The 117,049-nt window shown below is 39.0% G+C and overlaps 2 protein-coding genes across 6 annotated transcripts; one reads left to right on the forward strand and one right to left on the reverse strand.

Moving 5' to 3' along the window:
• Positions 1-316: 316 nt before the first annotated feature.
• On the reverse strand, positions 317-44,696 carry MED23 (mediator complex subunit 23). 5 transcript variants are annotated; one of them, XM_075145838.1, is made up of 30 exons: positions 44,533-44,695; positions 41,299-41,330; positions 41,102-41,189; positions 40,207-40,331; positions 39,950-40,061; positions 39,055-39,153; positions 38,398-38,499; positions 37,354-37,423; positions 35,631-35,743; positions 34,289-34,384; positions 33,687-33,704; positions 26,180-26,380; positions 24,566-24,709; positions 22,881-23,026; positions 22,056-22,301; positions 21,792-21,934; positions 21,062-21,236; positions 19,265-19,428; positions 18,003-18,127; positions 17,304-17,509; positions 16,184-16,364; positions 15,048-15,218; positions 13,580-13,796; positions 10,980-11,216; positions 9,354-9,519; positions 8,300-8,372; positions 7,005-7,219; positions 6,017-6,137; positions 3,753-3,884; positions 317-3,040 (listed from the first exon to the last, which is right to left on the reverse strand). In XM_075145838.1, the coding sequence occupies exons 1-30, from the start codon at positions 44,590-44,592 to the stop codon at positions 2,867-2,869; spliced, it is 4,152 nt and encodes a 1,383-aa protein (XP_075001939.1). In that variant the 5' UTR covers positions 44,593-44,695; the 3' UTR covers positions 317-2,866. The 5 variants fall into 5 exon arrangements, with proteins under 5 accessions (XP_075001939.1, XP_075001940.1, XP_075001941.1 ...); XM_075145839.1 differs by lacking the exon at positions 33,687-33,704; XM_075145840.1 differs by lacking the exons at positions 41,299-41,330; positions 44,533-44,695 and having other exon boundaries at positions 40,207-40,240.
• Positions 44,697-54,481: 9,785 nt separating this feature from the next.
• ENPP3 (ectonucleotide pyrophosphatase/phosphodiesterase 3) lies at positions 54,482-98,283 on the forward strand. The gene is made up of 25 exons (XM_075145846.1): positions 54,482-54,616; positions 59,234-59,312; positions 62,473-62,595; positions 63,609-63,734; positions 65,169-65,229; positions 67,533-67,630; positions 70,356-70,435; positions 70,906-71,025; positions 72,526-72,635; positions 73,940-74,005; positions 74,882-74,954; positions 76,349-76,457; positions 76,618-76,746; positions 78,140-78,171; positions 80,543-80,670; positions 83,837-83,903; positions 85,559-85,646; positions 86,434-86,603; positions 86,710-86,761; positions 87,513-87,667; positions 92,574-92,709; positions 93,222-93,299; positions 94,751-94,883; positions 96,389-96,545; positions 98,110-98,283. The coding sequence occupies exons 1-25, from the start codon at positions 54,500-54,502 to the stop codon at positions 98,281-98,283; spliced, it is 2,661 nt and encodes an 886-aa protein (XP_075001947.1). The 5' UTR covers positions 54,482-54,499.
• The last annotated feature ends 18,766 nt before the right edge of the window (positions 98,284-117,049 follow it).

Consider the following 117,049-nt stretch of genomic DNA (forward strand, 5'->3'; position numbering starts at 1 on the left):
AATCTTGGATTTGCGAGATCCAAGGAAGATCTGAGTGCTCAGGATGTTGCATTGTACACACGATCAACTGAAGATCAGATTAAATTTTTTGAAGAAATCTCCCTCTCGTGGTTAAAGAGGGAATTCAAATTTTTTCTAACCATCTGTTGACTCAGCCAGCCATATTGTAATACACTGTTCAAGTCTTACTAAATAAATATTCTCTATAAAAGTCAGACGAGGTGGGGGAAGCCTAGTACTACTGTGTCCATTCCATAGTGGCTACCTGTAATTTGGAATACAAAAAAACCCAGAAGCCAAAAACAAAACCTCAGACTTAAGTTTCCCCTCACTGCTCACAACTGCTGTGAGTTCCAGCAGAGGGCCAAAAGCAGAATTTTTTATTTTAAAAACCAGCCATATGACAGCCATAATCAACTACAAACATACGTCTGAAATTACACTGGAAATTTGTCTTGCCGTGCTAGTACTTTAGAAAGTTAATTTGGTTAACTGCGTTTTAAAGGGTAAGTTATTTAACTCAAAGAAAGCATTGTTAAGAATACATTTTTAGACCAGTACTGCTGAAGATGCAAGTGTAGATTTTAGCAGAAGAGATACCTGATTGCAACTAGTGGGGGTTCAGCATCTTCAGAAACCTGGTGAGTTTTGCAGAGAACGAGTGTGCATGCTCAGAGGAAGAGTCTTCCCTTCGCATTTTGTAATACATGAACCATGTAAATCACTAATTCTGCTAGGTAAGCAAGGACTCAGGGTCCTGATTCATAGCACTGTTAGTGGGATATACAGCCTTTAAGCTCCAAGTCAAAAGTTCAAATGTAGTCCAGTATTGATGAAACCCAAGTTTTTCAATAATTCGAGCCCAGCTGTGGCAAATCCCCTCCACACAGTGCAAGGCCAGTGTATTGAAGTCAGCTTCTTAATGTAATTGCACATGTGGTAAAGACACAAAGCTGAATGAGGAAGCTCGTTTTGTACACCACTGTTGCCTGCCGTAGCACTAAAAAATTTAATGTTCCAGTCCTACACGAGAAAGGAAAAAAACAAATAAAAACTAAAAACACCCAAAGCTTTAAAGAATTCCAACAGCTCTCATGGTTTACCTCTGAAGACAGTTATCCAACTTCCTCAATGCTATCTCCAAAATCCCCATGACTGAAAACAGGTGCTAGTTTAAATATTAAAAAGGACACTCTGGGTCCCACATCAAGAACCAAAACTATTTCAATATGAAATAAGACAATTCAGAAAGATGCCTGTGGTGTTAGCATTAGCTCAGTTAGAACATGCACGCAGAATAGCCATGAAACATGCTGTTTCTACAGTCTTTTCTATTCATGTGTCCAAAAACTATTTAGGAAGGGAAGAAGTCTTAACACAGTTTCACTGCTGACAGAAGTTTGCAAACCCACAACCAGAATTTTGCTTCTCAGGTCTGCCCCAGAAAGCCTATGGGAAGGTCTGTACAGAATGGTCCATTGGATTTCTGGAGACCAATTATGTTCATCTTATTATCAAAATTGAGCCCAATGGTATTAGAGTCTCTAGAATGGAATACAAGACCTTTTAAACCAAACATACAGCATATGATAGGCAAACGTTTTTCTATCAGACTACAAATTCATTGAAGAGCACTCGCAGTTCTCTGTTACTGAAATTACACTTGGCATAATTTAGGATCCACGTACAATACAAACGACAGCAGTTTCCAGCAATTCAGGTTTGCTGTCCTTCTAAAACAGACAAAAAAACCTTCCATCCATTGAATCAACAACTCCTTTTCACAACTGTTAAATTTTTACAGAAGAGATATAAATCAGACCTGACCTTACTAACTTGGACTCTATTTGTAACAGGTTAAAATTGGCATTATTGTAAAGCTGATAGAGAACTTGGGACATGGAAGTATAATAAGGAAGTCAATCCTTATTATTAAGGTAATGGGTATGGAAAATAAATAAGCTTAACAATACTAATATAGTATTTTAAAGTGTTTTAATTAAAAAAGTTTGTCAAACGATGAGTATTTACAAAACATTGAGCCTTTCAATTCTGTTATCAAAACCTGCTGAACACAGTACACAAAACTTAAAGTAGAATATTATACAAATCTAAAATATAGTAAGATATCAATAAAATTCATGTGATTGACTTAATAAAAACTACAGCATTTCCCAAATAGGAAAGATAAAATATGAACCAGCACAGCTTGAACGGAATACGCAGACTTCCAATAGATTCATTAGACACAGCCTCTGGGTAGTCTTGTAATTGATGCTAGATCAAATCCAAGGCTTACCTGTTGAATGTAAACTGTACATACAAAATTTACAGATATTTTCAAAGGCTCGTTCTTAGTCTTTGCAAAGATGTTATAATTAACTCAATACAACTGATGCAATCTCTCTGTCTGGGAGCGTTTCTGTATAAGGGCTTAACTTGTCTGCCCAGAAGACAGAAAGAATTTCAATTCTTCTGAGTAAGGCGGAACCCAAATTTAAAAAGGCCATTTCTACTAGGCTACATACATTGAGTGTCCTTTCATATCACAGACAGAAAGAAAAGAAAAACCCAGACGACTCAAACCAGGATAAGGAGCAGCATATTGTAAACTCTTCAGAAATCCATGCATTTGCTTGCAGAGAATCTTTACTCAGTGCTTTCAGAGAAAGGCAACATATACCTCATCTAGTGTCTGATATAAACAGGTAAGAAGACTGGCATGCATAGAGTTAGACAGCTTCATTATGCAAAAGAAAATGAAGCAGAAATCTGTTTGTGGTTCTCTTTCCTTTTATACAGCATACAAGACTGGAGATCAGTTGATGTTTCACCTTGATCAGTAACAGAAGGCCAGCTGAACATTTCACTGTGTCACTGGCAAAGCAACATTAACAGGCACTTGGCTGGGCTGTTGGGCTGGTGACCCATTATTGAGAGGTTGTTGTGGAACAGCAGCTGGTTCCATTTTGCTGATGTGTGTTATGAAGCGTAACCGAAGTTTCAAAGCTGGTCTTAAATTACAAATTATTTTCTCAACCTGTTAAAAAAAAAAAAAAGACAGAAATGCATTTGGTAAAACAGGAGTATTTTGACATATGTCACTACTGTACACAAACATCACATTAGCACACCGAAAAGAGGAAAAAGATATAGTAAATAGTGGTATTTATGTAAATATTCTATTTCCCATGTTAACTTTTGGACCTTGTCTGATAACTAACCTTAAAAAACCCTACCTGGTGTAACAGTTCTACACCAAAGCTTTGCAAAAGAATTCACACAATTGACACTTTTAAGAGTGCATACTGTTATAAACGAAACTTTAAATTGGGTGAATGATTTTTCACTGAACATGGATGCGTTCTTGCTTTTGTCATGTGTCAAGTTATATTAATGAATCATAAATTAGGTAAAAACTTAAAAGATACAGATTGAAATGAGGAAAAGTTATGAAACATCCAAGAGCTTTATTTCTAGTGATTGCTTTAATAATAGTACTTAAAGCACCCTCAAACTATATCTTAAATTTCAGACTACAGAAATTAATCTTGAAATCTGAGATACCTAGTCTACTGCATCTGAAGCTTTTAAATGCATAGAAGTGCACCCACTTCCTAACTTGCATATAGAGACTAGTCAACTGTTAAGCATTTTGTTGTACTGCTACCTATGAAAATAATTCATAAAAAGATTAAATTTCTATATGAGAAGAAAGATAACTAAAGTATCAATATCTACTGTTTACTTACTTGGTCTTTCACACTGTCACCTGTAAACATATACTTCATATGATATAAGAAGTCACATATAGGATCCATGTAGTTCAGGTGCGAGCTGTACCGATCTGCATTCAGGAGCATTTCATAAAATGCCACTCCAATCTGTTTCCACAGACACAAAAAGCACCCCAAATTAAAACAGCTTTTAAAATGCTTTAGAGTAGAAATACAGTTAAACAGTGTAACAAATATACATTCCACTTTTATCTGTGATTCCTAACTATTTACTTCCTTGCAAGGACAAACAGGCAAGTCTAACTCATCCCATTATGCTTAACTAAATGATCCCATTTTCCCAAGTTAACTTCCAGTGAGTGCAATGATGGTATTTTGGTACATGCTACATAATTAGTGCTTAAACATCACCGATGGCATGGTTTAAGCAAGTGCCTACTAAATTTGCAAATGTAGACCTTGGTAAGTAACTAGGAAAAGCTTAGCACAAGATTTGAGTCTTCTAGAGAGAAGACATTACAGTTTACTGCACTCAGTTTGACCATTCAGCCCTGAATGGGCGGTTGGATTAGATGATCGTTGTAGGTCCCTTCCAACTAAAATAGTCAATCCTATCTAGACTCCAGCAAGGTCTTCAGCAAATGCATACAGTGCATTTTAATGGTTCCAGTATTCTCTACAAAGAGCTTACAACTACAGTGTTTGAATATACTTACTAAGGAAGCGTTGTGTGCCAACATATGTAAGCCTATGACCATTTAAAGACGGCAACGTGAAACTTGAACTTTGCGCTTGGTCATTTAAGTCACATGATAATTGCTGCCTACTCTGAGGGTACCAACCTCTCACGATTTCCTCACACTGAGAGCAACTCCTCGCAAAGAAAAAGGAGTGGTATGGGAATGTTAAGAAGCACAGAAAGAAGACAGCTTTTTAACTTTTCTCGTATTTTGGTTCAAAACAGAGAATGCAGGCACAAAAAAACTTCCTTCCTGATGGAGGAAGGAAGAAATCAGTCAAAGCAATACTTACAAGCTATTTATAGTGTTATACAGGAATCTATAAAATGATACTGATCCATGCCTAAACAGTACTTTCTTTTGCTCTCCAGTACTTTTACTTAAGCACTGCTTTATGAAAAAAACTTTCTAGAGTGACTCTTATTGTACCTTTAAGACCAAAAAAAAAAAAAAAAGAAAAAAAGGGGGGGGGGGGGGAAGCATTCCTAGAGAATTATATATGTATTTTTTGCTTCATACTTCCAAAGTATACTTAAAAAGAACCAGAAAAGGCAGTAACTCAGGGGCAAAACTGAAGGAAATATGTAAACAAATATACAGAAACACTGCCATATGACTATTTAACTATCCGATACAGTTTCTTGCCATTTCCTGTGTTCATGATATATCCAAAAACATGGGAACAAAAGTTACAAAACTCTTCTCCCGCTGTGTATGCGCCCCTATACTTCTTGACTTCTTCACAAAACAATGTATGCAAACTAAATATTTTAGAAAGAACTGAGGTGGGGATGGGGGGAGTTGCAGCACAAGAACCAATGGGGACCTAAGAAGGTTAAGAGTGAAGTTCCCAGCACAGACATTGGTAACTGGGGATGAAAAAGCGATCAGTAGCGGTGGTAGACCTATATGTTATGTTGGTCAGACTCTAGAGGGAGACAAGATGCATACTTGACATATAGGCTTTGTGTGTATTTACCGACAGCACAGATATTTAAAGACTTAGGATTCCCAAGTTAAGCTCTCCTTTCTCGAAGGGTCTCTGCTACCTGCCATTTTTCAGCTCATCTGCCTACTGGCCAGCTCCATCTCTTTTCTCCTCCCCTATTATCCACATTGATATGAACGTAAGAAACAGCTTGTGCTCCTCCATCCTCACAATTCAGCTCTTGCATGCTTCCTTCCCCTGCACAGAATCTTTTAAAACAGAGAGTAAGTCTGATGCATATTTTGCATGCAGTTTGAGAGCCAAAGAAAGCATGTACTGCTTGCGATTTTTGGGGTTGTATTTCTTTTTTTTTTGTTTGGAAAAAAAAACATGTGCTAGGTGTTTTATCCTGAACCAAGCTGGCAAGATTTCAGTTAACTGGGTAGTTGAATACCAACCAAGCACTTCAGATCCTTGAAAATATTGTTTAATTTGTATAAAATTTAATTCTGAATGTTTATCAGAGATCTCTACCAGATTCTGCCTTGTAATATAATTGCAAAGTTAAAGTAATATATACTGTATAAAGTAGACCAAGAGCTATACCTTACCTCTATCATGCATCGTGTCCTCTCCTGCTGGAACCGTTGCAGAAAAGGACCAACAAGGTGGTAAACGTATAGTAACTGGAACTCTGTTTTCACTATGGGTATCAATACTTCTGTGAGGAACCTGTAGTATTTCAAGACACTTACTACTTTAACTGGATTTCCCCCCGCTTCTTTCCCCTATCCCAAATTCTAGCCAAAACATCACATTCTCTCTCACAAATCTGGGCCTTCATTTTAGAAAATACAGTGTAGTTCTGCAAAATTAGTTATTTCAAATATCAGTTATTTTGGTGAAGCTCTAGAACATTTCCAGGCATTATTACTGGACCAGAACAGCCAAAAATTCTATGCTCAGCAGAACGCTACATACAGTCAAAAAGCTGTCCTCTGATGTTTTAACACTAGCCTTAAATCAAGGTTCAGGATTAATTCAGAGGAATACATCATACCATCTTCATTTTTGTCCAATATTTTAAGACTTAGTAGGTGAAGTCTGTTAGTTCTCTCATCACCACGGCACTGGGGAAAGTCTAATCAACTTTTTAATGCAGTAGCATTTTTTACTTGCTTTAATGATTAAGTGGACCACTACCACATCCTTCAGTCACCGAAGCATCTCAACTTGCAGCTAGAGGGTACTCGCTAGAATTAAGGATACATTTACACTGATTACAGTTGATGCTTTAGGAATATGCTACAGTCAATGGTTTAAGAAAACCAGAAATTAATAAAAGCATAAAAGCTAATCAAGATAAAAAAGGCTCATTAAAGGCAGTGACACTCTAGCCGAAAGCCCCAAAGCTTACAGATAACAAGAGTTATGTCAGTGGAAGAGGGAGCTGCAAAAAAAACTTGTGATCTATCTGTTGAGTTTTGGAGCTTCCCTGTACATATTTGCTGGTATAAGTGCTATAGGTACAGCTTTGTTATCTACAATATGCATGGAATTTAAAAGACAAATTAAATCATCAAATACCATTACACCTACTTAGGAATGAGAGAAAGCTGTCCAATGCTAGAATGATGCCAGACAGCATGTGCCAAAGCCAAAGTGTAGCTACAACTCATCTCAGAATAAGACTGGTGACATGCTGTGAAGTCAAACAGCTGGAATGGGTAACCAACCCACTCTGTCTCTGACGTCAAGCTGGGACTGTTGATAACGCTCACAATACGATCATGAAGAACAATCCAGTACGGCTCCTGGAAAAAAACAAAAAGTCGGAATTGCTTCTGAAAAGAACACTATCCAAGACAATGCTTCCTCATCTCTTTCTAGTATCACTGCATTTCTAAAATGTTTTTAACTCCATGGTAGTTTATAAACCTGTCTGACAAACATAAAAATTAAGAAGCACAATACAGAAAGCATCCATGTTAGTGGATGTGACACACTCGAGGGTGTGCCATTATCCAGACATATTTCATTAATTTAATTATTTAGCTAGCTAAATATAAAGGTCTCCAAAAGAAGCAGAGCAAAGGCAAAAAGCCTTAATGGAAGGAGACTGAGAATTTTCTGAGTTTTCTGAGTACAAGCCCAAACAGACCAAAAATCCAAGATGGAAACAGGGAACAAAAAAGGTACAAAAGTCAAAGAATATAGATGAAGATGCAAGAAGACAGAACAGGAAAAATAATAAGAAGCATTATAAAAATAATAAGCATTAAATCCATGTTGGCTTTCTTCCAAGAAAAGGAACCATTTTGTTAAGGAAGAGAAGTCATAAGGAAAGGATAACTGTTGCACACATAAGCAACAGGTAAGCAAGATCAAAATTATTCAGGTCAGGTACCAAGAATTATTATATTTAGAACATCAAAGTTTCTACTTATACACGAACTCTAAGACTGCATACATTTGCTTTTCCAATTCTGGGCACATCTTGTTTACATGGTTTAAGAGATACAGGATGTGCAAGTGCAAGCATTAATAGAAAATTAGCTTTGCATCAGAACCCTTATATCAGACCTTCTTACTTCATAGTTCCAGTTCTCAATTAATACTACACTTGTGTAGTTTTTAAATAGGAGTGATTTACTTCCTTTCACCCTAGCCTTAAAACGTGCTAGAACAGAAAACCTGGTCAATTTTTCCATGCTGGAGGAGGAGATGTTTCTCAAACGTGCAAGTAGCCTTCTGAACAGCTCTCTGTGGAATCTACAGATGTTGGCTATCACATTGTAAACTGCAGAAGTTTTTACAACATACAATAGAAAGATGATAAACCTTACACGGAAGAAGAGATTTTTTTAATTTTAAAATACAACATATTGACTCACTGGTAATGCTGTGATAATTAGTCCAATAGCATTCATCCAAGCTGTGATATTCTCTCTTGGCACCAGGGGCTGACTAGAGACAGAGAAAAAAAAAAATGAAGCTCTGAAATTCACAACTGCAATTTGTGCTTCTAGCGCACCTAAAGACAAGCTGTATTTATGCAAAGAATATTTCTCGAGAGAACTATACACATACAGGTATTTAGGAGAGCCAACAGATGGTATAAATGCCATTGAGATGTTGTTCAGGCAGGATTTTGCATTAGTAGATTCAAAGGCTGTTATCACACTGTTCTTCCTACTGAATAGGCTTCAGTGCTTAAGGGTTACTTGTCCCTTTATTGACTCCTTCCCTCCATGTGCCCCAAACACAGCTAACAATAATACATTACGAAGCTGAATGAGACTGAAAATGAATCCTTTCAGTTTGTCATTGCTCAAAGATGACATGTGAATCACTGCAAGAATACTAGGTCCTTTCTTTTACTTCAGTTCTTGTACCAGTGGCTGAGCAAGAAACAGAGCTATGGGTCAAACTTAATGCATCATGACAAAAGGCTAGCCTTGGCCCACCACTCTGTTTCGAAGTACTTCTGATTTTACATTAGCATCAGGAGGATTCAGAGTCCTGCCGAATGCTTCTTGCCCCTTTCTTTGCGTTCAAATACACTGTGATATTAACTGATGAAATGTCCTCCTCCCAGCACACCTGAAAGGAGAACAGGCTTTTTCCAGCCTCTGTGCTACTGAACCCACTGGACAAGTTCTTTGCCTGTGCGAGGTCCTCCTTCCGTCTTTTAAGGGGATCATGATGAATCAACTGTTCCTGAAACACACACAATCCACTACGGCACAGAAATCAAACACGTGATTTTTCTGATTGATCCCTATAGCCTTGTTTGTCCTCCAAAAATACTTTCTATATAAAACTTAAACGATTTATACTTAATTAAAAATTTATAAAAAACTAAGAAAATGAGTATCACAGACTACCTTAGCAATTTCTAATTGTGTATTATATATTGCAGAAAACAGTTTCAGAGAGCCAACATACCTCTTCAGCACAACATTGAGCAGTGCATTGCCCACATCCTTCCCTGGAACAGCCAGAGCCATGAGCTCAACACAAGTAACATGGAGAGCATGGGCAGCTGGGTTAGGAAACTCATTGAATCTCCAGTCACAATTCGGAAATGGACCGGGTGATTTGCCTGCCATAGGTGGCAATGATTAAGGAAAAAAAGCTGCCTCAACATGGACTAGTGTAAGCAGCACACTGCTTAAAAATATATGTATATACCACACATACTAAGTTGAATTGAAATGAAAGATAAGTTACTGAAAACAAGAAAATAACCACATTTCATAAAAATAAGACATATGGACAAAAATATGAATATAAGGCAATGATACTCAATGACTAAGGACTGCATGAATACATAGCTATTTTAGGACTGCTAAAATACATACCTACAGCTATATACATAGCTATAAAAATATACCACACACACAAGGTCATGCAGAGGATAAATTTCTCCAATTAAGACATGGAACAAAACAAGACCAACCATCTCATTCACCATCTGCTTCCAAGACAAGAAGATGAAAATAACAAGAATTTGCTATCCTGCATAATCTGAAACCATTAATTTGCTTCAGTATAGGATCTTCTAGCAGACTTCTAGGGTGACAGTTTATGCAAAATGAGCATTTGCTTAGTCTCTGAAAATATTCTACTTTCCCAACCAAGACTAACTCATCTGAGCTACATATTCAAAAGATCTCCAAACGCACTGTTAACATTTGCATAAAAGCAGGGGTTTATATAATTTTAGATTTCTTTTGAGAGATCTAATAAACTTCTTTCAAGTTACACATAAAAGAAAGACAAGTTACACATAAAAGGAAGAGGAGTGAAGGAATACACAAAATATCCAGAAAATTGGTCAACTCCCGTAAAGCTGACCCAGAAAGAAGACGACGTCCAGGTAGATTCCACTAGCGCTATTCTCTAGAACATAGCTGCAGGGGTTCACTAACTACTTCCACAGAAATTTAAATCAGATGTAGTCATAATTGTAAAAATTTATAAAAGGCAGCAATTAAGAAAATGTAGGTTTGCATTAAAAATATAACTTCTAGTTTTTCACTCCTATAAACCAGCTTCTCAGCAGCTGCTAACAGCACATATACTGATCTTCAACTAGACACAGCTAGTTATGTACTGTCTTAGATGTGGCACTGCTTACAATATTTTATTCTCAGTAATACTAATAATGTCATCAGAAAAAAGTAATCTTATTTTCTACACTTTAAAATACTCATGCTTTTTATCAAGGTGATTTTATGTAGCAATTAGAATTTAATTCAGAATGCATCAACATCAGCATTTATATTTATAAGTGATGCATTAAACAGTGAAATATTTATACAGTTGTATTTTACTTTGTTTTCAGCATATCTTTCAAGATGTTTTTACTAGGGCAACACAGTCTCTGTGGAGAATAATAAAAAAATGTACATTGAAGTAAACTAATGTGAATTTAGACTGACATATGCAGCTAAATAAAGACTCCAAGCTTTATTTCATATCTGAATAGATGGAAATTGAACTTTACATTTTGATGAAACAGAGCTATAAGGCATTGGCACAGCCTAATTCAAACTTTAGGAAGGATATTGTCTACTAGTCTTCCAATGAGTTTGCAATAGTAAGTGTCATCAGGAATCCACGGATTTTCTTCTCGGGCATTCATAGCGCATTTGAGATAAGTATCACTTAGACACCAGCCTAGTGGGCGATTATCTTTGAGAGAGCCAATTATGGCATGAACAAGTTTCCTCTTGAGGTTTGTGCGCTCTCTGAGATGCCTCTCATAATAATGAAGGGTGTTGTACAGGTAAGTCACTGGACGGTCTGCCAAGAAGAAAAGGAAAGCAAAAAAACCCAGAAATAACTTCTAGCATCGCTATTATGTTTATGGTGGCAAACATAAAACTAAAATCAAGAGCTCTACAAGACTAAGTTGTATGTATTTAAAAACAGTGCATATGGAATTGATTCACGTTCTTTATTCCACTATACTCTACAGCATGTCTTGTACATATACTTTAATGTGTGTGCAGAAGGGTAGAAGTCAAGCAAGAAAATAAGTACTACTAACAGTTCATATCTTAATGATAATACTAATATATTTTTAAGTAAACCATCTAAATCATCTCTTCATATAAAAGGTATTAAATAGGAAGAATCCAGGTATGAAGTCACAGTGAAGAAATAATATTGTAAATTGTCTAGGCATAACATAGCAATGACACCTAAACAAAAACTTATTATAAAAGTGCAGTTATAAAAGTTTAAACAAATCAGGTTAAATTATTTGAATCTTAATCAAGCATTGATGGAGGAACTGCTTTTTCATAGAATCATAGAATAGTTTGGATTGGAAGGGACCTTTAAATGTCATCTAGTCCAACCCCCCTGCAGTGAGCAGAGACATCTTCAACTAGATCAGGTTGCTCAGAGCCCTGTCCAACCTGACCTTGAATGTTTCCAGGGATGGGGCATCTACCACCGCTCTGGGCAACCTGTGCCAGTGTTTCACCACCCTCACTGTAAAACATTTCTTCCTTATATCTAGTCTAAAACTACCCTCTTTTAGTTTAAAACCATTACCCCTGGTCCTGTCACAACAGGCCCTACTAAAAAGTTTGTCCGTATCTTTCTTCTAAGCCCCCTTCAAGTACTGAAAAGCCACAATAAGGTCTCCCTGAAGTCTTCTCTTCTCCAGGCTGAATAACCCCAACTCTCTCAGCCTTTCTTCATAGGAGAGGCGTTCCATCCCCCTGATATTTTTGTGGCCCTCCTCTGGACCTGCTCCAACAGGTCCATGTCTTTCCTGTGCTGAGGGCTCCAGAGCTGGAGGCAGTACTGCAGGTAGGGTCTCACCAGAGCAGAGTAGAGGGGCAGAATCACCTCTCTGGACCTGCTGGCCATGCTTCTTTTGATGCAGCCCAGGATACGGTTGGCCTTCTGGGCTGCCAGTGCACATTGTTGGCTCGTGTCCAGTTTTTCATCCACCAGTACCCCCAAGTCCTTCTCGCAGGGCTGCTCTCAATCCCTTCATCCCCCAGCCTGTATTGATACTGGGGGTTGCCCCAACCCAGGTGCAGGACCTTGTACGTGGCCTTGTTGAACCTCATGAGGTTCACATCAGCCCACTTCTCAAGCTTGTCCAGCTCCCTCTGGATGGCATCGCATCCCTCAGGCATGTCAACCACACCCCTCGGCTTGGTGTCATCTGCAAACTTGCTGAGGGTGCACTCGATCCCACTGTCTATGTCATTGATGAAGATACTAAACAGTACTGGTCTCAATACGGACCCCTGAGGGACACCACTTGTACTGATCTCCATCTGGACATTGAGCCAGTTGACCACTATCCTCTGGATGCGACCATCCAACCAATTCCTCATCCACCGGACAGTCCACCCATCAAATCCATATCTCTCCAGTTTAGAGAGGAGGATGTTGTGGGGGACTGTGTCAAAGGCCTTACAGAGGTCCAGATAGACGACATCTGTAGCTCTTCCCATGTCCACTGATGTAGTCACTCCATCATAGAAAGCCACCAGGTTGGTCAGGCAGGACTTGGGAAGCCATGCTGGCTGTCTCGAATCACCTCCCTGTCCTTAATGTGCCTTAGCATAGCTCCCAGGAGGATCTGTTCCATGATCTTCGCAGGGACAGAGGTAAGACTGGCTGGCCTGTAGTTCCCCGGGTCTTCCTTTTTTCCCTTTTTAAAAATGGGGTTATGTTTCCCCTTTTCCAGCCAGTGGGAACTTCACTGGACTGCCACGACTTTTCAAATGTCCTGGAAAATGGCTTAGCAACTTCATCTGCCAGTTCCCTCAGTACCCACAGATGGATCTCATCAGGTCCCATGGCCTTGTGCATCTTTTTAGCTGTTTCAGTCTTGGTAAGAGAAAGTTTGTTAGGACACAGATCCAAGTACTTACTACTACAAGGGAGTGAAAGGGAAAGGTGTGAAGGAAGCATGAATTAGCAAGAGCTACCTGAATAAAAGCAAGTTCACTGTTAGTAGGCTGAAATTCACTAAATAGGGATTGTAATTCTCTGTGGAAATGTACACAGGGCTTACAGAATAGGAAAGGATTAAAACACTGTTCTGCTAGTAGATGAAAATTATGAATGAAGGAAATGGAGGAGAATAGAATGATCACAACAGGAATAAAAGTCTGTATTCACAGATAACTTACCATGGAATTTGTATAAACCTCCCAGATGATCCAATAAAGTTTCTAGTGATTTGGACACTGGAAGCAATTCCAGAAATCTATGGATTACAATGTCAAACACTGGCAGAAAGCGCAGGCATACATTTCCAAAATAAATTGGCAGGTACTGGGGCTGGATCTGAACTGGGGGATTGACTTGCTCTGCCAAGCCTTCAAAATACAGCTTTTCAGGATATTTCTGGAGGGAAAGAAAGAAATCCAACAAAATCAAAACTCTTTCCTTAAAAGCAGTGCATTAAACATTCAGCATCTATATTGCTTTAAAAAGTCACTTCATAACTCTCATTATTCACATATGAATGCAGTGAGATGATTTCACTGTAAAGCTTACTGAAGAAAATTCAACTGAGTGAAATTATTTAGTTATTAGACTAGTAGATAACAACTTATTCAGAAAAAACAAAACAAAAAAAGTTTCACCACCACTCAAAGTGGTCATAAGAGAACATTAAGCATCCCAAGGGAAAGCTGAAAGCAGCCACTGCTTATGTGTCCGTTGTCAAGTATTTTAAGAGAAAACCTAGGGGAAATCAGCACTACTGAAAGCTTCTGCATCATATACCCAATCAGAACACTAGAAATAATAGGCATGTAGTTACTCCCTGGGAAAGAACTGGAATGTACTCAAATACCAAATGAGTACTGCTGAAGGCTGAGCTTATAGAGGCTTATAGTGTGACTGAAATTTCTATATGCCAGATTGGGTCTAGTAACTGCAGCAACTGTCAGAGCACTTCCCAGGCTAATACAATTTGCTTCGCTGCTACCTGTACACTTTTAGGCACTGTTAAGACACTGTACAGCTAAAGCAGAGGGCTAATACACACCACATAAAATCTAGTTCTGATCCAGAAGCTATGTGTGTAGCTACATGAGAGGTTGCTTGTATCTATTTAATCTCAGTGTTGATTTATCTTTTGACAGAACAATCCATTGGTACATTCTTTTCTAGCCAGCAGAAGCCACTATGTTTACAGCAGCATTAAAATCTCAGCAATTCCCTCCTAACATATCAGGATATGTTCTTGCCACACAGGAGATGGCAGAAGCTTTAATAATTAGGAGAAAATGTAGGTTAAACTATTGCTATAGTCATAAAACACCAGAAGGAAATACATTCTCCCTGATGCACAAAAACTCTGTTCTAAAAAAATTTCACTAAAATCAAGATTTTAAAATGATTGGATTTAGATAAGCAAGAATGAATTTCCAACCAACTCTTCAGCTGCTTTTATCTTTGAATATCATTGCCTTATAATTTTAACGTTATTACATAAACATAGTGATTATTTTTAATACTAGCCCAAACACATTATGACTTACTAAGTAATTCCAAAAATTGACAGAGCTGTCCTGTCATTTACAAGACAAAAGACTCTCTGGCTGATCTCAATTCCACAGAAAGTATTACAATAAAATAATTTTATACCTTGTGATAACTCATATGCTTAGTATGCCAGTCATTCTGCAGCCAGTGCTCTGGAGAATTCTCCTTCACAAAATCACTCACTCTGTTTCTGAAATCGTTAGGCTTCAGTAAGAGTAACTGAATTATGAAGTAACAGACTTGAGCTTCATTTCCTTCATGACTACGCATAGCCTTAAACAAAAAGGATTAGAAAACATGGAATTACAGTTGACGTTGCTGTCTGCTTTATAACCCCTAAACATTGGCTAGCAAATTTGGCTGCACATTAGGTACATCTGCACAGAAATTCACACTGAACATATGGTCTTTCAACTCTATTTTTCAAGTGAAGACACAGAACAGAGGCAGGTTCAATCACCTACTGTCAGAAGTACCCATCACATTTTTTATTCCACAGGCAGAAAGTCTTACAACCTCCCCAGTGATAGCACATTCTCTAACAATTCTAGCTCTGTTTTAGCTGTCATTTCTATTACTGAAAATAATCAATTAATAATAATGAAATTAAGATTGCTTCAAACTTCTGGCCAGTCTGACATGTTTGGATTTCAGTTTGAAAACCAAACTAAAATTCAAACAATCAGCTTTACATTAAGATAAGATTTTGAAGAATAAGTAAAGGATAATTATGGAAGGAAAATTTAAATCTCTCTGGGTGAGTTCTGCTTTATTTAGTAGGATAACCTGGAAAGACAGAGAATGCCATTTTTCTCCTATTTTTCTGATGAAACAGGTTGAATTCTAAGCAAAGAAAGCATACTTGAATGGGTACAAGATTTTCCATTTGCTTCTGAATCATGGCATGCCATACCCCTTCTACCTTTTCAGGCTGCAGAAATAATTGCATAGCTCTGAGGTCAGAGACCCAAAGCACTAATAACAACATTTAATAACACCAGTTCAATGGCTGCCATTAAATAACCAAGAGAAGCTTTCCCTGAAGATTCAGAGAACTGTAAGATTTTGAGTTTTATGTTGCTTACAGAAATAATCTATTATTTTACTTGATTACTGGGTTAGCAAATAGTCACTATTTAAAACCAATGCATTTTTAAAAAGATTGCTCCTACAAAAGTGACTCAGAAAGCAGAGTCTGCGCGAAGAACTGGCCCCTTATCTTCTAAGGCAATACTTACCAAACACAGTATCAACCTATCCAGTGTTACAATGTTGTACTTCCACACCATGTCATTGAGAATCTCAATACATTTATTGAGCTGCTGGCCTCCTGCAGAGGTAGAGAATTCATACACCAAGAAATCTGCAAACGTCCTGACATGTGCCACCAGAGCTCTGGCCCCAATTCTTTCTAATACTCTAGCAGGGAAGAAAGGGGGGGGGGCGGAAAGCAAGAAGCAATTGTTACTGTTCTTAATACATTTTTAACTGTCTATTTTATAAGAGTTAGTGGGTTTTAGTACAATTGTCTTAATTAAAAAAAAAAAAGATAAAACCCCTCCCTTTATTAAACGAACTGAAGAAAAAAGCAAAGCAAAGCAAAAAAAAACCTTAGAGCAACGGAATTCCAAAGTCTGGATACTAATCAGAAGAAATGCTTCAAGTTCACCAATTCTTACGTGTAGTATTCTGCCCAGAACCCACGCTTTAGTAGTGCATTTTTAGTTATATACCTCTTAGGAAAATTTTCTGCAACTCAACTTTATTTTCCTGCATTTTAATATAATCATAGCAGTAAACTACTGGTATTTCCTCATTGCACAGAAGAATAACACATGCTATCATAAATAGTAATTGTTTCAACAGACCTAACAAGGACTGAAAAGAAAGAATCTATTGTTCACGGCAGGAGCTGATGCTTTTACTACTGAGAACAAGTAAAAAGATTGTAGGACTAGTACTTCTATAATAAAATTTCATCTTATTCCAACATTTGTTTTTTTAAAAAAATATTTGGCCTTTATTCATGTATAAAGGCTAAGTAAATAAATGCTTTATATTTTCTGTTTACTATTTCAGATTGCCTGAAACACTGCCATTACAAGTAAACTGCTTAATTCAAACACCTCACATCCTTGTCTCTTACCAGGAAGAATATGCATTGCAGACCACTGTGCAGTGTAACCAGTCTTAAACACTGCACAATTATTATGATACGCTTGCTAATACCTAGCTCCACTCCTTTTTTCCATACTCTGAATTAATAAAAAAAGTACAAATCAAGCTGTTAGTGCACTAGGCCGATGAACTGAGAATGCTGCTGTAATAACTTTGAAATAGCACATCTTTTAACCTCACCTGTAGCCAATTTGGTTAATGTGATCGGTCTCTAACAACATCTTCCATAGGAGACAAAGGAAAAGTGGGGGTGAACCTTGCATAGAAAAATGTGTGATTATATCATTCTCATTGGTCATAGACTTCCACTTTCGGTATTCTTCTTCCACATTCTTCTTCAAGTTAAAACGGCTTTCCTGAGGAACGTTATTCTGCTTGAAGAATACCTGAAATAAAGTAGGCTTTGCTGTGACTGAGAGCCTAGAATAAAACATTTGAACAGGCAAACTTTTGCCTGACTTAGCACATTATGAGTTCTTACTTCCTTGTACAATACAAACCTACTAGGTAGGGTTGTTGCTTCACTGTGACACCACAGTGACTGTTTTGTCACTAACAAAGCTTCACGACAAATTGCCACAAGAAAAAAGGCTTCTCCAACTTCCTTTTTTATTTTGTTTTTTAACTTTTAGAAGATCTGATTTACCTTCCACCTGAAGTATCAGTTGGCCAAACTTGGCCTTAGAATACTCCAGGAGAATCTAAAGCATTTCTGAAGAAATAGCAATGTTACAATCACACTGCATTCTTTAGTGACTTGAGATTAATGTAGTCTGGACAGAGGAAGAATCTCACCAACTAGCAAAAGGCACAGGATCTTGTTAAGAGAGTAAATTCTCTGTATTTCCAATTATAAAATCATCAGTTTGAAACTATTACCTGCAGAGGAGCTGGAAAACAGCTTAGTGTATGTGATGCCCAGTTATGTGGAGTAAAACTCATGATAGTCTGCAATATATCCTTGCACCAAGTTCCCTGGATTGAATCAGAGCCTGTGAAAAAGTCTAGAAAATGGATTAATGATATTAGAATTTCACACACACACAAAAAATTCTTATTGGTATTCCTTTTGTAGTCACATGCATCAAGGCTTTGCTAGTTCAACAGGCCAACTTCTCCCATCCCCTTTCTTTGAATCTCACTTACTCTGTAGAACAAGCTGGATATTATTTTTTTTTTATGCTGTTAACAATAACAAAATTATTTTTAGGTTTTGAGCTAGAAATAAGGCAATCATGATTTTAAGATTTTATATTTAATTTCCTGTAATGACAGTAAGACAAGCTTTTGCTGATTAACTGATTAGATTTAAAAAAAAATCCTGAGGAAGATAATGATGATGAAATTGCCAGATGCCATTTTATATTGCTTTAAAAAGGCTGCTCAGCACTACCTTTCCCAATAAAGCTGTAGAAATAAAACACAAGCCTCATCCCCCCAACCCCAGTGTTGATTTATCGTTAAAGGTTGAGCAAAGGTTTAAAAAATAAAGAAACTGACACAAAGAAGCCCTTTCCCTTTAAAATCACCTCCATCAGTTTTCGTGAAATGGCGTTATTCTAACTTTCCAGTGAATCTCCAGACTAGAACCATAAAAAAGGAGATAGAGAAAACATCCCCCTCAAAGCCAAGAAAAACCTGACCCATGTCATTGCACATTGTTAAAACATTAAAACACACAATAAAAGCTTCCCCCTCTCCCTTCCCCAAGAAAGCAAACCCAAAACACACACTAGTTTTTCTTAAAGGTAAGCTGTAGAGGGGGCGGCTTCCACATGAGCAACATACTTGCTGTGAACATTCGATTTTTTTTTTTTTTCTTTAAACGGCATGTATCAATAATCAATCCAAACATTTAAATTTAAAATAGTGAAACTGAAAATAAGACAGTAAAAAAACTAGTCACACTGTATCTCTGTATAAAAAACTTTTAAACAATGTCTGATATCACTATGGCTTTAGTAATAGATTTTTGCCTAAAAACAAGTAGTTGGAAATTAAAATCATACTTTTTTCAAAACCAGAAGTGTATGGGATATGTTTTATGACTGGGTCATTTCCACGATATTCTATTAAACAGTACTTTAGAGAAATGGCTTGACTACAGCTTTCACTTAGATGTTATCTCACAGTACTATTACCTGTCACATGTGTTGCCCTTGCTAGAGTTAAGATTAAAGCCCTGTTGAGTTCTTCTGATTCTGCTGAAAGAACTGTTTTGGGATCACTGAGGAATCGTGTAAACTGTGGTTGGACTTCCGAGCTGCCCAAAGCTGTGATTAGCCTCAGAGCAGTACTCTCAACACTGAAAGAAGGAAACAGTCCAGTTAGCAAATAATGCTTACACTGCTGCTTCTAAGATTCCAAAAAGACCTATTTTCTCTTCATTTTCTGCTTCAAATAATACAAAAACATTTGTTTTGAAAGTGATGTTCTTAACCTTTTGGAAAAGTTTGCTTTTTCCACCATTTAATAAACTTATCAACTATTTGAGTACTCTATTTTCAAATAAAGCTCTCAAATGTTGATTTAGTGAAAATTCCAGGTGCAGAGCCCCTGAAAAAGAGCCTCAAGTCTCTCCAATATAGAGTTCCCCCTTTTGTTATCTTTTGAACGTCTTTGTCTAAACAAGGATACACAGATAAATAAATATATGCAAAAACAGAATAAAAAGGCATGAATAATTCATGCAAAGTTTCAAAGCTAACTATCACCTTGAAGCAGACAGTACTAAATTGTCCTTATTGAACAAATGAGGAAGTACTGCTTTTGATTAAAAGCACTTTATCTTCCAGTGCTCTAGTTGGAAGCACTTCTCACACCAGGTAGTTTGAAGTAATTTAAGAGACTTTTATGACATTGTGTGTTTGAAATGCCAAAGCCATAGGTTAGTTTACTCCAATCTAGTTGCATGCAGTGCTTATCAAAAGTGACTGATTAACATTCATATTTCACAGACTAAGACCACAAAAAAAGATTTTGAATTTAAGGAGAAACTTGTCTTCACTTGTTCTCTTTATTCTTGATAAAGGATACGCAAGTGAGCAATTTGCATTTGGACTAACAAACTACTGTGTAATTAGACTTCCTTGATATGAACTGACAATAACGAAGTTGCTCTGTCTCCCTCACGTACACCCACAAGAAGTATTCTACTCTAAGACTGAATGAACACTCTTTTCCCCAACTTTTCTACAACAAACCCAGGTTCTACATACAAACTGAATCTCATACTCTTCAACTTTTTCAACAGTAAGTTAAACTCTTTTCCCTAAAATTAGCTGCATATCAACTCTAGAGCTTCTTTAAGCAGCTTTTCCTCCTTTCTTGTATCCAAATTAGCCATTGTTTTATGCGTGGTTTACGCTGACACACACCATACAATGGAAGTGTATGTTTTTCTCCACTCAGGCTCACCTACAGCCACCATAGCTTTGCCTCAACTCCTTTACAGCTGCAGGAGGAATCCGATTATTTCTCTAGTCTGACTGAAAATTAACTTCGCTAAAGAATTAGGTGGAACCAGCTTAACTCTTGCAATGGAATTAAACATCCTCTACAGGAGTAAGCAGGCGCAGTCCCGCTGGCAGACAAGCCCATCACTGTGACTACATGTAGCAGGCATTGCCCTTTATCTCCTGTGCAAGCTCAACAGCTGCCCGACACTTCCTGACATGACAGTTCTGGTGCGCATTCCTGTGTTTTGACCTGTGACACGTCTGCGCAAGAGGCTGCCTCATGCAACTGCAGAGTACTACTGCTAACATCTGACTGTATTTCTGAAACATGACCTGCTGAGATACCACAAAACAATTTAGCCACAGAACTAATACGAGGAAGTACTCATGTCCCATTTAAAACAAAGTTCTCACACAGCCTTCAACATATGATGAAGGAGGAATCTGAGACTATGGTTAAACACGGTAACCATCACTCACCACAGATGAAGCTGGTTCTGGTTAGTCTGAGGCACAGCAGCCAAGGAATGAAGATGGCTCAGCAGCTGGACTCTGTAATGAGGCTGGATGTGATGCATCCGATAGCTAAACATTTCTAGCAGAGTGTGCAAAATTCCCCACGCGTGAGATTTGAACACTGTTGGCAGGAGTTGACCTTATGAAATAAGAGTTTGTAAAGTAAGTTTTCCAAGAGATTATACTTTAAAATACAACTACAAAGTACACTGTGGATAGATGGTTGTATTTAGCTGCAAGTCAGATATTTGATTTGAAAATTTTATTACCTCCAAAGAGTGCGTGTGCAAGAGCTGTCTGAAGATGCTGTAAATGTGTAAAGCTCCATAATCTTTTGAATGAACTTATACAGCAGACATCCAAATTATTTTAATAAGTGCAATTAAATATAATTTGCATCTAATTAAGTAACTTTTTTATGACTTTCCATTTAGCATATTTTTGCACAACGCAGCCTAACAGGTTGCTCACCATACAAGTGATCGCATAAAAGGACAGCAGCACACTCATCTAAAATTTACTGCAGCACTAGGATAACCATTACAATTTCTTTTATATTAAAACGGTTTAGGCATATATTCAACATGCTGCATCATTAGATTTTCATTTTTACTATGGTTTCTAGTTGCTGTTTAAAGAAAATGCTACCGAACAAAAGGAAGAGGGGAAAAAAAAAAAAGGTTTTCTTTCTTACTGATGAAGCCTTTGATGCCCAAGGACTCTATTTCCATATAAACCAACAGGCGACTATAGGTTTCCACAAGAGCAGGAGCCAAGGCCACACTAGATTTTGCATGAGCCAACTTAATTACCCTTGTAGCTATGCTATGAATCAGACTGAGGAAAGAGAAAAAGTATTTTCAATCAAAAACAAGGACTTAAAAGTTAAGAAATTTACTAAGTAAATCAGCAGATCTATACATGACATGTCCAGACAGAGGAAAGCTGTATACTGTACCTCATTTTGGCATGAACTGTGAGTGAGTCCAAGAGGTTCATTGGCAACGGGGTAATAGAACCTGATGCCATGCAATTAGTCCCTGGAAGAGCTATCCTCATGTTGCCATTTCCATAAATAGTCTCTACTAGTACACCCATTGGCAAAGTGAAACATTCTGAATTGGTTGAATAAGCATTGCACAACAAGGCAATCTTGTAGTCATTCATCTGTAAGCTCTTATTTCTTAAACTCTGTTGCAAAAACCTGCATACCAAAGAGATTAAACATTAAGTAGAAAGAAACAAGCAGAAGAATACACATGCATTCCAGGATTACAGCCACAATAACCCCAGTCAAAAATCCATTGTAAAATAGTACAAAACCCAAAATATTTATTAATTGCACCACATCAAAATGACTACATCTTATGCACAGTTCCACTATGTTACGATTTTCCTAAATCGGAGAACACCTCAGGAGAAAAATACACTTTAAAAATCACCTTTCCAGACAAACCTTAACCTAATGTACTGCTCATGCACACTTTCTAAACCACAGCATACTAAAACAAAATAGTCGAATCGAAGTTTTCAGATTCTCCATCAGTAAAAATGATTTATTGATCTGAGATGTAATATATTATTTCCATTAGCTGTATGAAAACAGCATTTCACTTTTTATGGAATATTTTGACTTTGAGCTCTTTCTTAGTCTTGCTTCATTGCTTTGATAAACCTTATACAGCATCCCCATTACACAATACATTCTGAATACACACTTGGAGCTTCCTATTCCATTATGTATAGAGACAAATCAAAACATAACAAAACCCTCAAAACTCACTCATGGTGAAGTTTAAGAGAATGAGGAATGGGAATCTGTAACTTGGAGTTGTCACTATGGGCCTTCCGATTCAGATGAATCCAAATACAGGTCATTGCAAAAGCATGAGTTGACTGGGGTTTGTTAATATCAGGTACAGGAATACACTAAAGAAAAAACACATGAATGTGACATATTGCATGTATTGATGTACAGAAAACCAACTTAGATAGCCAGCATTCACAAGGTCAAGTTTTTCTTTTTCTGACTTGCAACACCCTAAGCAACATTTTTAAAGAACAGCTTCTACCCTCATCTGGGTATGCAATTTTAAATCAAGATCTCTGAAAGAGACCTGGACCTCAGTAATTATTCTGAAAAAAAACCTAAAACAAATAACCTAAGACCTTAGCAAATGGAAGTTCAAGCTTAGAATATACAAATTCAAGACATATATAGTTACAAAGTGTATACTTTTACTATCAGCCTCCCACTTACATGTTATTCAGAAATCAGTTATGGTATGTGCTTCCACAGTAGGTACTCGGTGGTTCACCAATATTTTCTGAAAAATCTGATTTGTCTAGCATCACTGTTATACTTAAAGATTAATACACTTCCTATGAAAAGGAACAGATACACACCAAAATTCAAAAGGTTTTGGCTACAGACTCAGGTATATTACTGTATTAGGAAAAGGCACTCTCGCTCTCTCCTTTTGCCAACATCCACATTTCTTTCCCCTTTGTACAGTTACTACTGCTCAAGCACCACTGATAGCACAAGTGAGACAGCAGCAACACATAATCAAGGGAAGAGTAAGACAGATCCTCTTAAGAGCAACAGCCGCAGATAACATTTAAACTGCTTGTGAAATTGAATCCTCAGAAATGCCCTAGTCCCACAAACACCTTAGACAAGTATAACTCAGAGCCCATCACCACAGTTGAAGTAAATAGTCCCATCACTTCTCCCATATTTTGTGCTGACAAAAGCAATTACAAGCTCATGAAATAAATTGTACTGAAGAATTTCTGCGGGTCAAAACTAACTTAAGAGGGGGAAAAAATGCTACCTATCAGTTTGGTACACCACACATTGGTGTTACCATATCTACTGACCCAAAATAGAAGGCACCATGATAAGAGCAAGCAATCAGTACTTCACGCTGACAACGCTGTCATGGTGGAAGTTTAAGAACTTCCCCTATATCCCCCTTCCTCAGGAACCTTCATTCTAGAGGAATGTACAAAGCATGACTAGGATCTGATTTACTACTGCAGAATGAATTTTAAGTAACCATTAATACAAAACAAATTTGAAGTGTCTTGTTCCGTTCTTTGGACCTGAAAGTGTCTCTCTGTGTATTATTCTGTTACAGCCCAGACGTAACAATGAAATTCCACAACGTTATTCCTTAATAGTATCCTCAATGCTTTAACAAACTCCTCAAAACCTTAGTCAAACCGAAGTCAAGAAAGAGATGATTAACAGAAGTCTTTTTTGCCCCTAAAAACTGCACAAATGCAGTTACTGGAAAAATATAGTTAGGAAATCCTGAAAATTTTCATTTAATTATGAAACATCTCTCTCCAACTATGCAGCACACTGCTGTAACAGTGACTCAAGAATTATAGTAATATTGACATATGAAGGTCTCAGGTTGAATTAAAAATAAAACTTCTAATTTCAGAGAGAAGACTTACTTCTTTCTCAGGATACAGGAGGTCAAAAAGCTTCATAACTGGGAGGAAGTCAGCCAGTGCGTTCTTTTGGATGCTGCCAGAGATGAACTGGAGTAGCACCCACATCAGATGGTCTCTTCCTTTAATGAGACCACGGCCTGCCAACTGTCAAAAACACTCATAACAGACAAATACTGCATGCAGAGGAAAAATCACTGCAAAGATTCCTATAAAAGTAGAAGGGCAGACTAAAACAGTTCCAGCAGAGATTACTGGGAATTTTATAGCAGGACTTAAGCAGAAATGTACGTCATGTTTTCAGAAAGATTGCAAACAGGTACCTTAGTTGTAACACAGAAACAGACTCTGGGAGGGCCACAACAATTAATGGTAGGACTTAAAATGTATTTAGCTCTTGAGGATCACTGTTTTGAAAAGTCAGCAGCTCTTAAATATTGGACTTAAATTGTCAGCCCTGTAGCCAAGTACAGTATTGCCATTCCTAGCAGCAGGCCACAGGTTTTATATTAACTCTATCTATAAAGAAAGTCTCTGAACCAGAACAACTTGGGCTCGCTTCATCTGGACTCGTCTGGATGTTTTTTTTTTTTTTTGTTATTTAACTTCATCTGCAACAGCAATTCTCTAACAACCAGTACTGTACTCTTAACTTCCACTCTTACCTAGTTTGCTTTAGTTTTAGATTAGATTTGTGCAATTGTGTTGTATAGTGCCTATTGTTTCAATGGTTCATTAACAGTAATTAAACCTGGTAAAACTAATTTCAGGGATATCAAAGAGAGCAGAGAACTAGAATCCATCACAAGTAAAACATAACATAGTAAATTTTGGTGTAACATGGAACTGTGGACAAATGAAGATGGACCAATGCGTAGTGCATGTTAGAAACAGTTTCTAAATAGCTACAAGCTAATCCTACAGTGGCGAGAAAGAACATCCCTTTCCTACCATTGACACCGTACTTTCTCTCAGCAAAGAGCTCAGGATGTTGCTGACTTACTGTAACTCCTCCTCTCCTTTCTTATGGAGGACTGGCACCATCACCCTTAGAATTCAGAGAGGCACTGAGCACCAGAGAAAAGGGTAAATACTAGAAAGTGTTTCAGTTTTAACGGAATTATTATTAGGAAGTAACAATAACTTTGGACTGTGATTGCCAATATCACTGTAATTGGACAAATGATCTTTGGTTAGATTGCTCTGATTAGATTGATCAGACAAACTATAAGTTCTTGCATCCGTTTACATGGCATGTTTCTTTAGCTCAAACTTAACAGGGCATTCGCTCTGTTTGAAGCTTGGCTGTAAACCGGATGTAACAGCACAGTACTTGGGTCTTCTGAATTATGCCATTTATCTCGTTATTCTAGTTACTCGCACATGTTGAATCCAAATATATAGCAACATTCTGTAACTGAATACACTGGAAACAGACCTACCTCACAGCAACATAACTTGAGAATTTGACTGACTTCTACAGAGCACAACAATCAAAAATTTAATTCTTACACATAAGGTACTTCTTACACAGTGAGTGACCTTTTTTTTTTTAAACTTGTTTTGTTTTGTTTTTAAAATCTCTCTTACCAAGCGGGAGTGACACAAACAATTTACCTTTTGATGGAGTGACAGGACCATATGAGGAAAACTTGCAAACTGAAAGAGCACAAAGAAAATGAGCTGGCTGGAGAGATGCTGCCACAGAAGCTGGCTGGTTCCACCATCATCAAACTTCTCTTCAGTCTCAGACCGTTCCATGGCATACACCACAAGATCCACCAGCTGGTCCTCCAGCACAGGGCAGCGTTGCTTGTGCTGTAAGGCAGAGATCAGATACAGTATTCCAAAAGCCTTGCCATTAACTTCAGAACTTGTACAGTTGCAGTTACAGTAGGGTATTTTGACAGAAGGCTGGGAAGCATGAAATGAAGTCTGAACTTAAGTTAAGGATAAGCCAGTGTATTAAAGCTGCACTATGTTACAGGTCACGATGATTTTTACATTTACATTTTTATCACACATACATAATTCTCTACTCAGTTCCAAAACACAGATCATCAATGCACAAATAACATCTGGGGGTTTTGTTTGTGTTTTTTAATAAATTCACGCAGAATGTTATTTCCCTGATCTTCCATTCATGGAAAGCAAAATCCATTATTTTAACACACTGGTGGGGGTTCTTTTGTTTGTTTGGGGTTTTTTTTGTTGTCGTCTTTTTTTTTTCCCCCTTCCCTCTTTTCTCCTTTAAAGTCCATTTCAAAAGTAGGGATCACCGTAAAGAAAAGTATATATCAATTATACCACCAGACCCAGAGGAAACATCCCAATGCACAATATAGGTGTTTAATGACTATTTTTTGCACCCTCATTTTGGACTCACCTACAACTAGCAGCAGAATTAACACTTGGTTAATACCCCTATAATTAGGTGCTGTCCTATTGTCACAGCACCACCTGGTATAAGACAAGATCAAAAAGATTTGAAAATTAATCTGATAAAAGTGGTTATGTTCTACATATTGTGAATAGAACAGAATTTACATATCATAGTGATGAGCTCTTTAGATGTTATGTTTAGACTGCCACAACCTCCAGTGAGCTATGCAAACACAGAAATCATTTAAAATACACACCCTCCCTGATGACTTTTAATAATGATCAAGTAAGGAATGCGTTATATATTCAGATACATATGTTAGTACAAATATATGTAAAGCAGGCTACCACTGCTAGTGGTTTGGAACTCCGATTATAAATCTTCAATTTAAGACCATCAAGTATAATGTCACATATCCCAAGTTCTTTAGTGCAACAACCTTTTATTACCCTGCATTCGTATAGTTATACTGGTGCAAAGTGCTATTACTAAGGACAAAAAGCTGTGTGGAATTTAACCTATTTCACACAGCGCTAGCACTTTGGAATTAATCCAACCTCTGTTTGTTTCATTATAATCTCTATTCAGGAATAGTTTTGTTTGTTTGTTTGTTCTGTTGCTTGGGGGTTTGGGGGTTTTTTTGTTTATTTGTTTGGTTTGGGGGTTTTTTGTTTTTTTTGTTTTTTTGTTTTTTTGTTTTTTAAACACCTGATGCCTGTAACATAATGCAGCCTTAAAGAAAACATTATTACTTTAATGATACAAAAGAAAAAGAACTGAGCTGCTCAAACACTAATCATGAAAATGCAGTATCCCTTTCTAGAGGCAAAAAGGTGTATGTAAAAAAGTTTAAAAAGATCGCCCAAATACTCATAAAACATTTTAGGGATGCCTTAGACGAGTTCTTTGACTTACTAGTCAGGCAGCCTAAAAAACCCCTTTTAATTAATAAAGAAAGAAATAGTAAAAGGAAAGAGAGATGCTGAAAGGAAATGCTTGTTCTACCTTCATCGATGGTAGCCTTTTGCCATGAAAAAAAAGAGAGCCTCTCCAATTAAAAATAAAATGCAATGGGAAAAGTTAACAAAATATAGTGAACAGCATCCCCTGTTGCATGCTCTTCGCCAGTTCAAAACTGCAGAAAGCTACAATTCTAGCTATGCTTTCTTGAAGCATGCTTAACACAAACCTCTAACTAAAACAGAAAGCATCGATTACTGTTTCACCTTCTCTTCCAGTACGCGATGCCATTATCACGGATCAACCACGTTACAGGTTTACAGAGAGCAGTATTAACACCACCAGTTGAGAATACTCCGAGGTTTTTGCGGTTTGTTTTTTTCCCCCTCCCAAAGCAACTAATTATGAAGCAGAGCAGGGTGCAACAGACAACACTACAGACTAGTTTATAATCCAGCATGCAAAACTACTATGTACAGGGCTTGAAATTTAATAGTTTGCTAAGCACTGTGTTAATGTCCAAAAGCCTAATCATGTTAGGCTATATTAATTTAGAATAAAGTTATTCAGAGAATACAACAGGAAAATATTACTGTTAAAAGAAAGCCAGAATTTCCAGTAGGAATTTTCACTATTCTGAATAATTCTAAGATTGCGAAAAGTTTAGAAGCCAGGAAATTAAAAAAAAAAAATTCACTCTTCTATTCTGAAAATCACACTTTTATTGCTTTAAAAACAATTTTCAGTAAGAAATATAGCAGTACTTCACCTTCTATCTTTATTAATTTAATTTTCTGGCATTTTTTTTTTCTGTATTTTCAGTCAATATACATTTTTGCACAAATTTTGTATCTATAGTTTTGGAGCACTCAGAAATAAAATATCGTGCTGCATAAGAATTTGCAGGATTGGGGCCTTGTTTTATTAATTACTCATAACTGAAAGAACATCTCAGTATTTACTGAGACAAATAAAAATACAGGTGAGAGCTGATTTTCCTCACAAATAAGTAGGAATTCATGTTTTGGTATGGCTTAAACAAAACAAAAACAAAAAACCAAACCAAACACTGTTTTGGATTATATATGGAAAAATATAGCATTCAAAACCACTATGCTTTTTTCCTAAAGAGAACATCATTCAAATTTTTGTAATTTGGTTATATAAATACATATTCTCCATTTTGCCCTGAAAATAATATTTAAAGATCTGACAAATACATATACTCATTGAAAGCATTATTAAATCATAAAGAAATACAGGGGGGGGGAAAAGTGCTACCGTGACAACTTGATACTAAAATTTCTCTCGAGATCAGCCCTCTGATGGACTCATGGTACTTTTTTCAGTGGATCAAAGCTTCAATGGGGTTTGTTTGGGTTTTTTTTTCAGTTGGTTGGGTTTTTTTGGTGGGTTGGGGGTGGGAGGGAGCAGGTAGAGTTAAAAGTGTTCCCTAAGAGAAAAGTATTTTAAGAAGTCAGTAAGACTAGCTGCAAGCTATTATAGTTTTCAAATATTTTAAGCAAACAACATTTAGCTCAAAAATATTTAATAAGTATCTACACTTAAGAAATGGATTCAGAAGACCAAACCTCAGAGCCCAAGATCCCTGCAAGAGTAAATGGTGTTTCCAGAAGTCCGATTCAAAATGTAAGTTAAATGCCTGAAGTAATTAATACAAGACAGAACTATAGCCCCCCCTCTCACCTCCATTTTCCAAAACTCTATGCTACCAAGACACGAAACCTTAAAGTATATTGTTTATATTATGCCTGATTCTATTTCTGCCAAGTTCGATGGGCATTCTCAAGTTTTCCTCATTAAAAAAATGGAGTAAGTTTCAGCAAGGAAGTTGCACTCAAGTGTTCTCAACACACACTCTTACAATCAGAAATACATAAAAAATAATCACGCCCCTTAAATTAAGTACTTTGCCATGTTAACACTAATAATATCAGATAGCAATCTGATATTATTAGTCCCCAGCATCAACCTACAATATTTTAAAAATAAAAGGGAAAGGAAAGTAAATTTTTGCATATTGCATTATGTCATTCCTTTCACTTAATGATTCTGCTTATATAACGCACGGACAGACATGAAATAAACAACACCTTCCCCAAGCAAACGATCCTGGTTTGTAGTTAGGAGAGAATACAACTACACATTCACCTGAACAGAGTATGGCAGAGATAATTTCCTACTCAAAGCTGCAGATCACCACTGCTGGTTTAAAAGGTGACCAGCCAAATATACTATTTAAAGAGCAAAATCATTAATACAATAGCTGCTAATTAAAATTTTGTATAACATTATAGAAACAGACACCTGAAAATTACCTCCTCTTTCAAATACTCCCCAACACAGAGAAATCAAAGTTTAACAGTTTTTCATTGTTTAAAGGACTGCAATATAATCCTGACTGCAATTACGCAAGCAAAAATGGCATTTTATTCTTCATGCAAGTCTATACATACAGAGAAGGTAAAGATATAAACCAAAATGTTCAAAGTGACTTCACGTCCCTAAGACATTACTAAAGCTTAATTTTAAGAACGAACTGTAGGATCCCTAAACCAAATCTTAATTTGGCATCAGTGTATTAAGACACTTCGAACTGTTAATAATTTTCCAAAAACCACATTGTTACATACCTCAACAAATTACTTAAAAAAAAAAATTAAGTATTGGGAGTATCACCCCAGCTAACAGCAGAATATAAATTGACACAGAATCATAGAATCATTCATGTTGGAAAAGACCCTTAAGACCATCGAGTCCAGCCGTAAACCACGATAACATACTGTCCTGGTTTCGGCTGGGATGGAATTGATTTTCTTCCTATTAACTGATATAGTGCTGTGTTTTGGATTTAGTATGAGAATAATGTTGATAACAGACTGATGTTTTAGTTGTTGCTAAGTAACGTTTACATAGTCAAGGACTTTTCAGCTTCCAGTGCTCTGCCAGGTATGGGGGGGGCTGGGAGGGAGCGTGGCCGGGGCAGCTGGCCCAGCTGGCCAATGGGCTATTCCATACCATATGACGTCATACTCAGCATATAAAGCTGGGCGAAGAAGAAGGAAGGGGGGGACGTTTGAAGTGATGGCGTTTGTCTTCCCAAGTAACTGTTACGTGTGATGGAGCCCTGCTGTCCTGGAGATGGCTGAACACCTGCCTGCCGATGGGAAGTAGTGAATGAATTCCTTGTTTTGCTTTGCTTGCATGCGCGGCTTTTGCTTTACCTATTAAACCGTCTTTATCTCAGCCCACGAGTTTTCTCACTTTCGGTCTTCCGATTCTCTCCCCCATCCCATTGGTGGGGAGTGAGCTAGCAGCCGTGTGGTGCTTAGTTGCCAGCTGGGGTTAAATCATGACACATACATGATAAAATACAATTTAAATCTCTACTTCCTATAGACCAGTTCAAACAGGTATACAAGAGAAGATACCGTCCACACAGAAGTACACAGTAGCAAAGAACAGGAATCCCCAGACTCCGACAGAAGGAACATTTTGAAGTCTGTATTATTACATCTGGACTTAAAGCCATATATTTCATAAATGTATTGGAGAACCTCATCCCACAACAAAACTTAGAATCGTGAAAGGAACACAGGAATCTACAAACATATGAAGTTTTACCTTCATTTTTCTCTCTGCAAGGCTAAAAGGACAGCTGGATTTGTACTTTTTTTACACAACTCAGAGATGGTTCGAGTGAACAGTTTTCTACCATAGATCTGCTTAGTTAAGATTGAACCAGAAAACTTCATTGTTCATCTTCAAGAATATTTGAGAACTAGGACAAATTTGGCTGAACCATACCTAGTTTGTGATGCCAAAAGATTCAAATGAAGGCTCCAATCCTGCAACTAGATCTGTGTAAATAGTTGATAGGGCATACAAGCAGCTTCACATAAATAATTAATGATCATAAATAAATAATGATCATTGCTTTGAGGTGTTTCTGTATTTATTTTGAAACAAACTCAGCACTATTTGCATTTCTAAGTGTCTTCTATTATACTGACAATTCGTTTATGCAGGTTAGTTCAGTTCTAATAATAAAATACAAAATTATCAGCCATTTTACTGAAAGCATCGATACAGTTACACAACTTCTGAAAAACATGCTACTATTTTTTGTCAAGTGGCTACATTAACAAATTCAACAATAACATGAAGTTAATTTGTACCTAAAAGCGAGTAAAATTCTAATGTTTTTCACAGTTTTAAACGGAGTATATTAATGCTTAAATGGAACATTATTTCCTCTTCTATACCACTATACCACCCTACTCTGTATTTATATTTTTAACTCACAAATTTTCAACAGCCCAAACATTCTTATGCTGATGTAATTGTAGTAGCACAGCTATAGTTCATGTTCTGTCAGCATTTCCTTTATAAGCTACGTTCTTCAGGTTTGTTCCTTGGCCATAAAAATTCACGCCAGGTTGAAACTTTGTGTAGGAATTCCTATACTAGTAAACAAATTTTAAGAAGTATAGTTCAATATATTTCATTGCTTCATTTAAGTTTTCTTCAATTACTTTTAGAGGACAGCAAAGTAGGAGTTAAAAACCAGCATTTTTAACATCAACGTTTTTTGACCTGAAGGCACAGACCACCCATACTTAGAAGAATAAAATGGGTTCAATATATTTTTTGTCTGGATCTTGTATTATTTACCAGCTACAAGATGCATAGAGGAATAGTTAGACTTATTAACTGAATGTAGACACAGAAATAGACACAGAATACAAATACTACTCATTTCAACAATAAACCTAGCAGCTCGTTTCCAAGGTTTAACATTTCAGCTGCCTTAAGTCTCAAATACAAAAGATTGTCGTATACAACACAGAGTGCTGTTTGTCAAGGTGTAGGAATCTGCGCATTCAAAACCATTGTCCTAATCCAGAAAGAGCACTGGTTATTTCACTTACAATGGGAAATATACACAAGGTTTCAGGATCATGTAAATTTTATAGTCAAGTTACAAATCTGAAAAAAGTTTCTTAAATGGAAACACTGACACAACCTTCACTATAGTATTGCAAACAGCAACGCTATTTTATAAATCTTAAACAATGTTTTTTAAAGTAGGTGTGGAATTGATTATTGTAACAAGGGATCAACTGTAAATATAATACCCATGATTTCAAATTTCAAGCAGAAGTCCACTTGGTTGATTTGCTCAGGCATTTATTTATTTATTTAAACAAGTAGTCAAATTTTAAGGAACTACTTTTCACATGGTATCCTGCACTACCTTTCTTTCACCTAGCTTGGAGAATATTATAATTGTCTGTTGGGAAGTTTGTTTCAGAGGCTTCCTAATGATAAGAAAATTCCACTAGTAAAGCTTTTTTTTTGGCTTTTTTTTTTTTTTTTTTTTAAGTGATGTATTTACAGCTTTATAATTTACAATCAAGTGCAGTGGTTGTTTTCCCACCTGCATAAGGAAAGAAATTTTGTACTAAGAATCTCTCCTCATCTGAAAATTCCAGCAGACAAAGTAAAAGTTCTTATGACTGGTATGGGAAATGGTAGCACTCCATTCCAACCAAAATTTTAGGACCAAAGGACCACTGACTGTCAGCTTTATGCTACGTCTCTCGTATCTCTAGAGATTTATAGTGAGAATTTGCCCTTGACTAATGGTCCTGCCAATTTCAAGCCCTGACTGTACATGTATTCTCTAACTGGAATCAGTGGCTACAAAGCGGCCAGCGTATCGTTAGTCACAATACAACAGTAAGGTTGTGAACATACCTGAGCAATGTTCAAGGTCTAGAGCATTGGAGGATGGGCAGGACAAGACAGGACAGAACAAAAATAAAGGAAGAAAAAAAGAAAAGACAAAACAGTGACTATGAGGCCAGCCTCAAGGATCCCCAAGTCAGACTAAGCCCTCCCATTCTAAGGTATAAAAAGAAAAAAATGTAAAAAAACAAAACCCAGCTTTTCACTATTCTAGTACTAAAACATGCCAATATAACAGAGTACAACAATGCTTTAAAAACTAATGAACAATAACCATTTTTATTGTTTGAGCTAGCAGTCTCCTTCTGTCTGTCAAAGGTGTACTTGAGGCTGGCCTTATAGGAAAAAAAAGCAATGCAAAAAAAAAATCATATTTAAAATCTCTACTTTTCAATTTAACATTCGTAAAGCAATATACAAATGATAGGAATAACAGTGTCCAATTAACCTAATATGATCTCATAAAAAAATAAAAATACAAAAATAAAAATAAAAAATTCACTCTCTGGACCTAAACTGTTTTGCTTAGTTAGCTATAGCAAAGAAAAGAGAAAAAGAATAGTGCAGATTCTATGCAGAATTAAATCACATGTTACAGCATAGTACAGTACCTGCTTATTCAGACCTAGCATATTGCAGACCATATCCCTTGAATACGGTTGTTCCAGCACATATCTCAACAAAGCAGTCTGTGGCTCAAAGAGATCCTTAAAAAAAAAAAAGCAATCACATACAAACATATATTGCCTCAAGATTATGTTTAATACTGAGTTTATGTTTAACTGAGTTAAACAATGTAAGAATGAATGTTTAATTTATGCAGATATGTATTATCTGGCAAATCTTTTTGCTCTCTGATACCCAAAAGAAAGCAGGAAATAGTCACAGCTCTTAAGAAGTGACAGATGTTATGGGGACCAAGTAGAAGAACATTCTTCATCCAATAGAAGGATGGCACACTTTTTGAAACAGCCTTGAAATACTGGAAGACTGTCAAGATCTCAAAGGAAGCCAGGTAAAACAACTGAGGAAGCACATGACTAAGATCCATAAAAATCATGAGTAGCATGAAGAAAGGTGATATGGAACAACTGCTCACTGTATCTTCCAATAGCTGAATCACTTTAAAGAAAAACATTATCTGAAGCTAGGTTCAAAACAAACAAAAGGAGCTAATTCCTCATGCAACGTGAAGTTGAAATGTGGAACTCCTTGTCAAAGGGATGTTGAGGATGCTAAAAGTTTACACGGGCTCAAGAGGAGACTGAACAACTATTTGAAAGAGAAAGGTTTACCAAGTATATAGAAATAAAATCTGTCTCAGGAAACACCCAAAATTATAATGGTTGTAGAGTGTGAACGCTATATATGTCATTAGATACACTATCTTTATATCCTTCCTTGGACACCTAGGATATGGGGAATGGGATGCTGGACAACGTGGATTTTTGTCCTGATCCTTTACAGTTTTTAAATTCTTTCAGTATACTGCTATTTCACACTCAGAGTTTTAAGTTTAAATAAGATAACTTATATTTAAGTTTGAATTGTAAAATTATCTCTCCTATGGAATAACAAAGAGCACAGAAAAGAAGAAACTACCTTCCCACTCTCCTTCATCTCCCCACTGTTAAACTAATTTTCCAATAAATTCTCTGCTCTCACTTGCTCTCTCTCTCACACACACACACACGCACACACACAAAGCACATTAAACATCTCATGTTCTTCAGCATCCTGGCCAGCAGTTATACCACACACTACTTTACAGGTCCTCTGCATATAGGCTTGAAATCACTGAAATATACAACACAGTGAAAACATCTAGGTTTTCAATGTTAGCCTAGCTGGAACAATTGGATATTCACAGTTGAAATTATTTCCCCCCCGCAATGATATAAAAGCTTCATATTTATTGAATATAACATGTTTAAGAACCTTAATAAGGCATACCTTATCATATGGTAAGAGACCTTTCAAAGGAAAACGAAGGGTTGTAGGATCCAGCTTCCATGAGTTACACATGGCACCTGAGTTATTTACCACAGGAAGAAGACTACAGCGACCTACATGCAATGAAACATTATAAATTCTAAAGCAGTGAAACTGGCCTATTGTTTAATCATTCTGATGCAAAAACTGGCCTCAGCCACTTTTATGCTCTCCTTAAATTTCCACTGTTTAAAGCTTTTTACCATAGGATTGCTTCACACTAATTTTTCTAACTAGTTTTCAAGTAATAAAATATCTAAGGAGTAAAATCCCCATTTGTTCAGATTGGATACCCCGAAAATAGAAGTATTTGCAAATATTAATCTAAAAGTGCCATTTAGGTTACCATAAGACTGTTCCATTGCCATTGCTTGACCTAGGGATTTAATTTTGGTACACTGACCCTTTCCACAAAGAAAATGGTATTACTAACCTAAGTATATAATCTAGTCTTTTGATTTCCCTCCATTCAGCTTGTAAGACAAACTGTGGGCAGGATTCTGTTCATTAAACTAGTCAAATACAAGTGTCTGTACTCCAGTTACAGTCAATGGAGATCTAGTTAATTCAGTCAGTGCAGGCCAATGTGATTCAGCTGATCACATATGAAGAGGTTTTGGTAGGGTAAATTTAGACTTGTTAATCAATGTAGATTAGACACCTCGGATTGACTTCATTTGCTTCAACATAGGCATCTGAACTGAGCCCCTAGCGCATCTGTATGTCAGCATCTAAATTTAGGTGCCTCAACTTTGACCTAAATCTCACTGTCAGGTCAAATTCCATGACTTCTATTGTCCAGACTGGCCATATTACTAACAGATAAAACAAGAAGTAAATAAGTATTTCTTTCTCCCCTTCAATCGTATCTATACAGGTCATTTACACATACAAGACTTGTAAAAATTTGTGTGTGATCCCTGCAAGTCATATGCATAAAAGCTATGCCACACTTTCAATAGAAGAATAACTACACGCTTCTGAAACACAAAGTGCTTTCAAGCATTACAGATGAATTTACATTCTTAATCTCTGCACTGAAGCAGCTCAGTTGCAATAAACCTTGCTCAGATCTAAGATATAATGCAGCTGTTATTAAGCTACTTAATTCTCAAAGCAAACAGAAGACATTTTTATCTTTTTGAAGAAAATGCAATAGGCATCACAATTAAAACAGCCAAATTTTAATCTTCAGATTTCTAGCAATAAACGAAGGTGAGTTTTTCTTTCACAGAAGAGGACAGCCAGTACTCATCTGAGCTAGGAAATGTTCACACAGAAGCCTGCAACAATAGGGATAAGGCTGAAACTGAAGTCAGAAAACACTCCGTCACTAGCATACCAGTGGATCTGCATTAACTCAAAATCCTTCAGCATAGAAAACCCATGGTTTTCCTAACGTCCAGTGTAGTTAGAAACTATATGGCCACGTAACACGTAGTACATTTGCACTACCGGCTCGTAGCAAAAAATTATTTGACCTCATCAATATGAATTTTCCCCTTCAAAGCAAAAACTGAAGAGAAGCAAGTCTGAGAACAACCTGATGAGTAAAGATACTAATGACACATAAGCTCTCAATCATTTTGCTTAGATGCATATATGCCCCAAAAGGTTATAAGAAACAAAATAGTTCAAAATAAATTAATTTACTTTGAAGTCATTCATGAAGTCATTCTCTTACCACAAATGGAATTTATTCTTGCTGTAGGTCTGAAGGTATCCACAAAATCCGATACTAAATTACCTAGTAACTGGGTGAGAAGAAGAGAAAAAAGTCAGTTAAGGGTTTAAGCTGCAGGTACTGATGAGGAATATTTAAGACTTAAAAACAGTTTATACATTTTAATAAAATATACAGGAATCTATTAAAATAACTAGCTTCCCACATATTTCAACAAGTCAGAAAAATCATCCAGAACCTAAAATTACAAAAGGAAAAATGGGACTTTTTAAAGAAGGGAAGCACTCTTCTCAGTTTTCACTCGAATGAGAGTTTATATAACTGTTTCTCCTATGCGTACTATACTATTTCAGTGCACACTATTTAATAAGAGATGATTTAAGACACGCTTTAGAATTTCTGTCCATACCAAATCTCTGTTTGCCTCTGGATAACAATTCCATAACGACAATGGACCTAGATTAGTACACTCTGGATGAAATCTTGGCTCAAAAGAAGTCAGTTAACAGTTTTCCCATTAATTCAAGGGCATTGGGATTTTATCCTTTTCCCAACACCTAGTTATTTTAACAGAATACAAAATTAAAAACTGGACCAACATTACATTCTTTTTGGAAACAGTAAACATTTTCATTGCACCAGAGCCCCAAATATTTTTGCATAACTGAATTTAAACAGAAAGAAAACACTGGTCAGCTATTTAAAGTGATTCGTCTTATCTTGAAGCCATAGAGAAAGCACAATCTGGAAGGTAAGCATGACCTGCATTTCCAAATGTATTCAACAAAACCATCTCAGTGCTTCAAGAGTTTTGAATATCAGGCCATAGGTCAAAACTATGTCATCAATTTCATGCAAGAACACAGGGAGCAGCTGCTGCAACCACATCAAGCCTGTATCTTAATTTACATGCCTAAACACAGACCTTACTGTTGAATAGATGATTTTAAATCTTCATTTAAACCTTATTTTAAAAAAATAAAAATAATTTTGTTTTGTGTGGAACAAAACTCCAGACTACATGATTTGATATCATATCATTACCCAATGGGGAAGTTTTCCTTCAGGATATAGTTTTCTGATTTCTGTAACCGCAAAGTAGGCAGGTAACAAACATGCATTTCTTTCCAAAATGTAGGCTACCACCTATAAATAAAAAAAATACATCAGTGTAAAAGACTTTGCATAAGGTAAACAAGGGTGTACTCTGTCTCCTAGTCTGAGGCAGCCCATGAAAATAGATATAAGAATTAAAATACTTTTTCTTAAGTTGTATTCTGATAGTACTACATTAGTTTAAAACCTGTTTTTAATTGTACGCGTGTAAGTTAGACTGTTTAAGCCTAAGTAAAACTATGCCTCTATGTCTGCCTACAAACTATTGAAAACAATTACTATTTTTATCCACTAAGAAAAAAATAAAGAAATTAATCTCAATATTATGTATCATACCTCTTACCTTAGGCAAGTCAAACATTGGGCCTGACTCTCCTGTTAGGGATTTTAGTGCTTATTTACAATATCCCCCAAAAGCTCTTTGTTTACTACATAAAATGCAATTAGAGAAAAGAATTAGAGCGCTAAGAGTAAGTCTTTGCTGTTGAACTGTACCAACTCTCAAACAGCTATTAGAAACTCATTAATGACAAAAGAATGAAGTCTATCTTCCTTATAGCGATAACATAAAATTCAGATAGTTACCTCTCTTGCTGCTAAAAGCTGCTGTACAACAGCTGAGCTCACAGTGTTTGGAATTGTTAAGATTTTCTCTAGGATCACTTTCAACAGATCACGCACACCCTAAAAGGACGGACATAAAATTAACATTCCCAGATATTCTTTATTTCTGGCAGAAAGATTACACAATCAATACAGTCAGACAATATTTTGACTGACAAATTAGCTGTTTGTTGCTAAGTGTCAGAAAACAGACTGCTACCAAGAATGTGAACGCTAATGACATTAAACTCCTTATGGAACCTCTCAATCTTAGGATACCCCAGACGAGAAAGTAACTGTTGAAATTTTGATGTGCATCCAGAGACATCCAACCTACAATGGCTTGTGCAGACTGACCAAAGTACAATGTTGTGGTTTATGTTTTTTGCTCTAATACGCTCACCAATACTGGTGAGGTAGTTCTCTGCAAGAGATGCATGGTTTCCTACTCCTTCTGTTAGGCTTGTACCCTGCCAAAGACCCAGCTTTCAGGACCTTTTTCCTATGTAGCAACAGGGGTCAGAGCAGATGTGAGAACTTCAGCCTTAATGCTTGATAGTATTAATTAATTAATGCTTTTCCATGCGTACCACTTCTCTAACTGCATTAGCGTTATTTAGCTTGTAACTGAAAAGAGGGATGGAAGATGACTGTGTAACAGAGAAAAGAGTAAGAGGAGTTACATTGTCCATACAGAATTATCTACTGAGGTAAAGCCTAACTATGAAAAAACAGTAAAAGTGGACTCACTGAATTATTTTTTTCTTTCATAATCAAAGCAGACTTTGAAACACTGGATGTCTCTGACATAAAATCATAAAGACAAAGCGAGAAAGTAACATGTCTTATCATGAAGAAAGGAATGGGGGGAAGATACCTTGTAGTCTACACCTCCAATAATCTTCCGGACCAATTTAAATGTTAATGCCCACAACTGTGTCCTTTCCCATTCAAGCGTATCGGAGTTTATCAGAGATTCACAAACCATCCTAGCAGAAGGAGACAATGCAAGAATGAACGACAGATAATAAGCATGTGCTCTCCAGCAATAATTTTACAATGTCATCGTAAAATACCCTCCAATATTACAACTTCCATGTACCTTATTCATCAATTCATTCCAACATAGCTTACCTGGGTGGCAAAAGTCCAGTTTCTACTGCCATTGCTAAACAGTCATAAAGAAAAGAAATTCTTTTAGGACTATGTTGGCTATGAATGAATCTTACAATCCACTGGACGCACTGTTCATGGGATTCCTGAAAAATCAGTAGAAAGGAGAAAGAATGTACTTACAGGTAGTGAAACAAACTGTAAAATTCATATAGTATCCTACCACGAAGAAATGAAACTAACAGAAGAACAAGATTATAAATGGTAGAAGTTGTCCAGTTGTCCAACATACAGTTTTCCCTACAAGTCTTTTGATCTTATTTTGAAGAAATTCAGTTGTCCAACAGAAGTTGTCCAGTTGTCCAGTATTGGAAACACCTCCTAGCTGAAACACTGATTTCTATAGTGAACTTTGTTTTTCATATATAAGTTAGCACAGAATAGAATAAAATAGAACTGTTCTATATTATTCTTTCCTTTTCATGGTTATAATCAAATTCAATGAAAACAAAGATGACCACGTCTCCAATTACAGAAGAGTGCCTAGAAGAACTTTTGGAAGGTAATTTTTGAACTTAAACATCTATTCACGTTTTTTTTCCCCTACTTATTCACTTCTACTAGAAATCCTGTAACAAACTACCTTTTTTTGTTTATTTCTTTACTGTTATACTTCCATTTGTTTATCTTTATTTGCACTGCACACCAACCTCTGTTGAACAACTATATAACCTTATAAATGTCAAAAATAATCTTTTTTTCTTGCAAAGTCTTCCTATATTCTTTACTGCGCCATATCTGAAACCAGATTCTGAATGACTGGACACAGACCAGCTTAAGTGTTTGTCTACTAGGCAAGATTTCACTGTGTTAAAAAGTATATAAAGTACACGTAAGCAACAAATTAAATATTAACCTGGGAAAGACTGCTCCAGAACTGTCTAAAAGCGCCCAGGCAGCTGATCAGTTTGGTTCTCTCATCTTCAGGAGTGTCCATAAACATACTAATGCAAATAAGAACATTAGTTATTAGCAGTACCCAATGAAAGAGCACAAGTAGAAAAATACATGTATACAGAAAGTCTTGCACAAATAAACTAACATTACACTCACCCAGGAAAAGCTTCTTCAATTACTTCTGTTTTCTGTAAGAGAAAAAATCCGAGTGAGCTATTGTGAAAAGGTTTTCTATGAGTATCACACCACCAGGGTGAAGCACAAAAGAATAACAGTCACACTGCTAAATGGGACTGTATCAGAGATAGATGTATTTCTTCTACTACACTAGACTCTTTCAAAGTTGAGATTGCTTTGTTTTCATATAAACAACATACCTTGTGGATCCAGATTATGGTTTTTTGTTTTGGGATTTTTTTTGGAGGGGTTTGTTTTTTTCCTTCTAAACACCTAGAGATTAATTTACTTCCCAAAGTTGGAGAAATTGTTCGATTCTTGAATCCCATTAAGCTTCTGTCCCACTTATGTTCCATGACACTCGGTTACACAAATCAATTATATACAGTTACTTTCTCATCCGAGTTTAGATCCATTGCTTTTTAAAGGATTCCATTGAATAATTATATGGTCTTGTACTAGGTGAAAAACTCTATATGAATATCCAATTTATCTCCCCTAAAAGATTCCTCGCTTTTTTTTTCCCCCCTTTTTTTTTAACTCCATTTTGCTCAAAGGCTTCTATACCATTATTCTAATACATCAGCAAAGTAGTTCTGGAAAATACTATCCTACAACTTTTTTTACCTTCTATAAGAATTTCATATTATACTCAGATGTGATCTATAACTGACCACTACGTATTTTCATTTTTATGTTGTAAAAATAAGAGTGTGTAATAAAATAATCCTTCCGGTGACCCTTTTCAATCATACAGCCTACAACTGCCTTTCACTGCTACTCATAGTTTTCTCAAGAAGCAAAAGAGAAACAGATACTCATCTGCTCTGCATAGAAACTTAGGTAAATTTCGCTGCTGTCCACTAAGTCGGTAATAGTAACAGTGAAAGTAACAACTTGCTATTTTCTATTATGGCATCAAAAATGCAATGAAATTTTGTAAGTGGCTTTTTTTTTTTGTTACATAAAAATTTTAGGCAAATAACATTGCTCACAAACAGGCAATGTGACAACACAGTCAAATCACAATGTTAAACATGCGAAAACATAATCTGAATGACAGCGCCAAAATGACAAATCAACCAGGTATGGGCAATGAATATGCTACGAGCAACTTAACACCATTCAAAGAAAAGTACATCGTGCATTTTATAATGCAAACTTAAAACAGAAAGAAAAACCCAACCTTCCCTCTACTGAAATTCACCATATGGACATAATTTCCAATTACACTACTCTACAAAACCTACATATTCTTTCCAGTTCATACAGTTCCACCAGCCTCTTCTGTCCGAAACATCAGTCAGGCTCCTGTTCAGGACCTCATCAATTATCATCACCCCAGTGTTTCAGACCATGAACTGCCCATATCTACCAAGCAGCTCATTCATTTGTGCTCTACAAAACAATGACTTAATGGCCCAATGAGTTGGGTTCATAAAGGGAAAGTCCTGTTTAACTAACTTGATATCCTTCTATAAGGTCACCAGCCTAGTGGATGAAGGGAAGGTGGCGGATGTAGTTTTTCTGGATTTTAATTAAGGGTTTTGAGACTGTCCCTCACAGCACCTTTCTGGACAAGTTGTCCAACTGTGGGATGAGCGGGTTCACAGTGTGCTGGGTGAAGAATTCGCTAAAGGGCAGAGCTCAAAGATTGGGACTACATCTGGCTGGCGACCGGTCACCAGCGGTGTTCCTCAGGGTTCAATTCTAGGGCCAGTTCTGTTCAATATATTTATCAACAATCTGGATGCAGGAGTTGAATGCACCATTAGCAAGTTTGCTAATGATACCAAACTGGGAGGTGCTGTTGACTCAAGGGACAAGAGGCCTTGCAGAGGGATCTCGATAGATTGGAGCATTGGGCTATGATTAATTGGATGAAATTTAACAAGTCCAAATACCAGATTCTGCACCTAGGATGGAGTAACGCCAGGCAGAAATATCAATTGGGAGGGGAGTGGCTGGAGAACAGCCCTGCAGAAAGGGATCTGGGGGTGCTGGTTGGCAGCAGGCTCAGTGTCAGTCAGCAGTGTGCCCTGGCAGCCCAGAGGGCAAACCGCATCTGGGGTGCATCACACACAGCATGACCAGCTGGTCAAAAGAGGTGATTATCCTGCCCTATTCAGCGTTGGTGCAGCCTCAGCTTGAACACCATGTGCAGTTCTGGGCCCCATGATTTAAAAAGGATGTGAAGGTCCTTGAATGCGTCCAGAGGAGGGCAACAAAGCTGGTGGAAGGGCTGGAAGGCATGTCCTAGGAGGAGCAGCTAAGGACTTGGGGCTTGTCTAGTTCAGAGAGGAGCTGAGGGGATCTCATTGCTCTCTGCAGCTTCCTGAGGAGGGGAAGTGGAGAGGGAGGTGCTGATCTCTTCTCCCTGGTATCCAGTGATAGGACACATGGGAATGGTTCAAAGCTACACAAGGAGAGGTTCAGACTGGACATTAGGAAGCACTTCTTTACCGAGAGGGTGGTCAAACACTGAAACAGGCTTCCTAGAGAAGTGGTCGATGCCCCATGCCTGTCACTGTTTAAGAGGCATTTGGACAATGCCCTAATAACAGGCTTTAACTTTTGGTCAACCCTGAAGTGGTCAGGCAGTTGGACTAGATGATCGTTGTAGGTCCCTTCCAACTGAAATATTTTATTCCATTCTAAAGATCTACCAAACTATGCTTCATTTTGCAGGTACCATTGTGCGGGTTATTTCCACAATTCGCTCACGCTATTCTGTTGGTTGAAGAAAAATTTCTCATCTAGACACTCATCTTCTCATAGTCTCCTTCAAAACATCTCCTTAAACTGCTTATTCTACAGTAAACTCAGCACACTATAAACTGGTTTTGGGTAAGCAATCTGCCTCCCCCAATTTTATGCCCAGTCCTACTCTGCGTCAGTTTCCTTATAAAAACTCAGCAAAGGGAGGATTTCAGCTCTGAGGAACCACCTCCCCTCCACCGATCTTCCGGGCGCACCTCGCCACGGGCCGCCGGTGGTAACAGCACGAACTACCGCTGAGGGGTTTCAACGCACAAAGTGCGCCAGGAAAATAAAAAACCTCTTTCTCCCCTGCTTTTTCTTCTTCAGGATGCCCCCCACACCTCCGCGCGGGGGAGCGCGGCGGCCCGCAGGGCCCCGTACAAGCCCCGGGCCCGGCCCGGCCTGCCCACAATACTCCCCCCGCCCCCGGCGGCGCTCCGGGGACGGACTCACCACCACCTCCTCGAAGATGCTCTGTAACTGCGTCTCCATAGGCACCATGGGGATCGCCATGGTGCCGGGCCAGGCCCCGCAGCCGAGCCGCGTCCTCCGCCGGGCCCTTTGTCAGGGGGACACGGCGGCGCGGCGGCCCCTCCCCCGCCGGAAGTTCCGTCCCTGATCTCCTCCCCCCCCCGCCGGGAAGCGAGTGCTCGGCCCGGCCGTTCCGGCGGCTGCAGCGTTCCGGGCGGCGCCGCCCGCCTCTCCTTACCCGGTTCGGGGCTCGGCGGCCGGGGGCCCTGGCCCGGACGCGGGCCCTGGCTCTGCCCCTCTCCCCCTCTCCCCTCCCCGCGACTGAGGGCCCGGGAGCGCTGCCTGCGGGGAAAGAAAGTGGGAAGCGAGGGCGAAGGGGGGAAAGCAGCTGCCATTTAAAATTTGGGAGTTGTTTTTTGTACGAAAATATTTGCTTTGGCTTCTTTGTTTTTTGAATAATCTGTTCTTAGAATAATTTGACAAAGTACATGCTCTGGTTCTTATAGTAAGGTTCTTATGGTAAGGGACTTAGTAATTTAAGTTAACTTAATAATTAAGTTCCTAAATAATTTTAAATTATTAAATATTTTAATTTCCTTAAATTGTTATGGGACTACGCTGTAAACACCATGAAGTTAGAGTTATTATTTCCCATAAAAAGTCCTAAAGTTCAAATAAACTGAAAATGCATTTCTCTGAAAACATCTGAGGATACATTATACATGTGCAGTGGTTTTTAGGTTAAAAACATATGTAAAATGCCAGATCAAGACCATTTAAAAGCTTTGTGGCTCCCTGACCTTGACGCTGCATTTTCTGAGCTGCCTGTGGCTGTTTGGCCACGTAGTTTCCTGGAATAGCGCTGGACCTAAATTGAGGTGGTGCTGGTAACTAGATACAAGCTCCTGTCTACAGCAGAAAAATAAAGCTGGTCATCCCAAATGCTAGCAGATAGATGAAGGCCTCAGAGCAGTGAGAAATTAATATTTCCAGGCTTGGAGTTGAGTGCAAAATAACAGGGTGTACCCACAGAGGAAAAGCTTACATGGAATCGGGGAGAGGATTATTTGTTGTAAATGTAAACAACTTTTTTGTAAACAGGCCTAAAAGAATAGATAACTTAAGCAATGAGAAATGTTATAAATAAACTTAAAAAGTAAAGGAACAACTCCAGGAAGTCGTGATAAGAGGGGCACCAGGACTTGCACAGCTAGCGGAGATACGTGCTGTAGCCAACAGGCTAGTACACGGGACTGAACTCAGCGCATTCTTGTCAGTAATGGGAAATGGGAAGCAAATAATGCGTACCTTTGTATTATTTACCTACATATACATCGAATCATAGAATCATTAAGGTTGGAAAAGACCTCTAAGATCATTGAGTCCAACCATCATCCCAACACCACCATGCCCGCTGAACCATGTCCCTAAGCGCCTCATCTACACGTCTTTTAAATACTTCCAGGGATGGTGACTCCACCACTTCCCTGGGCAGCCTGTTCCAAGGCCTGACCACTCTTTCAGTAAAGAAATTTTTCCTAATGTCCAATCTAAACCTCCCTTGGTGCAACTTGAGGCCATTTGATGGTTGGACTCGATGATCTTAGAGGTCTTTTCCAACCTTAATGATTCTATGATTCTATTTCCTCTCGTCCTATCGCTAGTTACTTGGGAGAAGAGACTGACACCCACCTTGTTCCAACCTCCTTTCACGTAGTTGTAGAGTGCGATAAGGTCTCCCCTCAGCCTCCTCTTGGAGAAGACTTGTTCTCTAGACCCTTCACCAGCTTTGTTGCCCTTCTCTGGTCACGCTCCAGCACCCTAATGCTCTTCTTGTAGTGAGGGGCCCAAAACTGAACACAGGATTCAAGGTGTGGCCATGTAATGAATCATCCTTGGAAACAGAGAGGATATAATTGAAGGTTCGTTTGTACTTGCTTGTGTTGCTCTTACAGTTGGTTTGCCCTCAGTCTTAACACAAAGCTATTTATTCTATAAGAAATTTTCATTATACTCCTCACTGTGTGCTTATTTAAAGTGCGTTGCAGTATGATCTGACATGCCCTTGGATGTCCCGTCAACATCTAGTGTCAGCACTTGCCCACCCTCGGCAGACCGGCTCATAGTTTATCAAAATGGCAATGCCCAGGATAGGTGTCTACTCCAATTCTATACCAAGCTCCTAATCCATTCCCATAGTGACCCATAGGACTGGAAATGGAGCCCCAAAAAAGTTATTTTACTCATCATTATGTCTTATCCTTATTTTGAGGACCAGTCTACTATTCTTACTTTTATCTGCTTTAGTGCTCTGTCACGCTCACAGGCTAACAGCCATTCCTAACTGTGCCTTGGGCTCCAGATCTCGATCCAACTTTAATATGTACCAAGCCACAATCTGTCCACAACTTTGTGCCTAATACGGCTTTATCTTGATTTTAGGTCATTAACCAACATTCATTCTAAACTGTACTTACCAAGCCAGCCGAAATCTAACTGGTTACTTTTATTAGACAGACTTGGTCTAACCTTAACTAGAGCCCTGGTCCACAACTTGGCCCAAATACTATACCCAATTTTGAGTTTTAAAACTGGACTGTGTGATAGCCTTGAACCCCCTGAGAGGTCCCAATGGTGATTTATCTCCTAAATTAACCCCTCATCTAACCAGATCTCATTTTAACAAAACTGAACTACCTATGATCCTACCTTTGGCAGAGAATCTGGTCACTGGGGTGGAGCTGAGGGCCAGGGGTGCCACAGCAGGTCAGGCCTAAGCGATGGTCATCTGCTTTGCCTAAGGGAACTGAATATCCAAGAGGAGGAACAGTACAGAATTTATGCACTGGGATTGCACCTAGCTGTCTCTGCCAAGGCACGACGCCCTGCCAGACTCTGTGTATTAGGTAACACGGAGCCACAAGCCTCACCAAATGTCCTGGTTTCGGCTGGGATAGAGTTAAATTTCTTCCTAGTGCTGTATTTTGGATTTAGTATGAGAAGAATGTTGATAACACACTGATGTTTTCAGTTGTTGCTAAGTACCTTGTCAAGGACAACTATCCTCTGCTACCAAGCTAGACTGGGAGGAGGGAGCACAGCCAGGACAGCTAGCCCAGCTGGCCAATGGGATATTCCATATCATGTGATGTCATGCTCAGTATATGAATGGTAGGCGTGATCCAGGAAGTAGCGATCGCTACTTGGTTATCGGTCAGCGCGGGTGGTGAGCAATTACATTGTGCATCACTCATTTTGTATATTCTATCATTATTATTATTATTTTCCCTTTCTGTTCTATTAAACTGTCTTTATCTCAACCCATGAGTTTTTCTCACTCTTACCCTTCCGATTCTCTCCCGTCCCACTGGGGAGGACGGGGGGAGTGAGTGAGCGGCTGTGTGGTATTTGGCTGCCTGCCAGGTTAAACCACAACAGTCCTTTTTGGCGCCCAACGTGGGGCTTGAAGGGTTGAGATAATGATAGATCTGACCAAAGTGTGTTAAGGCAAAATTGTTATAAGCATTCATTATATTGATTGGTCACAAAGTTGATTTATTTGCTCTCAAAGTTGTGGGGCTGGCTCTCAATGTTGGGTTATGGAATACCTTGTTTGCAGTATATGTTCCCTTTTGTGCTGTTATCATTATTCGGAACTGGGCCAAGATTATAATTTTGCTGCTGTTTTATGAGGTGATAAAATCATTGGTCGTAACTCTAATCTGGTATCTGTACTCAGCACTGCCGTCATCTCTGTACCTCGGGAACCACCTCTTAGAAACTATTAGTAATTACACTTTTTTCTCCTCAGAGAATGAATTTAGTGGGGAGACAGGATGGGACTTTCTCCCACTTGTTCATCTTCCCTTCCATATCTTCAGAAACTCCTTTTTCTTCTATCCTCTTCATGAAGACGTCCACAATATTCCCTGAGAATTATGAATATCCTTGGGATGTTCAAACAAGCGTGTTCATCTTGCTATGTCTCCTGAATGTGGTTCAGGCCTTGTTTAGGGTTAAGCAACTCTTCAGGAATACTGTCCAGAGATCAACCCTCAGCAACAAGAAAAGAGGGAGGGCGAACGGCAGTGCCTCGTCGGGGCGGGCGGAGCGGCAAGTCCCGGGGGCAGTGGGCGGCGGGAGATCAACCCCGGCAACAGACACGGTGGCTGCTCAAACCCCCACGACAAGCACTGCGGCTACTTCAACCCCCACGACAACCCCTGTGGCTACTCAAACCCCGGCAACAGTCACTGTAGCTTCTCCAACCCCTGCGACAGGCACTGTGGCTACTCAAATCCCAGCAACAGACACCGCGGGTACTCCAACCCCCGCAACAGATACTGCAGCCACTCAAACCCCGGCAACAGTCACTGCAGTTACTCCAACCCCCGCGACGGGCACTACGGCTGAACCAGAGGACCAACCCTTGCTGGTATCCATTGCCCCTGTATAGAAGAAGAAATATTTGAAGCAGAAGTCAGGTCGTTTAGAAAGGGATGATGGAAAAGCAGGGGCATCACGAGGAGGGGAGGAGGAAGAGGAAGAACTCATAAATGAGATGGAAACCACCCGATCCTTATCCCTGAGTGAGCTGCGAGATAAGCGGAAAGATTTCAGCTGTCGTCCAGGAGAGCATATTGCTACCTGGCTGCTCCGATGCTGGGATAATGGGGCCAGTAGCCTGGAATTAGAGGGGAAGGAAGCCAGATAGCTGGGATCCCTTGCTAGGGAAGGGGCCATTGACAAAGCAATCGGAAAAGGGACACAGGCCCTCAGCCCTTGGGGGCGACTGCTGTCAGGCGTGAAGGAAAGGTATCCCTTCAAGGAAGATGTTATATATCGCCTAGGTAAATGGACCACTATGGAGAGAGGTATCCCGTACCTGAGAGAACTAGACATGCTGGAGGTGGTTTATAGTGACCTGGACAACAACCAAACGCCCAAAGACCCGGATGAAGTCCAGTGCACCCGACCCATGTGGCGGAAGTTGGTACGGAGCGCACCAGCGTCGTATGCCAGTTCGTTGGTAGTACTGTGCTGGAAAGAGGAAGAAGCACCAAATGGTGGATGAGGTGGTTAGCAGACTCCGGGAATATGAAGAAACTGTCTTCTCCTCCCTTGTCTCGGCTGTGGAGAAACTGTCCCGGGAGGTCCAGCAACTCGAAGACGATAGGTCCTATTCTCCACCTGTACGGACCAGTATCTCAGCCATTAGGAGTCAGCGTTCTTCTGCTCAAGAGAGAGGATATAGAAGGTACACACCCCGGGGCACCCTGTGGTTTTACCTGTGTGACCACGGAGAGGACATGAGGCAGTGGGATGGAAAACTACCTTCATCCTAGAGGCACGGTACGTGAGTTGCAAGGAAAGACAATCACACAAGGGGGTTCTCCCAGGAAAAATGCTGCTTCAGTTTTCAGGAAAAACCTGTCTCACGACGGTCCAGTTTCCAGTGAACAGTTCCCCAGACAGAGTAGAAGGGCTGATCTTACTTTGGATTGTAATGGAGAAATTCTTGACTCACGTTTGCAAGAAGTGAGTAAAGGATACGATGACCAGAACTAGAGGGGCCCTGCCTCCGGCCAGGTGGAGGAAAGGGACAATCGGGTTTACTGGACTGTGTGGATTCGATGGCCTGGCACATCAGACCCTCAGGAGTATAATGCTCTAGTAGACACCGGTGCACAGTGTACCCTGATGCCATCAGGCTATAAAGGGGCAGAACCCATTTGTGTTTCTGGAGTGACAGGGGGATCCCAAGAGCTAACTGTATTGGAGGCTGAAGTGAGCCTGACCGGGAATGAGTGGCAGAAGCACCCCATTGTGACTGGCCCAGAGGCTCCGTGCATCCTTGGCATAGACTATCTCAGGAGAGGGTATTTTAAGGACCCAAAAGGGTATCGGTGGACTTTTGGTGTAGCTGCCTTGGAGACAGAGGAAATTAAACAGCTGTCCACCTTGCCCGGTCTCTCGGAGGACCCTTCTGTTGTGGGGTTGTTGAGGGTCGAGGAACAGCAGGTACCAATCGCTACCACAACCGTGCACCGGCGGCAATACCGCACCAACCGAGACTCCCCGATCCCCATCCATGAGCTGATTCGTCGACTGGAGAGCCAAGGAGTGATCAGCAAGACTCACTCACCCTTCAACAGTCCCATATGGCCAGTGCGAAAGGCCAATGGAGAGTGGAGACTAACAGTAGACTATCGTGGCCTGAACGAAATCATGCCGCCACTGAGTGCTGCCGTGCCGGACAGGCTAGAACTCCAATACGAACTGGAGTCGAAGGCAGCCAAGTGGTACGCCACAATTGACATTGCTAATGCCTTCTTCTCCATCCCTTTGGCGGCAGAGTGCAGGCCACAGTTTGCTTTCACTTGGAGGGGCATCCAGTACACCTGGAACCGACTGCCCCAGGGGTGGAAACACAGCCCTAACATTTGCCATGGACTGATCCACACCACACTGGAACAGGGTGAGGCTCCGGAACGCCTGCGTGGTATTTGGCTGACTGCCAGGTTAAACCACGACACCAAACAAGGAAGAAAAGCAGCATTTACATGAGGAAGAAATGACCTTCTTCATCCAGAGACAGAAAAGGAAATAGACTTTTCAAAACGACTGTAAATGCCACGTTACTCTGGCAAAAAACCTTCATCAAAATGACCATTTGTTTAAGGATGATAAACATTTATGAGAAAAATGGTTAAGCTTTGGGTTTTTTTCCTATGTGAGTGCCATTCCTTTTGGAAGATGGATGACAAATGAGTATAAAAGTGTCTTTTAATTGATGATATATAAGGCCTGTCTAGTTCTTGATGGCCTTAGAGGACTTTCAGCTGCTTTATATTAGTAGCTTAAAAAAAAAGGAATTGTAGTGAAAATTGAAAGCGGCTACAACACAATGCTATTCAGAAATGTCCCTCCCTATTTCTCCAAGGTGCTTGATAACATGTATATGGCAGAGATGTCCTGCCTGTGGTCTTCAAAACCGTCTTCCCATTTCTGGATGTGCCTGATGAACTGAGGACTGCAGTTTGACTACAGGGGAATGGGTTTATCTGTACCCTAGCTCTGCATTTGTATAGTGTGTCAGACTGTATGCAGAGCGGTCACTTAAATTTACAACTCAGTAACTGGGAACAGAAAGGATAATTGATAATTATTTCCTTCTTCCCTGTTGTTCTCTTTACTCTTAAGTACTGATCATATGGATTGCTTTTTTAATGTGAATTGTCTTTTAGTAGGTATGAAAAAAAGCATTTTTAAATGTGTGAGGCCCTTGATCTTTAAACAGAAAAGTCTAGGTTCTTGGTCAATGTTCATGAAGGTCTATATTCTTATTTTATCATGAGAAATTTAATAGAAATTCATCATGTGGGCAGTAATGTTTGTGAGATTAGAGCAACGATTAGGTAAAAGTAGCAAAATCAAATATGTAAGATCACATCCTGTTGTATTTGCTAAATTATTTTCTTTGAATTCAGTAGGGGCAAAAATTCACCTTGGGTGCCTTGGATGATTCACACTCTCACAGGTCAAATTTGCTACTTCTGTAAATTTATATACTGGTTTTGGCTGGGATGGAGTTAATTTTCTCCATAGTAGCTTGTATGGTGCTGGTTTTTGGATTTGTGATGAAAACAGTGTTGATAACACCCCCTGGTTTGGCTGTTGCTGAGCAGTGCTTGCACAGCCTCAAGACCTTCTCTGTGAGTAGGCTGAGGGTGCACAAGAGGTTGGGAAGGGGCACAGCCGGGACAGCTGACCCCAGCTGACCAAAGGGATACCCCACACCATATGACGTTGTGCTCAGCAATAAAACCTTGGGCAAAAAAAGGAGGAAGGGGGGGACGTTCAGAGTTTTGGCATTTTGTCTTCCCAAGTAACCATTACGCGTGATGGAGCCCTGCTTTCCTGGAGATGGCTGAACACCTGCCTGCCGATGGGAAGTAGTGAATGAATTCCTTGTTTTGCTTTGCTTATTAAACTGTCTTTATCTCAACCCACGAGTTTTCTCACTTTTACCCTTCCGATTCTCTCCCCCATCCCACCGGGGGGGAGCGAGCGAGCGGGCGGCCATGTGGTGCTTAGCTGCTGGCTGGGGTTAACCTATAGCAGTGCTTCTTGGCTCCCAGTGCGGGGCCAGAGGGGTTCAAGACAACGACAGATTTGACTGGAATGTGCTAGACCAGATTTATAGCTGTTACAGCTGTTTAGCTATTAATTGGCAGGCTCCCGCGCTTGCCACAGGACTTCCTTGCTTTGCTGTGTATTAGAGTTTAGTGATTGTTAGTGGCTGGTATTTGCTGTACTGCTTATCATTTTACTTTGCTGTGCCTGGGAACATTTTGATAACAGCACTGGCCACGTGCCTGGGCTGGCATGTGTCCAGGGCATTGCTGCTGTTCCTGTACTGCTGTAGTAGGCATGATGTAACTACAGTCTGAACTCCAGTTGAAGGGACTGTGACCTGTGAGTAACTCCATGCTGGAGCAGATACACCCCAAAGCGTCTGTGGCTGTGGATAGGTGCACAGTGGAGCAGGTGCACCCCTGAATCACAGAATCATTTAGGTTGGAAAAGACCTTTACGATCATCAGGTCCAACCATAAACCTAACACTACCAAGTCCACCACTAAACCATGTCCCTAAGTGCCACGTCTACTTTAAATTGTTGTAACCCGTTGTTTGAGTTGCGTGTTATAGGAAGTACTATAGCAGAAAGCACCTGAACAGAGGACAAGCCTCACAAGCCCTGCAAGTGTGACCCTACCTGAATAGGTTTTGGCAGCCAGTAACTCCACACAACACACTGCCTTTCCGGTCCAGAGCAACCACCGTAACAGATGGAACCCAGGTCATGGAAGAAGAGAACTCAGTGGACATTTTGTGGACATTTTACAGCGGTGGCCCATAGACTAAGAGAGTGATATCTGTCTATATATCAAAGGATGGGCAGCGGGGAAGGGAGGTGATGTATTGGATAATGTGGGACCTCAGCATGACGCAAATGGTATAGAATAAGGGGTAGAGATTGTATTGGTTTGGGCTGGGATGGAGTTAAGTTTCTTCATACTAGCTCGTATAGTACTATGTTTAGGATTTGTTTTATAATTATAAATATGATAAATTTATTTATTATAAATTACAGCTCCTGCGGTGCTCAACTTTAGAATCAGATCAACATTTGAATAGTTACACTTGCATAGCCCTAGTAAGCTGTGAAGGTACATTTTCGTAACAACCAACCCTTCCATTAACCACCAAGTTGAAAAGCAAGCAGATTTCAAATTGTACTTAAACAAAATCTTTTTATTTTTTATTGAATTTGATTTGGCTGTATACCGTTTGTTTTTAATGAGTACATCTATCACTATGGAAAAACATGTAACAAGCTGAAAGAAGTATGTGACAAAGATGGATTGAAACTAAACAAGAGGAATCCTCAGGACTGAATAAGGGAAGGGACCTGAAAGCATAGGCGTGACACAGAGCAGCAGTTAAGAAACTGGTTATTTTCATATTTTGTTTAATATATTTAACACTTTCTTTGAAGATAACAAAAATACTCTGGACGACAAGCTTTTAACCAAATAGTTGAGTACTTGAATTTGTGTTATTTTTGCATTTTATTGCTTAGCAATATATTACTCCTAATCTCCAGTTAAGAGTTTACCTAATGCTGTCCTTATCTTGAACTGTGACAGACAGATTCTCTGTACACAGATAATGCTTTTCAGCCTTTGACCTTTCTGAGTCGTTTTCCTGCTTACTTTGGCTTCCTGCAAACCTATCACTGATCCAAAAGCTAGGATCTCATAAAAAACCTATGAACAAAGTACGTACACACTTGAAGCAGGCGTAGTGTCTTAGTCACAGCTAACCCAGCTGGGGAGGCTGAGGAGTGCAGCATACGTGCAGCCGAGAGGCAGATCTCAGCAAAATGGAGCTTCAGGATGATAACATCAAGCATCAAAGCAGACATTTGGATGAGGTGCCTTTAAAACCAACAGAGTATGTGAAGAAAAAAAACCTCCTGAAATACAAAGTCATCTGTGCTGTAAGTAGGTGCTGTTCTTCAGGGCTGCTAGTTTAACAATTCTCAAATTTGCAGAACTTTTAGAAGTTTCATTGCATTAATATAATCATTCAGGGTAGCTTGGTAATTGGTGCTTAAAGTTTTACAGCACGAATGCACTAACTTCACTGGCAGATTTGTAAAATCCTTCTGGTACTTATGAAGCGAACTTGTTTTTTTCTGGCAGTTAACTGTTTTACTACGATAACCTGACAGTTCTTTTGCACAGCAAAGACGTTGCTTCAATACTTTATTTTATATGTTTGTTTAAAACAGATGTGTTTGTGGCTAAAGCAGCTGCAGTTCCTTTTTGCTTATTTTTTTTATCTTTGGATTTGTCATTAACAAAACAGAACATGTAGGCAAGGTGTTGGTGAAAAATACTCAGGAAGCAAGGCATGGGAAAAGACTAATGAATCGTTTCGTACAGTCCCACATGTCAAATATCGTGTCAACTCCTTCCCTCTTCCCCAGGGCTTTAAGAGTCACACAGCTGCCCTGTAAATAATAATGTGTAGGGTTTTGTTATGTTTTTTAAATCTTTTGTTGCAGCCAATACACAGTTTTAAGCTTCTGTTTGTGACCTCAAAAGAAACAAGCATTAAATATATATATATATGTACATGTATATGTTTGCACAAGCTCTTGCATCTGTAAATGGGACTTGAGAGAAAATGACAGGTACTGATTTTGGAAAGACTCAAAACTTAATTTTGAAAACAGCCCTATGAAAAAGAGAGTCAAGTTATGATACTCTTCAGCTCTGTGTCATTGGAACAATTCCACATAGTACAACTTCCTATTTAATGCTGTATTGTGCAAGGATTGCATAAATATGAGGGAAATATTGAAAATTGAGAAAAAAAGAGAAGATAAAGTGACAGACATTTTTTCCTTAAATCTTCAGTAAAAATAAATGAATCATGAGAAACAATGTGGGAAAAATGCCTAACTATGAAGGAAAGTAAATTATACTTTCAGGAGGTACTTGGAAGAGTAAAGTGAGAAATTTAAGTATCCTAAAACATATTCATTCTTCCAAACGCACTTGGAAGTTTGGAAGACATTTGAAAATGCCTGCCTATATGAAAAAAACAAAATTTAAATATTGGAGGTGTAAACTGTTAACATTCCACACCATTTATCTAGGTTTTTGATAAACTATATGCATGAACTAGTTCCTTGGCAACTTGTTCCTGAAAGCTTAGGCAGAGAATTGTGTACTCACAAATAGTAGTCACACTGTCTAATAAGTCCTCCAGAGAACAAAGCATATGCATGAAGAACAACTTTTTTATGAATAAGTAGCCGTAGCCCTGAATTTAGACATAGAAGTTAGCTGTGGAAAATCTGAGGATTTGAATAGGTTCTACCAATGTTATTTCATCTTTCATTTCCCACAGCATTCTCCTAGAGAAGCTGGCGGCTCACGGCTTAGACAGGTGCACTCTTCGCTGGGTAAAAAACTGGCTGGACGGCCGAGCCCAGAGAGTTGTGGTGAACGGAGTTAAATCCAGTTGGCGGCCGGTCACGAGCGGTGTTCCCCAGGGCTCAGTGCTGGGGCCGGTCCTGTTCAATATCTTTATCAATGATCTGGACGAGGGGATCGAGTGCTCCCTCAGTAAGTTTGCAGACGACACCAAGCTGGGCGGGAGTGTTGATCTGCTCGAGGGTAGGAAGGCTCTGCAGAGGGACCTGGACAGGCTGGATCCATGGGCCGAGGCCAACTGCATGAGGTTCAACAAGGCCAAGTGCCGGGTCCTGCACTTCGGCCACAACAACCCCAGGCAACGCTACAGGCCTGGGGAAGAGTGGCTGGAAAGCTGCCCGGAGGAAAAGGACCTGGGGGTGCTGATTGACAGCCGGCTGAACATGAGCCGGCAGTGTGCCCAGGTGGCCAAGAAGGCCAACGGCATCCTGGCCTGTATCAGAAATAGTGTGGCCAGCAGGAGCAGGGAGGTGATCGTGCCCCTGTACTCGGCACTGGTGAGGCCGCACCTCGAATCCTGTGTTCAGTTTTGGGCCCCTCACTACAAGAAGGACATGGAGGTGCTGGAGCGTGTCCAGAGAAAGGCAACGAAGCTGGTGAAGGGCCTGGAGCACAAGCCTTATGAGGAGCGGCTGAGGGAACTGGGGTTGTTTAGCCTGGAGAAGAGGAGGCTGAGGGGAGACCTCATCGCGCTCTACAACTACCTGAAAGGAGGTTGTAGCGAGGTGGGTGTTGGTCTCTTCTGCCAAGTAACTAGCGATAGGACGAGAGGAAATGGCCTCAAGTTGCACCAAGGGAGGTTTAGATTGGACATTAGGAGAAATTTCTTTACTGAAAGAGTGGTCAGGCCTTGGAACAGGCTGCCCAGGGAAGTGGTGGAGTCACCATCCCTGGAAGTATTTAAAAGACGTGTAGATGAGGCGCTTAGGGACATGGTATAGTGGGCATGGTGTGTTGAGTTGACGGTTGGACACGATGATCTTAGAGGTCTTTTCCAACCTTAATGATTCTATGATTCTATGATTCTATCTTAAGGATGAATGTGCCCAAATCAAGGGTCTTTGTGTAAATGCTATAATAAATGCAGCATTTGTATACCTGCTGTGAGTTTTTGGTTTTTACTTCAGCTCTCTCATTGCTTGCAGCAGTGGGAATGTTTGCTGCTGTAATAGCTGTACTTTCAATTTAGTACCATCTATTTATTTCAATTACAAATGTGAGTTTTAATGAAAATGGAGGGTAAAACCACAGTGAACTTTAAGGTGAAGAGTGCATGCCCTGATGATTGGGCTGACCTGTACTCAGGGAAACAAGACCCCTTAGGTTACCCTGGCAGTGTCATCCTCCCTGCCCTGAAAGAGTGGCCGCTGTTCTAGCCCAAATGCACCACCTGATTCTCAGTCCTTGCTGACTGGATGTAGGATTTAACTGCTGCCTTCACTCTCTTTTCAAGAGACTTCAGCATTTCTGCCACTTTGGGCAATCTTTCCAAACACGCTTATCCCATCTGTCTCTCCTACCCAGTTCTCTTACCAATTCCATTTCCCTTCCTACTTTTGGGGTATTTGTCCTGTACAAAAAACAGGGAGCGAGCAGCAGGAAGAAAGTAAAGGTGGGAGAGAGAAAGTGTGGGGGAAGTGACTTTGGCATTGCTGGTGTTTGGTGTTGCTTGTGAAAAAAAAATCAGTGATACGAGGCTGGAGAGGGTGGGCAGCAAGGGAGAAACAGGAAATTCTTGAGCATGGTCGCAGGGAGCATAGCAGCAGGAGGAGAAAGGGTGGGGTCTGGAAGGAGCCCTTCTGACTGTATCTGCCCAAAGGAAGAGATATGTGCCACGCCAAACCCACAGTTAGGTGTCCTGGTTGTCCCTGTTAGAGGGCTAGTTGGAGTGTGCCACGCTCCTGACTGTCTGGCTTGCGTGCCTGGATCTTCCTGGTCCATGGGAAGGAATAATGTGCGCTTAGACTGTCCTGTCATGGAGCTGTTCCATGGCCAAATTGTACACCCACGCCTGGGAACTGGGCAGCCCTCCCTGCTGCCACACTTCTGCCCAGCACCTTCAAGGCAGGACAGGCAGTAACAAAAAGTGTAGGGTGTTTTTGTGAGCAGGGATGGGCGAAAAGTAACAGGACGGCGTATGTGCACTTGGTTATATCCTACCCACACATACAGTTTTTCTCAGCTCCTTATAATTGCTGTAGCCTCAGTTAAGAGGCTCCATTACAGTAATACTGAGCATGAGAGTAAGCATCTCTTATTTCTACTTCATTTTGAATCTTAGTATTTGCTAGTGCCTGGTGGTTCCTGGAAATGGCAGGAGACAAAAGAAGGCTCTGAGGCAAAAATGGGAAGTAAACTGGGCTGGTTTATGGTGATTTTCTGTGATATGCATTCTCTTTCCCATCGTTGCCTTAGTGAGGAGGAAAGTGCATACACTATGAAACACTCTGAGAGGGCTGTCACTTGTCACTCTGCCTTTCAGCCAGCATACATCGCCATTCATCTTGAATGTCTGTTAAGCTGGTAGAGGCTTGCTCAGCTCTTCACCCAATCTCCCAAATATTATGCTGCTTTCTGTTATGGGGTTTCCTTGGGCTGTTCGTCTCTTTCCAAGTTTCTCTAACCTCATTAATGGGGTGAGTTATTACCAGAAACTGGCATGGGGATGAAGATTTGACACTTGGAGCCCCAATCCAGCTGAGTGTCGTCAGAAATCCCTGTGAGGAATTCAGGAAAATACAGAAGCTAAATAAAAGCACATCTTAATCTTTACACAGATTAAGAATTTGCAAAACAGGTAAATACATTGATTACTTTCTACTATCTTTTCCCCAGCAAAGACTTCCCTGATTATGACGTGTGACTGGCCATAGGTTAAAAGTGCGGTATTAAGGCGTTGGCTTGTAAGCAGTTTGCAAGATTATCATTCTTGTGCTTCTCCTATCTTCAGGCTCAGAATGTCTCCAATTCTTTGATGAACAAGTTCAGAGAAATGATTAGTTCATAAGAAATCATACGTTCATAGAAATAATAATCACACAATTATTTTCTAATAAACATAACAGTTTATCATAATTGTGAACTTTAGTTTTCCTGTGTCTGTGTGACAGGTTCTGCTGTGTGCTTTGGTGGTCGTATCCCTGGGACTAGGTTTAGGACTAGGACTGAACCGTGGACATCAGGAGCAAGGTATGTTTATGATACTTTCGGCATAATTACCGCTGAAGCTAGATCTGGTAAAGGCCTTCAGCAGAGGCTCTTTTATAGCGTAATGTAAATGCTGCGTGAAAACTTACCACCTTGCATTTTTCAAGTTGGATTGTATGAAAACTATGCACCCACAATCTATACTTGAAAAACCTATCCTAAACCACTGAGTGGCTTGCTTCTCTTTCCAGAAGTGTTAAACCTAGTTCACAACAGGTTTGGAAATTTTATTATAATAATACTGTTAGGAAATTTGAGATAGGAGTTATTTTATTACATATAATACCTTGCAATTATTTAAGCAATATGTTTTGTAGAAGAGATATCATTGGACCATCTTCGGGACTCACACTTTGGGCACATTTGGCATAGTTCAGGTGGCTAATGTTAAAACTGATTATGAATTTTCTCTGAAAACTTCAATTTTTGTAAAGTTGTGGTAAAAAGGGGATAATGCTTTGATTTGGTGGAATGTTATTTTTTAGTTAGAAAAACCAAGTAGCATTTTGATGTCAGGAGGTCAAGCCAGATGACAACAAACACACCACATAGTGAATTAAATAAAACACTTCCTTTAGAATCAAAACATCAGTAATCTTATACTGGAGGAGTTCAAGGAAGCACAGTCTCTTTCTCATTCCTAATCAACACATATTGAACTTGTTTACCTACTTATTCATCAAGTCTCAGCTCCTTTTGAGATTTTTCAATACTAGCAAATGGGCCTAGCAAATACGATGAGATGGAACTGTAATTGCTTTTTGATAATGCGTATGTTGTATTACAACTTTCTGTGTAACATATGTAGATACCCACAGCTTTAGTCTTCACTGACATTTACCTGAGGAACTTGGTCATAATTGTAGTAAGTGAAAGATGGCACCAAATCAGCCTGTTAGCATTTTGGTGCCTCTGACTGCAGGTGTTACAGAGCAACCCTAAATAGGGACTAACTAACTTTATTTGCTACTTTCACAACCAGATCTACCTGGGAAAGATGAATTAGCAACATACGGTATTACACTGCAGAGTGGGAGGGGAAGCCTCAGCCCTGAGCGGCACGCACCTTTGTGCAGTTGCATTTGCTATGAGGGCAGTGGGAAAGAGTTTTGCTGTTCAGGAGCAAAGGGAGTCGCGGTCGAGACGGGTGCTGGGGGCTTGTGGTCTCGGGAGAAGGGGCCTGGAAGGGAGTCAGGAGGACCTGTTATTCTGTATGTTTAAAGATCAGCACAGAGTTTGCATTTGGTGGTAGTACAATTGATTCTGTTTATATACTCAAGGCAAATTTCCTTATAGCTCCTGTAATTGTAGTGACTATTCCAAATAAAAGTTAATGAAATACTAAATTCCTGACCTAGCCTGGTTATGTGAATATTGTAAAGAAATTAGAAGCATGGGTTGTAAATAATGGCGGGTATGAACAGTTCCATTACAGAGAGAGGAAAAGGTTTATATTTTTTCTGACTTAGACTCACCATGCTATATTCTATATAATTTTAAATCAGGTAGACCATCTGAACAACTGAGTTCAGAAGCCAATGGATAGAGGAAAAATTAAATTAAATACTCTAAACTTCACCCAAAAAAGCACAGACAAATTGTTTGCATATGTTTATGTACATTTGTGAAAAATCATAGCTTTTTCTTGACAGAATAGACTCCAGTCATAAAACACTTAACCCTCAATTACTTCTTTCCATCTCTACTTTCGACAGTTCCATTTACGCTCATTACATATATTGTTTGTTATTCTAATTATTTGCAAAGCTTTCTTGCATTGAACAATAGTTGTTGATGTAAGCACTTAAAGCTCAAGGTACAACAAGAGAACTTTCTACCTGTGAAACAAGCTGACTAGCGTGAACAAAATCATTTAGCTCTACTTCTACACAGTGGATATTAAAGCCCAAATTTAATAGCATGAACCTTTTGGCATGCAGGAACCTTTTGGCAACTATAATCGAATTGCATCAGCATATCTGAGTAGTTATACCTATTCCTGTCTAACGGTGTGGGTGGACAAGAAAGCTGGAAATGTAGGTGCTCAGAGTGGTTCAAACAGTATTTCTGCAGTACAGAGAATGTGAACACAAGGCTCGTCCTGGCCAGTGTGGAGCTGCAGGTGATGTTTGGAGATTTGGGGTTGTCCTCAGGTGTCCTTGCCAGAGCTCTCCCTTCTCCCTGCACGAAGGTGTCAGAGCTGTGGTGAGGAACTGCACGTCTCCGATTCCAACACAAGGCCCCTCATTTGGACCCTTTTCTTTCATTTGCTCAGAACAACCAAACCTGCAGATTTTTAAGGGACATTGTAATGATTAAGTGGGAGAGGTATAGTCAGAGTCCCTTATGGGCTCTGCCCAGCCCCCTGGGGCTGCCCCCACCCTGCCCACAGCCCAGGACCCCATTTCAGCTCCTGGGGGCCATCAGCCCCTGCCCCAGCAGTGCTGCAGCAGGGCTGGTCTGCAGCCCTGCCCTGCGCAGCCATGGGTCCCACCAAACCAGGCCCACCCACAAGCCAACAGCCTGGCCTGTCCCTGTCCCCAGGGAGGTGCCCAGTGCCTCAGGTGGGACTGCCCTGGTGCCCACCTGGCTGCCCCGCTCCTGACTGGGGTGATGGGATGGGCCCTAGCTGCCAGGCCCTGCCCAGCCACCCTCGGGGAGCCCCCATGGCTCTGGGTGCCCGGCCCTGAGGGGGGCCCCGTCCCATGCAGCTCCCTGGCAGGTACATTAGGGAACATCCAAAGTGGGAGTTGCTCTTTCTCTTGCATCCCGGATCCAGAAATGAGCAGGGAGACGCCAGTTTCCCCCTCCTTGTGCTGGGAGGGTGGGACGCCCAGGCATTGCCTCCTGTGCCAGAGGTCCTGGGGAGACCTGCTGCAGAAACAGCCCTGCCACAGGCTCTGGGCAAGCACGGCCCAAACAACCACCAGGACCTTCAATGTCCAGAGGACTTCCTACGGCTTTCGTTTCGCCTTGCTTACCCTTGTGCTAGTGACCGCCTTGGAAAATGACTTGGGAAGTGGATTTAGGAAATTATTCAGCACATCTCTGCTCGCAGCCTGTGTCTGTGATCCATCTAACGGAGCTGTCTGGGACAGGGTTACCTGACTGAGCACTCAGACTCGCTGCCTTCTCCTGACAGTCAGCTGCAGACACAAGTGCAATGAGCCGCACGGGAAAGAGGTGCCTGGCTGCCGGTGCGACAGCGGCTGCAAGGAGCGTCGGGACTGCTGCTGGGACTATGAGGACACCTGCGTGGAGCCAAGTATGTTCCCTCACAGGCAGTGCTCACTGGTTTCCATTTTATTTTGGGTTTGTTTTTTCACGTGATGGTAATAGGAAAAGGATGAATTCTCGTATTTACGCAGATATACGGAAGTTATGCCACATTCCCTCAGGGAGGGAAGGACAGTGTCGAGTTGCTGCTGCACTCAGGTGGCTAGAGGGCCGTAACTTGGTGACCGGGCAGGACACGAAATCTTCCTGTGTCTTTCTCGTGCAGATCCCTGTATTTTTGTCCCCCGTGGATAACCACAGCATTTGCAGTGCATATTTCCTGGCCCAGATAAAGCTGTGGATGAGTGCGAGCAGAAATCGTAGGCTATCTTTGGCCGGGACCCTGAAACGATGCCAGCCCCTCTTGCGCTTTCGGAAATGAACGTGTGTTTCCCAGCCAGGTGCACTCTCAGCCTCAGGCAGCGCTGGGCGGGGGCCTGGGTCGGAGGAGTGCACTTGTCTTCCAGGGACCGGCCTGGCTCTGCATCGAGGCCAGGCTCCTCTCCAGTTCCTCTCTCTGCTCTGCCGGCAGCCGCTGGGGTGTTTCTTCATCCTTATCGCTTTTTCTGCCTGCTTCAGCCCTTACATCTCTTTTTTTGCTGTCTGCTGGGAATCACATACAAAAGCAGGAAAAAGATTGGTTTCCTTCTCTTTCTCTTCTCTAGGAGAAATATGGGTTTGATTTTTTTTCTTTTTTTTAAAATCTTCCTGGAAGGGTGGAAGGCATTGAACAGGGTGGCTTTGGGGACACCTTTGTAAAATAAATTATTCTATGACTGTGTTACCATTCAATGGCAGCAGAAATAGGCTTTATGTGTTAAACGAAATCTTGAGTTTTCCTTTCGGATAAAACTTCTAAAGCCACTCAAGCAGGACATGTAAATTATAGTTTAACAAAAACTCTTTTTTTTTTCCCCTTTACCTGTTTGAGGGATTTCCACGCGAAGGAGTTTACATAAGGTTCTGTGAACCAAATCATAATGTTTTTCTTCCAATTTTCAGCCCGATCTTGGAGGTGCACTAATTTCCGTTGTGGTGAGACACGGATACCTGGAAGTTACTGTTCTTGTTCTGATGACTGCTTGCAGAAAAAAGACTGCTGTGTAAACTACAACAGTGTTTGCAAAGGTAAATCAAAAGTCAAAAAGATCTATATATAAATTGTCCTGTGAAATAAATAGATGGGCAAACATGGCAGATATAAAGGTAGATGCATTTGTTTCTCAAGATTAGAGTCTTACAGTGACATTTTGGAAAATGAAAATGTTTTGAGGTGAAGCTTTTTGTGTTTTTGACTGGGAAAAATACAGTTTGTGGAGAACAATGTGAATGTGTGTCACTCGTAAGAAAGACAGAATGTTTTGAATATTGCAGCAGTATACCCAATGTGGATTTTTTAGGTTGTTTCTTTTCTTTTTTTTTTTTTCAAAAATAGATGGAGACATGGTTCCTGCTTCAAACTTCATGCAGTCCAATCCAGTAATCATCCCTAATTTAAAATTTCCCATCTTTTTTATTAGAAATTAATTTTTAGATTGGGTTTCTTATGTTTTACTTATTTCTGAATATTTTTGTTCATGGCTGATTGTTTCATACAGACTCTGGCTAAACACATGAAGAATAGCACTGGTAAAATCGGATTACAGGAATGATACCTGAGGAATATACCGGTGACGTAAAACATGGTATCTCATATCAGAATTCCTTTATAATGTGAGGTGGCAGAGATTTAAGGCAGCTCCTGCAAAGTTATATTTGTCACCTAACTGCAAATTAAAGCTAAAACCTCGAGTTTGACTAGGTGCTAAATTGATTGAGCTGACCTAGTTAAGGTCACTGTACACCCCTGCCTTTGGCTGCTTACTGGAAGAGAACCTTTCTGTGGTGAGCTGAGAACTTCAACAGCCACTGCTTCTTCTCTTTTCTTTATATTTTTTCCTTTCTTGGATGTTTTCCTTCTTTCTTCTTTTATTGACCTCCCTTATTTCTTCCAAAGAGATGGGCAAACATTGTAATAAATGAGTATAGCTGTGAAGCAGGTGGAGAATATTCAAAGGAGAACAGAAAGAATTACTTGATATTTGGAAGCCATAGACTACATGGAAAGATTGAAGGAATTGGGGCTCTTTACAGAAAAAAAAAAGAAAAGGCTAAAGGGAGCCCTGGAAATCATCTCTAAATGTGTAAGTGGTATCTGCAAAAAAAGAAGGCAATAATGCAGTGTGGACATGATACAGTTTAAATGTTTTCCATTTAAAACCATATAAAACTTAGGCTAAGCTTTCATAGTGATTTCTTCTCCATTTTGTTTGTTTGCTTGTCTGTGTAGTATATCTGTTTTGTTTTCAACTTACAACTGTAAGCATTAGCCCTTTCAGGGTTTGAGGTCCTAATAGTTGCACTAAATGATTTCTAAAGGTAACTTTAGCCCTACATTTCTATAATTCTGTATTGAAGCAGAAAAAATACCAGGAAGAGCTCTAAAAAGATCAACTGGGAAACTTCTTTGTTGTTTGTGTGGGGTTTTTAATGCTGACTCAATATGTTCTTTTGTCCTTTTAGGTGAAATACCTTGGGTGGAAGAACCATGTGTATCACTTGAAACTCCTCAGTGTCCAGCTGGGTAGGATAAAATAATTTTGTCTTCTTAGCAAATAAAATCATTGTGATGGTCAGAAATACTTCAGTGGCCTGAAGCAAGTCTTCATGAGGTTTTCATATTTACTGAGAACAAGGTTCCTGCCCTGAGGAATATTCTTATAGAAGCAGTTTGTGGCTAGCAATGTTTTTTCTTTCTAAAACCTTTGTCATTTTGTTGCACATTCATTTATCATTTAGAGTTTAGAGCAGAGTACAGGAGTTCAAATCCAGATTGCAACGACGTGGAAAAATTGTTAGTTATCTCAAGGTTCATATACCACAAATTGTTCATAGTCCATTTTATGTTACCATATTGTATATGTGATAATTTGGATAAATCACCTTATGCAAATTGTAATAATTGTTAGAATCTGTGATTGCAATTCTTTATCTAAGTAACAGGATTTTTTTTACTTGAATTATCTGCGGGAAGAAAGGTGTGTTAAAAAGGAAACTGTGAAAGTAGCTGTACATCTACAAACGGTGGAACATGGTAATTCTGATGTCCACGTGTAGATATTTTGCTATTTGCGCAGTATTGCAGAATCATAGGTAGAGGATACGCAGAAACACAGTTTAAAAAGTTGTCATCAAAGAAAAATGAATTATTTTCTAGTTCAGTTATGGTACTTGTGATGTTATCCATTATTCTATCATCTATTTTATCGCCAATTTAGTTTAATTGTAACAATAATACTGTTAGTATTGTGGCCTCTTCATGGATTCCTGCATCCACCTCCCAACATAGATATAAAAATATACTTTTTAGGTTAACAAATAACTTGCGGAGTTAATACAGTTTCATAGTCTAAAGCTTGGAAACTAGTGGAAAAGGGCTTCTTTAAGCGCTGTAAAGAGCATTGCTATATAAAGCTCCATTTAATTTCAGATTCAAATCAGGAAGCTGTTTTATGCAAACTGGTAGTGTACTTCTGTCTTTTGGAAAGACCACTGTGAATGAAAAACAAACTGGGATAGTGATTACTGCCTGATGTGAATGTATAACCTTATTTTAATAGTTATCACTCTAAGTATTACTCCAAAAAATAGTTTGGAGTCAGTTATCAGTAACTGCATTTTATCAATCATTTTCTCCCCCAATATTTTCCAGGCTTATGTGGTGAACCATTCCTATAAATTACAAATAGTCGGGTTTTTTTTAGATACTATGTGTAGTGAATCCTGCTTCAAACTACATTTTTAATTTAATTGTATGTTTACAATTTTTATGTTTCTTTATGTTTCTAAGGAGACTGTGGAATATATAATGATGGTTAACAAAAAGACTGAATTTTCAGAACTAGATAACTTGATCCTACTGATTTTGTCACTTGGTGTTATGAAAAAAGGTGCTGTAGCACCAGCACTTTATAATTGCTAATGCATCTTTGTTTAGGAGTCCTTTTAGGTTGGTTAAGAGAAAGCATGTTTAATAACTTTGAAGTTTATTTTCACAGCTAGCACCTCCTAGTTAGAATTTTTATAACAAGAATTTGAACACTGTTCTAGAGATCAGCTGCAATTTGTACCTATTTTATCATACCTACTGTATGAACTAGATCTGAAGCTTTTATCCTTGTTTCTTTACATAAAGTCTTGCTCTAAGCACATTAGCAGATGCTGCATTCCTTTCGTAGCTTTAAGTTCAGTTTGTCAGGGGCCTTGAGGCAAAAAAGTGTTCTCCAGCTCCATGAGAGCTGGGAAGCTTGAAAGATATAATCCACAAAGAACATGGACTGCTTAGTGATGTCTTCCCAAAGGAAATGTGGTAAGGTGGCATTGCAAAGAAATTACATTTCCCAGCACTGAAGCCAATCGACCCTAACTGCTTGCTGGGTGATTACTGTACTTTTACAGTTCTTGTGCAGCTGCCCTGAAAGATTTTTTAAGATGCATTAAGAGACAAAAGACAGAATTCAACCCATTACTATGTACAGAGGTACTTTGGCTGTTCTATACTCTGGGCTTGTATTTGGATGCCAGTCTGCAGCACTTGTATTTATTTGTATTTGTAATTAAAGGATTAACAAAACCCGTTTTCTTTTCCTAGGTTCTATATATACTGAGTAGCTTGTGCTTTATTCCTCCAGTGTTTTTTTTTTCTGGAGGATTGTGTATTTGCTCTCAAAATTGACCTATTATTTGCTTAACTCACACAGTGATATTAATTCTGGGAAGTACATGGAAATTCTGGATCCTGCTATTAAAAGTAGAATTTATATTGTTGTTAAAGATCTTAACAAGTCACCAACTCCTTTACGATTACAAACTCATGTTTTCTTTTAGATTTGATCTGCCACCACTTATCCTTTTTTCAATGGATGGGTTTAGAGCAGAATACTTGCAAACTTGGAGTTCTTTGCTGCCAAATATTGAAAAACTCAGTAAGTTACCAAGAGTGCTTTGGCTATTTTCTTTAAAAGTCTACATGCAACGTCCAGCCCCTTTTGCTGCTCTTATGCATATGTGTTGCTCAGCAATAGGAAAATCACAAATCAGGTCTCCCTTATCAGTTGTATATTTTCATTATTATATGTTCTACATTAATTCTTGTATTTAAGTGCACAGCAAACATGACTTTTTTTAACAAGGCCTCTAATACTTGTCAGCAGCTTTTTATTAAATAAATAGTTTGAAATATACACTCAAATATAGTTTAAGACTGAAAAAAGTTCCAGAGAAGGATTTGCTGCATTCTCTGTACTCCATTGAAAAATTCTAGCTGATAAGGAGATCATCATTAAAGCATAATACAAAGAGAAAATGCATTGGGTTATTGGGAAATTTTCTTTAAAGATGCACTTTTTCAAGTCAGATATTTTAAGTTATTAAAGAGAAGCTGCATATTTAAAAGTACATCAGTGAATATTACTATATTAGACTTAAATGCAATGTAATTTACATATTGGTATAATTTAATATATTGATATGATTGCAGTAAGGTTCAAGTAACTGTTTCCCAGTATTTCTGAATATTGGGAGAAAGAGTAAGTTGAAGATCTTGTACAGCAGCTTGTGCTGTAAAGGGCTCTAAAAAGTGAGACCCATTAGTGCAGACTTCATTAAAATTTCCTGAATATTTCAGAGGTCAGCTTTCAAGATACTTTGTACCTGGACAAAATGTCTGCATATTTACTCATTTCTTCTCAGGAGTAATAATCTAAATCGACAGTGTTCGTTTCTGTTCTGAGTATATCATATTCTGTTTCTGTTGCGCTCATTTGAAAACTTTACATGGATGTTACAAAGTACTACGTTTTACTGAGTGGTTAACAATCTTATTTGTGGATAATGAGGGTATCCAGAAGCCTGAGCTTGAAGCAGTGTGCAAATCTGACTTCTTGTGCAAATATTTTAGTCTTTGATGCCATTCTGACATTGAAAGGAACTTGAATCAGTAAAGAAATCATGCATGCAGAAGTCAGTGTTCAGTTCCAGTCTTTTGAAACAGGTGAAAAGGAAATGCCAAATTGACAAAAGGCACGAAAACCATGCTACATGTATGTTTCCAAGAAATCCTTTCAAACAAGAACAGATCTAATTCAGCATTACTCATATTTGTGGTCTTTGCCAAGACTACATTGTATAAGCAATTGCTTATACACATTCATGCTTGTACTTCTCAGAAATCTACAGTGGAAAGGAAAGGGAAATTCCTTTCTTTGCAAAAGAAAAAACGTAACACTGATTTGTAGCATAAAATATTTCCTCTCTATTAAATCCACTAGCCTAGGATTTTCAGTAGAGCTAATCAAGCTAGTTATAGAATATGTACACTATGAATGTAGTTCCTTTACTGTTTAAGAGAAATCCATAAAGAATTATGCTGAGTTTCTCATGTATTTGACAATTATTCAACCCTTCTTTAGACACTCTTTAGACACTCTTTAAGCCTTTTTTTCTGTACCGCACCGGAAGAGTTTTGTAGAATAATTTCAGGCTTTCATTGTTTAGTTGAGGTTGTTTAGTTAAAATCAATTTCTGTTCTTTGACTGAAACGCTGTACATCAAAGAATAATGTGTGTTTGAGTGTGAATCAAATAACCATCTGACTACATCTACTAGCTTAATACAGAACTGTTTCTCCATGTGAGTTAGATTAAAAAATGGCATTAAGGCATCTTCCAGTCTTCACACCTTTGTTTTGTGTGTAAACAAGTTGGATACTACACTAGATTTAGATATTACAGATTGTCCTGGTTTCGGCTGGGATAGGGTTAAACAGATACTCAGGCGTGGTAAGTGCCTTAGATTGCTGAAAAGTGATGCAATGTTTGGAGGTAAGATAGGACACCTGGGGTGGGATTCACTCCAGAGCAGGACACCTACATTTAGATATGTTCTTGGAGGTGCCTGTATGTGAGATGTCTACATGCTCATGTAGTCAGTGTATTTATGGTTAGTACAGTCTGTACAGCACAGTGCAAGAGCAAGTCAGCTCAACTGACAGACAGAGGGTGCCACAGGACAAATTGTTGCTTTAACCTATGTTTCCAGTATACTTGAGTGCTGTGGCGTATCCTAGGTGGCCTTCAGCATCTGTGTCAGGAGGACACAGGTCTCTCGGTGATCTTGCATCAAAACTGCCAACTTTCATGCAGATGTGTTGGATATCTGAGGGTATCTCAAATGGCACCGGACTCCAGTGCTTAAGCAACTGAGTCCTTCCCATGCATCTGGTCACCAGACAGCTCTGCAGAATATCTTCCCGGGGCTGACCTGAGACTTCAGTTTCATTGCGTAAACATGTATGTCTAGTGCCATTTTGAGTCTTAGAAGTATCTGAGACACTCATTTGAGTTGGCAGACAGGATGTAGGAGCAGCATCTGAAGGCCAGGCAGGATCATTAAAGATGTCTCAAGTGGCCCTAGGCGTCTAGGCTTTAGGCAACTGAATTGAGTGTCCAGGGTCCATTGATTGCAACGAGACAGTAGGCCTAGCTCACAAGGAGACAGCAGAATGCATGTGTCTTCATTTGGAGTCACATTTCCCCTCTAATGCCACAGCAACTGACTGTGGTGATTTTTTTTGTTTGTTTTTAAGACTGTTAGTTTTCAATTTAAAAAAAATTATAAGCAAATTTATATTAATTCCATGATCTGTTGCAGAAACATGTGGCACACATTCAAAATACATGAGAGCTGTTTACCCCACAAAAACCTTTCCAAACCACTATACTATTGTCACAGTAAGTGAGAATTTGCTATTTTTCCTTTTCATTATCTGGACAACATAGAAGGGATTTTGTGGTGCCAATCTTTTTGTGGGACATGGGAACTCAAGCTATAGGAGTAAGAAAGAGAGAGAGATGCTGAGATAGTACATGCAGGCATGATCTATGTGGCTATATATGTATGCTATCTGATTCTGGCCCGTGAACCGGTTATTCCTGATCTTTGGCAGTCTACTTGGATACGGGTGAGTATGGGTGAGGACACAGCCATTTGATAAGAGTGTGTGTTAGGATGGGTTTGGCAGCTCATATACAGCCACATGACATATATATGGTGCTTAATCTATAGCACACCAGGTTTTAATTGGGCTGGGGAGAAAATGGGGAAACTCAAGGGAACTGCAACAGTGTACATTGCAACATAGTTTAGGCTCCATTTGATTTCAAGATTCAGCAGCATTTTTTTGTTTATTTTCATTTTGCAGGGATTGTATCCAGAATCTCATGGTATTATTGATAACAGCATGTATGATGTAAACTTGAACAAGAATTTCTCGCTTTCGGGGACGGAAAAATTCAAACCTTCATGGTGGAAGGGGCAGCCAGTAGGTTTATTTCTCATCATGGTATTCCTATCTAGAGTGGCTCATGTGCCATATCATAAAACAAAACAAAAAGAGAATAAAATGCAAAACTGTGTGATATATTTGTAGTATGTGCTAAATATCCTGTAGGCTTCATCACATTATAGGCTGCCTACAAAACAGTTTGCTTTTTATGAAAGTAAAAGAACACTTAAAATGTGAATTCTGAGACTTAGAAATTTCACTTAATGTGGCAGTTAGTAAAAAAGACTTAAGTGTTTTGGCTAGTATTGGAATGGATCTTTTGCCACAGGAAGCCACAGTAAATTTTTGATATGGTTTTATTGTGGGGTATTTTTTTGCTTGTCTTTTGACAACTAGCTACAAAATGAAATCTGAAAATCTACTTCCATTTACAAATACACTTAAAAAGTCCAGGCCTATAAAAGCAAGGAAGGGAATAGCAAAGAGCTTAATTTCTAGCAAAATGAACACTTTACCGTATGGCACATTTCATTAAAAAAACCCAACCTGATTGTACCTATGGTTATGGTTGATATTATTCATTTACTAGAAATATCAAGCTGTAATAACAGTACAAAAATATAAAAATTACACATGTAGTATATAGTATATCTACTTAATATACATTTATATATTTATTTACATATGTGTGTGTGTGTATATATATGTCTGTGTAGTTGTGTTTATAGTATACTCAAGTACCCAGGTTTTGGTGCTATTGTTTCATGAAGGATTCCGTCAGGTTTGTAACAGAACTACAGGTGCAGTATTTAAGATGAATAGAAATATGCCCTCTTATAATAAAGTAATATAAGTAGAATCCATATCTTAGAATAGAATAGAATGGAATAGAACGGAATAGAATAGAATAGAATAGAATAGAATAGAATAGAATAGAATAGAATAGAATAGAATAGAATAGAATATTTCAGTTGGAAGGGACCTGCAACAATCATCTAGTCCAACTGCCTAACCAATTCAGGGCTGACCAAAAGTTAAAGCATATTATTAAGGGCATTGTCCAAATGCCTCTTAAACACTGACAGGCTTGAGGCATCGACCACCTCTCTAGGAAGCCTGTTCCAGTGTTTGACCACCCTCTCAGTAAAGAAATGTTTCCTAATGTCAAGTCTGAACATCCCTGATGCACCTTTGAACCATTCTTCCGTCTTCATGATCCATTCCACTGGCATTTGTACAGGAAAAAAGATCGCTGCCTGTTGCCAATTATGGAAATACCGATATGATTTTTTTCTGTGCTGAGAATACTCAAGAAATGGCAACATCCTGGCTTCCGTGCTACTAATTTTTCTTCAGAATGTGTATGTATAAAACAATCTTCAAATCAGATATGGTCATTAGGCAACTGTGTGATGTGTGAAAGAAGAAAGAGGAATACATCTTGCAGTCCATATTTCTGATCCAATTTTTACTTTGGTGATCTGAGGTCCTCCAGTGGTGTAAATAGCATAAAATAATTTGTATCTTTACCCATAGATCTGGCTGACAGCAATGTACCAAAATTTGAAAGCAGGCACCTACTTTTGGCCAGGCTCTGATGTTCCAATTAATGGAACATACCCCACCTTGTACCATGTATTCAACAGGTAAGTTTTTATAGGGCTTGTAGTAAATTCCTGTAAATTACTCCAAAAATCCAAGTTGCCATATGACAGTTGAAGGAAATGAAATATAAGATTTTTAAAGTACAAGGTTTTTAAACAACAGTCCGAGAGTGCCATGTCACGTTGTCCTGGTTTTGCCATGGAATTGCCAGTAATAGTTGAAATTTTCAAAACCATTTAGGGGATTCACAATGAGAAAGTCAAAGGGTGCTGTATATTCTGCTCCCCTAGACAGATTTGAAAGTTTCAGCCAACTGCAAACCACTGATCTCCCGCTAGGAGATATACACATACTATATAGCCCTTTAAAAATACTTGTACTTGAGAATAAGCTTTCAGATAACCTATACCGTAAGATAATGAACACAAACTTGGACTCCATGGTATGAGGCTATAGAAGGCAGAAACTAATTGAAGAGAGGATGCTGGTTAGGGAAGCTACTGATGGAAGATGGGCTCTAGATAATTCCCTCTGGTCTTGCTTGCATGTGTGATAATGTGCACACTGCTGCTGAATCATAGTTCTGTATGTTTTGTCTAGTTAATTCACAGGTTACGCATGTGAAAATATAGCAATTACATTCATAGTATTTTTTTCTTATGGAAGGTATTGATATTAGTAAATTATTTTTAAATTTTCATGATGATTTCAGTAAATCTCTCATGATTCTTCACATTTAAAAAGATAATCTAAAGCAAGTATACAATTGTAAGCTTTGATAACAAAGGTTTTACAGTGATGTGTAGGATTGGTACTCAGGAAACACCCGAGTACTGTAGGTAACTATCATAAAGCTTGTGCATAATTTTGGGGGGAAGCAAAGCTATTAATGGCTGAATTCCTTCATAGGAAACAAAGCATGACCTCACAAAGATTTTGCTGGTGACATTACTTGCTTTTAAAATATGAAAGTCCAAGGTTTATAGATGCTGGGAAGAATAAAAATTATTCTGACTTGTATTTCAGATTTATGTCCTGAACTTGAAATATCTTTTTTGCATGTATTTAATTTTAAGTGTATGAGTACTCACATCAACATCACATGTTTGTGTTTGCAAAATCAGAATCTGCCTAATTTACTATTAAAAGTGAGTTACATTCAATCAAAAATGAGAATAATAAAACTGATTGCTGGTACCTTGTTAAGATGCATCATTCTTGAAATCCAAATCTGTGACTTTATTATACGATTAGAGGTTGGACACTTTCTCTGTATCTTGGAATTAGAAGGTCTTATCAGAAAAGCCCTGTTAACATCATATCTTTTTTTTTTTTTTTTTTTCAGTTCGGTTACATATGAACAGAGAATTTCAGGAATATTGAAATGGCTTGATTATACCAAATCTGAGAGGTAACAGTAATATCTAGCTGGTTTGTGAAACTACAGCTTAGAAGGGTTTTAATTTTTTGAAATTTCTATTGGTGTGCGTGAAACATGGAGTCTTCCTCACCATCTCAAATGATAATTTGCTGAACATAAGGATGTTCTATAAGTATAGCTAATCATTTTCAGGATAAGATTGTAAATGCAAAAGATGAAAAAGTGCACATATATCTGAATGGGATGTACTGCTGTATAAGTTTGCTTTTATTTTTGTGTCTTTTTTCTTCGTGCATGGCCTAGAGGAAACATGGAACATTCAGTTTCTAGTCTAAATGTATGGATGAAAGATTTTATATGAAAGATACTGCACAAGAAAGATAAAATATCTGAAAGTAATTGCAGGCAGTAATTCAGGATGAAAAGTAGATGTCAGTACTGATTGTGGTGCTCAACTTTGTGACATGTAAACAAGTGAAATCTTTTATATGATGATTTGTTAACAAATTCCTAATATATTTGCAGTTAGGAGATGCTCTCTAAAGCCTCACTGCTTAATCAGGAAGAAATCCTTTAGGTGGTAGTTCCACTTACATCTCAGAAAGGAACAGCTTGCTCTGCTGTCTGAGATCTTGAAGTTTTTCAGAGTGATTTCTGGATACCAATTAAAGACACTGGATACTGTTTCTGAAATTGTAACTTCAAATAGTCCATGTTGATTAATTACAAAACTCAGAGGAAGTTGAATGATTACATTTGCTGTATGGACTTTTATTAAGATTTAAAGAAGTTATTTACAATTTCATTTTAAGTTTCATTTAATATTTTTTTTAAATGAAAGTGTTCTTTTGAAATGCTGTCTCCAAATTCTCGTAATATTCCATTCTTATTTATTTCTAACTCGAGGCCTGATTTCTACACTTTATATATTGAAGAACCAGATTCTTCTGGACATTCATTTGGACCAGTTAGTGGTGGTGTAAGTAGATTTTGTGTTTTTCTTAGACTAAATCACACTGAAAATGGTGTTGTACTATGAACTTAACCAACTTATAAACTTGGAAAGGATAGTAGATCCAAAATTACTGTGACTGTTCTATGAGTTTCTCTTAAGAACTCTTGATTGTGGTTGAGCCTGTTGTTATAATTCCAGCACTGTGTATGAATCAAAAGAGCTGTAAACCAAACAGACTGGCAGAAAATAATTTCAGATCATACTATTAGAAATAAAATTAATGGTTGTATTTAGACCGAACTTTAATTTTATTGCCAAGTGATATTTGGAGGTATGTGGCCTGGGAAGTCCTCAGAACTGTCTTTTATTTATTCCTAACACTTCAATGTTTGTTAATTTGTAACCCCAAAATATTACATTTTTACTTGCATGCAGGCAACAAGTTCATTCTTTAAGGAGTTTAGGACTTACCATATTAGCTCCTTCCTGGAATGGTCTTGTTTGATATATTTGAAAATGATCTTCAGCAAAAGGCCTTGTTGTAGTGGACAAGGGCAGAAAAACTGATCTTTGTAGGATGGTCTTAGGCTCCCTAATTGGAAAGGGAACTCCGTTTCTCTTTGTACATAAAGGGCTTAAATCTCATTACTGTATGTGTAATTGTATACGTGTACGTTGTCTGTGCACGCAAGACATTCAAGAGAGTGCAGCAGAGTTAGGGGAACAAGGAGGATGCAAGCGCTCAGACGTGGAGTCCTCAGACTCCGTTGGGTGTCGTCCTTACTGTGGGACTTACAGGAAGGCTGTAAGTCAGAGGCACCAACTGGGGAAGAGCCATCCGCTGTGAATGGCTGCAGGGTGGGTTGTGCTGGATTTCTCCCATATTACTTCAGTGGTGGTCAGTGGTTTTCTGTAGGACATTTAAAGGGACTGTATATATGAGAGAAGGGCACCATGCCTTCTTGGATGCTACGCTGGTCTTATAGATAGGACGTGTGTGTGTAAATATTTTGAAACGCTGCTTAGAGTTAATACAATGACATGTTCATACTACAACAAAAATTGTATTTAATGTTATAAGTCTGATATTTTGTATAAATTTGGGAGTGAGGAACAAATCTGATCTGAATGTGTTAACTTTCTTCTTTCAATAAACATATTTTAAAGCTCAATTTTTCTAAGGCAATAGAAAAAAATTAATTGTGAGTCTTTTTTTAAGTAAGTCACGTATTCTGTGGTAGAGTGGTGGAATTCTGCACATCGGTAGTCTACTGGTGATGGAAAAAGAGAAGAAGCAGCAATATTAAGAACCTGAAAACTGACAGAAAAGCTCACTTTTTTCAGAGTTTGATGATTACATTTAAGTGAGAACTTGAAATCAGAAAGAAAAATTCTAATGAAGCTGGTTTATCTCACAGGTAATCAAAGCCTTACAGCTAGCAGATCAAGCACTGGGGATGCTAATGGATGGACTTAAACAAAGAAACCTGCACAAATGTGTAAACCTCATTGTTTTAGCTGATCATGGTAATGTATATAGTTCTTTTCTCAATCTAAATTTTACTGAGTCATTGTTTTCTTCCTCTGTGTAATATGTGTGCTTAGTTTTAATCTATTTTGTAATTCACTTTATCTTCCTTGCCATATATTGTATATAAAAAATAACTGTTTCTATATTGTCCTTTAGGGATGGAGATGACCTACTGCAAACAGTTAGAATATATGACTAATTACTTCAAACAGATTGATTTCTACATATATGCTGGGCCTGCAGCTCGCATTCGAGCAAGTAATGTTCCAAAGGACTATTTTACCTGTAAGTGTGGACCAATCCTGGGATTGCACAATCAATATTGTGCAAGGAAATAAATAAATAAATAGGGAAAATGGATAATCAGTAGTAATTGGCAGAGTGACCAGCTTTCTGTTTCACTTAACCTGGCTTAAACATCCATGGACGTTGTTCTTTTTTATTTTGCAAGAACGACCCCTTTAGATGAAATTGAAAGTTAGAAAAGCTTGTTGCAGACTCTGATGTGCATTTTCTTGGCATGTGGAAAGATGAAGTAAAGACAGCTTTATTGTTTTGAACTGGAACTTCAGGTTTTTTGTAAGTGCATTGCTCTTCACAGATTTCTTGTGCAACATTGGCAGAGTCAGTCTTTCTGAAGCAGTGACTATTTCTAACTGTGTGTACAAACTTATGGAATCTGAATCTTAGCACAGTGGGATCTAAGCCTTGGTTGAGCCCTTTAGCTAGTATCACAAAAGAACACAAAATTGAAACCATGTGAGCTGACTCTGACTCGGAATAGATACCGTGCTACCAGACTGAAAAAAAAAAAACATCCCAAAACTTTTTGTGTCAGGGAAAAGAACAGAGAAAGGTAAAACCATGGAAGTGGTCTGTTTAGTGAGTTTATAGAATTCATAAAGTTTTCTAAAAGGCATAATTCTTGCAGATCTCAAATAAGAGCTGGGATCCCAGTACTTTTTATTTATCTTTTCTAATTGTATTTATATTTGTAGGCACAATATTTATACAACATAAAGCAGACTTTCCTTGGTTTAAGCAGAAGACAATCTAAGTCAGACAGGAGCAGATTAATACGCAGAGGAGAGAATAATGATGTTTTGTATGTGTCTTAATCTCAATATAATTGTCAACTCATTTCCTCTAGTGGTCTTACTTTTTCTGAAGGAATTTTCTTTCTGTAAAGTGCTCGGATTTGTTTTTTAGAAAGCTAATGTCAAAAGGTTAAAGTCAGTCTTTGAAAATGTGGAAGGTGAAAGTACTAAGACAGACTGGATTTTTCTCTGTGACTGCTGCTGGAAGTGGAATACAAGACAAGTGCTCCAGGTTCAGTTCACTGTAAAAAAAGTTATGCTTCAAACAGAGGTTAGGTGGGAGAAGAAAATTTGGTTCTGATGATGTGTCAGCTTTAGGTGTAGGCAGTTATCACCATGGCAGTTTTCTATAGTCTTGATGTACCCAAAGTGCTAGGTACTTCCACAGGCTACCACACTTACAGTCAGTTAGCCTTGGAAACATAACATTCCTACCTGTGGAACGTTATGGTTACCATAATCTTCATAGGCTGATAAAGAAATTCAATTTTATAGAAAAAAAGCATGTTGAAATTTTTCTCATGAGGCTTCGGACCTTCAGCTATTGTAATGTATGTTAATTCATCTTTTCTTTTTAACAGTTGACTCAGAAGGAATTGTTAAAAACCTCACAGTGAGTAAATATTTTCATAATTTTTCCTCAGAGTTCTCTTAATAGGAATCTGATCGAAACCCACAGTTTGTGAAAAACTGAGACTACAGTGCCAGTTTAAATAGTGTACTGACTCCAGCGTACCATAGGAGGCGGTTCTGGAAGTTGTTCAAAGATGGTGCACAAAGGTTTGCCATGGGGGACCTCTGTTCAGAGCAAAAGAGTTTTCTGTACTTCACTTTGAAAGAAAAGAAATGGCTGAATTCACGTGGAGAAAGTAGGGTTCTGCTTGGGCCTCAGCCATACGGTGTGGATGTAGCACTTCAGGGCAGGTCCAAGCTTGTCTGTGTCTCCCATGTAGACCATTGCTCCTTATGGGTACACTCTCTGACAGCTGAGCTCTGAACGGTGCAAAGGAGTGCAGAACAGAGTGCAAACCAAAGGAAGACCGAGCCTATTTCTTTTCCTGAAAGGTGATAAAATGTGACAGTGCATGTTTTTCCTTACACTTTTTTAGATAGATAATTTGCTGCCTTTTTTTCTTTTTAGTGTTCACGATATGCATTCATACATGTGGGATGAATGTCGTGGACAAACTAAAATGCTTGTAGGAAAGTTGTCTTTTTTTATTTCTTTGCATTTATAATTTACATTTAAACTGCTTGCTCTCTATGTATTGTAACTTCTTTCCTTCATTGCCAGTCCTAGTCCAAGCAGTAGACAGATGTTCTGATACTTTTAGAATAAATGCTCTCAGCTTGGAAAAATTCTGGGCTGTCTCAGCTGCGTATATTTCTGATAAATCACCACTAGAGGTCTTCCTGTAACTTTTGAACAACTTAGTTGTGCAATATTATATGTAGCTTTTGCCTGCCACTGAAGTCCAAAGGGCAGTGAAGGTTCCTGTTTAATTTTTTCTTGATTCTGAATACCTAAGAACACGCCCTTTATTCCCCAGCATCCAAAGCAGATGTGGGAGTAGGATATCAATGGTTGGGACAGCAGAAGGAGCTTTTTCAGGAGCTACCCCATTGTATGATGTGGAGCACGTCATATCAAAAAGCATTAGTGTGAGGGGAATAGCACAATTTACATGTTCTCAACCCCAGTTGAAACTGCAGCTGCTAATAGTTACAGAGATATGACATCTGTGCCTTACAGGAATAGCCTGGTATCAGGACACTTCCTCTTTCCTTTTCTATTCATAAATAATTAGAGTTTGTGTATTTTGTCCCTTTCAAGTTCTTAGAACAAGGGTTTTGTGCAGAGAAGGGAGTTGTGTGTTGTATATTAATTGCTAATCAATAGACATAAAGTTATATTATATATTGATTTCCTCTATTTTTCCCTTTAATTAGACTATCCTTTGTAGAATGACCTCCTCTCCTGGGCTAACAAACCCACTGAACCCTTATTTTTCATGTTCCTGGATTCCACTATGCTGCTTTGATGACTATTCAGGCACACTTACTCTCATTTCACGTTAATGTCATTCTGTGCGGAGTATACAATTCTAGTACTTAGAGGTGAAGATGTCAGATCAGACTCCAAGCATGCTATAGTTTGTACTGCCTGTGTGGGAAAACAGGTCTACTTCTCTGGCTTACCCAGCTTCCTAGCAGCTCTTCCCTTAGCATTTTAGATGTTCTGTGTTGTCCCAGTGCTGGATTCCTCATCAGGAGCAACACTTCTGAAACATTGCCATGATGCTTGCAGCCAGCTGGAAAGGCTCCCGATGGCCATTTGTAGTTAAATCTTTGCAGGATGTCATATGGTTGTCATTAGGCTCTCATTGCCAAACTCATTCACGGCATGCCTGCTAAGACAACAGTTATATTAACACATTAAATGTGGATGTAAAAGCTAAGGCCTTTAGCTAACATCTGAGCACTGGACATTTACATGGCATGAGAGTACATGTTCAGTCTTGCAACTAAAACCCTAGACTGTGCTATGTTATGTTTACTTAGTTTTCTTTGTTTTTTATTGAATGGTAAAGTAATAGAAGATGGCAGAAATAAACTGCCAGGGAACTTTGTCTTGTGGAGTGTAATCTTACATACTAGATGCCAGGGACGTAAGTATGGACATATAGACTAAACATTACTACTAAATGTCTTTCAGTCTTAGGTGTACTTTTACCACAGTATTTGTGAACTTGCTATACATATTATCGGAGTATATTTTCAAACAGTTCCAAAAAAAAAGCTGCTTTTCCTTCCATTGCTTCTCGGGCTAAAAGTGAGATCAGCAGGTTATCCGAGAAGCTATCTGTGAATAATGTGCTTTGTGCTTACATTTCTGTCACTAAGATGTTTGTAATAATTTTGAATGATGGGTTTATTTTCGATACTGAACAAAACTCATGACTGGGCTCTTCCCTCTTGCACAGTGCAAAAGATCCCCTCAGCACTTCAAGCCTTATCTGACGCCTGACTTGCCAAAACGATTCCACTATGCTAACAACATTCGTATTGATAAAGTTCATCTTTTGGTGGATCGACAGTGGCTGGCTGTGAGGTAACATAATTTTTGTGACTGTTATCTTGTCTTTTTTATCCCATTCTCATCCTTTTAATTTCCTTCATAGATGCCTCATTTCCTGTTTTGCTTTCCTTGTTACATTTCATGGTTGTTACATTTAAAATCTTACTATGTGTAAAAAGGAAACACGCCTTATACATAAAGCCAAGCATGTATTATTAGTACAATTCAAATCTTAACAGACTAATGAAAGAATCATCATTACTCCAGATCAAATTTTTACAGAAAAAAAAGGAAGAAAAAAGGAAATAAAGAAATGAATACTACTACACAGAAAAAGTCTCAAAAATAATGCAGTTACAATTGTTATACAAAGCCTTCCTAGTATCTAGCCCTTTTCCTGGTGTTACGGTCACCCCTCTGCTGCCCTTCTGGGTCCTAAGGTTGATGGCTTCAGTCTGGTGCATGTGTGGATACAGTCAGTAATCACCATTATGGGTCCTTCGTCGGGAGGAATATGATGGTAATGTTTCTTCTTCTTCACTCTGTGAGGGGTCCTTCCTGTATGTATGCTAACACTACAGCTTGCTCATTCGTCACTGGCCTGCAAATTAACATTACATCTCAGTTCACTAGATACGGTGCATTCTGCATGTGTTAGATATTTGTTCTTTATTCTCTTTCTTACCTCTAAGTCTGGTTTTGCTCAGTTCCAGATCTGCATTTCTTTAATTGACCATTGGTGAGTTGTTTCTAGCCTTGGGGTCTCCATTCTACATAGAATAACTAATTGTTACTGCTGTATATATAAAAACTATGTCTTTGCCATGCAAAGATAAACTGATAAGATAACAAATTAGACATAACCATCTTGTCATTACAAAAAATTCCTGTAAGAGCTAAACAATAAAAGAATAGCTCTGAGCAAGTCAGGAGCAGCTCAGACAAGCCTTAGTCCTGAGGCTTTGAAAACTCAACACAAAGCCTGTGGTGTTAGTAGCAATACTGTGTTTACTGAGCTACAGAGTTGGAGTAGGAGAAGCGTGAGCTGGCTTGGAATTTCAAGACTACTCAAATAGTAGAAAATGCCCAATCAGTGTATGACTTGATTGTTTGCTTTGCTGCAACCAAATAATTGTCCTGGACATATAAAAAGAAATGCCCACTGAAAAATCTCATATCCACCCTTTTTTAAACTGTGCTCAAATGTTCTTGTGCCTCTGAGAACAGGATGCATGTGCTTGACAACTGTGCATTGAATCAGCATGGGATGACTATCTCGTTATCTTTCCATGTATCTCAGCAACGGGTAAATTAAAACAAGTGTTGGTCATTATAAGTTAGACTATTCTGACATGTTATTAATTCTATAACCCACATGCACACATTCACATCTCTCCTTCACTCTTTAGAATCCATGATGAAAATGCATTGTCTGGTAAGGCAAAATCCTTTGCAGTCTTATTTATATTGTTCCACAGAGGCTAACAGCAGAGTTCTCCCATTGTAAGTTTTCTATTAAAATGCAGATACCACAGAATATAACTGAAGAATTCTTCCTAAGCAGATTACACTTGTTCTGAAACTCGTAGCTAGCTGATGGCCTCAGGTAAAAAATAGCCATTTTTTCAATTTATTTTGAAAACGTTGATTTGCTGCACACTCAGTAGCTACCTAGGATAAGAAAATAAAGAAATGAATACGCACACGGAGGACAGGGAGGTGATTCAAGACAGCCAGCATGGCTTCCCCAAGGACGAGTCCTGCCTGACCAACCTAGTGGCCTTCTATGATGAAGTGACTACATCAGTGGACATGGGAAGGGCTACAGATGTCGTCTGTCTGGACCTTTGTAAGGCCTTTGACACAGTCCCCCACAACATCCTCCTCTCTAAACTGGAGAGATATGGATTTGATGGGTGGACTGTCTGGTGGATGAGGAATTGGTTCGATGGTCACATCCAGAGGATAGTGGTCAACTGGCTCAATGTCCAGATGGAGATCGGTGACAAGTGGTGTCCCGCAGGGGTCCGTATTGGGACCAGTATTGTTTAGTATCCTCATCAATGACATAGACAGTGGGATCGAGTGCACCCTCAGCAAGTTTGCAGATGACACCAAGCCGAGGGGTGTGGTTGACACGCCTGAGGGATGCGATGCCATCCAGAGGGAGCTGGACAAGCTCGAGAAGTGGGCTGATGTGAACCTCATGAGGTTCAACAAGGCCACGTACAAGGTCCTGCACCTGGGTTGGGGCAACTCCTGGTATCAATACAGGCTGGGGATGAAGGGATTGAGAGCAGCCCTGTGAGAAGGACTTGGGGGTACTGGTGGATGAAAAGCTGGACGTGAGCCAGCAATGTGTGCTGGCAGCCCAGAAGGCCAACCGTATCCTGGGCTGCATCAAAAGAAGCGTGGCCAGCAGGACGAGGGAGGTGATTCTGCCCCTCTACTCTGCTCTGGTGAGACCCCACCTGGAGTACTGCCTCCAGCTCTGGAGCCCTCAGCACAGGAAAGACATGGACCTGTTGGAGTGGGTCCAGAGGAGGGCCACAGAAATGATCAGGGGGGTGGAACGCCTCTCCTATGAGGAAAGGCTGAGAGAGTTGGGGTTATTCAGCCTGGAGAAGAGAAGGCTTCGGGGAGACCTTATTGCGGCCTTTCAGTACTTAAAGGGGGCTTATAAGAAAGATATGGACAAACTTTTTAGTAGGGCCTGTTGCGACAGGACCAGGGGTAATGGTTTTAAACTAAAAGGAGGTAGGTTTAGACTAGATATAAGGAAGAAATGTTTTACAGTGAGGGTGGTGAAACACTGGACCAGGTTGCCCAGAGAGGTGGTAGATGCCCCATCCCTGGAAACATTCAAGTTCAGGTTGGGCGGGGCTCTGAGCAACCTGATCCAGTTGAAGATGTCCCTGCTCACTGCAGGGGGGTTGGACTAGATGACCTTTAAAGGTTCCTTCCAACCCAAACTATTCTATGATTCTATGATTCTATAATTTATTTCTGTCCATAGCAATCTCTGTTATGTGAGAAAGAGATCTTCATAAAAGTGAACACTGAATGAGCAAAAACTACTACAATATTATGCCAGTCAGTTCTTAAGACATGCTCCAGTGTTCAGTGATTCAGGATGACTGTTATTACCTGGTTCTATTTGTGCCACTTTTACTTACACTATACAATGGTTCCTCCTTAGGGACAGAAGCTACACATTTTGTGATAGGGGTAACCATGGCTATAACAACGAATTTAAAAGTATGGAGGTAAGATGATGTCTATTCAAGTCTTGCACCTTCTTATATAGAAAATCAGTATGTGCTAGGTGAACCATCAGAATGTAGAATATATGATAGTTTTTGCAATGTGCTTTTTCTTCCGTAGCCTTGTAAACTGTGAACACATACTAGGTCCACATATTTGTATTGCCTTTCATCGATGTGATGTGTACGAGGCCTGCTTCCTTGGGATCCTGTAGTAAAACTTGTCTGGGCTCACCTTCACTCCATGGAGCCAGATAGAGTACAGTAAACCAAGCATACCATGTTTAGCTGTGAGACACTGAATTCTTTCATTCTTTCATTCCTCTACTGAAGCAATGACTGAACAATCTTCATAGTCTTTGGGAGTTCAGTTGAGCATCTGAAAGCCTGTGTGCTCAAATAAACTAAATCTCCTTGTCTCTGCTTATCTTATAAGACTTAATCATATCATCAGAGCAAAAAAGTCATTAGTATAACCTGTATGTTAGTATAGCCTGTATTGCAGTTTCATCTCATTTTCACTTCTGGTTACAGTGAAAATATTTTGAGGTCTTGAGCTTTTGGTTTTTCATGTACTTTCTGTGATGTGAACCTTTAAGTAAGGTCAAGCATGCCACTATTAGTCCCATACTCTGTGCCTAAGAATCAGATTCTTCCAGATCTTCACAAGTATATTAAAACCATATGTCAATATACTGATCAGAATGGTGCTGAATGTTTGTATGGAAAGAAAAAGTAAATTCTGGTTAACATGGAAACCTTAATCATAGATAATCTTATGCTGGTGGCAAGATGACTGAGGAAAATTTTTTTCTTTATAAAGGAGCAAAATGTCTTAATGTTGTCTTTTTAAAATAAGTTAAAAATTCCTTTTCTATTATGGAAACATAAGCATATTATTTTAGAACAGATCATTGTCCTGTTTAGTCATGTTTCCTGTATCTTATGGCAGGCAGCTCAGGAGGCTTATAAAGTAGTAGAAACTAACGTGAGACTAAGTAGTATGAGTGTTCTGCTACAATGCTTTCAGACCCCAGCAAGGTCCGCCCAGCACTACCTTGTACCATTGGTGGTACTGATACAGGTCTCTGCTGAGCTTGGGATGGGTCTCCCCAGTTCCCTGCTCCTTGCTTTAGCCATGGCTATAGGGTCTCAAGTAACCCAAAGACTTTTTAGAATGCAACATGTATTAAAACAAACAAACAAACAAACAAACAAACAAACCCCAACCCCCCCAATGCTTATACTTCTGGCTCAATATTAGCCTTTAGATAGGATCTGTGAGTGTCATAACTCTGCATTTGTTGAAATGGCATTGTTACTGGCTGTTGCAATATAAACATAAAAAGGTGTGAATTTGAAACATAGCAGACAATAATTTTCATAAGTCTGCATCAAAATATTAAAGAATAACCCACCCCCTGATTCATTACATAGTTTAAAGTATCCTGAGAAATGAATTTATGTTTTGCATTTTTCTTCAAATTATATGCAATGGGCAAAATTTACCTTCTTTACTGGAACAATCCTGTATTTTAACTTCTATGACTGTGAAAAGACTGTATTTTGTCCAATAACCCTGTTTCCATAAAATGCAACTGAATTGGTTTTGAATTTGGATTCCTTTAGATGACAACTTCTGTTTTATAACAATCTAGGCTATATTCTTAGCATATGGCCCAAGCTTTAAAGAGAAAACAGAAGTGGATGCTTTTGAAAACATCGAGGTTTACAACCTTATGTGTGGTAAGTAGAAACAATCCAGTACTTTAGATGATAAACCAACAGTGTTTTCAAATACCAGTGTTGTAAGAGCTAAAAGAAGAGTAACTAAAAATGCAGTTAATTCATTCAAAAGCTAGGTTTTTCACACAGAACACTGAAGCCATGCTCTTTTGCCTTCTGTACAGTGCTAAAAATTAACTGTCAGAAATTGTTCCTCTTTGAAGGTTGTTTCTGATTGCAGAAAGAGTCTGCTAAAGAATCAGAGAGAAGCTCTCCTGCCACGTGGGCTTGCTGTTGAAATGGTGCCTGTGGAATAATTTTGGGATAAGAATCTTGTAGAGAGTTACCGCTCTTGTTCATAACTTAAGGTGGACCATTGCAGTCCTGGCAGTGAGCAATTAGGAAGTTATGTGCCTCAGAAAATGTGGATTAAGGCATCACACAAAAATGCAATAAGCTAGTATGCTTCACAATGTGATGCTTTTGCAACCACATTTGTACTCTGCATTAAACGTGTAATCTTATGAATGTTATGGCAATGTATAAAACTGTATCAACAGTACTCAAATACATAATTACCAAATCTTGATGCAGTGGAAGATAGCAACAAACCTTCATACCTAGAAAATTGCAAGTTGATGGTAGGAATTACCATAATAGTTTAGATAACTGACTAAGCTATTTCTTTTATATTTAGAATGAATGCATAGGAAATGTGTAGAATTGGAAAGATAATGACTTTTAAAAATGCCATTTTAGTCTCAAAATTGCTTTAAAATATGCTTACAAATTTTAAATGTTTCAACAGATTTGCTGCATATTACACCAGCACCAAACAATGGAACACATGGCAGCTTGAATCACCTCTTAAAAAAACCTTTTTACAATCCTTCACATGCAAAAGAAGACTCATCTCCTTCTTCATGTCCAGTTTCCCGTCTGACTCCCATAGATGAACTGGGATGCACATGCATGCAAGTAGGGGCTTCTGGGATCTTTTAATCATCTTTGTCAAGTGTGTTCTCTTTTCTTTGTTTTTTCTAAACTATGGATTCATTCTGAATGATTATTTTATATTTTACAGATGTCAAATGTTTCAGTACTAAATGAGAGGTTAAATCTCACCACAGAAGAAGGTAAGTAGCAAGAAATGAAAAGGACAGCAGTATTTTTAAATCTCTGCCTGGTTTAGATTTTATATTATTGGTTTCAGTGGGAAATCTTGCAATGTTAATTACAATTTAAAGTGAAGTAGGAAAGCCAAGTCGGAAGCATAACTTTTTTTCTTTTTTTCTTTGCATTTCTTTAAAAAATGCTAATTGATACTGTTATAGCAACATTTATGCATAGGAACCTGATCTGAATCCCATGAAAATCTTGGAAAAAAACATACAGGTTTCAGTGTTCTTTGGAGAAAGCCCAAGCACTTCCAGGCTATATGCCATAACTCTTGTTCCCCACCTTTTAACCATAATTTTGCCTTTCTCTGATCAAAAATTCCCATAGATATTTCTGAGTGCTTTTTTATGAGGTTTCTGGAAATTTTGGGAAGCATTGTAATGCTTCCTAGCCAGATAAGATGTAAATTTCACTCCACTGGTAATGCAAGTTCAAAAGATTTATATTGCTATGAAATTACAAAGAAACAAGAATTTGCAAGTTTTATGTATTACATTGTCTTCTGTACGTTAAACATAACATGAAATTTTCTACATTTTTTATTCCACTCAGAAGCTAAGAGCTTAAAGAAACACATGCCCATGTTTACTGTCGGTTTTATTTGTATTTATTGATGTTTTAGTTTACATTTTTCTCTGCTCACTTAAATCTTTGTGCAATCCAAAATGTTATAGAAGAATGAATCAATAATTATTGCTTAAATTCTAGTAAAGAAGGCAAACTCGTATCATTTGCCATATGGGAGACCCAAAGTTCTTCAGCAGAAAAATGTCTACTGCCTCCTTTCACATCATCAGTATGTGAGTGGATACAGCTATGACATCTGGATGCCACTGTGGACTGCATACACTGTGAATAAGCCTGTAAGTTATCAAATATCTGTACTATTCTTAAATATGTAATACAACGGATTGAAAATGTGGTTCACTCATCAGGAATCCTGGTTAAGGACTGGAGGATATCATGTGACTAAGGCCCTTATGTCTGAAAAAGAAAAAGTGTCTTTGATATCTTTTAAGTTTCAACTATCTTAAAATATTGTTTAAAAAAGTGGGAATGGCCATCTGTTAGGGACACAAAAGATACAGAAGAATAGAGCTGCTGGTAAGCTGGTTCCATTAAGCCTGTTCTGTCAAAGGGATAAACTGTCAAGACAGTGCTCCAACTTGCCTGTCAATTCCTGAGGAAAACCAGGCTGTGATTTCCAAAATCAGAAGCTTTTAAGCTTTCCTATGAATATCATGATATTTTTCCTATTAACAAACCTTTGTACAACTCTGCCAGACAGTTTGTACTAATGCATATTTCTGTACATTCTGTTTATTTGCTCTCTACTACATTACATAATTTCTGAAAAATGTAATTATAGCTGAATGAACCTCTCAGGGTTCAAGGATATGAGGCTCTGGAATAAATTGTTTGTGTTTTCAGGGTCAGTAAACTAGTGGACAATCACAGGCTTAATTCCCCCTATAATTTAACACTTTTTCTAATTTGCTGTGGGGAAATAACTTTTACACTCATTTTTCTGTCTGAAGAGAACTGTAATTGATGTCTATATGATTTCTTACTTTATCAGTACAAATATGGGGAAATTATTTTAATCAAATATATGCTGCTAGCATGTTAGTATTTCAGAAAGTTTTACTCCGTACTTTCTACTGATTTTTCACAATCTGGGTGAAGGATCACAAATCCAACCCTAAGAAGGCCAGTGAAACAAATGTCCATTTCAACAAAGATTATTTTTACTTCATCATATTTGAAGATCTGCTCTTACAGCTTACTATGAAAGTGCATTACCCTCATGAAAACCAGTTAATTGTGGGCAGGTTTTTTTCTGATTTTGCTTTGAAAAGGTTAAAAAGTCCCACCGGAGCTGGGGTGTTTTTAATATTTCAGCACCAAAGCTGAAAAAAAGCAAATAATTTTTCAGACATTTTCTGTTGTTGAAAACCAAATACTCAGTTGGAAAAGAAGTGTATAAAGAAAGTTGTTGCCCAATATAACATCTAAATCAACAGAAATACATATTTGTGGGAGTTTCTTATAGTGGTTTATGCAACATGCGAATGATTGAGACTCAAGTATTGGAGGGTATAGTTCACAACAGACTCTAATATAGCAATGTATGTTTTCTATAGAAAGAATAGGAAAGAATAAATTTCCTCTGTAATATTCTGAGACACAACAGTGCAAGGTTTTAAGTGTAAGAGCTCACTCACTGACTTATCTTACACAAGTAAGCTGACATCATGATTTTTTATTACAGCATGTACTAATCAAGAGAAAAAAGCTTTATAAATTATAACAGCAGTGGAAGGACAGAGGGATAGAGATAATGCCTTTGACTGTAAGCTTTGGCTACAGTACTTGGGAATGACAGAAAATTGCAATCTCTACAGAATTTTTATTGCATCCTAGGTTATTTATGTTGTGGATAAAGCCTGTGCAGTGATTTACACAATTTGTAAGGTGGGGCATTTCTTGGCATTAGGTAGCTATAAAGAAGGGCTTAAACAATAAAATAGATGATGGAGGCTGGAGTTTTGCTGGTTTTGTGTGATTTGGAAGTTTTGAAACTGGTCTGGCTGATCAAGCCAGTATTAATGGACCTGCATGTGATATCAGAATCAGGGATATTATGAATAATATATAGTTACAGATTTTAAATAAATTATGTCAGATAGAGTTTTGGTTACTTAGTATTCTCAGTCAAAGGAAAATTTGAGATTGAAGGACATTGATTTTCTTGAGGTTTTATACTCATCTGCCAGGTAGGAAGGCAGATTTTCTTGCAAAAAGATAGTCCCTCCACCTGCCTGCAGACACCTGTGGAATTTAAATAGCTTTGCTATGTAGAATCATTGAAGTTTACTATAAAAATATATTAAAATGTATAACAATATAATCTATCATGCAGTGTGATGAAACCAGCAATGAGACTTGTATAAATCACTGGGATTTTTGGAACTAAAGCTCAGTGCGCTGGGGATTACGGGAGTTTTGTTTTTTGTGGTTTAGTGTTTTTTCTTCTTGACTACTGAAAAAAGATTCCTGGAGGTGGCGGAAGTTGACATGACAGACCACAGCAGATACTTAAACTCTGTCATGTAATGAGAAGGGCAACGAAGCTGGTGAAGGGTCTGGAGAACCTGAGGTTGTTTAGCCTGGAGAAGAGGAGGCTAAGGGGAGACCTCATCGCGCTCTACAACTACCTGAAAGGAGGTTGTAGCGAGGTGGGTGTTGGTCTCTTCTCCCAAGGAACAAGCGATAGGGCGAGAGGAAATGGCCTCAAGCTGCGCCAAGGGAGGTTTAGACTGGACATTAGGAGAAATTTCTTTACTGAAAGAGTGGTCAGGCCTTGGAACAGGCTGCCCAGGGAAGTGGTTGAGTCACCGACCCTGGAGGTATTTAAAAGGTGTGTAGATGAGACCCTTAGGGACATGGTTTAGTGGGCAAGGTGGTGTTAACTTAATGGTTGGACTCAATGATCTTAGAGGTGTTTTCCAACCTAAATGATTCTATGATTCTATGATTCTATGAAATAACTCATGCTTCTCAACATTAATTACTAGCTAGTCAAAAGACAATAACCTGCATCAGAAAAGGTAATGCATGATGTGATAGGCAAAGCCATTTTTTAGTTGTAACTGTTTTCTTCAGAAGACATTATGGTTCTTTGACCTGAAAGACAAGGAGCCAAAGGGCTAAAGCTGTTGAATTGGTGATGAATGTTTTTTTCTGATTCTGAAGTTTTGAGGTGGTAGCTATCACTGTCAAGATCTCATTTCTTAATAAATGATCACTTTCAACAGCTTCTTTGAGAATGGTTCTATTCTTATTCATAGGCAATCTGTTTAAAAATAGCTTATTCCTCTATTTTGAGGAAAAGACATGAAAAGAGGTTGTAGCAGAGTGAGTGTATTAGTTCACAGAGCATTAGCAACACGGCTTCCAATCTGGGGTTGCATTAGCTGTTGATCTCATTGTACTAAAAGGTGATACAGACATAGCCATTCTCATCTCTCAACAGCTTTTGATATTGTTTGCTTGCTGACTTGTAGATCCCTGAAAAAACAAGCTGAAGTATTCTTGAGTGGTTGCTTTTTCAGTATTTTGAGAGTTCGTAGGTTCACTATGAATTCTCACTTCTTCAGTTGGAGAATTTTCTCCTGTGATGTCCAAAGGAAATAGCCATGAGCAGCCTTCATCTCCTAAATGTATGGGAGTGTTTGTGAAAATACAGGTTATATAATGTATTACATATGTAACGGACAGACAGCTCTAAAACACTGTCCTCCTGCCTTGGCACTTGGATTAGAGCTTATAGCTCATATAGTTAGCGTCAAGAAATGTGAAATAATGAGAAAAGAGTTGAGTGGTGTCCTCATCGCTTCAAGTTGGATGTGGATGCTATTAATACCCCAGATTTATGATATAGGTCAAAAGTAGATTGCCTGCTGTATTTGGATAACATTGGGTGTGACCACTGTATTTAGTGAGAGGAATGAAGTTCTCTTCAGGACAGTCCTTGGCATGTTTATTCAGACATTTGTTACTTCGATTCAGGTTTCCCTTCAGAGACCTTACAGAAGTTGAAGCCATTGTTGAATATCACAGCTCAGTTATTGAGTTTAAAATATTGGTTTCTTCAGTCACCCCGATGCATTATTGATTTGGACACTAGAAAGGACAAATTGCTCAAATGAATTGGATGTCGGTTTTGTATTGGGATTTACATTTGCTGTAATTTTACATTGACAATGACAGGTTATCTGCTCAGGTGGCAAAGGCAGTCTTTTGTGTGTTATATTTCATTCCATGTGGTATATATATTTTCCATTAATATACAACCTGACCATAACATGGGCATCTACAGGAATTCTCATGAAAGTCAGTAAAGAAATTAAATCAAGAAGTACAAGGAGGCACAAGAAGAACATTCCTGTTCTTTATTTCTGCTTGGTTTTAATTGATAAAAATAATCAATGTACTGAATATCAATTTAGATGTTTAACTACTGTTTATAAAGGTATAAAGCAAATATATATGTTCCATTCTTACCAAAATGAAAATAAATTACATGTAAATGAGTATGAAAAAGAAAATGCAGTTAAACACAGAAAAGCATATTCTGATGTTTTAGTTAACGCTATCATAAAATTACAATAAAGGGTATAGAAAAAGTTATAGAAAAAAAAAGTAAAAGTTATAGAAACAGTTATACTCATCAGAATCACTTTCAGCCAGATCTTAGGTAGTGTGCATGTTAACATGTCTCAGTGAAGTTAGTGAAGCTAGCCAGTAAAATGTACTGAATTTACTATGAATTTATTTAGCTTCAACTCTTCAGCAGCACAGACTCTTATTATGGAGATAGCATCCTCAGATGCTAAGATGAGGTGATAGTGTCATCTTTATGTACTAGCTGCTTTCCAGGAGGATGTGACATCAAGTTTGTGTTTCCAGAAATATGTAAAAGTGATGAATGAGCCAAACTTGTCACTTGTTTTTGCCTAAGGTATAACCTTATTTTGCTACTCCAATTTTACATGCTGCATAAGGATTTCCCTGAATTACCTAAAAACAGAAGTAGAGGAAAAACACTAGGCAGAAAACATCAGTGTCCATTACTTGCATTGACCTGATTCACTATGAAAATAGGAGAAGATTCAATAAAGTCTGTTCTAGAAAGTTAAAACCATACAAAGCATTGGGTTAGCCACAGCTGTGGGTGTAATACTTTTTTTTTTTCCCTTTTCACAGGAAAACACATCTCCTCTTCCTCCCACTCTTTCAGACTGTCTGCGGGCTGATGTTAGAATCCCTGTTGCTCGGAGCCAAAATTGTTCCAACTACCCAGAAGGGCTGACCTTCACCCGCAGTTTCCTCTATCCTCCCAGTGAGCATGGTTCTTTTTATAGCTAGAGCTTAGAAAGTCTTAATCAGCTGGATGTGGGTTTATGTTTAAACATATACCCAAATACCAAAACAAACTTCTTCGGATCAGCATGTTGGGCAGAAAAAGGTTTCCAGTGTTTGTAGGCTGACCAAAAGCAGAGCAACTGCTTCTTGTATCTAAATATTTTCAGTTTAGAACATTTAAGTTTTTCTTTAAAAAATGGAACAACTTGAATGTGATGAAAACTGGTTCGAAAGATGTAAAGGGTTGGTGTGAAGGGCTGTCCCTCTTCCTCTGTATGAATATTCATTTCCTATTGTCAAATTTGATAATTACTTTATTGAACAGATTGTACAAACAAATTTGGAGATATGTTTGCGGTAGGATCATACAGCTCATGCTCAAATGTAAAATGTAACTGAATTACATATACTTGCAATTTATAGTGACATATGAATCAAATTTGTCTTTGTACAGTATTTCATTAACTTATACTTTGTTCTTTTATATAGACTTCAATTCATCTGCTCTTGAACAGTATGATGCCTTACTCACCAGCAATATTGTGCCCATGTATAGAGCTTTCAGAGGTAGGTTGCGAAGTTTTGATTAATTTTGATTAATTTTCTGTAATTATGGTTCTGGATTTGATAAAGGTATGACAAGGACTTAAAAACATTAATGCATGGCCTGCAGTATATCCAGATCTTGTGCAAATATATTTAAAACTTTTTAGAAGTAGATGTGTGAAATTTTAAAACGCACTTCCGTAAGTTAATTTTTTTTCTGTGTATAGTCCTGTCTGACCTCTGCTTAGGTGTACCTGTTCACTTTTGAATTTTCTCTTCATCTCGTGTGTGGTGTCCTAACATGAAATGCTAGCCATGAAACTCTCAATAAAATATCCCCTTGGGGAAATGCTCGAGGTGAATGAAAATGGCACTTTTTCCTTCCTTTTGCAAGGTCTCAAGAGAAGACAGGATGAAGTTTGTTAACAATACCCTGATACAGTGCCTGTTTCATCAAGCAGAAACTCAAACCAGACAATATTAATCTTGGAATATTTATTTCAGGCAGATGTTCCTATTATACAAGTGCAGTAAGCTACATTAACTCTTTCCATCCAGCCTGACTCACATTTGTTTGTAATCACTAATAGGAAATTTTCTATAACTGCATATCATCCTGTTTTACTCTTAGGTCTACGCTCATTTTCTTAGACAAAGGGTAGAAAGAGGAATTGTGTAAGGAAAAAGCTGGAGGAAAAGCAATGATGTAGCTACCTTTCTAATGCATTCAGACCTCATTTATTCATTCACTTATGTCATATAAAAAACAGAGATCCAGAAAACCTAAGTGGCTTTAATCTTCCAAGTAAATCAAAGACATGAAAAATACGATTTTCCAAGGAAAACTCTACAAGAGATTCAAACTTACAAGAAGTTACTCTAGACCGTAAGCAAGAGTTAAATCAATAGGGGATGCCCTCAACCCCCAAAACACATCTGTTTTTTTTGCCATGATAGCTGTAAATATTCGAATAGTCTCACTAGCTTATATCCTACAAATTGTATTTTCTCAAATAACATCTGTGAAACAAGCCAAATTTTCTAGTGATATTTGACGTGAGTTCTGTAGAGTTAGACTAACTCTCAGGTAGTAAATATTCCTCTCACAAAGCCATTATCTCAGTTCCCACTAATTGGCACAGTTGCAAGTGCTAGCAGAAGGCCAGAAATGAATGATCTCTCAGCTCTAGAATTGCAGCTTCAGCTTCAGGTCGAATGCATTATCTCCAGTAGTGCAATGGGCCTTGCAGAGCTAAAATAGCATTTACCATGCCTCTTTCAATAGTGAGTGAGATTATGTCCCTTCTGATGAAATCCAAATTTTGTGTAACAAAGACTTGATTTTACAGGCAGTTTATTCTGGAACTTTTTATTATTGATCTATAACGAAGCAGGAAAGATGTTCTTTTTCTTTAGTGGTGAAATAACTTCAAATTTATGGTAAATATGCTTATATTTTCTTTTAATGACAGACATATGGGACTATTTCCATAATGTGCTTCTTCAGGAGTATGCTAGAGAAAGGAATGGAGTAAATGTTATCAGTGGACCAGTGTTTGATTACAATTATGATGGCCATTTTGATACTCTTGATGAAATTAAGCTGTAAGTACATGGAAAAGCCAGACCAGATTATTTCCCACTGTATTTCCACACAAACAAACTTCTGTTCAAAAATAATAAGAAACAAGTATGACATAATGATGGAGTAATACTACATTCACTGTTACTCATACAACAGCAAATACTCTTGCAAACAGATACAGTACTGTAGAAGTTGAAGTTCCAGTAAGAGAAAAAAGCTTTGCAGTTACATGTGTATCTATGTACACATGCACGGATACAGACCAGGAATTTGTTTCCCAAGCTTGTGCCTAGATTTTTGGGCCTCTGCAACAGAAAAACTGGGAGAATATATGACATCTAAATATGCAGAAGATGTGCTTAAGCATAATTTTCTCAGTTTCATGTTGTGCTCACTCACCTGTTTGTTGTTTCTCCCTGTTGTCTCAAACTGATGTGTTTTATCAAAGATCAGATTTCTGTGTTTGCATTCACTGAATCAGGTAACTGGGAATGTAAAATGTAACATTCTTGAGTGGTACCTTTGCATAGCTATGGCTTACACAGGTCACTTTAAGGTCTGACAAGTTCTAGGTACATTTTAGCGAGCTCTGGTAGCATAACAAAATAAGTTTAAAAATTCATCTGTGTGTAGAAACAGGAATAAGAGAAGACTTACATTAAAAAAAAAATCTATAAAAGAGAAATATAAAAGATAAAGACCAATTATTTATGTTAGTGAATGAGGACAGAAGGAGGAAAAAACAGAATAAGAACAAACAACTTAGATTGTTCCAAATATAGAGAAAATGGCTTGTGACAGTAAGAACACTTATGTAGTAGAAAAGTGCTGGGAAATCTGCACAGCTGAATCTGTCCCTGGAGATGTTTTATTCAAGGCTAGACTTAATACCACATCTGTCAAAAATGGTTTGAGAATGGGAAAATCTGCTCTGCCACGAAGTAGGAGGGTGGAAGGGAGGAAAGACTAGAACTTCCTTCCAAGCAGAATGCTGTAATACCTAGTTGACCACATAATGTTGTCTACAGTTTGGAATAAGCATGTTTTATTCAGCGTGGTTAGTCAGTCATATGAAGCAGTATAATGTTTCAGTGATGGTGTTTTGTTGAGTACTGAAGATGTACAGCAAATTTGGGAAGCATTCATCTCCTCGTAAGTTTATACATGAAAGTGACCATGTTCACGGAATAGCCAGAAAAGGGAGGCGAAGACATGCTCTATCCTGCCTCTTCCAGTGGTAGAGATCTCTGGCTTTGGCAAAATAGAGTGTTGACCATGTAAGCAATCCTGTTGGTTTCAGTGGCACTGCTTGTAGCAAAAGGACTAAACCATGCATGTTTGGCTGTTATGAAACAGATAGGGAGGCTGTCTATCCCATCAGGTGTTTATTTCAATTATAAAATAAATAAAAGTCATAGAGTAGTGAAAGATCTATGCTGATATAAGTTCTATAAATTACTAATGGCATCAGTGGTTTTAATACTTGACATCTAGATAAATCCCTTAATTAATGTTTGTTTTGTAGGCATGTAAACAATACAGAAATCCCTGTCCCAACTCATTACTTTGTGGTTCTGACTAGCTGCAAGAACAAGTCATATACTCCACTGAACTGTTCAGGCTCCTTGGATGCTTTGTCTTTTATTATTCCTCATCGACCTGACAACACTGAAAGCTGTGCTGTAAGTATAGTTCTATGCTCCTGTGTGCTAATGAGCTTTGTGAACTGATTCCCAGTGGGATCCAGTCATCTGGAGAATCTTTAGAAGTCTAAGTGTTTAATTAATTCATTCCCCATGAGTTGAGAAGGAGATGAGAGCTAAAGCGATGACTAGGAGAGCAAGAAGCTCTCGGAAAGGTAGCTGGAAACTAATGAGCTGATAGGAAGCAAGGAAGAAGAAGAAAGGAGGGTTTGTTAAGAGGACTTGGAAATGCTGTCATCTGAGAAGGGCTGAGAACAGCAGCACAGCCAACAGGGTTCTGAGATAGCTTTATGGAAGGCTGCAGGATAAACGTACTCCAGAGGTATCAGAGGACTTTGAGTGTTACTCCCTTCAGTGTAGCTAGAATTCCTTCAATTCTTTGTTCCACCTTTATCAAAATTAGACAGTAGGCATTTAGATGGATGGTTCTGCAGTTGAAATTCATACTTGAATAAAATATCATCTATGCTTACCACTAACAGCGTAAATCTCATGTTTTGTAGCAAACAAAATAAATTAGCTGAGTGTAATATGTATTGTTGAGCCACCTGAGTGTCTATTCCATAAACTCTGGGATGCAGAAGGTTCCTTAGCTCAGTGTCTGTATTAGAGTCTCCCCACACACAAGTATAGCTGCACAGACTTGAACTGGCCCTAAAAGCAATACAACTGTGTTTATTTAGTTTATTTATAACTTTGAACTCATAACTTCAGAGAGGTGCAAGCTTGCGCTGCTTAGAAACAACTTGGGTGTCTCCTCATTTGTGGTGTGGATAATCCATAACTGCCCAGCGATCTTTTTGGTAGTTGAGAGTTGACTAAAGGTACAAAATAAAAATTTGAATGACTTAGTCTTTATATTTTAGAAAGTAACATCTGTTATTTCTGAAGTTTAGCCACAAACCCCAAATATCATTGCACTTTATATTCATTGTGTCTTGCAGTGATGTAAATTTAATGAACCATTTGTGTCAGAAGCAGATATTGTTAATAGAAAAGCAAATAACCATCTGTTTGCAAAAAAACTTTGTAGTAAAAGAATTGAACAATAACATTTTTGATTGATTAGTGCTTACATTTCCATTGTTTCCCCTGTGTATCTAGCAATTATTATTGCTGTCCAACAAACAAGACTGAGCTGCTGTAAGGACTTTGTTCAGGCTGTGAGGTTCCTGTTGTTTGGCTAGCTTGTGCACTGCAACTAATTTATACTGTAGCTAAAACTATCCTTACTTGTGTGTTTAATACATGACTCAACTGTACTTTGTAGTTAAAAGTCATACTTGCCATTTCAGCATAATTTTGCTTCTCTGTTACTTTGGAATTGGGGAGGTGGGGAGAAGGGACATCCATTTGATTCTGTTTGAATGAGATCCCTAAATGCAAGGCTGTAAAGATGTCTAGGAATACCTGAAATAGGTCTTACCAACTGGAGGCCTTTAGTCTGTCAAACCAGTTCAAACACTGGTTATTGTCTAACACCACCACCAAACAACAGAGTGCCTTTTATGTGTTTGAACATTGTTCTTGTTTGTTTTGGCAGGAAAATAAGACACTTTCCGAATGGGTTGAAGAAAGAGTTCAGGCTCATTCTGCACGTGTTCGGGATGTGGAGCTGCTAACTGGGCTTGACTTTTACCAGGAAAGAAAGGAACCCATCTCCGAGATCTTACAACTAAAGACATTTTTGCCAATATTTGAGACTGAAATTAACTGAGTATCTGTTAAAAAAGTGTCAGTGCTTGGAAGAAAGTTAAGTTAAAAGTTAAGTGATTTAACTTTTTTCCGTGCTAAAGTATGTAGGAAACATGACTACAGCTCTTCTATAGGAAAACACACTTAGAGGAGCTAATTTCTTTTTTCAAATTCGTGTTCTTCGGTCAAGTGTTTTGTGCCAATAAAAATTACCTAAAGTAAATTAAATCATCATTGCTGAGCCAGGCTTTCAAAATAGAGAGTATTTTATTAGTAGTAGTTTGAAAAAAACCTGCAGAAGGAACACATTTTATAGTAGAGAGACCCCAGAATTGTAAACTCCATAGAAAATATTTCTATAATGGAGTTGGAAAGTGAAACAGTTTGAGAGGAGTGTGTGTGTTTTTTCCCTTGTGTTTATCAGAGAGGTTATGGTTATCTAATACTAGTATGTCCTGAAAGGTTCTGAATTTCTCTTTCTCACCTATTAATTCACATGGAAACTGCTATGTATTTATGTGGAAGTGTCTTCTATGATCATCCCCTGCGTTTTCCACTTGGGTTAATTCATTATGCTAGTAACAAGTGACGTGAAGTTAGAGTAAATGAGCTATATTCTATACCCTTCAGAAATCTTAAAGCATTCTAAACATGAAGAGGTAAAAAAATGCTCTAGCCAGAAGAATTTACCTGTATTTGCAACAATTTCCAAATACCTGGCAATACCTAAATGTTTGTGTCTATTTTTAAATAGTTATACCTGAGATTAGAGCACAAAATTAGTGGTGACATCCGAAAAATAGTCCGTGTTCTTTTCCATAGTGACTTTATACGCAGAGACTCTCTAACTCACACTGTGCTGTACACAAATTACTACTGAGGGTAGGTAAGTGGGACAAGGCAGTGGAAATTCCCAGAGTCTGCTATTACAGAAATGTCGTATGTTAATTGAGTGTTGAGCTGATTTTCTCCACTGAAAAGGCTGCAGGTATGAATAACCATTTGTCTGATTTATAGGCACAGTGGGGGAGTTATAAAAAAACATGTCAAAGACTGTTTCAATCTGTAACTAATTGTGGACTGAAGGAGATACGTCTGTTTAAAAACGGAAGCTTTAAAAACCTATACAAAAAACCCCTAAAACCACCACAGGACATTTTTTTCCCCACATCTTAGATGATCAGTGTATGCACATACACTCCAAATGTAGTTTAGCAATATTTACCTTACATCAAGATGTGGGACAAAGCTGAATGTCAAGATTTGTATCTTTGGTTAAAACATTACACCATCTCCTTGAACATGGGATTGTATTTCACCCTGCAACACTGTGGCACCTAAATCTGTCCATCTAAATCAGAGACTTCTGCTAAACTGCCTCAATTAAGAATACAACTGATTTTTCACTGCATAGTAAATCACACCCTAACTCTAGTCAATGAATCTACATAACACATACTAATTTAGGCATGTAAACGAACTAGTCTAGAATCATAAAATTAATTTCAGAGATAAGAACAAACAACCAGTTTCTTAAGAGTATAATATTTGGAATGTCTACATTAGCAACTTAAAGTAGAACTAGCTTGATTGATGTGATGTTGTTGTGACTTGATACATTTAAATTTGAATTTAAATATATCACCAATTCATTGTATCACCAATTAAATGTTTCACCAACCATGGCAGCAATACAAGCTTCAGGCCAACACGCTAGTTCAATTATGAAAGCAAATTGGTGTAGATATGCCTTTGTGAATAGTTACACTCATGTTTGAAATATGTATATCTCTGGGTACGTGCATGATGAAATAATGTCTTTGAGGTTTGCCCAGACTTCTGAAAATTAATTTCATCCATGCTTTCACACACAACAGGTATTGGACTTAAATAGCAGCAAAATTAACTTGCTGTCCTCCTTCACAAGATTCTCTAATATTCTTATCAAGATATCTGGCTTACCCCTCTCAAAGCACCCCACCCTGCTGATAAGAGTTGGCCCCTTCTGTGTAAAGATCCCTGCCTATCAGACTGATAAAAACTATATTTCTTGTTCAGTATTTGTATAGCATCTAACACAAGAGGATCTTGATCACATATTTGGGTTTTACACAAACGTTTGTGGATATGAAGTCTGAAGTTGCAGTCACTCTAAGAAAGCAAATATGAAAGTGGTTTTGCTATAGTTGTGTTTATTTCCCCTACTATTCGTTCAGCTGTCATAATAGCTAGCATTCAAAAGAGTAGTGGATCATTTACAGATAAAAGTATGGAGATTGCATAGGAATATCTAACTGAAAATTTTCTAGGAGTAAAGGACTTGGTTCTTAGCCCTTTATTCTTCCCTTGGCACTGATGCCTGAGTACTCTCTTCATGTGGCAGAGTCTCCAGCTTTCTCAGTGCCAATTCTCTATGCAGTCTCATACAGCTTCTGTCACACCCCGTGACATAAGCTCTGCTATAAACTGCTTCTGGCAGCATTGTGTTCCCTCTCCTTCTCCCCAGAGGCTGTAATGTCCCTCTGTTAGTTGATCTTCTGGTCTCATAGGCCTCCTTAAATCTGTTGCATTTTTTGTTACTTACAGGAACAACCATGGGAAATTTTCTTTCCCCCATCGGTACTAAGTTCAACCAGGGAGCCTAGTCATCGACTGCTTTAGAACATGTCTGGATTTCTGACTGATTTGGTGGAAAACTGTGGGCCAAGTTTTCTTGCTTTCCCTTCCCTAGTTACATGAGCCAGTGCCTGCATTGGAGATTGGGAGAACTAGTAGTGAAGTTGATAGAATGATAGAATCATAGAATCATTAAGATTGGAAAAGACCTCTAACATCATCGTGTCCAAACGTCAACCCAACACCACCATGCCCACTACACCATGTCCCTAAGCGCCTCATCTACACGTCTTTTAAATACTTCCAGGGATGGTGACTCCACCACTTCCCTGGGCAGCCTGTTCCAAGGCCTGACCACTCTTTCAGTAAAGAAATTTCTCCTAATATCCCTATCCTAAACCTCCCCTGGCGCAACTTGAGGCCATTTCCTCTTGTCCTATCGCTTGTTCCTTGGGAGAAGAGACCAACACCCACCTCGCTACAACCTCCTTTCAGGTAGTTGTAGAGCGCGATGAGGTCTCCCCTCAGCCTCCTCTTCTCCAGGCTAAACAACCCCAGTTCCCTCAGCCGCTCCTCATAAGACTTGTGCTCCAGGCCCTTCACCAGCTTCGTTGCCCTTCTCTGGACACACTCCAGCACCTCCATGTCCTTCTTGTAGTGAGGGGCCCAGAACTGAACACAGGATTCGAGGTGCGTACAGGGGCACGATCACTTCCCTACTCCTGCTGGCCACACCATTTCTGATACAGAATGATGATTAGGGGACAGATCTGGCTCTGTCTACCACCCTTGTACCATGTAATTAAAGCTGCATATGGGAGGAAGTGCAGCTCTCAAACCCTGGCGATTCATGCAAGGGAAATTCATTGGTATTTGGGCTTTGATGACCTTATCTAAAATTTTTAAGTGGTTCATAGGCTTGCATAGGCATTTTTCTTTAAATTTGAAAATAAATGTAATGCCTTATCCATTTATAGAAATAAAAAATAAAAAAATTTGCCAGTTCATAAGGAAACAGTAAATACTGTGTACATAAGGTTGCATTACCGGTAGAAACTTATACAGTTCACTAAGATATTTGTACGGATCTTTTCCTCTTTGAAATAGTGTAAATTCTGCAAGTTGCATGGAGATGGAAATGAACAGCTGTCTCAAACAGAATTCATGTGCCCCCAAAGCTACAAACTACAGCACAGTCATTCCAAGAATCTAAAAAAAATATTTTATTCAAATAACATTGACCTGGAACATTTCAGCCACTTACATTTCACAACTCTCAACTGGTTGTCCTAGTTCGCATTTCAAAAGCAAAGAATATTTATTCTTCATTAAAGTTATCAAATATATGAAAGTTCTGGTATGTAGAGGAGAGTAGGAGGGGAGTAAGTTCTATCTTGCAGTTCAAAGGCAGTGAAACTATATGTGACATTGTAAGAAGTCTACTTGGCACACGCTCCTTACTATAGAAAAGCAGGACAAAAGCACAGTTGACTGAATGTATAAAATTGATTATTTTTTTTACTCAGAAATGCTGAGAAGTTCAGAAGTTAAAATAAAGGAACAGTAAAAGTAACAACAAATAGACAATAACACATAGTAAAACCAGCATATGGCAAATACTTAATTTAAAAACATACTCCTCCTTTGATAATCACTCTGCTTTGTCCTGAGAACTAAGAAATGATGCTGTTTCTGAAAGTTTCAGACTTGTCGTATTTCCTAGAGGATGTGGGTATAACTTCCCCAAAATGGGAAGCCCTTTGTTTCTGTGGGTTTTAGCCAGTTTTGGGACCCCTAAGTAGGAAGCTGGAGTGGAATAGGTGTAAATCAATATGCTGACTGTAAAAGCAGATGTTGCCAAGTCCCAGCTCTCATAGCCACCTTATGTGTGGGAATTAAAAACGTAAATTCTGTAAAACATGATTTTCCATAGGCCGCTATTGAAGCTGAGAAACTGAGCACTCCTGTAGCTATTGAAAATTTGAACTCAGGAGGATCTGGCTGTTTCCCTCTCTTATCCCTGGGTTTTTTTTGAGTTTGAGAGTATTAGAACCAAACCTGTAAGCAAATACAGAAATTTGGCACTACCTATAGTTAGTCTTGTCTTTGTAGCAAGGCAGAGTAATAACAAAAGAGAGCAGGCAAGGGAAACACAGCCTACCCTGCTCCAGAAAATCCTACAGCCAGAGCAAGGAAAAGCTTAGCTGATATTTTTTTAGCAAGTGCTACTGTTTCCCTAACACCACGCCCTGGCTCTGTGAGACTGTCACCATATAAAACAAACTTTTTTTTTTGCTTAATATTTATTATAGAGACCGCTGGCTTTTTGTCAGTACCTCACTGAAGGCTACCTTCCAAATTGAGTGCAGACATTTAAATGGTACAGAATATCCTTGACTCCCACCTTGGACATTCTTCCTTAAGAAAAGTAGTATTAATGGATATAGAAAGGGCTGTTTTTTCAAAATACCTCCCATACTGGTCCTGCAATGTTTGTACATAGGATGGTGGGATTTTTCATACGCAAAATGTGCAATTGTCTTTATAAGTACAGATTTTTTCCACCCTAACTGTGCTGTTTCTGTGCAGTGCTCCTGGGGAGTTCCTGCTCCTGGGTGAAGAGCTGTCAATAAGGAGGCAGGGAAATCTGTCATGCCTCTGGACCTGATGTCTTGGCAAAAGTGGAGGTTCAGAAGTGTCCTCTTAATCAAGCAGCACTTCCCTGTCCCATCACATTTCCCCTGGGAGGGGGGGAAGTGAAGACTACTGGAATGACTTTCCTTCCCATAGTCTGGAAGTAGCAGGAAATTTGAATCCTTCCCAGTCCCTGGAGCAGGAACCAAAGAACAGGAGTGTCCTCAGAAGGACGAAAAGTGGTGGGTGGAACGTGATTTGGTATCGGCCAGGGTCAGGGCTTAGGACAGCTTTGGGTTTGAGATCAACCAGACATGAAGCAGGAGTCATTTGCCAAGGACCCAAATTACTTATGAATGTGTATTAAGGAGACTTGGCAACTGATGTGGCACGTAAACCAAACTGCCCACTGTCCAGGAAGCTCAGCCACAGCCTGCTTTGCCTGTAATGGTTGGAAGTTGGAAGGAGAGCAAGGGCTTCCCAAGACTGGCTGCAAGGAAGGGCAGATCTCTTGGTCTTACCCCATGCGAGAGAAATGTGACTGGGGAGAAGAGGACTCTGGTTTTCCAGAGGCTCTCCAAGGAAAGGCAAACTTGCAGAGTTTTTTTTGCTGTCTAGCTTGCCTCATCACTGAGTCGGATTGCTGCCTAACGAACGGAACAACTCACCAAAGGCATGTGCAATTTTGCACAGGATTAGGGACTGTAGAGAGTGGTGTTACAAGCTAAGAGACAGGGTGGTCTCATCTGGGCAGACGGTGGGCACAGTCTTTCCTTCCTACCAAAGAAGAGGCTCAACTAATCTGATGTTTGGCAGTAAGGAAGCCATTCCTCTGGCTGGATGTACCTCAACAACAGATGTTGTTCACAGTTACAACGTCAGCAGGAGATGATTTAGAAACCACTCTCTTAGGAGAGCCATGGCCGGACAAGTGAATTTTGACCACATTGTGACTTCAGCGAGATCAAAGGTTCACAAACAGATATGGCAACCATACCAACTCCAGCTGTGCTTGCAAGGCATACAAAAAAGGCAACTGCGGGCTTTTTAATCATTTGCATGACTGTCTGTAGTCTGACAGTCTTGCATGACTGCCCTGTAGCTGAAAGAGAAATGAGCTATTGGTTAGGCTCCTCACTTTGACAGGGACATGATAAGCCAAAGTTAGGTTCTTCAATTTCCTTAAAAACAAAACCCCCAGCTTTTTTTCCCTAATTCTGCCCTTTAGCAACCTGTGTTCTTCTAAGCAGGCTCCAGGCAGGATATCCACAGTAATTCAGGAGGATCTCTGAGTGCCTACAAGGATCACTTATAGGGTAAGATTGGAGGAAAAACCTGAAAAGACCTGTAACTTGAAGGATAGTCTAGATGCATTTTCTAGATCATTGCAAACATAGTGGATATTAATACACCAAAGCAGTTTTTTCTTATGTTTAAGTTGAATTTCCTGTGTTTCAGTTTATGCCCATTGCCTCTTGTTCTGTCACTGGGCACCACTGAAAGGAGCCTGGCTCCGTCCTCTTTGCACCCTCCCTTCAGGTATTTGTACACATTGATGAGATCCCCCTGAGACTTCTCTTTTCCAGGCTGGCCAGTCCCAGATCTCTCAGCCTTTCCTTGTAGAAGAGATGCTCCAGACCCTTAATCACTGTAGTAGCCCTTTGCTGGATTTTTTCCAGTATGTTCATGTCTTTCCTGTACTGAGGACCCCAGAACTGGACCCAGAACTCCAAGTATGGCATCACCAGTGCTGAGTAGAGGGGAAGGTTCACCTCCCTTGACCTGCTGGCAATATTCCTCCTAATGCAGCCCAGGATACCATTGACCTTCTTTGTCACAGGGGCACATTGCTGGTTCATGTTCATCTTGGTGTCCACCAGGACCCCCAGGTCCTTTTCTGCCAAGCTGCTTTCTATCTGGGTGGCCCCCAACATATGCTGGTGCCTGGGGTTGGTCCTACCCAGGTTGCAGAACTTTGCACTTCCCCTTGTTGAACTTCATTAGGTTCCTGTCAGCCCATTTCTCCAGCCTGTTGAGATCCCTCTGAATGGCAGCACGACCCTCTGGTGTACCACTCTTCCCAGTTTTGTGTCATCAGCAAACTTGCTGAGGGTACACTCTGCCCCATCATCCAGATGATTAATAAAGATGTTGAACACTATTGGACCAGTATAGACCGCTAGTGGCTACTCAGCAATGGGAATGCCTCAAAGATTGCAAGGCTACTCATTGTGCTTTTTCAGGAATGCTTTTTGAAGCCAGTGGTTTTCTTTATTGTTATGAAATACAAGCCTGTTTTTCTGTAGGCAGGATAAAAGAGTTTTCTCAAAGTCCTGCATTTCAGATATGCCAAACTTTTTTGTATGAGCAGCTTAACACTTATCAGCACAGATGGAAGCTGTATCAGTCAGCTGTAAATATAAAACACTCAATTTGATCAACCAAAAAAATCTTTTCGTAATAACTATGGGAACCGACAATCTTTCTGTCCTTCTCTTATTATCGTATGCAGGACATGCCACAGAATTCTCTCTTGAATCTCAGGAGTAACCAGCTCTCCAGGGGAAGAAAGAGGACTGACGGGGAATGGCTGAGAAAAAGCATTTTGGAAAGGAACGCTCCTTTTGCTTTGCAGGCAAGCTGGTGAATGTAATTTCCATCTATTCAGCTGTTCTGGTTTGGATTTTTTTTTTCCCATTGCTATTTGTTTTCAGGAGAAAAGCTGATAGATTTGTGTCTAACGACCAAAACTACAGCTGTTAATACCATTTCCATCATCTCTAGAGCATTTGAAGGATATTCCCATCAGCCAAGAATGCAAAATGTGCTTCAGAAATGATAGTTGGTTTTAATTTCTCCTTATGAATTTCTCCTCCATTTTAGGCAACAGGATGCCTTTTCTGTATCTGGGAGCACATTTTCATGCAGCAGCAGATTCCGAAGAGATTAGTTTGCAGCCCTCCTTTCCAGTCTTCCCTAGGGGGCATTGTCCACATCTTTTCATCTCACCGGTTTCTATTCTTCTAAATTCTTTGTTCAGATTACAGGTGCTGGATATCTCCCTAGCACTGTTAAGCATTTCAGATCAGTCTTCAGTTACAAGGAGGAAGAAGGGCAAAAAAAAAGCACTGTCTGAATGCAGAAAAAAAATAGAACATTCAAGTTTTTGTTCCTTGGCATTTTTAAAAGCTTAACTGCAGACCCATGGGAAAGGTGAGTTCAAACTATTGCTTAATCTAATTCTTTCCACAGAATGAGAAATCTTGCCTCATTTCCTTTCTTCAGTTATGAGTTAGATCACATTTTATGTGGTATGCGACTTAATCTTATGAGCAGTACATAGTTTTGGAAACAGTTCAGCTGCATAGGCTTAGGAATCGCACATGATATGATCTTGTATTTGTTTTAGTAAATTTTTATTTATGAACATTGCCAACAACTTTCAGGCTCTGTTTGGCGTATCAAACATGCTTCTGGTGGTTTGGCAGCAAATAATTCCCTATAATCCTGGTTCCTAAAGGCACAGTCAGATGGAGTGACAGCAAACAGGACGCTGTCTGGGAAAGCAGAGGAATGAGAAAAGAGAAGGGGGGGGCAGTGAGGCATGTTTCAAAAAGGACTGGTAACATTTCCCTAGGAGACTGTGGAGGGCACAAGGACTGGCCAGTGACCCCTTTTGTAGTTGACCCTCAACATTGGGTACAAGAAACAACCACATCAGTTTCTATTTTTCGTGCAGTATGTCACTGGCTGTATCTGCTGTCCAGCGTCTTTCTTTTCCCATGGCTCCTGCTTATCATTTCTCTTACTCCAATGTGTGTCTTTTTCTCTTCCCAGCCCCAGTCAGGTTTCTCCCCAGCACCTGTGGCTCAGTGTGATCTTTGGCTTCTCCAGCTGTTGCCACTTGCAATGAAAGGAGTCCCCATTCCTTTCTCCAATTTGGCCATTAGCATTTGGCCCAACTGTTCATGTGCCAACCATACTCCCTAAACAATTAATTTGGAATAAAACCAGTACGTAAACTAGCTCCCTGCTCAGTCTTTGGGACTGTGATCACTGCCACCCATGCTTACTCAGACCAGAAATCAGGCTGCTTCTGCAACTCAGGACTTTCAGAAAGCTTAGTGTAAAAGTGATGAATTTAGTCATTAAAATCCCATGGCTCCTGCCAAAGGAATAGGATGAGCTATGAGAAGTCCAGAAATAAGCATTTTCACTAACAAAAGACTTTAACATTTTATGATAACATGTATGTTGTTACAACTGTTCTCTGAGGTACTGATTTCATTTAATGTACTGGTGTAAAGACCCTTAGGTAGAAAATTCCTGTTGGTCTGAATGACTTGTGGGTGAGAAATTCTAAGTAAACAAAATCATTGTATGAGAAATGTTGTAAAACTGTATGGGTTACAGAAGTATATATAGTCTTTCTTTCAATATCTTCCTCACATGCAAAGTGTTTAGGAGAAATAATCCAGCGGAAATGTTGTCAGTGGTACTACCAAATGTTCAAGTTATTAAAAGCTACCAAATGTTAAAAGATGTGCATAAAAGCAATGTGAAAGCTTTCTAGAAGCTAGAAATAGAAATAAAAATAGAGTAAAAGATTTTTGTATCTCACACAAAGACAAGCAGTGTTTATTTCAAAATAGCAGGCAGAAATTGATACCTGCTGTTAGTGCAGTTATGGAAAGCTCCCTATTTCCAGTCATGAACAACCTAATACAACCATGGACAGATTGCTGTAATATTGCTTGACAAATTTGCTGACTGATTGCTGTAAAAAACGGGTCCTGGTGAAACACAACTGATGAATGACATAAGGTCAAAGGGGAAGTTGTCTAACTGATTTCTGGAATATCTCAGGAACTTTATGAAACTCACTGTAAGAAAGATTCTATTTCTTCATAGGAATTGATTTTCTATTTTCTATGATATGTTTCTATGCTGTGATTAATGCAGAATAAATGCAGAGAAAAACAGCACTGACAAACTTTGTAGGTTTTGGCTAAAGCTTCTGCTTTATGAATCACTGAATCCACAGTCTACTTCTTGTCCAACAAAGCTGCACAGCATTCTGGACAGCTATAGCATGGGATAATGATATATGGGACATGACACACCAGTGTGTTGTTTACGCTCAGGGATTTTCCTGTGTGACATCTTGGATTGTTTACTGAGGTTTGAGGTTAAACTGAAGAAAACAATGATTTCCTCCTGGTCTCTGATAATCCATCTGCCTTTTAATTACTTGGTGTCATTTGTGAACTGCTGTCAACTTCTACATATCGCTTTGAATACAAATGAGGTGTTCCATGTGTATTGGTGTTTATATAGCCACATGGGCTTGGCTGGACTGAGTGACAACTGCAGTGATGCTCTAATGGCCAAGTAGAGGAGAGGAAACAAACAATTGCGTAATTTTTTCTTTAGATATTAATTCTGAGTGGTTTCATGTATAGCTACTTAGAGGTTTGGCCAGCTCAGACTAGATGGCACAAGGATTGTGTTGTAGACCTGGAATGACCATCAGTGGCAGTGAAACTTCCAAGAAAGTGGTCTTAGTCATCTTGAAGCCTGTACAGAGTTCACTCAGAGCTGCAGCAGTCTCTTGCCTAACCAAAAGCTTGCTTCAAAGTGAAAAAGGGTGTGACTGTCACCGGTGACATCTCCCCATCTTGGATTGCTAGTTGTCAGTAGCTAAGCAGCTTGTCACGTAGTTGTCCACCTGGTCTCCAGAGGTAGTTGTTGTAGGTAGAGACAGAGTAGAGCTGATGTAAGGCTGACTAATGCACATTGATGATACCTTTTTAGTATGTGACGGGGGCTTCAAACTGTAAGGGAACATTGTAACTCCAGTTACTGAAGAAGTGATTTCAATTTGGAGCAGGAGCAAAGGAAGGTTTCTGCTATGATATAGAAAATTAAGTCCCTATATTCTTACCTTAATCTCTTCCCAAACAATAAGAGATTTTAAAAGCTTGTCTTGTTTAGCAGAGCAAACCCAGAACCTGAGAGGAAATAAACCACTCTTTCTAGCTGTATTGCTAGGAGTGATAGTAGTGGTGAACAGCAGAGAAAGGAAAAAAGAGCTATCTATGGTATAGAACAATGTTGGCACCAAATAATTAACATGATATATAAATTTGCTAGCAGTAGATTCCAGGTGGAAATCAGAAGACAGATGCTCACCACTAAGCTTCTGGAGCAGCTACTCAATGGAAATTGAAAGGGATAAACAAAAATACTTTTAAGAAAGAGCTTAGTCAACCTAGAATCAGCCTGAATTACACAGTTACCAATGACTCAGTTGGATCTGTGTTCTTTGCCTCAATGAATAACAATTAAATGAAAGACGCAAAAGGCATTTTTACTGTAGAAAGGTAATGCAAGGTCTGTTTGATTGAGGCAGTGCTCAAGGATATTTAATGGAGATTAACACCGTAAGTCCTCATGGGCAGGAACTTGAGAAACTTACCTGGGTTTATTGCAATTTAAATAAAAAGTATCTATCTGTGTTGCCAGGATTTGTATGAGCATTGCTCTTGCTGCCATTTCAGCAGTTCTAGCTCCCGCTCTGCTTTCACTGCTTGTGAATCATCTTCCTGAACACTTGGATAGGAAAACTGTTCCCTACTTATTTTACTTCCAGCTGTGTTTGTGAGGTTGGGTATGTGTGTGGATGACTGAAGGAAAAAGTGGTGGGGGAGTGGAGGGGTCCTTTATTCCAAGGGTGGATTTGTAATGCAACTCATCAATACCTCCTTCCCGTGTTGACTTTATTGACTGTTTTGCACAGCATCTGCAAGAATGTGCAAGAGAGAGCCTCTCTGAAACGTAACAACAGGCGATGTTATGCTGAGCCAGAAACTATCTGTACAAAGTGCCTTTGACTAGTTAGGGAAAAAGGGCATGGATAGAGTTGGTCAGAAACAGCTTAATAAAACTTAGTTGGTGGGTGGTTTTTTTTTTTTTGGTATGAATTAGTCAGCTCACTGAAATGAAATAATTTTGCACAGTCTGAATTTGCTTTCAATGGTATCCCAACACAACCTTGTCAGCCAAACAATTTTCAGGACAAGGTTAGATGGCAACATATCACCTCCATGACTTTTTTTTCAGGCTTCTCCTGAGCTGACAAACAACCTGAACTCATTAAGTCCTGGCTGACAGCCATATTGCTCCATGGCCGGCTGAGCAGACAAAATCCATAGTTGGAGCAGCTTGCAGGCACAAGCTTGATGCTGGATTTTGTACAACTTGAGTGAGCGCCTTAACAACCAACCCACTACTTGTTTTGTTGCCTTTCTGTCTGACTGCTCTCCCCACCTGAAAGATGGCTCTGACCTGGTGCAGAATGTGAGAGTTTCTGAAGTCCTAAAAATTCCCTGAGGACAGGAAATTTTTTCCAGCACAGCATTTCTGCCATGACTTTCCTCTTCAGCACATCCAAAACTCATGCTGTTGTCCTTGCTTTCTTTGCCAAAATCCTGTTCCAACTCCTCATAAGAAAAAGATATGTGAATTTTAGTTGGAACATACACAGAGACTGGGGCAAGGCAGCTGGCTAAAAAGAGCCCAGACACATGATGGAGAATGTGTTAGTTACTGGATCTGCTCAGAAGCTTTCATTGCAGAGAAGCTGCCTTGCAGGTCATTCCCATTTATACCCACTGAGAGCAGTCAGTCAGAAGATGGAGAAGAAATGAAGGAGGCCAAAGGCAATTAAATGTATTAAATTATCTAGATGTGAGAGCTGATTGACTGAATGACTATCACATGACTATCATAATAGCTGGGTCCCTGCCTCGTTATTGTTTTGGATACAGGATGCAGCTGTTGATCACTATTCATCAATATCATTATTTTCTTAGTGACAAAAAACTACTCAGCTGTTATCCTGGACAATGGAAAGACCTGCCTGTTTTATCGTTTGCAGACTTCCAGAGTAGTTGAAAAAAAAAATATTCTACCTTTCTGTCCACCTTTCAATTATCTAGGGAACACACAATGTATAAGATAAACACCAATGGCTGAGAAATAACCTCAGAAAGAAGATCACAGGGAATTTGGTTTATACGCTTGAGTCAATGCATGAGCTAAAACTGATATGCTGGAGCTTTGGATTTTTATACCATAAGGGGAAGAATGAGCAGATTTACTGCCTTGTTGCTTTTATAAAAAGGTTATTCCAAATACTTTTCATGTAAGCCTTGCAAGGATTCAGTATTTACAGAGTTCACAGGGTACAATTAATGCTTACTTATCTCTGCTCTTCACATAAAACTTCTAAAAAGATAGATGGCATGTACTTTGAGACTTTAAGCTCACACACAGAAAGGAGTATAGTAATATTTTCCTTGCATCCTCAAAACCCATGCCATTAATATCTATCCTCCAATAATTAGTGGAGAAGCTAAACAATAATAATATTTGCTAACATGTAGGCTTTTGTTTGTAAACAAAGTACAGACTGAATGGAGTACAAGGGCAGTGGCACTGCTGGGACTGGCCATCAGTGTTTGGGATTCTCCCCACCTTATTACCTGGTGCCAACTGACTAGTTCATTTTTGGGACTGGTGGTTGTGGTGAAAGACCAGGTCATGGTGGGAGCCCCAGGTGTTGATCCTGTGTAAGTAGGCGTCCTTATCACGTTGGTCTTCCTGATCGATCTCAGAGTTGTTGGGGTGGATTTTCTCATGTTAGAGAGATGCAAGCCACGGAAAGAGACAGGCTTGGGGCTCCCGCACTGTAAATTGTGCTAGTAAAGAGGGCTGTGACAAAAGCCAGAGGAAACGTCTCTGTGAGGCATCAGGTGAAAAAACTATGTCTTGTCTACATGGGGAAATAGTCTGTGTTGTTTCTGTGGAAAAGCTAATCTGCATTTACAAAATCCTCTTAGACACTCCCATTGCTCTCTAAGAATGCCAAGAAGAACATGGAGCTATGCCCAAAGTTTTCCTTGTTTCATAATTCTTTGTACATGCTCTGAAAGCCCATGGGGCATGGTGGATTGCTAAGCCAGAAGAATATGGGCAACGACTTCTGACTGTCAATTAAAGCACGTCATTACTTCATGTTAAGGAATTGCTTGCCCTACCCCTCTCCTCCATGGAGAGCAACTCTGGATCTTTTTCTAAATAGGCTAGGTTAAAAACATGATTTGAGATTCAAAATACAAGAAGATCTTGTCTAGCTGTTTGATTAATGGTTCTAACTGTGTGTTACAGGGCATCACTATGAGTCAACTTGCTGTCAATGAACAGTATCATGATCATTGACACTAAACAAGTCTAATGGGGTAACTAACAAAGAAGTGCCTTAGCACAAACGCTTTGCCATCTTCAAAAGGTCAGCTATCACTACTGTTCAGGTGATTTCTCTGCGAATTATGCTGCAATTCAGAAGAGTAAGTACCAGGGTGACTAAGTGCAACAACCCCGTGGTGAGTTAACATCCTGAAAGTGTTATGGGAAGATACCTTCCAAAGACAAACAATTCTTCAGAAGCTTAAATGGCTAGTCTGGGACAAACTGATTTACCAATAACTTGTAAACTATGTGGCCAAGATATCTGGTACATAGAGCTCTTGGAATTTTCCACGAAAAAGGAACCCCAGACAAAAATATTCACTAAAAATACATCATGTTTCTTTCTGGGGTGAGGGTAAAATGACTTTTAGACACCACTAACATCCTGGTTGAGTCAATTCAACCTCCCTTAAAATACATAGTTGGGTTTGGTTGAACATATTAGTTTTCAAATGGTGACAGGCTAAAGAAACATTCCTATAAGAGCTAACGATAAAAGTGGGGTTTTTTTTCTTCATCTCTTCTTACAAAAAAGACAAATTAATAGAAAAATTAATAGAAAAAAAGAGCTTTTAAGCTTTTCTCTGGAGGAGTTCTTTGTCAGATAAATTTCATATACCTGCCTTTTGAGATATTTTCCTTTTTTTCCAGCTTCTTAGTCCTAACAGAAAGAGCTCATGGGAGAAGGCAACACTTGCACAGAGCCTGTATTACATATCCTACAGTGAGTGATGCTTAGCCAAGACTTGCTGAGTAATACAGACTTTCTCATAAGTGATGGACTACTGAGAAACTGGGGACAAACAAGTTTAGGCAGGGGAAGCAAATATGGAATGAGCAAATCTGTCTCTGACATCTGAAGATAATCTGCTTGTGGCATGTCCATATAAGCGAATTGCTGATTTAGTTTAATGTAGATATCTGCAAAAAAAAGTTTGTTAACAAACTCGACATAAATGATTTGGGACTTTTGTAAAGAATACTTAACTCTACTCCTCAGAAGATTCATTTGCAAATTAAGCTGGAACAAAGAGTGGACTGAGTAGTGAAGAGGCTGAGAGTCTGCTGCCTGAAATACCCAGTGCAGGCTTGGAGTCAGCAGAGGAGTGGCTGCTCTGTTTGTAAAAGACCTGCTTTTTGTTATTCTACTCCCTGAATAAATGCAGGAGTATTGCCTTCCACTTCTTTTACGGGCTACAGGAAGGTACGAAAGGAGAATAGTAGAGACTGGAAGACTTATGTTTTTACTATTCCTTTATACTGATTGTGGAGCTGGTATTGACTAACTCGCTATCTGTCCCTTTAGGACGGGTTTAGCACATGTTCCCTAGATGGGGTCTGCCAGCCTCACCTGCAGACTTCAATTCTCTTTGTTGACCATCTCTTTGTCCACTAACAAGATTACCACTCATAACAACATACTCAAATTCTGCTCTGAAAGTAGGGCAGTGGGTTGAGTTTGGATGGCAAGATATCCCTTGTGATCCCCTGGGCTCCTGAAGATCATGCCTAGGGCAGCTTGTATAGACCTTGAATCAAACTTGGAAGAATGCACTTCCTGGCATTCCCCACAGTCTGAATTAGCTGTTCTTCCCAACAACTAGCTCTGGTGAATCTCTGGACAGTCTTTTGATGATGCCCGAGTCAGGCATAATATGCCCAGGCCATAAAGTAGCAGGGATTCAGCACCCTGCTAGATACTTCATGCTGGTTCTCAAAAAGAGAACTCAAGTGCAGTGCCCTGCCCCAGAACACCTACTGCATCCTTGAGATGTCATCCTAAAGGATTTTTTTTTTTTTAACAATTATTTAAACATGCATTGTTTCCCTTTCCTGGTGGGCTTCTCACCTGGGCCATGTCCCGGAAAATGGTTTCATTTTACCACTCTGAAGCACCTTTACCAGAAGCAATGTTGTGCATCCTCTTGTACTTTTATAAATATTTCTAAAGATATGTTTTCATAAATGCAGAGGAGGCAAACTATGGAGCCCAAAAGAATAATAATAAAATGTTCTCCTGGAATTTCCGTGGGTAGTTTCTTGTTGTGGGAGGCTAAGAGGAAGCGGCGCAGGTTAGCTGGGTGGCAAGGCAGAGTTGAAGACTCTAGAGTTGAAGGGGGATTGGGGTGAGCTCAGGTGCTGGTCACATCCACTCACACTGTTTGGAGATGAGAGTGTGAACATTTCCTGCCAGGAGACGGGGTTTCCCTGCTTGGTGAATTTTTTGGTGTGTGCATGCTTGCATCAAGCCAGAAGAAGCACAGGAGCAGAATGGGTGAGCAGGAGATGTGCACCAGCGAGGAACTCCGGCATAGGCTGACGAGGCAGTGCAAGGACAGGCATTTATTCTTGACAGTAACAACATGTAAGACTCTAACGTTAGATAGGTTTTTCCATTGGAAAAGAGTGACAGTCTTCCAGAGAAAACATGATTCTAGTCAGCTTACTTAGAGATTATTAGAGAGCTCTAAAATTAATGGTTGATTAAAATTTATATACAGATGTTGTTCTTAAACAGTGTTTAAGCTTTCAAAAGTGTTTGTGCGCAGACCTGTCAGGATTGCAAAACCAGATGTCCAGTGAAGCCTGTGATGGTCAAGACTCCAGAAACGTGGAGTGTTTGTTGTTGTCATTACTCTGAAGCACAGAAATGCCACAGCTATTCAAATTACTTGGAGTCTTTATGGATGTCCTTTGAAGTTTGAAAGGGGAAATTTGATCCAAACAACAAAACATTTTCATTACGTGTTTTGTTCTACTGAATCTGATCATCCCCTAAACTCGCATATACAGCACTGAAATTCAGATGAATGAGAAACAGCATCTGCAGCATTAAAAACCAAAGATACAACTTCCCCTCTCTTTCTCCCAGGTGCTCCCCTCCCCTCCCTCCCTTCAGGACATCTTTGAGTTTTCTCTCTTGAGTTTTCCAGTTGGTCTTAACATTATGCTTGTCAAGTACAACGTTAATGTTAATGTTAATAATATTAATATTAATGTTAATAATGTTTAAACTCCTGTCTTATGCCTTCATTAGTTTTTTTTCTGAAAGGAATAACAAATGGTACTTCTCCCATTATCCCTGCACACAGTGTTTTAATTTTGCATGGATTTTATTGAGTAATATCGTATTTTACAATACCAGATGTTTCCTTAAATGTGCAACAAGTTCCTGGATCATTTGTGGTCTGTTAAAACATTGGAAGAAACAACTTGCATTGTGAAAATCACAAAATCTTTTTTTTTTCATGATAATTGAGTGCAGCCACCCTTAAAGCATCATTCTGGGTACTTTTCAAAAGTAAAGATATTTTCCAGAATCTTGCTTTGATGACATTTTAGTATGTTCACATAAAATAGACGTTGTTCCAGCAGTGAAACACAAACTTGGCATTCCACACACTTGCTTCCAGTAAAAAGGCCAATGCCAATGCCTGTAGCTGTTGAAAAGGAGACATGCAGCATCTGAACGGTAATGCTACTATACAGGGCATAGGACTTTCTCAAATTACATTGACCTATATATTTTACAAGATGACAATTAATACTAAAATTTAAAGAGGAATTTCTTCAGGCACCAAGAATTAAACTGCAAAACTTCCTACTGCAGAATGGGGTAGATGTTAAAAGTGTGCATATGTTCAAGAAGTGGTTAGACATCATGAAAAATTATCTCAAACAGCATTTAGCAGGAGACATTCCCTCTGGCTCAAAAATCTTCTCACCTGCAGATCTTTGACTGCTGCTTAACCTGATTTAATACAGCAGTTGTTGTACTCTTAGGTATGAAATAAAGGTGGATTTTAAAACTGTTTATATGATTTAGGAATATAAATCTGTCTGGAGATGCAGGATGTGCATTCCTAAATTCCTTAGGCATTTTTTCAAATCTCTGCCCCCAGTTGACCATCTATTTTGAAAGCTTTTTTTTTTCCCCATCCCTGTTTGTATTGAATCTTGTTCACTTCGAGTTGTCAAAAATCAATGAGATGCAAGGGGATTTCTCAATGTGATTTAGGGTGGTGAGGCTGGGCCTTAAGAATACATTTAGCAGATTCAGAGGAGAGTTAGTCAACATAATTTCACAGCGGCGTTTCTGTATGTTACCTTCTGGATTACCGAGTTGTTACAGATGTCTTAGAAGAAATGGGTTCTAAGGCAGGAACTGAAAGAGGAGTTGGTTGTAGCACATCTGTATCATGCAAAGACTAACATGGATGAGAACA

The sequence above is a fragment of the Calonectris borealis genome, chromosome 3, assembly GCF_964195595.1.
Source record: "Calonectris borealis chromosome 3, bCalBor7.hap1.2, whole genome shotgun sequence".
In the NCBI taxonomy this organism is placed as follows: Eukaryota; Metazoa; Chordata; class Aves; order Procellariiformes; family Procellariidae; genus Calonectris; species Calonectris borealis.

What these genes read in the sequence shown, in the direction of transcription:
- ENPP3 (XM_075145846.1), top strand. Translation starts at nt 54,500, where the DNA reads ATGGAGCTTCAGGATGATAACATCAAGCATCAAAGCAGACATTTGGAT. An exon ending in CATGGTGGAAGGGGCAGCCA is followed by an intron (nt 71,026 to 72,525) that starts GTAGGTTTATTT and finishes CTTTACCCATAG; the next exon opens with ATCTGGCTGACAGCAATGTA. An exon ending in GGTTTACAACCTTATGTGTG is followed by an intron (nt 85,647 to 86,433) that starts GTAAGTAGAAAC and finishes ATGTTTCAACAG; the next exon opens with ATTTGCTGCATATTACACCA.
- MED23 (XM_075145838.1), bottom strand. Translation starts at nt 44,592, where the DNA reads ATGGCGATCCCCATGGTGCCTATGGAGACGCAGTTACAGAGCATCTTC. An exon ending in TTGGAGGTGTAGACTACAAG is followed by an intron (nt 39,154 to 39,949) that starts GTATCTTCCCCC and finishes CCGTCCTTTTAG; the next exon opens with GGTGTGCGTGATCTGTTGAA. An exon ending in AAGGAAAACTTCCCCATTGG is followed by an intron (nt 37,424 to 38,397) that starts GTAATGATATGA and finishes CTTCTCACCCAG; the next exon opens with TTACTAGGTAATTTAGTATC.